General features: G+C 45.9%; 1 protein-coding gene across 4 annotated transcripts; it reads left to right on the forward strand.

Annotated features, from left to right (window-relative positions):
* The first annotated feature begins 656 nt into the window (after window positions 1–656).
* SMARCAL1 (SWI/SNF related, matrix associated, actin dependent regulator of chromatin, subfamily a like 1) lies at window positions 657–75,624 on the forward strand. 4 transcript variants are annotated; one of them, XM_054700070.1, is made up of 18 exons: window positions 657–680; window positions 30,534–30,570; window positions 31,080–31,927; window positions 32,662–32,712; window positions 34,102–34,314; window positions 36,664–36,714; window positions 41,351–41,531; window positions 42,731–42,881; window positions 44,296–44,454; window positions 47,527–47,592; window positions 52,663–52,803; window positions 57,434–57,649; window positions 63,000–63,070; window positions 66,265–66,367; window positions 70,155–70,337; window positions 71,389–71,489; window positions 72,252–72,348; window positions 74,688–75,624. In XM_054700070.1, the coding sequence occupies exons 3-18, from the start codon at window positions 31,138–31,140 to the stop codon at window positions 74,913–74,915; spliced, it is 2,802 nt and encodes a 933-aa protein (XP_054556045.1). In that variant the 5' UTR covers window positions 657–680; window positions 30,534–30,570; window positions 31,080–31,137; the 3' UTR covers window positions 74,916–75,624. The 4 variants fall into 4 exon arrangements, with proteins under 4 accessions (XP_054556045.1, XP_037379906.1, XP_037379908.1 ...); XM_037524009.2 differs by lacking the exon at window positions 657–680 and adding an exon at window positions 29,249–29,461; XM_037524010.2 differs by lacking the exon at window positions 657–680 and adding an exon at window positions 29,644–30,338.
* The last annotated feature ends 68,242 nt before the right edge of the window (window positions 75,625–143,866 follow it).

Genomic DNA, 143,866 nt, shown 5'->3' on the forward strand with positions numbered 1-143,866 from the left:
CATCTTACCCAATATCCTAAACCTGCCACTCAGTCATTCACAAGAGGTGATTCGAAGTGGATTTTGATTTTCCCTCCTATTTCTGCTGCTAATTCATGTCACCCCATCCCATCCTCCTCAAGGAGTTTCTAGTGAACAGATAAGTATCCCCAAATGTGATTAACACACTAATTTGAGGGTAATTTGACACAGAGCAATGAATAATTTATATATAATGGCACTGAGAACATCAATCACTATGTCCCCTGTTCTGTTCCGTGTCCCAAATTACTCCACTCTGACCTCAGATAGAGATTGATCACTCACTAGGCAATGCAAGAATAAATGTGAGAACTCACCAGAAAAAAAATTTGATATGTTTTATTGGTGTGTTGAAGGAGAGTTCTTCTCAAGCTACATGTGTCTTAAATGGCATCTGCAATGCTTGTTAAAAGTCTAGATTCCTGGGTTAACTCTAGCTCCAGAGATTCTCATGTAGTATGTGTAACATGGGACTTAGGATATGTATTTTTGACTAATTCCTTTGGTAATTCTGAATCAGGTTGTGCTTGGCCTTCACTGTGCAGATCACTGGCCTGGAAGATGAAGCTTGGTGCCAGGACCTCATTCTCCAGTGATCAACCACGATGTGAGCAGACTGGCCACTACCTGGCTATGAGTGGATATTCTTCTACAGACAAGTGAGTAAAGAGAAAGTTACAAATCAACGTCAAAATGCAGCAACAGAGTGAAATAGAAAAGGGCCTGAGCAGAGATTTACACACTCACCGTGGGAATCCTGTGTCATCCCAGTAATAGGGCTACAGTAGGGAGCAAGGAAGATGAAGGCTTTGCCCTTACAAAGTTCATGACTAGTGTGGACAATAGATACATAAGTAAATAAATAAGTTAATTTCATATGGTGATGACTTATTTTTTAAAAAAGCAGGGTAATGTGAGAGGGAATGACCCACAAGCACATAGATGGTGAGGACAGGAAAGGCTTCCTGAATTAAGACCTAACATTTGAAAAACTAGTAATGTGAAGATCTGAGGCAGAGAGTTCTGATCAAAGAAGTCAGAAAGCAGAGGCAAGGTGGGGATGATGTGCTAGCGTGTTGGGGGACCAGAGAGGAGGCCAGCAAGGCCGGAGGCTAGGGAAAGTGAGGAGTGATGGAAGAGGACTTCAGAGATGAGGTCAAGAATCAGGTTGTGGAGAGGCCTGTAGGAATGCTCCAAGACATTGCACTTCATTTTAAACAAGCTGGGAAGCCACCAAAGGATTTTAAACAGTGGATTTCTATTTTTCAAAAGTTCACTCTGACTGACGAGTAGGAAGAGAGGTCTATGATTTCTTGGACAATTATAAAATGCCAGACACTGTGTGAAGCTGAGACAGGCCTTATCACAATAGGCCTTATTGTATAATCTTCATAATAAACTTATGTGCTAGATACTAATGTATCTTCCCCTCTGAGGGAAATGTCTCTCAGAGACTTTAGTAACTTACCCAAGATCAAATAGCTGGTAGGTGGCTCTGATAGTTAGTACCAGTGGTCACCAGTATTTCTGAGTCTGTCCCCCTTCCTAGAAAATATTTCCTCTCTCTCTTTGCAATATGCTGTACCGCACCTCTTGGGCTCTTATCACTAGTGTTGCCAATGAGGTGTGACTTCTGGTGACCAAGTTGGGCTGACACATTTCAGTGCTCCAGTCCTATGTCCCCCAAGTCTTGGTAGAGGACCAGGTGGGTTGAGATGCAGGTGCCATAGGTCGAAGCAGCCCACATTGCCCAGCCACTACACGAAGGCAGCTGCCCTGCGGAGTTGCCCAGACTTGTCATGACTTGGTGTAAAGATAGCGTAAACTGTTACTGTGTTAAGAAACTGCAAATGTGGTGCTGTTTGTTATTGCAGCGTAACCTGTCCATTCCAAGAATAGAAACAGTCTAAGTTCTCTAAACAGTTTGGCCACAGATCAGCTATCTGACATCAGGGGTTGATTACAATCTGAGTCTCAGTTGCCCGGACTGGAAACTACCTTGGATCAGAAGAGCCATGTGGTTCATTCTAGCCTCTCCATTCTTTGTCATACTTTTGAGTAATCTGAATTTGTGCCAAGCTCCCATCTGTGAGTGGAAATTAAGTCTCTGATTTCCCTCTCTCTGCATGCTGTGGTCACTTGATACCAGCTCGGAATTTCCTTTCCTCTCCAAGGCTCCTGGCAGGTGCCTGAAACCATCTGCATGGCCTCCTTTCCCTGCTACATCCTCATCCCCGAGCCATCTCGTGGGGTTCTCAGCTTGGGGTGCTTTTTATGAGGAATGATTGGTGAGCCTGCTCCAAGGCAGCCCCTGTGCTGTACCTCACCTCCTGTGCCCAGGGCTGCATGGGCTTCTCTGAGCTCCTTTTCTGGGAAGGCAAATGGTATTATTAAATATTCAGAAAGCCTGCAATGAAGCAGTGGACATGATAGACAGAATCTGCTTCTCAATTGTGCTGAGAGGGCAGTTTGCTGCTCAGAGTTAGGCTGGGACAAAGGGAGAGCTCGTCTTAGCTGACGCCCCCCAAGCTTCTGTGGAGGAGCCTCTGAAGTGTCCATCCCACATCTGGTGCCTGAACGTGATGGCACATGTCCTTCCTGGCAGCAAAGCCTTCCACCCACCAACTGTCTTTGGAAACATAGAATTTTGTTCAAGTGACATGTGATTATACACAGAATTAGAGGCATCTGAGATAGCTATGTATACAAGCATGCGTAGTCCCAAGCAGAAATATATAAATGATACCCATACCATGTAAACTTTAGCCATGTACATGTAACCCATTTTAACAAAGAGCCCACTTAATGCAATGTGGCTTTAAAAAGAGCCTCTTTTAAATGGTTACCCAATGTGCACATGTAGATCGATAGGCAGACAGATAGAAATATTGATTTTTAGAGACATACATAGCAATAATAAAACCTTGAATTTATATACTCACCTTCTCCTGGGGGATGCACAGTTATGTCAAATTTCCCCTATGAGGAAAGCACAAAAGTTTATATGGACATGTAACGTGGAGAAGAATTAATATAAACACAAAAGAAGCCCCATTGCATTCTGGAATATGCCACATTGCACCTTATACACCCTGAACATTTGGATTCACATTCTTTAAAATAGGGGAGACTTGCGCTCTATAAATTATAACAAGAAAAGGTATATAATGCTATCCACGTGCATGTTACATCACTGTGTTCTAAATGATCTTACCTGGAGGTAAGAAGATTTGTACCTGCACTTCCTGCAACATTTATCACTTCTACTTTTTCAGGTAAAATATAATTATAGATATAGAGAGCTGTTGCATGGGTATGTAATTTGTAAAAAATCCATTAAGCTATCCTCTTCAGATTTGTGCACCTCAGAGTGTATAAGTAAATACCTCACCATGACAAAGTAAGAAAACACAAAGTTGCTTCTTGAAATTCAGGCTGGCAGGGTCATAAAGGAGTCTTGCGCATGGCATATCTCCAAATCCTGTTACTCCAGATAGGATGGGGCACTCCACTCTGAGTCTGCTATAATAGTTCATGGCGTGTTGACCTTTGCCACCTTACATGACCCTCTTTCCTCATTGTCAATAAGGTAGAATCAACCTCATAGAGCAACAGAAAGATTAAATAAGAAAGGTCATGTAAAGTACTTTATGTGGCATCTGGCACATAGTTAACTCTCAGTAACAGATGACTGTTTCCATAACGAAGGCAGGGACCCCTCACTCCTGATAATAACACAGCCAGAGGCCACTCAGTGCACAGCGTCTCTCTCCCCACTCCCCAGCATCAGCGAAAGCAAAGAGGATGAGACTTAATTAATGATTTTTAATGTTTCGCTTGTCCAACTCCATCCACAACAAACCAACTAATACATTTCAGTCTTCCAAATCCCTAGTTAGGCATTTTGTTTTCTAACTGACTCAACATACAACATGGTCTTTTCACACCACCAGCTCCCTCCCCCTTAACATCTTTTCTCCCCTTTCCAATCCGAATCCTCAACCTCCTGGTCCTGCCTCCCGGGAAAAACCAGTCCGGCCAATGATCTCTTCCAATTCACTTATGAGGGGAACATAGATGTGAATGGTTTGTTTGTGGGTGTGTTTGCAGAATGAACAAAGATGGGCTGTGCAGTAGGAAAGGCCTGGATAGGGATCCTGGCATGTTCTTCAGAGGAAGTCACTTGACCTCCCTGAACCTTAGTGTCCTCATCTAGAAAATAAGACTTTTAGTCCCTACCTTCGAGGGTTGTAGTAGCGGTGGAATGAGAACATATATACCAAATAAGTATACAGTAGCACAGAGCCTAGTGTTAATACTACTGAAGAGAAACACGAGTTAGTGCTAAATAAGAAGGAGCGTGCAATGAAGTCCTTGCTTAGGAGAATGTTTGCAATTCTATTGGGCAGAATAACTCCTTATTAATTGAAATAAAATTCTGGGACTCTTTGAGAAATATCTCCTAGAATTTTCTTTCCTTTTTTTTTTTTTAAGATTTATTTATTTACGCATACAAGAACTGGGGTACAGGCCAGAGGTGTGGGAGGTGAGAGGATTCACCAGAGACAAAGTGGGGAACAGAACAGGCATATCTACTGAAATACACTGCTGAGGGGAGCAGTGGGTGAGTCAGGATAGGTCTGCTATGCCATGTAGGTAGCTCACTGGCCCTGGATCGCTTTGGCTGTGTATAGCTTCATAGTCCTGTGTCCTAATCCCTTGGCCCCCCGGTGGCCCCAATATCTCCTAGCATTTTAATTGAGAGTTGGTCCTAGCTAGGGCTGGCAAGATTTGTGCAATTCACAGATACTTGTGAAATCCAAGTACATTCTCTTGTACTGACAGACCATAATGACTGTAATAAACAGGGAAGCCTCTTTTCTAATAAACAAGTAATTATAGTTGACAATAAATGAGTAAACATGATGCTAATTAGCAAATCCTCTCATAGCTATTCAGTTTGAGGACCCGTTTTCTCATGCTTGGGACGATGGGTAATTATGTTCTTGTTCATAGGTATACGAAAATATGGACAGTAGGGGCCACCTCCTTTGTCCACCCTTTTTCACCCCAATAAAAAGTGTTAGCTTCTTCAGTCTAGAAAACAAGATCATGTTAGCACCTCATTTTCCAATGTAATCCCTTTAAATTCAGGTTTCCTAGTAAACTTCAGGGACCAATTTTTTACACAAAGTGCCTTTAGATGTAGGGATACTGATCTCATTACCTGGATTCTTTCCAAATTTAGATTAAAGACCATGACCCCCTCAGTTCTTGAAATTCTGGCGTGATGGGTAACAGAGGCTGAAAGGAGGTGGTTAAGATTAATACACAGTCATTTTTTTTTAAGATTTTATTTATTTATTTTTGCATAGAACTGAAGTGTAGGGAGAGGATTCCCTAGAGACAGAGTGGGGCACAGAACAGGCAAATCTACTGAAATCCATTGCTGAGGGGAACAGCAGGCAAAACAGGAGAGGTCTGCTGCACCATGTGGATTAGCTCCCTGGCCAGGGATCAAACTCAGGCCTCAGCAGTGATAGTGCTGAACCTTAACCCCTAGGCCACCAGGGAGGCCCCAATAGTCAGTCTTAAACCAAAAACTAATCTTCACTGTAAGAAAGAGATAAAGCACACATGGAGACAATGACCCAAATAGAAGGGTCACAATTGGAACTTTTCTCCCAAGGTAGAGAACATTTCATCCATACTTCCTAGAAATGGGCTTTTGAATAGGCTGCTAGAGGGATAATTAATTCCTTGGTCTGAAGCAAAAATCCTGGAGGTTCCACTTATAAACACTTTTCTAAGGAATTCTATTTTTTGTTTTCTATTGTTAATATGCTAAGCAAGGAAAAGACAGGCATGATTTTCTACTAGTCTCTTCCTTAACACTTATTCCTCTGGTAAGAGTCTTCATGGGTAACACCTTCATTTCTTATGCCCCCTTTCTCTCATCTTTCCAAGACCACAGCTTCCAAGAAGTCTTTTCAGAGAAAGAGGCAGGGAGAATCGGTATTTCCCAATGATCAAAGACACTGACTTTTGGCCCAGAAAGTCTTGAATTTGATCCCAACTTCTCCACTGTTTGTCAGGATAGATCAATAACAAACAGCACCGCATTTGCAGTTTCTTAACATAGTAACAGTTTATGCTGTCTTTACACCAAGTCACAACAGGTCAGAGCAACTCCGCAGGGCAGCTGCCTTCATGTAATGGCTCAGCAATGCAGGCTGCTTCAACCTATGGCACCTGCATCTCAACCCATCTGGTCCTCTGCCAAGACTTGGGGGACATAGGACTGGAGCACTGATCACAGGGCAGCTCTGAAATGTGTCAGTCCAACTTGGTCACCAGAAGTCACAATTCTATTGGCAACACTAGTCATACGCCCCTCCCTATTGCAAAAAGAGAGAGGAAATATTTTCTAGGAAGGGGAATAGAATCAGAAATATTGGTAACCACTGGTGCTAACTGTGATAGCCACTTACCAGCTATTTGATCTTGAGTAAGTTACTAAACTCTCTCAGTTTCATTTCCCTCTTGTATAAAATGTGAAGAAACATTAGTATCTAACCCATGCATTTGTTGTGAAGATTAAATGAGATAAAGCATATGTCATTTGCACAGTGTCTGGCATTTAATAAGGGTTCAAGAAATGCCAGGCACAATTATCAAATATGGCATAGTTAGCCACATTTGACTAACTATGGCTTTCTACTTATTTAGATCATAGGGAAAACAGCTTGGCAGGGATTGGAAGAAGAGAGGCAAAATAACCCTTTAATACATCATTTACACTGTTAGGTTTCCTGAGCAACTTAGGTCTTTTTTTTTTGTGGGACCCTCGCCGGTGGCCGGGGATTGAACTGGCGCTGCAGAGGCTGCGGGCAGCCTCGCAACCCAGCGCTCAACTGCTGCGCCACCAGGGGAGGCTCAGAAGCTTAGGTCTTAAGTAACAAGTATGAGTGGCTTTTCTTTAAACTCAAGAAGTATTTGGGTGTGATCAAGTGTGATACTCTAGTATGACAATCTGGCATGAATGTGTCTCATACCTACACCAGCCTGTTATGTCAGTTGGGGTCCTTGTGGGAGCAGACAACACATGCAGCTTGTCTAATGAAGGTGCTACATATGAATGTGCAGATAAGATTTAAGGAACCAATGGGGAGTCACCCATGAAGGTAACAGTGGGTAGTTAATGCCCACTTTAGGGCAGAAGCAATGGGAGGAAGCGGAAGGATGAAGCCTAAATGAGAGCAGTGCCAAAGAAAGGGAACTCCCAACAGAAGTGCTGGCCATAGCTGGGTGTAGACGCCGACAGAACCGTGACAAAGCAAAGAGGGGTCAGAAGAATTAATGTCATAATTTCTCTCTCTTCCCGCCCATCCTTTCATCTTGTGATATTGACCAAATCCAACTGGAAGTCAGAGCACAAGGGGGCCCAGGCGATTCAGTCCACAGAGCTCAGCCCCAGGGCAGAGGAGTCATCTGGGATTGAGGACACACAGCACACCTGTGTCCCAGCTCTCCCTCTCTCTGCATCCTTCTTAGCTGCCACCTCCTCTTCTCCCTCCTCTGCTCCTCCAGCTTTCACATTGCCAGGTTGACTGAACATCTCCTCAGGTGAGAAGTGCTGCCTGGATGGAGGTAATTAAAGCCACAGGACTGCTATCTGTCATGTCGAATGAGGTATTCACAGGCGCCAGCCTAGAGTGTTCCTAGACAGTGCCATTGACCTCCTGCTGCTGTGGCTGCTATTTTGAGTCCAAATACAAACACAATTCTTGCCTCCACAGAGCAGTGGGGTGGAGGGCAGCTGTTGTTTGTGCTGCCTGGCATTTATTCACTTCATCTTGATTATCATTTCCACTTTCACTGATTATCATGTCCACTTTCACTTTTACCCTTTTCATCTCCCATGCTCATCTCATATCTCCAAGTAGAGTTGACTAAACCCTGCATCAGAGATACCACATGCAACCTAGACTTAGGCCAATCATTGCCTCTCATTCTCCTGCACACAGTAATTGGCTCAGGAGTGGACATATGGTGCAGCCAGAGCCAATGGAATATAATGAGATTTTGCTAGAAATACCAGGGGAAAGACTGTTGTTTAGATAGAACATTGTAGAAGACATTATCGTTGACTAGACATTCCACCTAGGTCATTGTCTAAGCCAGGGGTTCCCTATCTCATTACCACCGGCATTTTGGATTAGATAATTCCTTGTTGGGGTGGATGAGGGTCCTGTGTACCATATGATGCTTAGTACCAGCATCTCATTCCTCTACACACTAGAGACCAGTAGCACTTTCCACTACTTTTGTGACAACCAAAAATGTCTTTGGGGATTGTCAAATGGTCGCTGTGGGACATCACTGGTCAAAGCTGACCAAGTTCTCAGTGGTTAGTTGAGGTCTGGGCAAGTGGGATAAAACATGGGAAGTCTCAAAAGATTCTAGAGAGCATTTCCTTTTCCTGAAGAAATAGCTGGAAGAGGAGGTAGTTATATTTCTTTTCCTGCACATTGCAAAATTTAGATATGGCACTCAGAAATGCAACAGATCACAAGAGGAAACATTCTGAAAGAACCACTGATACTGAAAATGAAGGAGTAGAAAAGGCTTGGCTCCTTGATGACACTGCTGAGGCACTTCTTTAACCCATCTGGATCTCAGCTCCTTTTTGGATTGCTTGTTGTGTGGGGTGAACTTCCTTTCTGATAAAGTGATTTTGAGTCTGATTTTCAGTTTTTTGCTACTCAAATGATCCCAACTGGTGTACACTTAAACATGGAGTTTCTGGATGTTCTTTTATGCTCACAGAGGGAGATCCTACCCAAAGACTTGAAAAATACAGAGGGTGCAGAGCTGAGAGGAGAGAGAAGTGAATTTAGTGACCACGATCCAGACATATGAGACAGTAGGTTTTCTTTGTGAGGCTCCAGTCCATTAGAGCTGGGTTTGCTGTCCCTTGCAGTAAAAGTGATTTAACTGTGCAGAGTAGGTACAGAGACTCCAGCATCAGAAAGCCACCCAGAAGCAGACAGGAGATATAAGCACTTTGGATGCCTGTCCACCCACATGACCCTGAACTTTTGGCGCTGTCTATACTGGCAAATAAAATGGGATGAAGCACAACTAACCATCCCCCACCTTCTTTCCCAAACAAAACAAATATGTCTGCCTAAAATGTTAATAAAATTTAGGCCAGTATGGGCCTCTGACATGACACTTACCCCAACTTCATATTCCACTGACTTGTAGATTTTACACAGATGCCCATCAGATATGTGATCCTATTGGATGATACTGGATGCATAAGCAGAAAGGGCCCTGAGTGGCAGAGCCAGGACCTGAAACCACAACTCTTGACCCTTTACCCTGTCCATTTGCCCTCGCCTCACTTACCTGATGTTGGGTCTCCTTTTCCTCAGAGGTCCGTGTGGCATTGACTTGGCTTTCCTGGAGTGCTAGAAGTCACTCTCCCACCAGCCAAATCTTAGTCAGTGGCACCCACAAGAACACATGCTTTATAATCTTCCTGGAGACGCTGGGTCAGTGGCCTGGGAAGCCCTGGGGTGGGCGGAAGCCTGACCCTCAGCTAGGACCATTGGCCAGTCTGGTGAGGCTGACCTGGCTGCCTGCTGTCCTCGAGGCTGACTGGAGCCAGCTGGATGCTAAAGGGCAGACTACCCAGCAACAGCAGCGTGGGCAAATGGACGCTCCCTGTGGCAGGAGGCACAGAATCTTTTGTGCCACCACAAATTCAATCTGAATTTAAAGCTGACACGCAGGTGGAGTGGGCGAGCCTCTGTGATTTGATGGGTTTTCTGAGGTTCTGGCTGCCTGAAAATAGCTCCTCTACCCACCTGCTTAGGACACCCTCCCATCTTATCAGGCTTGCAGTTCCAACCATCAGAGTTGGGAAGGTTTTAGATGACAAAGAACGGAGCGTGTTCCCCAAGGGGTCACGGTGAATGCAGGTTTTCTGCGAGTGGAAGGGAGGCCCTGGTGTCTGCTCTTTTTAGCACAGAGCTCAGAAGAGATGGGAGTGGCCTACTTCACAGTTTTGCTTCCTACTGAGACGCCAGTCACTCAATTCATTCATGCCCATGTGACCAAAGCCCTAGAATCAGGCAACAGGCTTTAACGAAAACAAGGCCACAGGGCTACAAGCCCGGCATCCACCCCGCCAGTCTTCTACATCCTTGTCCAGGCTTCCTCTTGGGAATCTGCGTCCAAGGTGGAGAACTCTTCCATGAACTTACAGCAGCTGCCAGATACCAGAGCACATCAGAAGCACTCCAGGACTCCCCAATTATTGCTATTGTCTCCCCTGAATTCTTTCCCACCTCCTCTTGCTATCATTCCCCCATGATCAACTCCAGAAGGAAATTAAAAATTCTGGCATGCTCTTGGGAAGTAGAGGGATGAAATAGTAGGGGCCAGGAAGGCAAGGGGAGAGGTTTGTGATCCCATTGATTGATTTCATTCACCCCATTTTGACAGGTGTGAGCCTGCCCCCTGGTCTGTCAGAGGCTGGACTGTGAGAGAGATGGACAGCGAGGGTCAGAGGAAAGGGCTGCGGACAGAAAGGGCCTGGCAGGTGGCAGTGATTAATGATCTTGGACATGAGGAAGAGACGACAGCAAGAGGACGGGGAAGGAGCATCCACAGGGGTGGGAGTTGTGCTAAGAATTTATATGATCTGGTGTGAGGGGGGAGCTCTCTGAATGCCTGTGATTTGTGGTATAGGGCTTGTTGCTTGGAATTGAGGAGGGGGGGTGTCTTGGTCTGGCTCATATAATTCATTAATTCATTGTCACAGTGCACATGGATGAGACTGGAGGGGTGGTCAATGTCAGGCCATCCTGATTCTCTTATCTGGGCCAAAGATCCTGGTGGGCTCAGGGGCGACATCTGCCCTTGATGCAAGCGTATACTCCCATTGGCAAAAATTTAATAGGCTTCTGTCTATACAGATATAAGAAGGAAGGATTTATATTGGCAAAGGGAAAAAACAAACAAACATTTGTTCTCCCTGGAATTCTAGCACTTTTTCCTGTACCTCTCTGCTTCTGCTATAAAAATCTAGCAAGCTGTTCTGGTTATCTATTGTTGCATAACAAATGACCCTACAATTTAGTGACATAAAACAACAACTGTATGTTTTATCTCATGGCTTCATGGGTCAAGAACTTGGGCTGGTGAGTCTTCCGCTCCATTTAGTGTTGACAGAAGTTATGCCACGATACTCAGTTTGCTTTGGCACAAATGGCTAGAATTCTGGGCTCCGCTGGGACAGCTAAGTGCTTAGGCATCTTCTCTTCAACCTGGTGGGTTGAGGTAGTCAGACAGCTCACCTGGAGACTTGGGACCACGATCCTGTGCAACGAGACAACGGCCTCACTTCAGAATTCCCAGGACACAGGTCCTGCCACATTCTCTTGGTCACTCAAGTCATGTAAGCTGCAACCAAAAGGCGGAGAATTCAACTCCACCTCTCAGAGAAATGAATAGCCAAGGATCAAACCATACTTAATTAACCAGAAGTAACAGGACCACATAGATCAACATTTTTAATGTAAAAATATTAACCATTGGGAGGAAAAATAAAAAGAAATAGACGTGATTGGTTATCCCTTCTCTGGGACACCTTTCTAGAAAAACTCTCTAAACACAGATGGTTGAAAGAAGCCAAAGAGGAACATCGTAACAGAGTATAAACTTCTAGATAATAAATAAAATAAAATAAAGTAAATTTTTTATGGCTGAAGTCATAAAAAAAAAACTACAGCCTATAATAGGCTAATAGCTCTAAGATAGAAAATTAACACAAATCAATGAGAAAAAAGTAAGTTCAATAGAAAACTTGGCAAAGTAAATGAATAAACAGTTCCCCAAAGAAATGCATGTGACTAATAAATATGCAGAAAAATTCAATCTCACTCCAAAAATAGAAATTAAAACCACTCGAAGATATTTTGTAATCTCTTTGACTTTGGCTGACAAAAATACTCTACTGGATATTGGCAAAGATGTTGGGAGACAAATATTCTCAACAAATTTCCTGGAAATCAGCTTGAAAATATATACTGAAAGCTTTTAAAATGTCATATTCTTTGTACCACTAATTCTGCTTCCAAAAATTTGTACTAAAGAAGGAATTATCAGTGTGCAAAAGATTTAGAGACAAAGATACTGATTGCAACATTGCACAAAATAACAAAAAAAGAATGGATCTAGCAATAGCGATTGTCTGAATAAATAATGCTATGTTTGCATAATAAGGTACTATGCAACCATTAAAAACAAGGTAAAATATGCTATCAACATGGGGGAAATTTTCACAATCTATCTGAAGGAAAAATATATAGTATGGCTCCACTTTTGCAAGAAAAAATACATATTACATAGAGAACAATGTTGGTACTAAACAAATGGCATTACTTCCACTACACACTGTCACTTGAAAGTGCAAATCTACTATTTCAATGCAATGTCCTAGGTTAACTGTGCATACCACCACCATTTCAATATGTTGAAATTCTGACCCCCAGAACCTATGAATATGAGGCTATTTGGAAGTAGGATCTTGCACATGAGCAAGATAAGAAGACGTCAATATAAGGAACCCTAATCCAATTCCTTATAAGAAGGCAGAATGTGGAAACAGACATATGAACACCCTGTGAATTGAAGGCAGAGATTGAAAGGCCTAATGTTCCAGCAACTACCAGATGTGAGGGGAGGCGTATGGAAAAAATTCTCCCTCATATCCCTCGGAAGGAACCAACCCTATTGACACCTTGATCTTGAACTTCTGACCTCTAGAACTGTGAGACAATGACTTTCTACTGGTAAAGCCACCCAGTTCGTGGCCTATGTTATGACATTCTTAGCAAACTCTTATAGATGTGTGATCCTGCCTACCAGACAGGGCCCCAGGCCTAAAATGGCACAAACAGAGTCTACTTTCTTGGAACTTGGAATTGGGACAATGAAAGACTGAGCCAGTGAGACTGAAAAGTCATGAGACTCCAGGGCAGACAGGAGAAACATGTGTGAACTAATGAGTGAGCAAAGGAAAGTGGTTTTCAGAGAGAGAAGATTGAGGAGACAAAGCTCCAAAGGGAGATTTTAAGACCCACTGGAGCCAAAGAGAGCAGCCTTGGTGCCTGTTGGCATTTTGTTCCCACAAGGCCCAGAGCTATTTTATGCCCTGTGGGTTTCCCTGAAGTCCACTGTAGCCTTTGATAAATACCTCAATGTTTGGGTCAGCCAGAGTGGATTTCTATTCCTTATAACTCAAAGGGCATTGATGAGAAACAGTGAGGAAGGATACATAACAAATGTTAGAACTGGCCATTTCCAAATGGTTTTTACTTATTTATTCCTAAGACCTGTCTCATAGTCTCCAAGTTTTCTACATGGAATCCATATTTTGTTTCTTTTTTATTGAGGTAACATTGGGTTTATAATACTATCTATGATTTACATATATACATTTAGAGTTATAGTTTCACACCTCTTCAAATGTATGTTACTATACCCGCCACCGAAGCAACCATCATCCTCCACCATAGTCCATCAGGTCCTCTCCCCACTCTGCTCTCCACCTCCCAGTCTCCCCCTCAGGTAGCCTCAATTATCCAGTCAGGTTTCTAGGGTTTTCTTGGTTCTTGGGGCTTGTCTTTCTCTTTTTGACTTATTTCATTTAGCATTTTTTTTAAGCTAACTAGATTAATTCATTTATTGGTTCACCTAACAAATAGTTGTTGAGAGTTTCCTATGTGCTAGACATAGTCCTAAACCCTAAGGATACAATGAGTAAATCCACAAAAAATCCTTGGAACTAGAGATAAAGAAGTGGGATAAATAAAGTATATGAAATATTAAACAGTGATAAGGGCTATGCAGAAACTAATGTAGGAGAGGAAGGTGAAATTGTCAAGGAGGTAAGAGTTTAAATTTTAAATACAGTCATCAGGGAAGGTTTCCCAGAGATGGTAAGTTTTGAATCAAGAATCAAAGGAGGTGAGGAAATAAGTCATTTGAGTGTCTTGGGAGAAGAGTGGTTTTGGCAGCAAAACCCATAAATGCTAAGTATCTCAGACAGCTGTGTGCCTGGCATGTTCCAGGAAAATCCACGTGGCCAGCCTTTCTGAAGCAGAATGAAAGAGAGGGGGAAGACAATGAGGTGAGCAGACTATTAGGTCATTGTGAGGAGTTTGATTTTTTTATTCTATCAATTGGGATGTAAGAAATTATCTCAAGATAAAGTATCTTAAGATAACGTTAAATGTTATCTCACAGATTGTTCAGGCTGTAATCAAGATGTCAGTTGCGGGGGCTCCCAGGTGGCGCAAGGGGTTAAGCACCACACTATGAAGCGATCCGCAGCCTCTGAAGCATGTGTTCGATCCCTGGCCAGCCAGGGAGCAACCCACATGGCGAGGCAAACCTCCCCTGTCTCGCCCGCTGCTCCTCTCAGCAGTGTATTTCAGTCAATCTGCCTGTTCTGTTCCCCACTCTGTCACTGGTGCATCCTCTCACCCCCTGCATCTCTGACCTGTACCCCAGATCTTGTATGCATAAATAAATAAATATTTTTAAAAAAGATGTCAGCTGGGGCTGTATTCATCCGGGAGCTTGAGTGGGGCTGGGGCAGTCACATGACTCCCCGCCTACCACAGGCATCTCTCCATAAGGCTGCTTGTGGGTCCTCGCAAGATGGAGACTAGCTCCCTCTGCAGTGAGTGGCTCAAGACAGAACAAGGTAAGAACCTCAATGTCTTTTATGAAGTCATATTCCCATATAATATTTCACATATCTCATTGGCACACAGGTCTGCCCTACTCAGTTCACCAGAACACTGATGAAAGAGGAATGTGTCAAACAGCAAACATCCCAGGGGCCCTTTTGGAAGCTGGTTGCCACAGCTGTTCTAGTTAAACGATAATTTCCAATGCCTGCAAAGACAATTTGCCAAGCTCAACTCATCCCCCTTTGTAGGATTTAGCTAAATATAACCAAATTGAGGAAACCAATCATTTTCCAAATTCTTCCAAGCAACCCAATCTACAGTAGATGATCATTCTTGATCACTGTAAATCATCTCCTGATAGGTTGTCTTTAAACAACCTATCAGTTTTTTTAGTTGTAAATAACAGGCATTGACTTCAGCCAGCTTGAGCATGAAGAAATGGAATCTGGGGGTAGGTTCTGTGGTATGTCACAGAAACAGGTGAGGACTGCTTTGCTAAAAGTCCAGTATCCAGGGACCGCCCTGGTAGCGCAAGGGGTTGAGACGCAACCTATGAGGCTGTCTGTGGCCACTGCAGCATGAGTTCGATCCCCGGCCAGGGAGAAACCCACATGACACAGCAGACCTCTCCTGGCTCGCCTCCTGCTCCCCTCAGCAGTGTGTTTCAGTCAGTCGCCTGATCTGTTCCCCACTCTGTCTCTGGTGAGTTCTCTCAACTCCCCACACCTCTGGCTTGTACCCCAATTCTTGTGTGCATAAATAAATCTTTAAAAAAAAAAAATAAGGCCGGTCTCCAAGGAGACCGGGAGACTGGGCTATTGTGGAGACCTACGAGTCTGCAGTCTGCCGCTTACCTCTAGGGGTCCCTATTCATGGGCCTGGCTCTCACTCCCAGGATCCCCATCTCTGTTCCAAAAGCCAAGCTCCTATGAAAGAGCACCTGATGGGCTTGGACTGAGTCAGATGTGCCTCTCCCCCACCTAGACCAACCACCTGTTGGGTTGGGGGTGTGTGTGATACAAACTCGCAAACTGGGACTCACCCTGAGTATACCACGGAAGAAAGTCCCACAGAAGAGAGAGTGAGCTCAGCTGCCAGCCCGGAAAATGTTTTCTGTAAAGCTGGTAGACAACTCGCATTCTCGTGTCACTATTGAGATTTACTTTTTTACATTCTTGCAGGCATATCTGTCTGTACCTTTACGTTAAATCATTTCAGTGTTATGTCAAGCAACAGGAACAAAAATTCTTTCATAACATTTAATAACTAACTTCAAAATGTCTTGGTTCTCTCAAGGTGCTTTTTTACCTTTACAATTTCTTGTCTTTTGTTTACTTTTAATTAATTTGATTCACATTTTAATTTCGTAGTCTGGCACAGGATCACCCCCTTAGGCAGGAATTTAGAAAACATAGGATGTTTGATGGGTAAAGGCCTCCCTCCTGCAAGTAGAGCCAGAACAGTCTAATCTTACACAATCCTGTTCCTGAATTACCCGAACTCCGCACAACTTCCCTGTGTCCCTCTAGGTACTTAAAGAGGTGGGAAACTTACTGGTAATCATCCGAGTTTTAGGGATTCGAAGTCTGACATGACAAAGTAACAGTTGAGCTAAAGCCCACTCCATCTGTGCTTTAAAATGTAACTTCATTTTATATGTAAAGAGCTGGACCTTATAAAGTGGCTTTAAATATATCCTATAAAACAACTCTGTAGGGCCTCCCCGGTGGTGCAGTGGTTGAGCGCTGGGTTGCGAAACTGCCCGCAGCCTCTGCAGCACCGGTTCGATCCCCGGCTGCTCCCCGGCCACCGGAGGCTTGTCCCGCATGGCGCGCAGACCTCTCCTGCCGCCCGCTGCTCCCCTCAGCAGTGTACTTTGGTCCTTCTGCCTGCTCTGCTCCCCGCTCTGGCTCTGGTGAATTCTCTCACCCTCCCGCGCTTCTGACTGTACCCAGTGCTTGTATAAATAAATAAATAAATCTTTAAAAAAAAAAAAAACCAACTCTGTGAACTGTGGGAAAGTTACATTTCATTTTGTCCAGTCTTTTACAAAGTTGTTCCCCACTTTGGAAAATCACATCACTGCCAGCAACGCTGCCCATGGTCATTGGGTCTCCAGCAGCCCCCTATCAGTCTTCATTCCCAGCTGTCACACATGCGGGGTGACAGTGTCTATTGTGTCCTCTGGTCTTCCCCTGCAGTGTCTTGGAGCTGACACCTAGTGAAAGACACTCCTCCATGGCATTTCCTATCCTCTTTCAGCTAAAACCCTCTCAGCCTCTCTCCTGTGCAAGTCCAAACCAGATAGGGAAGTCTGTGGCTGCATTTCCATAGGGGAACACCTGACATCCACACCTGGAGAGCCCCAGGCATTTCCTGAGCTCCCCAGGCATTTGGGGGAAGAGGCACAGGGATGCCCATGTGGGTCACAAGGGAAAGAGGGCCACCACCTTCATGCCAAAGCTCCTAATTTACAGGCTTCCATTAAACTTAAAGTCCCAGGGTGACCCCACTGTGTCCACTGAGGTGCTTGGCATCTCCCCTGCACTTAGATGGGCATAATTGTCCCTGTTTTACAGGTGAGAAAAGCCGAGACCCATTTCTACAACATGGAAAAGACTCCAGTTTGCTCCCAGGAGGTCTGGATGGTCCTTTCTGCATTCAGGCAGAGAGGGGTCTCCTGTTTCCTTTCTCTGTCACTTTTTTATGCCTGTGCTGCCTCCGAGGAGAAGGGGGTTGGGAGGGGCTCTGACCAGATGGCAGGGTAATAAATGACTCTGATTTAATAATTTGTTGTTCTCCTCTTAATTAAAAGGCTTTTCCCTAAATGACTTGCTGATCACATGAGTAGCTCGCACTGAAATGGTGAGGCTGGGGGGTCGGGGTGGGGAAGCAAGGGAAATCAAGGCTGAGATGAGCAGGAGCTAGATAAAGAGGCACCAGATGGGCAGAAGAAGGCTACTCTCCATGTGCTGGGTGGGCACGGTTCAGGGGCTCCCCACCCCTGCAGGTCTGCAGTGTATTCAAGCCATTGGCAGAAACTTAGGGAGCTGGTCTGGAAGCTGACCCAGGCGTAGGGCTGGGATGGAGACATAAGCTTCATTTTCCACAATATGTGCCTTTGGCTCTCAGTTTCCCAAAGCCCCATCTGGCCTTGGGGAGCAGTTCAGCGGCCTGTAGTCCATTTGCCTCTGTAATGTTACTTACACACTTGACATCCAGGGACATGGCAGGAGGGGTGGAGCATCCATCCTTTCACCTGTCGAGATCTGCTGTTGCAATCAAATGACACCACTTAATAAGCTCCCTCTCTCCTCTGTATAGTACAAGCTGCGTCCCTGTGATTGGAGTCTGCTTTACAGCAGTGATCATATTGAGGCATATTCTCAAAGCCTCACATGTAATTAGAGGTGTATTGATAAAGTGTTAGTCGATGATTTAGACTTTGAGTTTTTTCATGAGGGATCGGTTGGTTAATACTGATACTCTCTCTCCCCCTTTAATTGCAGTGGAGAGTTAGATTGAGATGCCAGATTCAATCAAAGCCCACTTACCACTGCCCACCAAGGGACGACTGCTCCCCCCACATAGTACTTGCGCAGACTTATTGAAAGGACCCCAAAGATCATGTCATTCAGGAGAACATCCTGTCGATCTTAACTTTATTTTAAACATTATTTCATTATTTCATTTAATCAAAACTGCATCCTCTTAGCCCTCCTTCTTCTCTGCTCCCCACACCTTGACCATCGCTCAGGCCAGGGGCTCCTCACAAGTCCCCACAGCAATGTACACATCATCCTTTTTGTGTTACAGATCTCCCCTCCTAGACTTCATTTTTTTTTAAGATTTATTTATTTATGCGTAAAAGAACTGGGGTATAGGCCAGAGGTATGGGGGGTGAGAGGATTCACCAGAGACAGGGTGGGAAGCAGAACAGGTGGATCTACTGAAGTACACTACTGAGGGGAGCAGCAGGCGAGACAGAGCAAGACAGGAGAGGTCTGCTGCCCCATGTGGGTAGCTCCCTGGCTGCAGATAGTTTCACAGTACTGTGCTTAACCCCTTGCGCCACAGGGAGGCCCACTTCTAGACTTTAAAGCCCTCAAGACAACCCTTTTTCTTTGTAGTGTTTGCATTGTGCCCATGGCAGCTGTGTCTTGCACACAAATAAAAACTGAGTTACAGGGGTTTCTTTCTTCATTTTGCCCATCAGCTCTTATTGTTATCAGCACCCCCACTGCTTTTCTCACTGGAGCTTTGTAGTATATTTTAAATATTAACAATAACAATAGACTGTAACTTACATCTATTGATCACTTGCGTTCCAGGCAATGGCTAAAAGCATCACATCGTCTCCTTCAGCCCTGACAGGAAGTCTGTGGGGTAGGGATAAGGACATGCACCTTACAGAGGAGGAAACCCAAATATGAAGAAATCAACTTCTTCGAGACAAATGCTAGGAACCAAGTGCAGAGCAGGTTACACGTGTTATCACTTACCTGAAAAGGAAGATGGAGAAATATGTCTGTTCTTAAATGTGCATAAACCATTTGCAGAAAAATACGCAAGAAACTCATGGTATCAGTTGTCTTTGGAGAAGGGAATGGGGTGTCTGAGCAACAGGGATGGGGCCAGATTTAAGTTCTGGAGGCCCTGAAGCTTATGCAATTTGGGAGAGCTTTTATTTTTTTTTTAAGATTTATTTATTTATACAAGAACCGGAGTACAGGCTAGATGCACACAAGGGTGAGAGGATTCATCAGAGACAGAGCGGGGAGCAGAACAGGCAGACTGACTGAAATACACTGCTGAGGGGAGCAGCAGGCGAGACAGAAGAGGTCTGCTGTGCCATGTGGGATTCTTGCCAGCCAGCGGGGATCAAACCAGTGCTGCAAAAGCTGCGGACAGCTTTACAGCGCTGTGTTCAACTGCCTGCGCCACCATGGGAGGCTCCTGGGGGAGCTTTTAAAGGAAAAAAAAACAAAACAAATGGTGACTATAAAATCATGTACAGGACCTTACAAGGGGTTTGTGCAAGTGAGGAGCCCTGGAGCTCTAGCTTCCATAGTTTCGTCAGGAACTGTGTGGAACCAGACATAAGTATTCTTAGCCATTGCTTTGTCATTTTGCGTGTAACTGCCATTTTAGAATTTTAGGTTTTGCTGTCTCGGGAATGATGACTGCATTCCAGAGATAGTTTCACTCCACCCTCGCCCTCCGGTCACCAATGAGGGCGAACTTGCCAGAATTGGAGCTGCATCTCGGCTGGACCAATCAGCTTAGGATTAGCCAGGCAAAGTTGAAGACCGCATCTGTGTAGCCAATGAGTAACTGCCAGCATGATTTACTTTTTAAGCCTGCTTGTAACCCTATAAAAAACCCCTGCTTCCTTTGTTCAGGGCTCTTGATATCTGCCACTGCATAGGTAAGTGTCGTGAGCCAGGACTCAAGTCTGTGATAAACTCCCTTTTGTGTTTGCATCCGCTGTCTTTGGGTTCTTTGAGGCTATGCTCACCAAGTCCACCGATCTTGGGCACAGCACTGGTGTCCTGTCAGGAGACACATCACTGTGTTCTTGTACGTGTATGGAGTTTGAATTGTGTGAATGTATTGTCTAGTCAACAAATATGCTGTTTTTTAATTGATATTTTAAAATGTCATCTCTCCAACTGACAGCATGAAACAGGTCTTTTAAATTTTTCACAAAGCAAAATACCTGTTTTTGTTTACCACCAGAGACCGTTGTGCCTGTAGCAACCTGCAGGGGGCGCTGGAGTTGTCTGCCTAAATGGAGCTTGGAAGGGGAGGGAGGGATTGGCTTCTAGCCTTCCTGCAGGAAGTCCAAAAGCTTAAGTAGGTAATTATGAGTGACTACACTTCATTTGCAACACAAGTAGAGTTAAGAAGAGAGTCTGCTCTTTCAGACGCTTATAAGGAAAAAAAATAAAATAAAATCTAAAATAATATTGAACTGATGGCTAAGAGGAAACTGATTTCCTGGAAACAAGTGCTGGGGAACCGAGGAGGTGATTGGACTGTATGTTAAAGCTCTTTCCCAAATGGATCTGATGGCCGTGGTTTTCTATTACTGCATCCAGGAGTAGGAGGTCCCTTACTGTAAACTACCTAGAAAGCATTCATTTTCTTAACCGCTCAATTAGGATAATTTTCCCTTGTGATGTATGGGACTACTTCCTTCTCTCTGATTTGGTCTGACCATGCCTCCATCTAGCATGGCTGGAAATAGCTGCTTGCAACAGATACCAGCCTTGAGTCTTTGCCACATGCCAGAACCTGCAGCTTGCAGTGAGACCCCTAGAAGGGGTTGATCAGCAGCCCCTTGGGTCAACAGGAACATAAAGTAGCTAGCAGTCCCTCCATCTGTCTTTCTCTGATGGACACAGCAAATGTGAACTTGCAGAGTTCTAGGCAGTTAAGAAATATGCAATAAGGGGGTTAGAGAAGGAAGGGGTGACTTCTCCTCAGGTCCCTAGGAACCCCCACTTAGAGTAGTTATTTAGAGGCGGTTTAAATAGTTACAGCAGAGGCAGCCTGCAGACCTCAAGGCCTCTCAAGTTTCCCCCAACTCTAGAAGTTTCTTAACAATTGAATGGCATTTTGCTTGTGTGGGTCTGGAGTGGGTCCCCTTTATTTTTCTGTTGAAGGGGGGAAGGCAATTGATGGCCCTCTGAGTAAAAATTTAATAAATGAGAGGAAAGACTAGGGAAGGGAAACAGAAAGTCTTTGAGAGCTAAAAGCCAGGAAAGATTGAGTCAATACATACAACCCAAACTACTGAAAATAAGTTTTAGTTCCACCCACCAAATAGTTACAGTGGAGATATCTGGATCAGGCTGGAGGTAGGGTTCCAAGAGCTGAGGAAAATGAAAAGAATAAAAAGTCAATAAACATAAAAGAAAAAAGAAAGACGTTAAGAAGAGACAAGGCATGGGCAATGACTCGCCCCCTTGTGGCCTTCAGGGACATTGCACCAAGTCAACCGCAGTCCCCCGTTAAATTAATTGCACAGCTGTAGACACAAATGGGGTGTCACTACTTGAGCAATTTCCATGGGATGGTTGCAATATTGAGCAAAGCCTGGTGGGTCTCCCCTCATTATAGGAGCTACGCAGCAGCGTACTGGATGAGGAGAAGGAATTAGAACCCCAGACATGGAGTTTGGGCTCCATTGCTACCTATATCCTTCAATGAAGTATAGTTCCCATCTGATTCCTCCATCTTCTCCTAATAATCAAGACAGAACTTAATTGTCCCAATTTGCATTTCTGTAAAGAAGCTGCCTACCATACAGAAAAAAAAAATAAAGTCCATAAGAAAGGTCAGAATAACACCCCAACTTTCTAAGCCAAATTCAGGCCCCATGCTGCCAGAGGGAGGGGGGCAACTGGGGGGTGGTGTGGAACTCAGGCACGCAGGCTCCCTGAGATGGAGACGTGGTGCTGGGGACTCTCCAAGCAGCTTGCCATGGTGATCATCGAGCCCAGCTACCTTCAGCTCTTCTCCGGAGTCCTGCCACAGGGAGGAGGCTTCCTTGGCTCTCTGGCCTTCCCCAGGGTGCTCGCCACTCAGCAGTAAGAGCAGTCTTCTTTCTTATTTTTTTAAATTAATTTTTTATGTCATTGTTCATTTTTAAACAATATTTGCCTCCCCCCACCCCCTCAGGTGTAGTCCCCACAGAGTTTCCTTCCCCAAGGCACCCGTGCACCATCACCTCAGTCCCCTGGGCTCCTCCCTCCCTCTGATCCCGCTCCCTCCTCCTCCCCTGCAGGATGTCTCTGGTTTATAATTGTCCATTTTTGCTTTGTTGTGTTTTGTACTGTTACTATTTTTTTACACTGATGTCTTATTCGGTTCCCCTATATTCCTGCTGTAAGTGAAACCATCCGATATTTTTCTTTTTCCTTCTGGCTTATTTCATTGCACATAATTCCTTCTAGCTCCATTCATGTTGCTGCGAATGGCATGAGTTTATCTTTTTTGATTGCTGAATAATATTCCATTGTGTATATGTACCACATCTTCCTGATCCAGTCGTCTATTTTTGGGGCATTTGGGTTGTTTCCAGGTTTTACCTATTGTAAATAGTGCTGCAATAAACATAGGAGTACAGATGGTCTTTTGAATCAATGCGTTTATGTCCTTTGGGTAGATCCCTAGGAGTAGAATTGCCAGGTCATATGGTAGCTCCATTTTTAGTAGACTGAGGAATCTCCACACAGCTTTCCATAGTGGTTGGACCAGTTTGCACTCCCACCAGTAATGTGGGAGAGTTCCTTTGTCACCACATCCTTGCTGGCATTTGTTGTTGCTCATTTTTTTGATATGTGCCATTCTTACTGGTGTAAGGTGGTATCTCAATGTGGTTTTGATTTGCATTTCCCTGATTATAAGGGATGGTGAACATTTTTTCATATGCCTGTTGGCTCTTTGTGTTTCCTCTTTGGAAGGAGCAGTCTTCTTAAGACACAAGCAGATCACAGCCCTCCAATACGAATCTCCTCAGTGACTTCCCACTGCTCCAGAATTAAATCCAGGCTTCTTGGCATGGGCCCTGAAATGATCTGTCCTACTTGCCTCTCCCTTCTCGTCCTGTGCCCCTCTCCACCACTCACACCCCTCCAGGCACCCTGGCCCTGTCACAGGACAAGGGAGAGGCCCCTCAGAACCCCTGGTTTAACCCTCCAGAACATAAGACTGGGAACTGCCATGGCCCTCCACTCCAGCTACTGGGAATGAGAGCAGACCAAGGAGCTGATGCTCAGCCAGGAAGAGGCTCTTGAGAACCTCTAGTGGGGATGAAGAAGAGACTCCAGACACTGGTAAGGAACAAATGGAGTCAACATTTATTGATTAAGCAAGGCAGAAGAGACAGAGATCCAGGAATACCTCACTCGGACGTGAGAGGCCTCCCATCTGGAGATAGGCTCTGAATATATAGGTTTTAGGGCTAACGTCTAAGAACAAGAGTTCCTCTTGGTTGGCAGAGAAAAACAAAAGGAAAGTGGACTTGTCCAGAGTTCATGACTCATATGTCCCTGTTCGCTGTGGACATTACTCAGGTACACACATGTGCTCACCGTTTCAGTCCGGACCCAATTTAGGGTCTGCAGCTTTAGGGCCTGTTACACTGACATCCCCTGGCCTGGTTTCAGATTTTCAATTTCCTGACCACCAAGCAACCTGTGGACCGTTGTGAGAATTGTGCACTGTCAGGAGTTCATGGTGGCCTGTGCTCATGGGGTCGGTAATGACCTGGCCCCCCTGGAGTGGATTTACGGAGTCACAGATGTTTGTTTCTGTGTCATTAACAGAATTTGTGTCCAGGTAGCTTCATTTCTGGAGCCAACAGATTTCTATCTAAGGTCTACCGTTTAATTTTATGTTAGTTATTCGTGAGTTAAGTCCTGAGGCCCATCCTACCTCGGTTTCAGTATCTCAGACATAACTGGCTCTTTCTTGCCTGCGAGCAGCTGTCTTTGCCTTTGCATCCAGCTCAGAACCCTGCTCCCTCTGCTCTCCGCCTCCTCTCCCCCTGCAGGCCTCAGCTTCAATGGCTCCCCCTGGGGAGACCTTTCCTGACCACTCTGAAACAACTCTTGCTTTCATTTCTGTTTAAATCTTTCAAGCATTTATCATTTACCTTATCTTTTCCTTTTTTGGAAATGTTTTGTCTGCCTCCCCAACCAGACCGTAGCTTTATGAAGAAAGGGTTACATCTTTGGGTTGTTATTCACTGTTTTGACCCCAGCACCTTTACACAGTGTGTGGTCCATTATAGGTCCTGGGATTATAGTTAAATGAATACATAAGTGGATGGATGAATAAAGTAGAATTTGGAATGCAGCAGGAATAGGAAAATACAATTTCACAGGTCCAAAAAAATGGGAGTAGGAATTCCAGGCAGGTGCTTTTGGCAAAGGACATACAAGCTGTCCCCAGAAAATGTCAGATTCGAGAGAGGCTTGTAAAGCAATCACAGCCACCCAAACCAGTTAGATGCTCAGAGAAACCTCACACCGAACTACAGATTGATGTGGAAATGATATACGGGAGTTTCTATCTTTATAGCACATTTGGAGTTTTGTGCGGGGAGGCGGGCTAGGGGGAGGCAGACAAGAGGAGAAAAACTGAACTGTCAGACTCAAGGCAATTAAGTCCATCAGAATGGAACAACCGCTAAGGAAGGTGAATTTCTTGGCTTATAAACCATTACATAGCTCCTCTGTGCTTTGGGTATGCAAATGCCTTTGCTGACTGGCAGCACCCGAGGAGGGAACACCTCCTTATCCACCTATCCACCCAAAGTCTTGCTTTTGCTCCCATATCTTATCACACCACCCTAGGTGTAATTAGCTTGAGCAATGACATGCCCTTGAGGTGGCTGTCAAAAGCTCCCTTCCCAAAGTCCTCTCCAGGGAAGCTGAGCCAGAGGGAAGAGGGAAGCCCAGAATTTACATCACTGGCAAGAAAGCTCTAGGGACAAAGACTTGCATCTGTCCTAGGTGCCCAGACCTACTTGCAAGCAAGGGCAAGCTTGCAACTACTGTTTGCATGCTTGATTAATGTTTCAAAAGCTTCCCACATGGGAATAGAGGTGTCCTGTGTCAGCCTGCCCTCTGTACATCTAATATAAGGCCCAGCTAATATCTCTGGGCTTCTGTTTTTTTAACACTGAAGGGAGGAGATGGATGCTGTCCTGGACCCTCCTAGATTTCACTCTGTGAGTCAAGGAAAAAAGAAAAAAGCTATCTCTAGAAATGTATAATAATACTGCAGTTGTACTTTGAGGACCCCAGAAAACAGAAGGTGGGAAGTGAGAGTCAGAATGGACAGAAATGTTTCACACAGCCCTTGACCTTGAGGACCCAGAGTCCAGGACAAGCGAGGAAGAGGGGGTGTTGCAGAATCATAAAGGATGTGATTTAACCAAGAATGGCAAATTCACAGTTTGGACCATTTTGTAAATCCAGCTGTTTTGTGCCTATATTTTACAGTAAACTTGTTATAGAGCAACCCCGATATTAAACGGGTTCCTGGCTGTGGGTCCTCACCCGCGCGCTTTAACGGGACTTATGAATACTCTACTACAGACACACGCAAAAGGGTTAATAAAAGGTTTATTTACAAGAGAAAAGGAAATAAGGAAAATGTACAACTCAGGGAGAAAATAGGGAAATAAAGTCTTTAATGCGTCCTACCCGATCCGACGACCTGGAAACCCAAAGTCACTCTCAGAGCTGGCCGGACGCTGCGAGCTGGCCGAGAGCCCAAAAATGGAGAGAGCCCCAAAGCCCACGTGTCTGCCTTTTGTATCCACCTGGCTGCTTAACCCCACCCTCAGGTCCCAGCCACCTTCCCTTTGGTGGTGATGGGATTTGGAGTTCCCAGTGTCTTTGGCTTTGACCTGGGGTGGGGGTGGAGTCCACAAAGCCTGTATGGAATTTGCTTTGGGACATCCTTTTCCCCCTAACAAACTCTCAGCTAAATATTCTAAGGAAGGAAGGCTGGAAGTCCTCTGATCTGAATTAGGAGTCAGGGTTCTTTGGACACAAGAAACAGAGATAGCTTTGGTCAAATTAAGTTACTCCTCTCCTACCAAAAAAAGGTGCCCCCCCCCCTTCCAAAAAAAGACAGGGACAGGGGAATCCTGGAAAGATGAACAGCAAGAACTAAGGAACAGTCTCCATTAAAGCCACCACGGGGCTGCAGGAGCTCAACTGATGCCCTCCCCCCTGCTATCACATCTCTAAAGATCAAATTCCCAGGAGACAGTGCGACTGTCTCCACTTGTGTCCTGTCTACCGCTTTGCCAGAGGGCAAGACCCCTTGATTACACTCCCCCCAAGAATGCCTGAAATGAGGGAGGGGTACTGAGTGCACTTACACAACAGACAGAATAGCCCACCTCACACCTAGGCTGTATATAGGGACCACCATTGTATACGTGGTGTGTTTTTTTTTTAAAGATTTATTTATTTATGCATACAATAACTGGGGTACAGGCCAGAGGTGTGGGGGTGAGAGGATTCACCAGAGACAGAATGGGGAACAGAACAGGCCGACTGACTGAAATACACTACTGAAGGGAGCAGTGAGCAAGTCAGGAGAGGTCTGCTGCACCATGTGGGCAGCTCCCTGGCTAGGGATCGAACTCGTGCTGCAGTGGCTGCAGACAGCTTCATAGGTTGCGTCTTAACCCTTTGGGCCACCAGGGAGGCCCCTATGTGGTGTGTTATTGATTAAATGTTATGTGTACTTAACTGTACAGAAAAAATTTCAAGCTTTGCATGTAGTAAAACCTCAATAGAAGATGCTATTGACAAAGTGATATCTAATTAGTTTATTTTCCAGAGTTGATTATTTTTACCAAATTGCTATTTTATTTTCCCATTCTTAGCCTTTTAAAATGTTAGAGTTAAAAAGGTAATCCCATCAACTCCAGACCTACAAAACTGGGATTCAGGGGACTCTAGGATTCCAGACCTAAGGTCCACATGCCCTCTTAGCATATATCAGGGGGCAGCATATCATTTTACAGGCGAGATGACAGAGCCCAATAAAGTAAAGTGGCTGTCATATGAATCAGTGGCAGAGGTAGGTGAAGTGCTTAGTATCCAGCCTTTTTTTTTTTTAATTAGCAAATATACTCACTGCTGGGGAACAGGAAGGGTAAGGAAAGGAGTTCTCTTTTGTTTGTAGTCACACTATACAGTGGGGAATGGGTTTTGGTGCGAAGAAATGAAAGTGGTAAGATTTACCTCAAATAAAGGCAGTATTGGTCTCCCATCTGCTCAGGATTTCACAGTTCACTAAGCACACCCCCACACGCCTCCCCCCTGCCATTATCTGGCTTTGCTCCTCCCCATAACATGGATATTTACCAAAGTGTATTGTTTTCTATCTTAACTCTACCCATGAGGAAATTGAGGCACAGTCACAATTTACGTGGCCAAAAAAAGTTGAGATTTCAAGTCTCTCCAATTATAAAACATGACTTAAGTACTATAAGACAGGGCAATGGTTTTGTCATTAAAAATAAATGACTGCTTCAAAAATCACAAAAACTCCATAACTCAAATTATTCAGAAAAATATGGATTAAAAAACAGAAGCATGTATCTCATTTTTACCCCATTCCTGAACAATTTGTGAGTTTTGGGGTTTTCTTCCTAGACCTTTTTTATGCATTTACAGGTAAGGCTTATTTTGTAGATTTTGTGCTTTCTTATTCTTAGCATTGTGTCTTGGCTATTTTTCCAAATCCTTAAGCAGATCTACCTCTGTTTTTAATAAGCCATGTTTGAAAATAGAATTGCAACATTTATGTGAACACTGATTAAAACAGGGTCTTCCCCAGGAAAAGGGGAGGTTCAAGGTTCCCTGCCCCATCCAGGGGAGGGTAGACCTGAGCAGGGAGAAGAAGCTGGAGAGGAGACTGGGGAAGGAAGAAGAAGGACTGGGAGCAAGGAGGCAACCTGGAGGAGGCACATGGAGCAGAGAGACATATGAAGAAGCTGCACTTGCTTTTTGGTCCTGGACTGCTTGAAACAGATGTGGGTGAGAGACCCGTGGGGAACAATGGCAGCTTTGATTTTGATTTTGCTCTTTTCCTTTCAGATTTGTCAGGCTATTTTTGATCCTTTTCTGTGGGTCCCCATGAGAAGGTGCTTTAGACTTGTGGCAGGCCTTCAGGCCTCAGAGGCCCTGCTTTGGGCCAACCCTGTTTATCTGGTCATTTACCCACAAGGGATGGGTAACTTTGGTTGCTTGATTTGGAAACTATTTTCTTCCCCATTCTTTCCCTTTTCATCTACATGAAAGTGTGGACTCTGACAATGTCACTACTAATTCTCTCTCTAGAACAGGACCTTCTGAATCACAAGTAGACTAACAAGGCTTATCTCTGTTTTCCCTACTGCAAAATGGAGATAAGAATAAAGTGTGTTTTAGGGTTGTAGTGAAGATTAAATTGAGACATTTAATTAAAAGATCAGCACAACGACTGATGAAGAGGAGGACCATTGTGATGCTAATTCTCCTTCGGTTTGGGAAGGGTGGCAATGGGACATTGGGTGGGGCTTAAATTGCAAAGTTATCATTACTAGACCGGCTGACAGCGGGTGGGGGTTATTTTCTATTATATTAAGAGTAACTAAAGCTGCCTGACTGTGACGGATGCCCCCTAGAGGTAGCTACGACAGCGAAACTCCGTTTCTGGAAACTAACCAACCCGGCTTTCATGGTGAACTACATGCGCTCACGTGGGGAACTACAATTCCCAGAGTGCACCACTCCCACCACGCCTCGCCACACCTTGCTCTTAATTGCCGCCATGCTCCTGGCGCAAACTACAAATCCCAGAAGACCTTGCAGCGCAGCTTCTCGCTCCCAGCTTATCACGCCCACCATTTTTTAAGCTAACTGCCGCTGCGTCGCCCGCTGGGAAATGTAGTTCCTTGGCGACGGGTCCCCAAACCTAGCCTCCCTACTGCAGGCGCTGCCTTAAGGCGCGCGAACAGGCCGCGTCGGATACCTGCTCGTAACGTCCCACACGGAAGAGAAATCTGAGTCGGGAGGGCTCGGGAGACGCGCCTGGGTTCGTGGGCCTCCCTGAACTGGGGCTCGCGTTCTAGAGCTCAGCGGGTGAGAAAGCAGAGTGGGAGGAAGGAGGCGCTGGCTCCAGATGTCCCCCTGGAGGAGCCGCGGGAAGGGTGACTCCCAGGGATGGAGAGGGCGTGGCCGTCCCCCCCCCCCCCCCCCCCGCCGGACCCCTGGGGCGCGTCCGCCCTTGGGTGGGGCAGAGGTCCCTGCAGAGACAGCAAGTGGGGAGTCCGTGTGTTGGGATCACTTTATGGTTGGGGGCTGGTCTGCGGGGCTTCAAACCATGGCCGCGCCTGCCCTGGCCTGCAGGAGCAGTGCCTGCACCAGGCCGTGGACCTGCAGAGTTTAGGGGTGCAGCAGCACCTACTTGGAAGGTTAGGCAGGGGAGTGTCGCACAGGGAGCCCAGGGGTTTCAGCTGTGCCCCGGGAACAAAGCCCGCCCCTGTGCATGGAAGAGTGGAGGGCCTCTGGGGGTGAATGTTTTGTGGAGCTATGGTGGAGGGAGTCCCAGCTGGAGGGAAACCTTGACCGCCTTGCGCCCCTTTCAGGCCAAAACGGTGAAGCTGGAGTACGCCCTGTGTCCTCTTTGAAAGCTTTATGGGGCATCACCCTGGGTGGAGGCTGCTGAGTCTGATCCAAGCCAGAGAAGTTGGTATCCAACTCCCTGGTTCTAGAATGCTGTAAAACTGATTCGGCCCATGGAAAAATGCCCCGAGTAAATTGATTGGGGAGAGGGGGACAATGGGGCGCAAAAAACAATGTATATAACCTAGCTTGTAATAAAATCATATTTATTTCCCCAAATTCATGGCCAGAGGAACAGAACCATGCTGTGCTCTTAGCAGTGATTATGATCGAATGATGAGGTGGCAGATTGATTTTACTCCTCCTGTCTTTATGTGGCCTGTGAATTTGTACAGTAAGCTTGGATTATTTTTTTAATCTTTTTCTGTGTCACTTTTTGCTCCCTGGTGGTGCTATTCTAAAGGCAGGCAGTAAGGCCAGATGCTCTGTGGCATACACTTGACCACTGCAGACTGAAATAACGGGAGTGAATTTGAGGGGTGAATTTAGTGTGCAGTCTGTGAGCCTAATGCTTTTTTCCTTCTTCCAGGTTGAAAAGAGGCTGTTTTAACACGTGTCAAAGCATGGTATGTGGTTATTTTGGTCTCTGTCACTCTAATCCATTATCCTTTCCAGTATGAAATATTGCCCGTCTCGTCTGATGGATTTAGGTTATATTTTTTAAGTTCCTTAGGATCTAATAACTCACATTGGGGTGAGTGGGGATTGAGGGAAAAAATTATTGCAGCTGAAATCTCTTTTTAGTTTTGGGTTTTATCCAGCTTTGCTTTTTGCCACTATGTTGGGGTCATTTTATTAGCATATGTTCCATAATTGTGTGTGTGTGTTTTGTTACAAAAGAAACTTTAATATATCCTTTGGGTGTTCTCCCTGTACATTTCCTGCAACAAAATTTGTTAAAAATCAAGGTAGGAGCAGGAAAAAATAATTTTTAATGTTCATTTTCATTTTTATTTAAGTATCATTGCTTTATGTCTAGTTAATTTTTTGACAGTATAGGATTTCTCCCCTCAGGTGTGGGTACCGTAACTCTCCGACATTTAATGTTTATTTCATTTTTTTTTTCCTTTCTCAGTTTCTGCCAAGTTTCCATTTAAAGATTGATATTCTTCCATAAACATTTTCCCATTAAAATGTCCTTGCCTCTAACAGACGAGCAGAAGAAAAAGATTGAAGAGAATCGACAAAAGGCTCTAGCCCTTAGAGCCGCAAAATTATTAGTAGAGCAGCATCAGAGCCCAGCCTCGGCCTCCTCTGTTGCTGCCATAGCTTCCCAGACAAAGCAGGGACCGTCCCAAAATCTCCCCAGGGGTTCTTTTAAGCCAGTGAAACATGGTGTCTTTCCCAAGCAACAGAACCCCAGTAGTTCATCTAAAGGGGACCAAAGCCCTCATAATTCCCACAGTTTTCATCTCAGCATGCCAGAGCAGGCAAAGGAGATATGGAAGAGGCAAGAAGAGATACCCACAGCCGGCCCAAGCCACAGCCTATCAAGTCAAGTGAGTCTCACTGCCATCTCCCCTTCCTCAGCACAAAGTCCTCCAGAGGTCTCCAAGCGACAGATCTTAGGTGACAAGTTAAGTCAAGGTCATCCTCACGCTTCACATGAGACCAAGTTGACGCCCTTTGTTAATACAACTCCAGAGCCTCTGGCCAAAACCAAGATATTACAGGAAACACCAGCTTCTTCCTCTAGACAGCCTCCCAGGGATCCTGAATTAGAGACCAAGACATCAACACCGTCCACCTCAGGCTGGAACATTTCTAACATCCATTATAATTCAGGGACTGTGACGCCCAGAACAGAAGGAAGATCCCAAAAGGAGGGGAAATGCATAAGGAAGGGAGATCGTTTCCAGGTAGTGATCGGATACAATGCAGAACTCATTGCTGTGTTTAAGAGTCTGCCCAGCAGAAGTTACGGTAATGAATCTTTAGTCTTGTTCTTTCGATTTTTTTTTTTTTTTTCCTATTTCTGGAGTCTCTTAATCTAACAGTTTGTCATAAATATGAAGAAGGTGCTTTGGCACATTCTGTCCATCCAGTAGTTAGAAATTTTTCTATTTTAGCTCATGTTTCCTTTTGTAATAGATGTTCCTTCAAACAGCTGCCAGATTTGGGGCCTGCCACATGGCCATATGGAGAATGGAGGAATGTTTACTGAGAGGCCAGTTCCTCTGCCAGGAGCTTTATATGCACTGTAGCACTTAAGCCTAACAATAATTTTTTGTGATAAGTAGATGTTAATTACTTCCATTTTTGGATGAGGAACATGCTCAGTAAGGTAAAGTAATGTGCTCAGGTTGGTTCATTTGGAAAGGAAGAGCCAGGCACAGCTAGCTCTGTAACACCCAGAGCACATGCTCCTTCTCATGCCTCATGACCTGACTTCCCTGGGTATCAACCCGCTTAGGTGAGGCCCAGAACACCCCAAGGCCTGACTGGAATTCCACTATGTAGAATAAAAGTACTATCGTTATTTATATTTGCTCTTTGTTTTCACAGGGATTTGGAAATCATAGGGGTTTGTCAGCAATTTTGGACTTAGCATTCATTCATTCGTCAAACAAGCTTTAACTGAATGTCCAAATACATATTATAACTATAGTCAGTAGCCTCATTGCGAGCAGACCAAGTACTTCTCTGTTTCATTTTAGATCCTGCCACCAAGACGTGGAACTTCAGCATGACTGACTACAGCACCCTGAGTAAGTAGGTGTGTCCTCGCCCCTCACATCGTCAGGAGACACTGGTGTTAAAAAGTCCTCTGGAGTGACAGATGTGGTATCTAGCTTATGGTTCAGAGGACTTTTATGGCACCCCTCACTGCCGCCCCTTCTCACCATGGCCAGTATCTAGGGTCACTGGCAATATTAATGGAGCCCACTACTGTTATAAATTGCTTTGAATTGTTTTCTTTTGGTATCATTTTCATTTGGCCCCAGTTTTTTCAGTATTCAAGCTGTAAGGAAACCTTTGTCCATAAACTTTTGCAGTCTCACTTATTAGTTAGGGTAGATTCCCAAAGTTGAGTGATTATGATCATTTTCCAGAGTTCTTTCTGTGTTTTGCCCAATTATTTTTCAAATTTGAGTTCTCTTTATACTTCATGCAGGCATCTTTATTCAGTAGTTTTGTCTTTAGATTCAGTTCGTGTCTTCCACAGTTTAGCTATTCATCCACGAATGCTTCAGTGATACATAAAATCAGGTTCCAGAATGTGCATTTGTGGCCTGTAGGCCTGTGTCTGCTTCCTTTTTGCCCAGACAGTAGGCACGTAGAAAGAAAGATAGGTGCGTGGGCCACGTGTGTTGGCTTTGATGGTTTCTCTCACACAGCAATAGAAATGATATGGTGGGTTTACTCATCCTGGTGAGATCCCTCTTTCTCCTCTTAGTTTCTTTTGAGTTCTAGGTTTTTCAGTTTGAAAACTTAAGCAGCAGAAGTGTTCAGAAATACTAAAATTCCAGAAGCCCCAACGAAAATACCCCTGCAAGCCTTCCCAGTATCACCATGCCTTTTCTCCCCTACTTGCCCTTGGAATTCCTCCTGCCCCTGTCCCTCCCACCTGCCTGAGTACCCTGGGGCCTTGAGAAAGTCTACTGGGTTATCACCTCTGCCCTTTTTTCCTTCTTCCTTCCCTCCCTCCTTCTTTCCTCATAATATAGGATTTCTCCCCTCAGGAGCAGTCATGATTTTCCCACCACCAAAGTGTCCCCAGTCCTTCACCACCTTCCACTGTTCTTTCTTCCCACCTTATTCTCTTCTCTTTCCCCACTCCCTCCTGGCTGTCTCAGGTCTGCTTTTGAGGGTCAGTCTTACAGCGTGTCTTTGTCTTAACCTTTGTACAATAGCCAAGATATGGAAATAACCCAAATGTACCAGAACAGATGAGTGGATTAAGAAGATGTGGTATAGACACTCAGTGGAATACTACTCAGCCATCAAAAAGATAAACTCATGCCATTTGCGCAACATAGATGGAGCTGGAAGGGATTATGCTAAATGAATTAAGCCAGAAAGAAAACAATAAATACGGGATAGTTGCGCTTACATATGGAATCTAGAGAAACCTCTGTCCTTTTCTTTCTTGGCAGTGGAAGCAGCCCAGCGCCTCCCCACAGTCACACTGGAGCCTCTTGGAGAGGCCAGCAGCAGCACAGTAGCTCAGTCATGCCTGCCTCCTGCTGCCTCCCTTGACTTTGTCGAAGGGCGGTGCCTGCTCATCTCCAGGGCCCGCTTTGAGGCAGATATCAGGGGTTCAGAAGACCTGATCACACTGTTTAAACAGATGGATTCCAGAAACTACGGTAATCAGCTTCTTTTTTTTTTTTTTTTTTTAAGATTTATTTATTTATACAAGAACTGGGGTATAGGCTAGAGGCACAGGAGGGTGAGAGAATTCACCAGAGACAGAGCGGGGAACAGAATGGGCAGACAACCGAAAACACTGCTGAGGGGAGCAGCGGGCGAGACAGGAGAGGTCTGTCGCGCCATGTGGGTATCTCCCTGACCAGCCAGGAATCAAACCCGTGCTGCAGAGGCTGTGGACAGCTTCACAGTGTTGCGCTCAACCTGCTGTGACACTGGGGAGGCCCAGCTTCTGTCTTCTTCCCAGGATGTGTAATAGCTTATGACCTCAAGAGAAGTTATTCAGAAATGACTTTCTCAGTAGAACCTTTCTGACCTGCTCCTCTCACTGTAGAAACTGATGCCTAAATTGTTCAGATAGGGAACACTTGATGGGACCTGTTTTGTCCTTCTAGGTCTCCCAAAGAGATAAGCCCATGATTTTCCCCAGACACCTGGTCAGTGTCATCCTGGTAGAAGCAGGTAAATTCCTGCAGCAACCTTTTAAACCCCGGCTGGACTTGAAAAGCAGCTGGTTGCATAAAAATAAATGCCATTCTGTAGAGTAAGATGGTGGTTTTCAAACATCTGTGCATGCATCAGAACCACCTGCAGGGCTCAGTGAGGCCCAGGTTGCTGGGCCCACTTGGGAGTTAACACTGATGCCCGTCTCCTGCCCAGAGATACTGACTGACTTTGAGGTGGGGCCTGGCCTTTGGTATTTCTGAAAGTTTTCAGGAAGTCTAATAATCAGATAAGATGCAAAATTGCTGGCCAAAGCAGAGCAATTTTGCTTTATTTTTTGTGAGGTTTTTCAAAATCCACCCGGTTGGGTTAAGGGGCAGAGCTGGCTATAGAATTCTGAACTCCTGGATTTCATTCTCAGCTCAGGCCATGTTGTTTTACAAAACAATGTAGCTTTTATGGATCAGTACTTTCCAGTTCTTGCAATGATTTTAGTCTTTTCCTTAGACAAATAGAAAGTAAACCTTTGAAGTCTTATGTCTATGAGACCTCATGTCTAACTCCATTGTGGAAAAAGTTCATGTAGAGTTACGTGTTCTGTGAGTGCTTTGCCAGGGCTGGGGCTCCTTCAGGAGGAGGTGATGCTGTCTGGCACTTGTCCCTTGAGGGGACAGAGTTTTACCTGGCGACCAGCAGGGTTTGGGGGAGGTGTGCCAGACTCAGCCTGAAGCCTGGGATGAGCCACTCACATAGTCCTTAGTTTTTTGCCTTCTCAGCCCTAAGATGTTTGACCCCTGTCTGGAGTACCCATGGCGGGGAAAGGAAGGATTGGGGTCAAAATAAGGTGGCTGTAATTGTATGGGGAATATAAAAATAAAATTAAAAAACAAAACAAAAAAGGAAACACAGGATCCCTGTGTCTCCTGAAATCACCCTCCTGATGCAGTTTGCTGTTTTGGGAATATAAATAGTTGAAAAACTAAAATTGTATACCCAGTCCTGCCCATTCCAGACACCTCAAAACCAAGCTTGGATTGTTTTCGCCACAGCTCAATTTATGGGCTTTCACATTTGCTGCTCTGCCTCTGCCACGCTCCAGCCATTACCAGGAAATGTCACCCACACTCTGCCCACAGCGAGAAAAATCTGTCTGATTTTGACCTTTCTATCAGAGTCCTCTTAGGCCACCTTACTCTCTCCCTGAAGCTCATACCTGTGTCCATGGTGCTCTTTGCCCCAGCCACCTTGCTTGCTCTCTGACCAGATGTGGAGAATTTGCTTTTAGTGCCCAGGAAACATTTGGATTGAACCTTTCTTGATTTTCTCAGAAAGTGAGAAAACCTCTCAGTCATTAGCCAGTGTTGGGCAGGGAGACACTCACCCTCACCCTTCTTCATTAATACCGGTCATATGTGCCCACATACTAGTCAGCAGGTGGTAGAACAACAATAGAATAATTTATAATTACTTTTTTGGGTGTGCTCACTGTTTGCCAGCACACTTTTAGAAGCATTAGACATTTAAATGCCATGTAATCCTCACAAGTACCCGAGGCAGGGGCTGCAGTTGCCTCATTTTCAGCTGTGGAAACTGAGGCACAGAGAAGTTACAGAACTTGCCCAAAGTGACACGGCCAGAAAGTGGCAGAATTCATATTTGTGAGCTGGCCGTTTGACTGAAATCTGTGAAAACGTCTAGGGCAGGTACTCTCTGGATTTCTGTGTCACAGTGCCATGCACAAGACCAGCCATGTCAGCCCACATGCTAGAGGTTTTGAGACCAGAGAGTGAGGGTGATGGTGTAGCTGGGTATCTTATTTATTTATTTGTTTCTTATCATTATAGATGTCAAGACCAGGAAGTGGAACTTTCTCTTGGAAGAACACAACAAACTGAGTAAGATACACACCTTGCTTGTTTTATAGCACGCTATTAAGCTTTATTAATCTGCCCTAAATTGGACATGTTTTAAGATTCTGCCTCTACTGTGGTATCTTCCCAGGCTGGTGTAGGAAACAAGAAAAGGTGAGGGTGTTTTCTGGCACTGTGCCCACATCTGCTGAGGTGCAGCTTTATAACAGCCTAAAAACCCAGGGCCTCTAATTCCATCGGGGTGAAACGGGGCCAGTCAGGTTCCCAAGGTTTGTGAAACTGTCCCGTTATCATAAAAGTACGTGAACTTTGGGAGTCAGAAATGAGCAAGGGTTGCTTAGTTTAAATGGAAGCTGCTAAGAACAGGCTCCCAATTTAGTTTTGAGACCAAATGGCCCACGAAGGTAGGAGGTTCTCCGTGGTTATGGGCTGAGTTCTGCCAGGTGCTGAAGCCTGGGACAAGGTACTTCAGCGTTTTGTGAGCACTTTTGAGACTGATCAAGGGACGGGACATGTGTACAGATGGAATTACAAGAAGAAGAGGCCAGTTTTGGCTTATCATTTTCCTCCTCTGTGTCCTGCTGGGGTGGGGCAGTAAGTTCTAATATGCCTGAGAAAAGGCAACATGGTCATATCTAGAATGCCAGTCTACTATGCACCTCCCAGGCTATCACAGTTCTACAGTGGGCAGCACCTAACACAACTTACATTCCTCCTTCGTGACCCCCTGAGCCTGCTAGCCAGTGGGAGCCATCACCTGTTGATACCAGTTAGGCCAGGAGAGACATGGGAAGCTCCAAGTCCTTGGCCATCTTACCCATCCACAGGCTGGGGCTTTAAGGAAGAGGGGAAAGCTGGGTGTCCACCCTCTGTCTCCTTATGTGACATCAGGTAGGTAATTCAACATGCTGACCTCCTTTGCCCCTTCAATAAAAAAAGTGATCTTTTAATCCATATCTTTCCTACTGACAGAAATTAAATATAAAGGAAGAGCCTTTGAGTCCTTCAGGAAAGACCGATGCAAACCACAAGGCTAAGTGTGAATGATGTGCTACTTCTCAGCAAACTGGCAGAGCCAGAAAGGGGTACTGACTTGATCTGAACACTCCCCTGCTTCTTGAAACTTTGGCCAAAGCTGGATTTTTCATGAGGGATAGGAGTGAATTTTTCCCTCTCACTTCTTTGTTTTTCCAATACAGAAGGATATAAGTATGTTAGCCTTAAAGGGTTTGACTTGTGTGGAATGACAAAAAGCAGGATACAGTATCGGCAGGTAAATGTCATGTGGAAAACCATGCCTTGCAACTCTCCGCATTAAATAATGCTTTCAAATCTTTGGGTGCCACAGACCCCCTGAAATATCTGAAGAAAACCTGGATTATTTACCCAGAAAAATGCACGTAATGGCCACACATAAAATGTTGCATTGGATATTAGTAATTCCATGGGTCTTAAGAATTCTAGACTTAGAACCAGGATGGCTGTTGTCCATGCTCTCTCATCATTAGTGTTTTGTGGAAGAAAAGACTGATTCTCCTCATTTCCTAGATTAGGATCCCAGCTTGGACCCAGAAAAAGGAAACAGTACTTATCAGGAGCATTGCAGGAACACAATAAAAGTCAGTGGCATAAAAATGTCTAAAATTGGGCCTCCCCGGTGGCACAGCGCTTGAGCGCTGGGTTACGAAGCTGCCCACAGCCTCTGCGGCGCCGGTTCGTTCCCCGGCTGCCGGGCGAGGGCCCCACATGACACGCAGACCTCTCCTGCCGCCCGCTGCTCCCCTCAGCAGTGTATTTCCTCGGTCTGCCTGTTCTGTTCCCCACTCTGGCTCTGGTGAATTCTCTCACCCTCCTGCGCTTCTGACTGTACCCATAGTGCTTGTATAAGTAAATAAATAAATCTTTTTTTAAAAAAAAATAGCAACCCTTAAAAAAAAAGTCTAAAATTGCCATGCCACCTTGAGTTTGGAACGTCACCCATTAGGAGCGAGGTATAGACTGCAGGACAGTGCTGTGCCCGGCATAGTTCTGGTCCCATCTTTAACAGCCCATAAACCTGGGGTATCTGCACGCCCCTTCTTCCTCATGTGTGAAATTAGATTATTGACCTATGATCCGTGTGTGTGAGACTAATTGAGGAATGACTGTTTGACTTGGTTGTATGATGGCTCAGTGAGGATGAGGTGACAATTATCTTCTCCAGGTAAGGTGAGTCTAAGCGCTTTCCTCCTCTCTTCTCTAATTGACTCGAGGCCTTCTGCCACAGTGAAGTTGGCATAAGGCCTTTTGTTTTCCTCTGACTGTCCCGGTCCAGAAGGGCTCTGCATCCCCCTCAGCGATCTTGCCTTGCTAGCTGCTATTTGAAAACATTAGCCTCTCTCTGCCGGGCGGCTCAGTAGCATTCTGCCAAAGAGTTACTGTACAGAACTGACTTCGAGATGACTCATGAAGCCAGACAGCACATTCCTGTCATCCCCCAGCACAGGGAGAAGACAACAGTGACAGTCGTTGACAGCGAATGGGGATTTTCTTAGAAACACACCCAGTTGGCTGAGCTAGCAGCATAGGATTTTAGAGTCAGTAGCTGTTAGAGCAGGCTTGGTTTTTCCCTCTTGAACAGCTGAAAGAATATAATGCTTACCGAGCACCACATTTCACACCAGCTGGATCATCAGCCCTTTCTTAGCTTTTCATCAGCTATTGGGGTTTTGAGGATTGCTAGGATTGAAACGAAAATGGTTTCTGAAGGCACATGGAGTGCTCAGTCTCCTGAAGTGTGTAGAAATCAGCATGCTCAGATTTAATTTGGAGGCATAAAATGTATTTCTATCCATATGGACAGTCTCTTTTATATGAAAGCCGTCAACCTTACCTAATTTCCAATCATGGAGATTCTGTTCATGCACATTGTTTCCAGAAATATCTGGTGCATAGATTTAGAGAAGGCTGGGAATGACTCAGCCCTCCATAGTTCCATCAGGATTTGCACTCTGAGCCGATTGATTGTTTGGAATACCTTGTGAGGACAGTCAGTACACGGTCATATAGAACAGAGAACGAGCAATCTTAGATCATCAAATAATTTTGAGTAGAAATGAAATATACCGAGTTTCCTTGCTTGGTTCCCTTTACTGGATTCCTGAAGACAGTCAGCCCCTTGGTGGGTTACTAGGAGTCACCCAAGGTGTCCCTGAAAAGGGACAGGATATAGAGCGCTTGAAGATCTATAAACAGTGGTGACTTTCAGAGGACACTGATAAAAGGGAAGGCTGCCTTGGAAGCTGCACCCCTAGGATAGTGTCTGTGATTAGTTGTTCAATAATTGTGCCACCAGGGATCTCTCGCTCTATCATCTTCAATTTTTTTATTTTTAACTTGTCTTCTCCCCTGAATTGTATGTTTTATTTGTACCTCTCACTTATTGCCTTTCTGTTTCTCTATAGAATACCCTTTTTCTCTTAATTTTAAAATGATCTGACACTAAAGTCTTTAAGAATGCAAAATCAGTGAAAGTTATTTGCTTTCATTTCCATGTTGATTCCAAGTAGTTAATTTTTCCCACTTCAATTAATGTCTGACTAAAAGATTTCCCCTTCCATTATGCAGGAGTCTAGAATCAGCACACTTGAATGGAAAGCAGTGAACCTTAAATAGAAGCTGTAATTGAAAGGTCATTCTTAGTAATAGTTCAGACTCTAAACTTGACAGGAATTGGTAAACATTTCTTTGTAAAAGGCCAGATAGTAAATATTTTAGGCTTTGTGGGCCATGCAGTCAGTCTCAGCTGCTCCATTCCACCATCGTAGAGTGAAAGCAGCCACAGACAATCCCTAAACAGGTTGACATGGATGTCTTGCAGTAAAACTTTAGTTGTAAAAACAGGTTGACTTGGCCCACAGGCCTTATTAGCTTGCTGGCATCTGCTCTGGGCTCAGTAGGGGGCTATTGGGTCATCTCCAGACCAGTGGATTTTCTAGGTGCTTCACTACTGAGATCACTACTGGAAATTTCACTTCTAAAGGTGAGATCATTATTCACTTCTGGAAAGCGTCCAATGTGAGCCAGTCCATGTGCATTTTTATCACTTGGTAGCCTTTGCATGGACTCTGCCCTTTGTTGGTGGTGTTGTTTGTAAATAACACTGTTGTCCTTCTCATCTGTCCTGGAAGCTCCTGACAGCTTGTCCATACCAAACTCCTTGCCTGTTGATAGCAAGCAATGTAGACTTCTCGGACTTCTCAAATATCAAAACTGAAAGAAAACATAAAGGGGATAGAAACAAGATGAGATTTATTCTAAGTCTTGCTTTTTCTTTCCTGATTTTTAAAAATATGGTTCCTTAAATAGTTGCATGGGAATATGAATATACTTTTTAATTCAGTTTAAAAATATTTCGGTTGCAAAAACACTAAAATCAATTCCACATTGCTGATTGCCCCCTTTTTTGTCCAAATTAAGGAATAAAGAGGCAAAGCTAATTCTCTAGGCTGATGTACTTTGCCTAGGATGCATCTGTCAGCCACCAGGTTTCTCTCCAGTTGCTTTTTTAAGAAGATGGCAGGCAGCACATTCTAACCACAGAACTTTGTTTTCCAAGGCGTCTCTTTTCCCAGACCTCTCAGGCATTAACACTCCAGTTCACACACCCTGTTCTTTCCAGTTGCACGTGTGCGCTGCCTCCCACAAGTTAAATTGGACCCTCTGCCCAAGACACTGGTCCAGGCCTTCGCTTCTCAGCTGGAGAAGACGACCCTCACAGCAGACATCCCTGAGGCTGACCTTTCTGAAGTGGACCCCAAGCTGGTGTCTAACCTGCTGCCCTTCCAGAGAGCTGGAGTCAAGTAAGATCTTACTTACTCTGTCCTCTCTTACTGAGATTTCATAACTTACCACCAGTTCGTTCAGATGCTCCCCTCTTTCAGAATGCTCATCTTTCACAGACATCTAGAATGATCCAGGCATTAAGCAGCCAGGTGTGCTATTACCAAAGCCCGATTGTAACCAGTGTTTTCAAATTCCGTCAGTTAATCAGGACTTTGTTGCAGGTGTGCAGAAACCCAGCTCAGACTAGTTTAAGAATTTTCTGGGTGCATGGAATAGAAAACCCAGGGTCTCTGAAGATCTCATCTGGATTTGGTCCCTCCAACCTCTCTGCTTTCTTCTTAGTTCACCTTGTTCACAGCCAGGCAGTCCTCAGCATGGCAGCAAGGGCTGCCCAGGGCACCAGCTCACACCCACCAGCTCAGCATCCAGTGGAAGCGCCTCTTTCCTTGTGAGTCTGGGATACCTTAAATCTGGTGCCAGCACCAGGCCAGTCTCTGTGGCCTGGAGGGCTTAGAAGTCTTGTTGGCCAGTCCCAGCTATGGACCTGTCCCTGGAAGAGGATTAGGCCAAAGGATAGGGCTTGCCCCACGCAAGTTACTTGAACTGAATGTAGTGAGAGGTGCTGATTTTCAAAAGAAAGTCAGATGCTCTTATAGAAAGTCAAAAGATAAACCACTTCCCAACCTGTCCTTTTTTCCAGCATTTCTTGGGAAAAAAACTTGCTTCTAGTGAAAATAGGGGAGTTTGTGGAGAAAGAAGAGGAGGTCTTGATAGTCCATCTAGAAATCTTAACAGCTAGGTGTGTGTTCAGTTGGTATGGGCGGGAAAGTGTCCTGTGCAAAGGAAGGAACCAAGTCGTCAGCAGGACTGACAACCCACCCACCTGTGCTCCTCACCTCCTTCCCTGCTCACTGGGCCTCCCTACCTGTGCTGAGAGTGACCCTTGTTGGAAACTTTTACCATGGCTTCCTCCACCTAATGATCATCTAGGTCTTTCCCTTCCTTTTCCATCTCACATTTTCCCTATTTTGACTCTATATTGTTATTATTATTTGTGCTCTGTTGGGTCCTGCTCTCCCCTCTTTGGCAGCAGGCCTCTGGCAGAGCCAAGCTGGCCAGCCCGCACTAGGCAGAGCAGCAGCTGTAGATGTGGCGTGGCAGCAGGTTGGCTGGTGGCCCTGTGCCATGCTACTCTCCTTACCTTGTCTGCCCTCAGTTTTGCCATAGCAAAAAGAGGCCGCCTGCTGCTTGCTGACGACATGGGCCTGGGGAAGACCATCCAGGCCATCTGCATAGCGGCCTTTTACCGGAAGGAGTGGCCGCTTCTGGTGGTGGTGCCATCATCTGTGCGTTTCACCTGGGAGCAGGTGGGTTCTCTGCCTTGTGAATTTAGTAAAGGTTCTCAAGTTAGAGCGATCAAGTAACAGTTGGGGACAGGGCCTGGGAAGCTTTAAAAAGCCAGTCTGGAGGCAGGAAGAGAGATGCAGCAGCCTCCTGAGGCCAAGCTCAGGGCTTTCTGAGTTAGAATCAGGGAAGTTCTGAGTTCTTTAGGGAAGAAAGTCAAGGAGTCAGTGAGCTCAGACTCAGCTCAGTCTGCCAGCAGACACCTGGGCACCTTCATGCCCCTGCAAATAACACCTTTCATATGTACATTTAGATTTCAAAATATTTTTACTCCTCTATTGCCATTAATTCCAGAAGAACCCTGTGCAGTAGACACGATGTATTAATGCATTTGCAGAAGATAAAACAATCTCCACGTGAAGAAGCACCAGGGCTGCTGCTAATGAAAGCAGTGCAGGCCTTGATGACACGTCTCCTGATATCAGGGCTCAGGTGTTCACCTGCAGAAGGCAGTGTGGGCAGGACGGTCACTGTCCACCAGGATCCTTGTGGCAAAGCAATCTGACATGAGCATTGTTGCCCGTAATCCAGGGGTCTTGAGTAAAAGAGAAGCTCAGTGAAGAAGGAAGCCAGAGTTCTTCATCTGCCATGGCTTCATCTGCAGTGTTCTTCATCTGCAGTGGCTTCATGCCACTCCTGGCAGGCACCGGCTTCCTCATGCCTCACCTTCTTCCTAAGGTCACGGAGAGGAGACAACTCTACCTGCAGACAGCCCACCTGATGCCCACATGTGCCCTTCCAGTATGTCAGAACAGTACCTCCATTCCTGTCCTTATGGTCTGAAAGCCACTGATGCCTTGAGGAACTGTAGTTCAGACACATTTGTTTTGTATGTTAAATTCCTACACAAATTCTACACAAGAGTCAAAAGACCATATGGCTATAAGCACTTTTGAGACTGGAGAAAGAACCAGCATTCCCAGTGTCTGAAGAGCTGGCCCCAGGACCACCTGGGGAGCAGCCAGACACCAGCCACTGACACGGGGGCACCTGGTAGCCTTCCATTGGCTCCAGGTCCTGGCTTCGTCCAGAAATGACAAGATTTCCAAGAACGGGTGATTTTGTCGAAAATGCAGACATAAATATTATCATCATCATCACTGTCTTAGTGTACCGGGCTCTGCCAAAAATTGGGAGTCAGTCTGCCCCTGCAGAAACTGGCCATCTAGTTAGAGACCACAGACACCACATAGTGACAGTGAATGAGTGCTCGCTCATAAAGAGTGAGCATCCTGTGAAAAGTAGAGGCGTGCATGGCTAAGAGGAAGAAGCGCTGGGCCTGGGCTAGGTGGACAGAGCACAGTGGATGACTTGGTTGCAGCCGGCACCTGCTAGGTCACATCATTGTCTTGGTATGTTCTCTCCTGTCATCCCCAGGCCTTCCTCCAGTGGCTGCCGTCCCTGGCCCCAGACAGCATCAACGTTGTGGTGACGGGGAAGGACCGCCTGAGAGCTGGCTTGGTCAACATTGTCAGTTTTGACCTTCTGAGCAAGTTGGAGAAACAGCTACAAACTCCTTTTAAAGTTGTCATTATTGTAAGTGACTTGGCAAAGCCTTTTGAGTGTGGCAACTTCCTTCTTAAAAATTCTAAGAATTTTCAGATCTGTCACATCTCAGAGTCCCTCTCTGGGTTTCTAGGAGAATAGAAATCCCTGTCTTTATTTTGACATTTTGTTCCTCTCAAATAACGGTTGTCATTCCTGGCTACTAAATATTAGAATCTCCTGGGAAACTTTTAGAAAATGTGATTAGCTAGGTGAGTGCTTGGGGTTTCTAGCCTGTCGCTCCCTATGGGAGGTGCTGGCTGGAGTCGACTCCTGGGCTCCAGGAGCTCCGCCTGGTCAGCGCGGGTACCGGCCTCCTGTGCTTGCTCTGGCCACAGTAGCTGGGATGTACAGGTTAGGCTGCTTGTACGTTCCTCCCTGCCTGTGAAGCCAGTATGAAGACACTCCATGCCCGCACAAAAAGCACTTTTCACCTAGTTGTTTTTGGAACAGGGCTTTGCAGGAGTCTGGCTGCTGATGTGGCGGTACATCTCTCAGTCACCAGCTTTCCTCCCGGCTCCTCACGTACTTAGACGGAAAGTCCGGAGAGAGCACCGTGTGCTGGTGCTCAGTGTATCCACATGATTCACAAACAAAACTCGGAACCAGACGGCTCCTGCCCCGTCTGTCCAGTTCCTACCCCAACCCAGTCACCACTAACGTTGAGGTGCAAAGCATGTGACAGATGATTTCCAGTGGAAGTTTATTGCCTTTTTTTTTGCTAAACAGGGAAATCCAGTGTAACCAAATGATATGGAAGGACTTGTCCTTCTTTATTTAAACATGTGAATTTTAAAAGCCAGTGGTATTTTCATCCTTTTAAAAATAGAATTCTCTATTGACAGTGGCTTGCCAAATCTTGATGCTCAATTTTGGAGTCATCTTATCTTGAAGGAGAGGAAGGGAATATTTTTTTAGGAGGCCTAGGAAAGTGGTGTCTCTCGCAGCACAGCTCAACAAGGCTGACTAGCAACTCCTTGCCTTGGTTTCCCTGCTCTGGGCTGTGTGGTAGCTGCGAGGCATGTTCTTCCAGAATTTCATGTGAGAGATTCATTCCAGCTCGACAGCTCCCACGGTGCTTTGCACGGAGTGTGTGGAGGGGAGGGTCAGCCTCGTCCTCCAGGAAACCATGGTCCAGTAGGCCGACACAACCCCACAGATCACTAGAGGACACTTCACTGCCTTCCTAGCTGGGTGAGCCAAGGATTGTGGGTGCTCTGAGAAAGGGCAGAGTTGCTGACCTCAGGTCTCTATTGTTTTGTATATGAGAATCATACATTGCATGAACCAACTTAAATGTTTATACTTTTCCAAAACTCTCTAGGTAATGAGTTTTGGGGGGGTGTCACTTCTGCTTTGGCACAAGTATAGCCTGAATAACGACAGCATACATGTGAAATGAAAATATTAAAAAAGCCCCTCAGGCAATGGTGCAGCGATGTGTGGGAAGAACTGTCATCCAGTATCAGATACTTTATATATAATCACTGATCTTCCCAGTGGCCCCATGGCCACTATGAGCCCCTGATGCAGCCGGCCGTGAGAGAGGTGTGTCTTCAGTGCCCACGCGCAGGAAGCTGGCAAGGTGGAGCAGCACTGATTAAAACTGGGCTGCAACTGGCTTCAGAATTCATGAATTTCTGTTTGTGGCTCCACACTTACTTAACCTTTCAAGCTGCTTAGCATCAGTGTTGCTTCTTCAGTTAAGAGCCCTGTCTCTGACTTCATAGAAATGTGAGGGAGAAAGAAAGGAGTGGCTCTTGAGCGTCACACTTAGAAGAGACTTCAGTTACACGCCATCCCACGCGGTCATTTACAATAGTGGTACATTTCTGCACGTTGGTTAATTGTCCATGATGCTCTGTTCCCATCCACAAACGCTGTACTGTCTGCTGTTGCTCCCTGTAAACCCTTTTTCTCTTTGTGGGCATACGGGCACATCGTCAGACAGCAGTGTGAGTGTTACACTCAGGTTTAGGGGGTTCATCTCACACTTCCCTCCATCCTGTTTTTTAGGTCTTCTTTGGTTCATCATAGCTGAAATGGAGCACGGGGTTTCTCACAGATCACCTTCAGGGACCAGAGCCAGGATCTCCTGGTATCCCTGTCATAGGAGGGTGACACCACTGAGTGCCTCCTAAGTGGCAGGACTGTTCTAAAGGCATTATTAGAAGCATGTGTTAGTTGTTCATTCGACTTCATAAAATATGACGTGTTTTCGTTTCCTGATGGCACAGAGTACAGAATGCAGTTCTTTCAAAACTCATGTTCTCAACATGACTGTTGGTCCCCTAAAGACAGGAATCACATCTCCCTTCCCTAAGCTCCCATGGTAATTTGTCATTCCCACCTCAGTGACAGCACTTACAACACTGGCTGATCAGATGCCCTCCCTGCACTGTGAGCCCCTGTGGGCAGGGCTTGGGCACAGCACCTCCCCCGTGCAGGGTATACGTGCATCTTCAACACATGTTGCTTTAGCGCCTGCAGATGTAAGGTGTGTCTTGTAAACCAGCAAAGCAGTTTGCTGAGTTCAGCCTGTGAGGTGGGCAGGGCTGAAATCACTCACCCCACGGAGATATGAAGCAACGTGCCAAAATGTGGCGGAGAAGGTACTCCAGAACCTGGGTCCTTCGGCAGGCCCAAGCCATCTCCTTGAGCAAGAAAGAGCTAAGGGGGGCCCTCCGTGGTGGTACAGGAGTTAAATTGTCAGCGCTATCAAGCTTTCGCCAGCCACTGAGGCATGTATTCAATCCCTGCCCAGGTAGCTGACCCACATGGCACAGAAGACCTCTCCTGTCACTCTTGCTGCTCCCCTCAGCAGTGTATTTCAGTAGATCCGCCTGTTCCATTCCCTACTCTGTCTCTGGTGAATCCTCTCGCCCCCGCATCTCTGGCCTACACCCCAGTTCTTCTATGCATAAGTAAATAAAAATGGATCTTTAAAAAAATAAAAGCTAAGGGAGGTATCCTGGGGCATCCCTGTGCCAGGTTAGGCTTAACGTGAGCTTTGCCTCCACTCAGGACTTGGTCTTATTCACCTACGTGACTGCTTCCTTTCAGGATGAATCTCACTTCCTTAAAAACAGTAGGACTGCCCGCTGTCGTGTTGCTCTGCCCCTGCTCAAGGTGAGTCCTGCTGAGCCTACTTGACATCAACTTCCCGAGGTATTTGCTCAAACTGGCGGGGGCCCCAGGGTGTGCCAGTGCAGGCTGTGGGCTGTGGACGTGACCCCACTGACATCAGGCAGCCATCCTTAGGTCTTTGGTGCCAGTTTCATTTTCTTCCCGGCTCCCACTAAGGAATGATGTCGTCTCTGCTCTCAAAGATGAAGACCCATTGAAGGTCACAGGCCTGATGGGACCTGCACTCTGGACCCTCTGCTGCTCCTCCAGACAAAGCAGAGAGAGTGCCTCCTGCAACGTGTCATCCCAACAGGGATGCCTGTCTGAATCAGTTCAGGGTCAAAGCTCTCCTGGTGCTGGGAGCCAATGAAGATGAGTTGTGCAGACTTAGAACCAGGCAGTGGGTATCAACAAGAAGCACTGGCAAAGCTGAGATGTGCCATTTAGGCTGATGTTCTTTTCTGGGGTCATCCTAAGTCTGTTTTATTAACGGGAGGGTCAGCCATCCCCACATCCCTCTCTGGTGGTCTGACCTTGTGCCTGAGAGCTTGGGCTGAGGTGGGCTTCAGAGCAGGGCGTGTGTGCAGCGAGCGCAAGTCTTTATCTGGAAGTATCTTCACTGCAGTCTCGACTCCAGGCTTCATGTGGCCCTCCCCCTCTGTGTCTGCTTTGTGTCCTGGCCCTGCCCATCCCTCACCGAGGGACGGGGCCCAGAATTCCTTCAGCTTTTTTATCGTGACCTTTTTTGCCAATGTTGGGAAAAGTCAGAATGAGAGAAACAGCTTTTTCTCTCTTGACAAGGGAGAACTCTCTTCCAGATGACTTTGGTTTGTTTATACTAAGCAAACGAAGATCTGTGTTTATCTTGTGCTCCATCAAAGCAGTCTTTACAATTGCAGCTTGTATCACGTAAGAAAAGCGTTGGTTATATTAAATTAGAGAAAACAAATAGGCTAAATGTTAGTGTAGTGTATTAGCATCTGAAAATTAATTTTATCAATTTTCTGCAAATACCACACAAGTGTCTATTCATTTCAGTTTGGGTGTTTGGTTTGTTTTTGTGTTTTTGTTTTTTAGAATAGCAAGTAATATGTCTTCTAAAGCAGGATGATGTCATCTGCTTTAAGTTTAAAAATAAATGTCCTTTACTTAGAAAGCTTGATCCTTTGCTCATACTACCTATAAATATTTATAGGTTGAGAGCCACTTATGGACACACTTAAATGAAATGCTTTTCCCAGGGTGATCCTTCTTTTAGGAGACTTTAATATGTTTTCTTTTGAAAAATGTTAATAGGCCTTGTTACTGTAATTCCAGTATTACAGCTATAACTAAAATTAGATCTGTACCCCTGATGTTTAGACAAAAAAAAAAAAAAAAAAACCCTGCATGATAGATTATATCCTTAAATGTATAATGTGAAGAAGCTTCTTAGCAACTGTCTTATTAATGCACTCACAGCCTGGGCGCGCAGACTGGACTATCTGAAATAGGTGCTTCTAAGTCAGACTTTTTAAAACTGCACTTACATCTTTAATATCTTGGGTCTATTTCAAAATAACATATTTAGAACAATCTTTTATCTGTTATTAGTATATATTGCTCTGCATTTGGTCTAAAACTTGGATGAACTAACATTTTAAAATAGGACCCATCTTCAGTTTGTGAAGGTGCCTGAAAGCTGCTCTCTTCCATAAAGTTGACTCCACATGCGGTGCCCATGTGCTGGCAAGATTGAGTGGGGTAAGGGCGAGATCTCCTGTCTTACTCTGTTCACTGAACCTTTCATCTCTGCTACATTTCCACCTAGATCAGTTTCTCATCTTGGCTCTACTGACATTTTGAGCTGGGTAATTCTGTTGTGCGGGGCTGTCCCGTGCAGTGTAGATTGTTGAGCAACCTCCCTGGCCTCTCTTCACTACACACCAATGGTACCCAAAATAGTCTCCAGATATTGCCAAATTTCTCCTGAGAAGCAAGTCACCCCTCCTCCATCTCTGTTGAGAACCACAGGACTAGATATTGTAAGGAAATGAATCTAAATATTTTGAAATGAAACAGGAGATGAGATGAGAGAAAATATGCCTTTGAAAAGACAAGGAAGGGTCTCATTTAAGATCTCTTGAGTTCTCCTCTAACTTTTGTATCTCTTAGAACTATATTCTGAATACTAATACTGTAAGATATTTTCAGTGAATGTGCTTGATGAAGTTGCTTGGTTAGACTGTTAGGGGGAAAAGGATGTCCTAAAGTTCTGTAACAAGACCATTAAGACCGCAGGATACCTGGGCCAGATCATGCCCAGAAAATGTGGTGTTTTGGTCGCTTGTCCTCAACTCCCTTTGTCTGTAATCTTAATTTTGAAGAATCTATAATGACTTCTGAACTAACTAACATGCCTCCCTCATCCCTGCCACTGATATCAGGGCTGATGTGTGCTGGGACATTTGTGCTATGGGCTTCACCTTCTGTTTGGTATCACCTGCCTACTTGTGTTCTGTTGCTAAATATCACAGGAGACTCTGCCTGTAGCATAAACTTTAAATATGTAGCGTATTGGGAATAATACTTGGTACGCAGTGGGACTGAACTTGGAGAGCATGACTTCTTCCCCAGTTTGGAGTTACGGTGACATACGTTACAGCCAATCAGAGTAATTCAGAAAAGCAAGTTATTGGCTCCATTGGAGAAACGAAAAACAAAAGGGGTAACAGTAGAAAATGATGGAGAACTCCCAGACTGCTGCTTTTGTGAACTTAAAACAGCTCCAGCTCTTTACAAGACAGCTTTCTTTTGACTCCTGTTTTAAATTCTGTATGTGGGTTGTATCTATGTTGACTTACTTCATTAGACTTTAGTTCACAAGTTGTGAATACCAGCTGTCCTGCTCTCCACTCAATCTGCAGGGCTCCCCCGCCTTTGACCCACAGGGAAACTAAACCTGTCTTTGAAGGCCCCAACAGTGTCTGCACGTGTCAATCATCTAATTTCTCTTCAACATCAAATAGAAATCCTCTTCGTACAATGTTCCATGGTGGCTTTTTCACATGCCACTTTTTTTAGGAATTAGCTATAAAGTGTTCAATTTTATGCATTCATACTTTTATGCATTTATACTTTTGTAGATTGGAAAGTTCTTGGAAGTTCTTGGAGGTGGAGGGGGATATAAATCATGTCCAACTGGACATCATTAAAGACCTTGAGGATGACAGTGATGACAAGAGGGATGTGTTTGGGCTGGCAGGGAGCAAGCTGAATCACCCATAATAGATGATATGCCATTGTAACTTTTTTTCAAAGCTGGCTTTCCTCCACCACACCCCACACCCCCCCACACCCCCCCCCCCCCGCCATAATGCTGCTTTTTAACACCCATAATCCTCCATTTCCAATGTTTCCATCACCCACCAGTCTGGACAGCGTCTGGGAGAACTGACTCAGTCCTGCCTCACTCTTGTCAACACCTCACAGGGAGCCCTGGAGTTAATTTCATCACCTGCTCTGTGAGCTCTTGGCCCAGGTGACAACAGAGATGCTGGGAATAGGTTTGGGGTAGTGGGCCGATTTTTCTTATTGATAAGATTTTCATTTTCCTGTTTTCATTGAAATGGTCTCCAGCTAAGGCCAGTGGTGCTAAAGACGTCATTCAGGAAGCTCATTGTTATTATAATGAGTCTGCATCAAACCGTGCTGGAAATTAGAAGGCTTGGGTAATTGAACTGTGGAAATTACAGTGGAGAAATTCATAGCTCTCCTGTTGTAATGGAATTAGGTAATGGTAGTTGCTGAGAGGGCAGAAGTGCATCTTGAGAATTGTGTATATTGTCTATTTATAAGGAATCATTTTTCTTCCCTCTGGTGCACCTTTATTTATTTATTTTTATGAAGTAGTGTATCCATTTGAGAGCCTAATTTCCTCTGGTAGGTGATTTACTGCCTGCGATTGCCTTATTCAACTGTCATTAGTTCAAGGTTACAGTGGTTAACAAGCTGTTTCTAGACACAGTAGGGTCCCTTCCCAGAGTTGAAATGAAATTTGCCTCTAGGAAATTTTGGCCATCCCATGTTCTAACACAGTGGGAAGTGTCTCTGTTTTATCCTTATCTTCTTTCCCATCTTAAAATTAGAGCAGGGGTATTTGGGTCTGGTCTTGGTTCAAGTGGGTGTCAGCTTAGTGAGGAACTTGGAGTTTGTCATTGGAATTGACCAGTGACGCTGAACAGGCTGCTGCAGACCCACGTTGAATTGAGGGTGAGTGGATCTGGGTCCCATTTTTTTAAAGTCTTATGAACTGCAAAATGACCGCAAGTCTTTGAGCAGCTAGATGGGTGACAGCCTTTTTTCTCCTTGAAAGAAAGACAAAGGTATATCCCCAGAAGTCCCTGGTGCTTCCTCCTGCAAGCAGACAGGTCTGGTCGTTGGTGTCATTGTGAGTAACATGGGTTCAACTTGGATGTCAGAAATCCATTCTGGAAGGAGTTCAGTCCTCTCCCCACCCCCTGGCTTCTACTTCCTTTTCTACTGCTGGATTCTTAGCATTTGTTCTATGTTCCCCAGAACACTAATCAGCTTTTTTCTGTTTACCAGCACACAGCAACCATTTCTAGATTACTCACTTTGTGCCAGGTGCTGTTACAGAAAATAAAGGTCAACACAGCCAAGTCCTTGGTCTCAAATGGCTTGTGGTCTAGAAATAGACTCAGTGTAATGGTCCAGGTGCTAATGCAGAGATGGCAGAGGGTGCTCAAAGGCAGCTGGATGGGCTGAAGCAAAGGTGGCGGCACGCATGGAGCTCTGGACCACGTACTTGTTTTTCTGGTTGTCACAGAGAACTGAGTCCCTGTGGGCCACACAGTGCCCTGAAGCTGGGTCAGTCTTTAGTGTCTTTGGAATCTAGATCTGCGTTGGCTCTGAGACGATAGCCTTGAGAACTGCCAGTAGTCAGAATGCCCGGGAAGTGAAAGGGGACTTTGCTGTCCTGGGGCATCAGGGGCCTGTCCCCCTGGGGCATTTGGGATAGTCCCTGTGTGCCCCTCTATGTGTTCTCAGCAGCTCTGGCTGTTGGTTTTCTAGGTTGCCAAGAGGGTGATCTTACTGTCAGGCACACCAGCTATGTCCCGGCCTTCAGAGCTCTACACGCAGATTGTCGCAGTCAAGCCGACCTTCTTCCCTCAGTTTCATGCCTTTGGACTTCGCTACTGTGATGCCAAGAAGGTATTTATTCTCTCTTCCCTCCCTCATCCTGCTCCTTTTTTTCAGCCGTGATATCACTAGAGACACCCTGGCTGGAGAGCTGGACCATGATTTTAGCTCTGCTTGGCCCCTACCTCTGACCTTGGTTTGTGCTTAAGGATAAGAAAGAGAACAATGCCTCCTTGTTCTGGCACTTGTGGTCCAGGTTGGTGTTTCCAACAAAGGACAGTGACTGTGGTGTAGGTACATGGAGCTCTTGAGAGCCAGCACCTGTTCCCGAGAGAAGAATGCTAGGTGAGGCCGAGGCCCTTGACAGAGGGAAGAAGGTAGACTGGGCAGATGAAGGTCACTTAGCTTCAGAGGAATATGCAAAAGAAGGTCCTCCCAAAAAGTGGGAAAATACTCTGCGAGAAAGACAAAGAAGCCTTTGCGCAGGTGGAGTAGTGAGGAGAGGCTTCAGCTGCCCTGGGTGGCTCTCATCACTGCCCTTAACTCATAAATGTTGACTTGTTGCAGTGATTGGTGCTGGTCAGTAGGCCAGGACCTCAGCCTGCAGATTATTTCTCTGAATGCAGTGCCAGTGGAGCAGCGCCCCCGAAGCTGCAGTCTCCACAGTTCTCCCAAACTGGAGGGGGACGCCTCGTCAACACAAAGGCCATTGCTATCAAAATCTAAATTTCTAACATCTCAGTTTTTTAAACTGAAAAAAAAGTTTACTTAATGGTGTAAAGAAGTAAATAAAAGATCAACACAATAGAAAAAGTAGGATGCAGCGCTTGCCCTGTAACTAAATGAGTTCTCTCTCTCGAGCAGCTGCCCCTCCCTCCCTGTCTCTCTCTCTCTCTCTCTCTCTCTCTCTCTCTCTCACATATGACCGAAGATGACATCCACCAAAATGGATTACTCCTATAAGGAGAGAAAATCTCCATGGTTGAAATGTTTCAGTTGCATCCTTCACAAGCCCTACCTTCCTCCCAAAGGGCCACAGACTCCACTAGTGCTCGTCCAGCTGACCAGGCTGGGCACAGGGCACCCTTCTCTCTGGAACCTTTGTATCTCTTCCCAGATCCCCACTTGCGAAAGGGCGGTCTTGGCAGACTGAGGGTTGCTAGTGAAGGATGAATTCATCACTTGGCTTTCCTCTGGATCCCCAGTACCTCACCCGTGAATAGCCAGGTTAAAGAAATTCCAGCTGCTACATTCTGTCTTGTTTGCCAGAGGGAAGGCATCAGAGAGGTTGATCAGGTGGAAAAGGAGAAGAGGAGGCAGCGTTTTCTCCGTTGTCACTGGATCCTAGCATGTGTGACTTCTGTTCTCTGTGCAAAGGAATTTTGCTCAGATTCCCTCCAGACGGGATGCAGGCTTGCCTGGTAACACACTTGCCTCTGTGGTTCGGAAACTGACTTCAGTGATCAAAGAAACACAGCAGGCCTGCTGCAAATATCCGGGATCTGGTTGTGTTTCCTCCTGCTTGATCTGAGCAGTGTCCTGGTATAGGCTGATCAGGTATAACCTCCAGTCACCCTTGGCAGTAACAGTGTTGTCACTTGTGTTTTCAAAGTATGCCAGAGCTGGGATCCACCTGTGGATGGCCAGAGAGCCTGTCCCAAGCCACTTCTAGGTCTTTCCCTGAGGCTTATAATCCCAACCACCCCCCAGCTCCATCCTGTTTCCTTCTGCCTTCTGCAGGTTAAAGTAGACATCTCTGCCAGGGTGCAGATGGCAGCCCACATCCAGTGTGTCTGTAGCCAGGCCACATCCAGCAGTGAAGATTCCTGGCTTTCCTTTCTGTTTTGCCCCTTCTAGGTCAGCAGTATGTTATCGTTGGACTCAGCATGTTTCCTGGCCTGAACTGGGAGGCCTGTCAGGTGTCAGGTAGCCATGAGCCAGCTTGGCCAAAACCCATGCACATTTCTGGTGTTCTTCCCCAAAAATAACTCAAGAAAGGATGACACAGCTCCTAATTGCTTGGACAATTTTTTTTTTTCCTTTTAAATCAGCTAGGCTGAGTGCTTGTGGGACTGGGCTCTTCTCTCCTCTTTTGGGAAGGGTCTTCTCCTCCTCATTGTCTTTAGTGCCTTCTTCACTCTCTCCAGACCTGACAAGGGCTCATCAGTTTGCTTCGACAGATGGAAGTAGAAATCCCAGTTGATGTCCTTGCTAACAAGCAACGTGTGGGTGGGACCAGCCCCCATCTCATTCCTGAGCCCTGGGAAAATTGGAAGGGAAGAGTCACTCTTTTATCTTGCTTATCCCTGCTTTCAAACTGTGACCAGGGCATTGAACTCATGCTTCAATAGTAGTCCTCTATCTGGCAAGGTCAGACTTCTCAAACTCCTGAACTCTCTTTCCAGGAGGTTCCACTTGCCCCTGAATAAGAATTTGACCCTTTCTTCTCTGCAAATGGCTTCTCCTTTTCCCTGGTGTTTCTGCTATAAGCCCTAAGGCCACATGCCCCACTCCCCGACTTCTTCTTTCTTGTGGGTCATGCCCCTGCTGCCTAGGACTCACCAAAATCTATAACCTAATTAATTCAGAACTTGGGGATTCCTGTTCTGGGATCACATCACACATTTTCCCAGCCACCATTTACATCAAAGACTCTGACATTTGGGAGAAATGACTGTGGCTAATACATTGCTCTTGCCATCTATGAGCAAGAAGCTTTGTTGTGCAAGTTATGATGTAAATGGTCTGTCTTATTGTTAAAATATTTTTTTTAATATTTATTTATTTATACAAGAACCAGGGCACAGGCCAGATACATGGGAGGGTGAGAGGATTCACCAGAGACAGAGCAGGGAACAGAACAGGCAGACTAACGAAATACACTGCTGAGGGGAGCGGTGGGCGAGACAGGAGAGGTCTGCCACGCCATGTGGGACCCTCACTGGCTGGCTGGGGTGAAACTGGCGCTCCAGAGACTGCAGACAGCTTCACAAGGTGGCACTCAACTGCCTGCGCCACGAAGGGAGGCCCTTGTTAAAATATTCTTAAAAAAAGAAAAAAAAAATCTTTCAAGTACTTTAAAAATACCTACTTATATTTAAAGCATTTATAATGTAAGTGGTAGTGCTTTGCAAAATTAATTGCAAACTATTTTTAGCTGCTTGTTGAGGCAGAAAGTTTCTGTTATTAAATATATTTAAAAGTATACTTCTTTAACAGCCTGTAATGCACTTTCCCCATGAAGCTGTCGAGATTAGATTAGTTGAATATGATCATCATGGCCCTTCCAACTCTTCATGTGTCATCTGCCCCGTTTGCAGTGATCCACTTTCTGAAAAGAACTTTCTCTGCCTCCACCACCTGGGCCCATCGGGTAATATAGGGGCTGAAGACAGAGTTGGTGACAGACCGTCCCTTCCTGGCACTCAGGTCCTCATCTCCCCAGTCTTTCATGCTGTCTCAGTTTGCCCTTCCTCCTCACAGCCATCCATCTCCAGCACCCCCACCGCCCAATAAGTGCCTGGTAGAGGGTAAGTTTTCAGTTAAGGCTTGTTAAACTGTCATTATTCCAAATTCCAGTTTAAATTCTTTCAGTTTTAACCTGCAAGATAAGGACTGACAATATTAGAACTTAGGAGTATAATATCTAAATAAGTTACAGCAGCCACAAGAGCCAGCATGATTTTTATTTAATGCAGCTGGCAGGCCAGGGCAGCATGTGTGTTTGCGTGTGTGTCCAGCTTCTTGGAATTAAGCAGAACCACCGAAGAGAGCATCCCATGCCAAGTTCATTTTCCACCCCATGGCAATTGCTGAGAACTTCCCACTGATTTGGCTTCTTTTCCTAGTCTCAATTTAACAAAGTTTTACAGGATACCTACCATGTCTCCACAATTATACTGGGCCCTCTGACCCTCAAAATTGAACTCCCCAGCTCCTGCTCGAGGTAGTTCAGTCCAGGGGAGGGTGAGACAGGAACGGGGAGATGAGCAACTAAAAATATAAGGCAGCAGACCTCCTGGTTCCCTGATTTTAATAAGACTGTGAAATCAGTCTGTTTCCATTAAAGTTGTTAGTGAACAAGAGGGTTATTTTACTTGGCAGCACCGTCCTGGCTGTGTGGCAGAGAACATTCTGAGGGGAGGGAAGCATGTCTGTGAAGGACTCCCTGCTCACTCTGGTCAGCCAGGCTGTGTTCTAGGTATGCCCTTGAATCCCCACCGCCACCACCAACACTGAGTTGCATTGTACTCGATTGTGTTGGCATAACCCACACTAAGTCTTGTGATTTTCATCAAAGAACAATATTACTGACAGCTTTTTTTTATTTATCACATTGTGCAGTGGACTCTGTAGGATGAGCCCTAAGGAAGATTATTTTTGTACTTAGCTTGCAGGAAATATCTCACAAGCTAGATGTTTTGATTTTGGATATAATAAACACCAAACCTCTTGACATCTTGCATTTGCTGCTAGAAACTTGGTACCAGATTATAGAATCATGATACATGTTTTTTGTTCACACCATTCCTGACTTCCTTTTTCCCTTACATAGAGCCTTATACATCCCCTGAAGCCACTTGAAATTCCCTGAGCAAAACCAGGGAGGGAGGTTGTGAGAAGGGACACCCACCTGGAGGCTGCAGCTCTGTTCACTAGGCCCCAAAAAAACTCATGGGCTATCCCGCTTCTGTCTCCACAGCATTCCTGGGGGTGGGATTACTCGGGCTCCTCCAACCTGCGGGAGCTGAAGCTGCTGCTAGAGGAAGCGGTCATGCTGCGCCGTCTCAAATGCGATGTCCTCTCCCAGCTGCCACCCAAGCAGCGCAAGATGGTGGTGGTTGCGCCTGGCCACTTCAGTGCCAAGGTCAGAGCTGCCCTGGACACCGCTGCCAAGGAGATGACCAATGACAGCAGCGTGAGTCTGGGCCTAGGGTGGGGAAGTGGAAGGCAATGTTTCCACAGCCATCAGTCTGGGGCCGGGGGCATGGGGTGGGAGGGAGCGGGTTGGGGGTGGAGGCGTGGGGGGGTGGTTGTGGATTAGCCAGAGTTGCCTGAACTTGTCCTTGTAAGCCTCTTCTACTCCCTGGGCAGGGACAGTGAGCCCATTTCATTTCTCAGCTCACCCAGCCTGCTTCCAACAGCTCTTGGGAATTTGCAGTTTAAGGGTCATGCGGATCACTGTTGCCTGATGGTCATAAAAATAAACCTTAGACAACTGCAGGATGGTGCTATGTATTCTGGAATGAGAATGCCTCGAGCCTAGTAACAGTGGTTAGCAGTCAGTCCCCCATGTAGTCGATACATGTGTTAACCTCTATCTCGTGTCATGTGCCTTCATCAAAATAGCAAATTGACATTTATATAACAAAGTAGATTTTCCCACTCTCTTAACCCAGACTCCTTATTACAGTCATTTATAGTTGGCAGGAAGTTGGCATCTTCATTTTACAGAGAAGGAAACTGAGTTTCCTTCCCAGAGATTTTGATTTGCCCAAGATACTGGCTGCTTCGTGGTGGAGCTGAAGCTATAACCACACCGCTTACCCTTTATTTTAGGACTCTTTTCTACTGTGGTGGTTTATCTTTTCAAAACACTTTCATATCTCTCTTTGGTGTCATACTGTGCTAAGTGCAATAAGGTAATCTACAGTAACTCCATTTCTGTACTGTTGGGATAAAACCTTGCAATTTCTATTACTAAGAAAACAATCATTGACATTTTTGACATTATCATAAAGCATTGTCTGTGCTTAATACTACCCTGGATAAAGAAACTTAGATGTAGATGAGATCTCTGCCTTCTGAGAGGTTACAGAATAAATAAGAATGTCAAGAGGAGACAGAATGCGTGATGTTTTACATTGTTTTACCACGTGCATGCGGTGAATGAGACTAGCAAGTAACTAGAGGATACCCTGGTGTGTTGTCAGGCTATATTTAATTTATGCTGTATTTTTCATGTAAAAATCTGGATGACCTGGATCTCCATTGTGGAGTTTTCAAACTATGTTCTATAGCATTGATGTGGACATGGAAACCAGTGGTTCTCAAATTATATTTCAGGGGACCCACGAGAAGAACCAGGGTGTTCTGTGCTAAAATAAGCTTTAGTGGTCTTTTTCTGTTTCTCAAGATAAAATTTCAGTGATTGGGCATTTTATTAGAACTTTTCAAGTGTTTTCTTAGAACTTTATAAACCTCTGTTGTCTGCTACTCTAGCATTTGCCCACTAACAAACTGCCAGACAAGAAAAACAACTAGCGTAATTCCTCAAGTTAAATGGGTAGTTCTTCCCAAACATGATTTTAGATGGAACCTGAAAGTTTAATTTCTCATTTTGCTAGTAGTGATGTGATATTACTAAAATGGAACTAGGGACTAGTGTTTTATCACTTCTACTAGCAATGCAAATCCCTTATATTCTGTGAGATATTTTGATGCTTTCTTACCTAAAAAAAGGAAACTGGAACCTGTCTCTGAGGCTTAGTGCACAAAAAGTACCCCCTGTGTGAGACTATCATCTCTGCTTCTTCACCCTGGAGTGTGTGTGTGTGTGTGTGTGTGTGTGTGTGTGTGTGTGTGTGTGTGTGTAGAAGAACTGGGGTGTAGGCTAGAAGTACAGGGGTGAAAGGATTTGCCAGAGACAGTGGGGAGCAGAACACGTGTATTTACTGAAATACACTGCTAAAGGGAGCAGCGGGCGAGAGCAGGAGAGGTCTGCTGTGCCATGTGGGTCAGCTCCCTGGCCAGGGATTGAACTTAGACCATAGCAGTGATAGTGCTGAGACTTAACCCCTAGGCCACCAGGGAGGCCCCCACCCTGGAGTCTTAATGCTATTTTGCAGATTATGAAAGCAAAGCCTAAATTGCAGTGTGATGCTTCCAGAATCCAGCTGGGAAAGAGCCTGCAGCACTGCTGGACACTTGCTGCCTACTTCCTTGGAGTCTTGGGAAAATTAAAAGTTTATCCCTAAAAGGGAGAAACTGTGACTGGTACAAATTATCAGCATGACGCTGAAACCATGTACTAAATTCTTTCCAGTGATAGATTAATCCTTGAAAACTTGGCTCCCTTTGTGTTCTTTACTGTAAATTCATTTTTTTTATCATAGAAAATCCAAGTAGTAAATGAATTTATAAGCTTTGTGCTTTGAACGTTAGAATCTTTCTTACTCAAAAGCCCACTCATTTGGTGCATCTGTAAACAGTGGGTCCTAACCTGACGGAGGAAGCAGAGCCAGTATCAGCTGGGAGTGGACTGAATGGCCACGGACATCCCTTTCACCCTGACCGGCTGTGAAATCCTGAATGGGAAGAGTTAAAGTGGGTATTGCGGTTTTATGGTTTTAGTGAAATAAGGAGGTCCTGTGAATCTCCATAAAGTACCCCTTCTTATTTCCTTAGTTGCATTTAGCCCCAAGTTTCCTTGACATTTTCACATTCTGGTGGCTTCAGCAAATCACTGCTATCTGTCCAGAAATGATTCTTTTTTTGTTCCCTCACCCCTTCCCATCTGGAGGAAAGTATTTTTTAACAAGCTTTAAATCACAGAAGCCAAGGGTGAGGCAGCCAATTTATAAAATATAAGGTAGAACGAAATCTTTTTCTCATATTCAGCTGGAATAATAGATGCCGTTTCACAGGCTGAAAAAAAAAAAAAACAACTGATTCTAATCCTTTTTTGTCTAAAGCCACTTTTTGATCCGCAAGACCAGGAACAGAAAAGTGGAACAAGTCCATGAAGACTTCCTAGTGACAATATCAGTTCACCCTTCTGCCTTTTGACTATCCATTCAAATTCCAACATGGAAAAATAAATTCAAGACCCCAGTGGATCTAATATAATGAAAGTCTGAGAAGCAAGAACAAAAAATGCAGGCCATTTAATATTTCCTGGTATGGTTGGCAAAGGAAGTGAGATCATTAATGGACTAGTATTGTGTCTACCCGGTTTGGGGGAATTTTTTTTGTTTTGTTTTTAAGATAAAATTATCAATTTCTCCCACATCAAAACTACAGTAGGTGTCTATTGTCTATAATCTGAAAAATACTTACAAGTAACACTTATTTCATATTTTTATTATGACAGTATAAAAAAGATTCAACCATCTTCTGTGTCACATAATCTTGGTTTAAATCATGTTGGTGTTTCTGTAAAATGTATATATATTTTGATTTAAATTATGTGTCATATATACATTTTAATATCACTTAAGTATGTAATGATATTTTTTAAAAGAATTGAGATCACACAATTATACATCACGTGGGAAGGTTATAAAAGTGTATAATGAACACTTTTCCATGTTGTTGAATGTTCTTTAAAAACATCATATTTTAAATATGCATTATATTCTCTGACATGGCCCTATTCGTATTGTCAGTCATTTTTAGTTGGAACTTTTGAGTTATTTCAGTCACTCATTATTCTGAGTAATTAATGCCACACTGAAAAAGTAGCTTACCTATGAATCTGTGTACATCCCCTTCTATCATGGGGATAAATCTTATAGAATGAGATGCTGCGTCGTGGGCTGTGGGCATTCTCAGAAGGCTTGTGGTACAAATGCTCCCCAGACGGCAGGCGATGGACGAGTGCTGGATCTGGTGAAGGAACTTGTTTCTTCACATCCTCTTTAGCGCTAGGCGTTAAATCTTGGGGCAAGGTTCTCAAAGTGCTTCTTGTCATTTCTCCATCTGTTTTGCCTTCTCCCTTTCTTATTAGCAAGTTTGGAGTGAGTGAGTGTGAGCAGGGAAATGCACTAGGAAGAATGAGTCTGGAGGACACGGGAGTAAGATTGTGCTGAGGATGATGGGGGGCGGGGCGGGTGATGAAGGGGTAAGAGGTGGGGGAGGGGCATCACCTTGAAGCTACATGCATTGAGAGAGGTGGTCAGTGCATGTTGCTTTAGCCCATCCTACTAGGGATGGCATTAGGTGAGAGGCCTAACCTGCTGCAGGGACTCTGAAGGCATGTGAAGGGCCTGTGAACTCATTGCCACAGGTGAGGTTGTGTGTGTGGCCAGGGCCTCACTGTAGTCTCCTCTGGGCCTGTGAGTAAAGAACTAGTTAAGGCACATGGCCATGGTGTCACCCCTTCAACGTGAGTTCCCAGGAAGTTTGAGTTGCTTAATTGGATACTACCACAAACTGGGGGCACAAGGGCCACACAGCCACAACATACATGGGAATGAATGGGCCCCCTGCCCTGTCAGTGCCCACCACATAATTCTTGAGGTTCTTGGGTACCTTTCTTTCTCATCAGGAACTGGAAGAAAGACAATCCTCAAAATCAAAACTCTCTTTGGTGCAGGCAACTGGCCTGCTGTCTACAATGTCGGTAATTTTAGGCACCGTCTTGCTCTGCTACTTCCCTGAATTAGTGAGTACCCTGAAGGAGCAAGTTCAGGGCCATAGATGTTGCTACTGTTGAATTCTGTCTTTATTCCACGAGGAGGCTATCCCATCAGTCACTGGCCTCCCAGGGCCCAAGGATGAGAAAGTAGAAGTGTCTATAGGAACCCATGCTTGCTGTGGAAGGAGTTGGCTGCCTCCCCAAGGATGCTAACAGAGTATCATCTCTGGAGTCCACAGTTGAGAGTAAATGTTACCTCATTATGATAAAACTGTGAGTATATGCTCTTAGCATTCTTTCTTAGGTTTGATTAGATGCAAACTATAAAGAACATAGTTTCTTCCTGGGAGGTCAGTTACCTTATGTGGGAGATGAGTCAGTTGTTCTGAGATGGAGGTGGAATCAACTACTACTCAAGGGCAGTTGGAATTGATTCAGTAAGTCTTAGAAAGAGGTGAGCTTTATCAGCTGGGTGTGGACGCACTTGGCAGAAGAAAAGGGGAGGCAAAAATAGTTTAGGCTGATGTCACCCATGAAACATATTGTCACCACATTGTAGTAAATAGGTGTGCTTAGCAAGTTTCAGCTGATCACATGTGCTCTGCATGTGCAGTGAAGCCCTGCCTGATGCGCTTTCCCAGAGAGCTTCATGTTCCTGCCTCATTATTGGATCCTCACAACAGCTCAGAGGATGACAGAGTCGCTGTGATGCCATGTCTTCAAGGACAGAACCAGAGTCCAGACAGTTCCTGTGTTTGCCTAAAGCAAGTGGACAAGTCGGTGTCAGTGGAGCGTGTCCAGGCCTGGTGGTTGTGTCAGGATTTGTAAAGCTCATCGTGGCAGTAATGGCATCATCTTGTCCCAGACTTCTCAGAACAGGAGACTTTTAACCCTCGATTTTTTTCCACAGAAACAGAAACAGAAACAAGCCCTCATTATGTTCTTCAACAGTACAGCAGAAGCTAAAATCCCGTCTATCATGTAAGTACGCGCCAGATGCTCCTTCTCTCAATCTCATCTTTAAAAAGGACCATCTGTCACATAGGTCTGCCAGAACAGTTTTGCTGTTCTGTAAGAAATGATCGAGATTATAATTATAACTTGAATGTAAAACTTAGGGCGGTGTGGCTCATCACCCACAGGTGTAAGTGGGCCTGTCCCTGGAGGGCTGTCAGGTATGCTCGGGAAGCTGTGGTAGCACTTCTTGTCAGAGCCCAGCCTGGAGCTTCTGCCACTCAGGCAGGTGGGGTTGACCCAGCCACTAAAAGGGGTTTTTATAGGTCACAAGCAGAGGGCCCAAGGGGGTTTTTCCTCTAGGAAACTGTGGTCACTTGCCTCAGGAAGAAATTAGGGGATTCATGAAAACTGCCTAATGGGGTTCTCTGGCCTTCTCCAAAATTAAGTTTCTATCATTATTTATTTAAATAAAGAGGTGAATATCAAAGTTTGTTCAAAAGATACAGGCAAGTAGACACGTCACACTTAGTTTTCCTTCTGCCATGAAAACAAAAGTTGAAGTAATAATTTCTGTTCTTTACAGTTAATCACTGATTTGAAAAAAATCTCAGTTGTCTGCCCTAAAGAAAGAAAAACCTACTCATGTTCAGAAATCACTGTGGTACAAACTTGAGGCCATTCTAATGATGGGCAGTTTGTCTAAATTTTTTGTTGTTTAACATTCTTGTGAGACTCTGGCAGGATAATGGTGCAAGTGATAAAATTACAACGGAAGTGAGTTTAGTGTGTGGTGAGCGATGCCAGATTGGCTGTGGGGCCTTAGATCAGTGGATAAATTGAGACACACACAGCTGGCCCAGCCTCCAGGTCTCCCAGCCTCGCCAGGCTTGCCCTCTGCCCCTTTAATGTGGTAAGAGGCTGAGTTTGCCATAATATTCAAATCTAAGATTCTACACCAATGACTGCTGACATTGCGGCTCTCCTTCCCCCTGTGGGCACTGCCCTTTTCATTTATTCTGATACTGTTAGGAGACTAATGCACTCCAGATGTGGTTTTTATGGCCTGAAAACTTACCTCTCAGAACTAATCAGAGTTGCCTCCCCCCAGCCCCTTTATCATGTGCTGCTGAAGAGCAGATGGCAAGGGTAGGAGTCTTCCCTCGGGCCCTCTGCTTGTGACCTATAAAATACAGGATCCATTGAAAATTGGGTCCGGAACCACCCATTTCCCTTAGAAATTTTAATCTAATCATTTTGCCACCTCATAAATAAACTGAGCTCATACCTTGTCTTTGTCCATTCAGGCTGCTAGAACAAAAATACCATAGTCTAGGTAGTTTAAAAAATAAACATGTATTTCTCACAGTTCTCGAGACCGAGAAGTCCAAGGTCGAGGTGCTGACAGATCCCCCATCTGCAGAGTGCCCTCTTCATGGCTTCCCAACAGCTGTCTTCTCACTTCCTTCTTGGTGGAAGTGACAAGGGTGCAAGCTGGGGTCTCTTGTAACCGTGCAAACCCCATTTCTGAGGGCCCTGCCCTCATAACCTAATCACCTCCCAAAGGCTTCACCTTCTCATACCATCACTGTAGGGGTTCGGATTCAACATGTGAATTGGGGTGAGTGGGGACAAAGACATTCAGTCTATAACATGCATACCTTATACATACTTTTCCAGAATCAAATTATTTGGTGCCTTAGAACTTTGAACCATATTGGCATCTTTTGTCTCTACTTTTCAAGTCGAGTAAGTCACATATGACTACATTTTGCAGAAACTGAGTAAATCTCAAGTAGACCTCTAGACCTCAGAGTTATGCAGCTAGTAAATGGAAATTAGATTATAAATCTTAAAACCCCCATTTCCTCTAATTGTTTTTTCCCCTTTTTTGCTGTTGTTTGTTTTTATTTTAATGGACATCTTTCTATATAAAAGCAAGGTTATTGTTGTAGGCAAATATTTCCAGCCTAGTAACTAAGGGACTTTGGGGGAGGGTAGAACTGCACAGTCATATCTGAAACATAGAGGGGAGAGAGACATTAGGAAAATTGGGGCCTGTGGTTTTTATGAGCTGACCAAGTTGATTTTATGGCCTTGTGACTTTCTGATGCTATAGCAATAACTTTTTTGCTTATATCATGGCAATTTTTATGTCTGACAAACCAATTAACACAGATTCTATTACAATCAACAGATCACAAATTGAACTCAAATCTGTATACCCTGACTGGCCATGGTGTTGTTTTAAAGTAATTCTTATGTTTAGAGGACAGTTCGCTTACCTCCTCACCACCTGTTTATAACAGAAAGCCTTTGCAATTTTTCTTTTCTGAGGAGGACCATGGCTCTTATCTCTCCACACACACCCACTTGTGGGGATGGCCTCAGGCGGGTAAAGGCCTCTTGTGTCGAGGAAGCTTCCCATTGCGGGTGGGAGCAGTGACTGTACTGGAACTGTGAGCCCTCCTCAGGGCACAGATCCTACAGAATGGGTCTGCTGACTGGGCAACTCTCTATCTGGGTGGCTGCCTTCCTGGAAGGCCATGGTTAAAGATAGGGGATGGGGAGTCAAGGAAAAACAGAGTGGATAGAGGAGACAGGTAAATCACGGGGAGAATAAAGACCAAGTATATAAGATTCTTCACTCCATATCCCTTTGCTTCAGAAAATAATTAGATTACCCCTGGCTTAGTGACTGGCCCTGTAGTTTGAGTCTAGCAAAGAGCTGAAGAGTATTCCCTGATCAGCTCTTTTGTTTTTTATATATATCTCAATATTACACTTTCAGAAATTTGATTACTGTCAAGAATCCCTTAATCCCCTGCCTGGGTATTTTCAGGTCTATAGAAAACACTTCAATTTGTATTGAAAATATAATGATAGTGGAAATTCTTAATTATTTTCTAGGACCTCAGCTAGTAAGAAAGTCTCAGTCACATGCCAGCACATAAGTCATCAGGACACTTTGTGCATGGAAGTTGACTGTAGAGTATCAAAGAACTCTTCCTGTATGTGGCACAGGATGGCTTTCCACAACTCCTAACTTTGCTTCCTCAATTTGCGTTACCTGGCATGAGGGAGAGGAGAAGAGGTCAGTTCTCAGAGAACAGAGGGAATGGACTGGGGCGGGTGCTACAGATGCAGTCACTTTTCAGTACGTAGCTTCAGCTGGGTGAGAATATGTGTTTAACTTACTGTGCTGTCATTGTCAAATGCAGTGAATATATCCTGGACCTACTGGAAAGTGGAAGAGAGAAGTTTCTAGTGTTTGCACACCATAAGGTGGTTCTGGATGCAATTACTGACGAGCTGGAGAGAAAGGTAAGCTCCCTTTGAAATTCAACAAAGGTGCTTTCATTGTGTTTGCTGCTAAGTTGTTTTAAGCAAGCTGAGATCAGGCATAAGGTCTTCTGTTTGCAAGATGGTTTTTAGACACAATGCTGAGGACTTTCTGAAAAAGCATTCTTCTTTCTTGTAGAATCTCAGTGGGGTCAAAATATCTTCCCAGCAGTGTCCTGTAACTTCCTCTGCTCTTTATAAAGATAGCCCAGGTATCTTGCCTTAGGAACATGGCCCAGCCAGTTCCATCATTCTGTGTAAATAATTAACAAAATTGACAAGTGGGGATGGCAAAAATCATTCTCTTATTGGAGACAAGTATTTGTGTGAATGTCCCCCCCCCCTTCCTTTTTGTTCCTCCTTACTACTTACTGTCAAAGTGGCGCTATTTTATAGGGCCACGCGCAAATATCAGTTTAGTATCGTGTTTCTTGTTAAATTGAATGAAAACTATCTAGAAGTATTTCCAAGGATGTTCATTAAAAATAGATATCAGGGCCTCCCTGGTGGCTCAAGGGGTTAAGATGCAACCTATGGGGCTATCCACTGCCACTGCAGCACGAGTTCGATCCCCGGCCAGGGAGCTACCCACATGGTGCAGCAGACCTCTCCTGTCTCGCCCACTGCTCCCCTCAGTAGTATATTTTAGTCAGTTCACCTGTTCTATTCCCCACTCTGTCTCTGGTGAATCTTCTCACCCCCCACACCTCTGACCTGTACTCCAGTTCTTGTATGGATAAATAAATAAATCTTCAAAAAAAAAAAAAAAAGAACAACTAGATATCATAATATATATAAGGATATATTGTTTAATATATCCTTAAACAATATATAGTCTCATTATGTATATTTTTTTAGTTTACATAAATGGCAACAAAATACAAGTATCCTATAATTTACTTTTTTGCTCAACATTATTTTGAGATTTCTTTTTTTTTTTTTTTTAAAGATTTATTTATTCTTATACAAGAACCATGGCACAGGCCAGATGCGCGGGAGGGTGAGAGGATCCACTAGAGACAGAGCGGGGAACAGAACAGGCAGACTGACTAAATACACTGCTGAGGGGAGCAGTGGGCACGACAGTAGAGGTCTGCCACGTCATGTGGGATTCCCGCCAGCTGGCTGGGATCAAACCTGCACTGCAGAGGCTGCGGACAGCTCCACAGTGCGGTGCTCAACCCCCTGCGCCACCAGGGAGGCACTGAGATTTCTTTATACAGTGTTGCACGTGCAGTTCATTAACTGTAATTGTTGGACAGTATGTTGACAACTCTCAATCCATTCTGCTTGTCCAAGAACGGGTGACCTGATGGGTTGAATAAAATGTAATTCCCTTTGTATAAAAGGATAAGAAAAACAAATACATGATCAAGGAATTAAGTGGAATCAGGTTTTGTTTGGGTAATTGGCTAAGTAATTAGGGAAGAAACTTAAATGACACTTTACCTTGCTGATTATCAAAACTCCTTAAGCCCAAAAAGTATCATAAGAAAATATAGATGAACGTGTAGCTCCTTCCTGGGCCGGGAATGACTTTTGGGTATAAAAACAATGAAAAAATTTTAAAGGAAAATAAATTGATTCAAATTACATAAAATATGGATCCTTTCTGTCACACACATGCACTGTGGTTAAATCATGGTCCTTTGAACATTCAGGACATTTCACAGGGCAATTTGGCAATAACTTAAATGTATGCACCAACTTTTCCAAGCTCTTCTTGTAGTAATTTATCCTAAGGAAACAAATGAGACCAATCAGAAAATATTTACATACAAGAATATTAGCCATTTGCGCTTTATAATATTGAATGATTAGAAATCTAAGTGTTCATCTGTAGGTATACCTTTGAACAACAGTCCACTCCACCATAAATATGATAATGTGAATCAGTGGTTCCTAACTTTCTGGAGATCACCGAACCCTTCAGAATCTGAAATATGAAAAACTTCAGCTCCACTAGTAATCAAATAAATGAAGGTTGTAAGAAGATACTTTTTTTAAAAACCCATCAAATCAGCAGTACAGATGTTCTTGCCATTTTCACCTCTGTGTGGCAAGCTGGCCATGTTCGTACATGACTTCCCGGGAAGTAATATGGCAGTAAAATCAGATGTCCTAAATTCAGCTTTTCTCTTTTGCCATAATGCTTTGATTTCTAATAGTCTAGTTTAAGGGAATAACCAAATGTGGGCAAACAACCATGAACCAGTTCATTTTAATGCATCGTTTCATTTTTTTTAAATTTTTAATTACCTTATTAAAATATAATTGCCATGCAATAAAATGCACATATTTAAAATGTGCATATTTAAAGTAGTACAGTATAGTAGGAACCAAAATACTCAACATATCTGTCAACCCCAAAAGACTTCTCATATCCTTAGTCATTGCTTTCCTACTTTTTACTTCCCACCTATCTTCAGGTTACCATTGATGTGCTGTCTATTACTGTAAACTACTTGATGATTTTTAGAGCTTTGTAAATGTGAGATCATATGGTACGCTTTCTTTTTCCCCCTGGTTTTTCTCTCAGCATATTCTGAGATATATACATACTACGTGTATCTACAGTTTGTCTTTTTATTGCTGACCAATATTCCATTGTATGCATAAACTATAAATTTTTTATCCATTCCCCTATCAGTGGACATTGGCAAACCAACCCTTTGTTAGTGAAAATTAGAACATCCCACCCATGTGAAGAAATAGATGCATGGTTCAGTTTTACTAGTGCCACATAATGAAATATTATACATGCATTAAAAATCTTGTTTTAGAAAAATTTTTAATATTTCACCTTATTTGTAATGTAATGTTTATTGGAGAACAGCAGAATATAAAACTTTCTATTGAAAAGATATGCTATACACATTGAGAAAAAAAGTGACAGGAAAACGTAGATGTTAATAGTTTATTTTCCTTATAATATTTGTCCTTGTCATGAGAATAAGTAAGTGATTCTCAAAAGAAAATAAGTTAAACTAAGACTGCAGCTAACATACACGACCCAGCAGTTGACTCCAGGGCGTTTACCTCAGAGGAATGGAAACATGTTCTCACAGAACACAGATGGTCATGGCAGCTTTATTTGTAGTCACCCCAAACTGGAGCCAACCCAGATATTCTTCAGCAGCTGGTAGCTAACCTGGTTTATGTGTACCTCCCCTGGCACCTCAGCAATAAAAAAGAAGAAACTACCAACACGCTCAACTGGGAGGGATCTCCAGGGAATGGTGCTGAGTGGAATAAAAAAAACCCAAAGGGTATACACACTGTATGGCTGCATTTCTGTAACTTTCTTAAAATGACACATTTGAGAAGGGCAGGACAGTTAAGTTGGGACAGTGGGGGCGGGCAGTGTGGGGTGGCCAGTGGTGGGTGTGTGACACCCACCAGGGAGACAGTTGTATCACACACACTCATGGGTAATCTGAACAAGAGCAGTAGCTTGTATCAGAGCCAATCAGATCGCCACACTGCACTAGAGTTTTGCAGAAAGCAACCATTGGGGGAAACTGAGCAAGGTGCACAGGGAATCATTGTTTTATTACTTAAATGTCCTGTGACTCTAAAATTACCTCAACACAGATTTCAGTTTGAAAGATATAAGAAAAGCCACAAAAGCAGCATCAGGTGAGAACTTGATGTTCCACTCAGACTTGAGCCAGAAGAGCAGCTGGTTCTGTTCTCAGGTTCTGTCCTCAAGCATGGCAGCGGGAGCCCCGCCCTTCGTGCCCACTGGCTTCCCTCCTTGTTCCTGCAGCACGTGCAGCACATCCGCATCGATGGCACCACCTCTTCAGCTGACCGAGAGCGCCTGTGCCAGCAGTTCCAGCTGTCCGAGCGGCACGCCGTGGCCGTGCTGTCCATCACTGCCGCCAACATGGGCCTCACCTTCTCTTCAGCTGACCTGGTGGTGTTTGCCGAGCTATTTTGGAACCCAGGGGTAAGGGACGCAGGAGACGTGAATTCTCCTGGCCTGCTCCCAGCTGCCAACGGAGAGGAGCAAGTGTCAGCGCTCTGAGCAGGCTCGCATCCAGCCCCTCGCCCTCTGTTGTAGGCCCTCATAAGTAGGTTTGTATTTCCCTTGTGCCAGTCTTCAGGACAACCAGCTAAGTGGTAAGATTACTGACTCCATCTTACCAGTAGGAAAACTGATGTTTTAGATGCTTGAAGGAGTCAGAGTTCCACTGTCTGAGGAAACCGGGGTACAGTACCTCAAGGGCAAGCTGTCATGTAGGGGAGCAAGCACATGCAGCCCAGGCCTGGCTTTCCTGCCTCTGACCCCTTCCATGAACCATCACTGCCAGCCACTTTTGCAGATGTGACGTGGTGACAGCTTGGGCGTTCCCTGACCAGGGTTGTGGCCACTGGCTAATCAGCTGAGGGCTGTGACAGCAGAGAGAAAACATTGTTTGGACTGAGCATTTTCTCCTGACATTTAGAAAGAAGTCATTTCCCTCTCGTGTTCTCACATGAGAAGCCACTTCCACGTGGGTGCCTCACAGCTGGCGGCTGTGTGATGGGTGGACTTTGTGGTTGAAAGTGTTCGCTAGCAGGAACATCACTCGTGGTGGCTGTACTCCCTGCAGAGCTAACCTCCATCTAAAAGACCACCCTGCCTCCAGTCATAGGCTTCTCCCTTGAGTCTGCTGTTTATTTAGTTGAAAACTGTATCTCCCAGGGGGACGAGAAATGTGTGGCTTTCCTCCGGGGTCCTTCACCACACAACTCAGCAGCAGCCTAGCTCAACAGCAGCTTGAGCCCAACACTGAAAGGCCATGCACAGCTGTCCAGCTGCAGACTTAACCCCCCCGGCCATTGTTGCATTGGCTTTGTCTTTTGTAGAAGACAGGTTGCTGGTGGGTGGAGGTAGGCCCACTGCCACGTGAGAAGACAGACTGCTCTAAGGAGGCTGGGATGCGGTAGGCTGGGGGTAGGTGGGCTTAGCTGCATTGGTCTTGACCCACCTACATCCCAACCCCTGGGCTGCACAGGTGCTGATCCAGGCTGAGGACCGGGTGCACCGCATCGGCCAGTCAAGCTCCGTGGGCATTCACTACCTCGTGGCGAAAGGCACAGCTGACGACTACCTCTGGTACGGCTGATGCTGGCCTGGCATTTAGGACCGAGCAAGAGTTGACAACATTGTATTTCCTTAGCTCACTAAGTACTTCTGCCCTTGGCTTTGGGGATCCCAATGGAAGGCCTGCTAGTTCCATCCTTCACTTTCTTCATGACCCTGCGGGTGGCTTGCAGGAATTATTGTGGGTCCTTTTCCGCTGGCCTGAGACAAGGAAGGGGACCTGATTGTGCTGGAGCACTTCCTGGCCACACAGGTGCTTGTTGAAGCAGGATGACAGTCCCCCAACCCCATTTATTGACATGTGTTGGTGCACTAGGCCCCCTCCTGCAGTGCTGTGGGCCACTGGGAGAAAGTGGCTCATCTTGGGCCATGGGTGCTATAACCTGGGGTCATGTCTGGAATCAAAGCAAAGAGTCCCCAGATGTTCCTCTGCCTAGTCCCATTTCTGCCTTCATGCCAAGTTTCTTGACTGCTTCATTAGTTTCCACTGCTGGTCTCCGTCTCCAACCTCAGACTGTGCAGGTGACCCCCACTGCCCTTTTTGTTTAGTAAATTTGTTAACTGACCAGCTCATAACACCAAGTACAAAATTTTGTTGTAATGAGGCAGCATTTATTTCCCACACATCTTCTAGTAGAAAAAATTTTGACCCTGATGGCATGAGCCCTAAATCAGTTGGTTTACATTGAGAGGGGCTGTACTGCAGGATGGAGGCTAATCACTCCACTAGTTCCATGCAGGTTGGACTCACTGCAGCTCCTTTCTCCCCAACAGGCCCCTGATTCAAGAGAAGATTAAAGTTCTGGGTGAAGCTGGGCTTTCTGATGCCAATTTTTCAGAAATGACGGAAGCTACTGATTACTTCTATAAGGTAACTGCAGCACATGGCTCCTGGCCATGTGGGACAGCAGGAGGCATTAGGCCCTTGGGTCCTGAGCAGGAGAGTGTGAATCTTCTCCGGGTCCTCCCCCAACCTAGGGGCAGAAAATGACTGGCCTATAATCACACTAGGTCAATCCATGTTTGCCTTCCTTTATGGAGAACTGATGGCATCAACTCCTACTGCTTCTGATGTGGGCTCAGTTCTCATAAAACCAGAGTTTGTAATTGCTGTCTCTTCCATCAGGCTATCAGAAGCTGACAGAAAACTCGCCATGGCAACTGTTGAATTGTTGCAAAAAAGTGCATAGCAACACCACACGGCAGGGCTGTCATGGGAACACGTCCCCAGCATAGACTGGGGAGTGTTTAAAATAGAGAATTGCTTTTAAATAGCATTTTCCCCTCTGTTGATGCATTTTATTCTCACCAGGGCTGTGGCCACTGGCTAATCAGCTGAGGGATGTGACAGCAGAGAGAAAACATTGTTTGGACTGACCATTTTTTAGAGGGGTGAACTGAGGCATGCAGAGCAATAATACTTGCCCAGAGTCGTGGGTGATCTGAAGCCAGCCCAAGGTAGAAGGCTTCAGAACCCAGCCCAGCCTTCTCCCTGTGACCGCCCCACTTATTACAAGGAAGGTCAGAGGCTAGTGAGCACCCGTTCCAGGGCCAGGTGGGCTGACTCCTCAGAGTTGCTGAGAGGAAGGCCTGTGGCCTCGGGGGATGACAGGCTAGGGGGCGACGCAGCAGCCTGCCTCCAGCCCAGTTGCCTCCAGCCCAGTTGATAAAACACCATGGAGAAGCACAAAGATTTCCAGAAACTGTCTTTCACCAGCTCAGGCAGTTGACAAGGAGAGTATGAATTCGGGGGCTACTGCCTGCTCCTGGGTGATTCGTGAGTAAATTGATTCCAAGCTCAGACAGAGGTCTGACCTCACACAGAAAGGCAGCTGGCTCTTCAGAAATCCAAGGGGCCTTCTCCTTGTGGAGTCGCCAAGCTGAGTTAAATCAGCAAAATCTCATGGTGACAGATGTTAAGACTTTGGAGTCCAAAGATTGAACTCCTATAATTATTGAGATATATAATCATTTTTAAAATGTAGAGATTACATTTTTAAAATGTAGAGTATAAATTATCCTTTTAGATATAAAATTTAATAAACCAATTTTCGAACAAACTTATTTTTAAACTTCTTAAGGAACTCTCTAATTCAGTATAACGGTAAATATTTTAAGAGATCTGGTTATCACATGCCTTTTGAAAAGAATGAGCTTGTTTTTGAAAGATTCGTAGCCATTGAGAATGAGTTTATAAATTATACCTCATAAATATTTATTCATGGAAGCCTTAGTTTCAGCTACTTTCAATTAGTTAAGAATAAATATAGTATTCATGGCAACCTGAGTTTCAGCTACTTTGAGTTAGTTAAGAATTTTTGCCTTAAGAAAATAAAAAAATTAGGGCCTCCTTGGTGGTGTAGGGCTTAAAGTCTCATGCTATCAAGCTGTTACCAGCGAATGCAGCATGAGTTCACTCCCCAGCCAGGGAGCTACCCACATGGCACAGCAGACCCCTCCTGTCTCGCCCACTGCTTCCCTCAGCAGTGTATTTCAGGAGATCTGCCTGTTCTGCTCCCTATTCTGCCTCTGGTGAATCCTTTCACCACCATCCCCCACCCTCCCACTGCACCTCTGACCAATCTGTGGAGATGAGCTTTGGAGGAGTGAGATCTTGGGAGTTATTTCAGTAATGAAACACTGATTTGGAACATTAGAAGAAAGAAAACATAATAAATTGAAGTGTGAGAGACTCTGTGGCCCTCACAACATGTCTGCACCCAACGAGCAGCAAAGAAGAGATGTCAGGGCCTCCCTGGTGGCGCAAAGGGTTAAGCACCGCATTATGAAGCAATTCGCAGCTTCTGCAGTACGAGTTCAATCCCTGGCCATCCAGGGAGCTACCCACATGGCGCAGCAGACCTCTCCTGACTCACCCACTGCTCCCCTCAGCAGTGTATTTAGTCAGTCTGCCTGTTCTGTTCCCCACTCTGGTGAATCCTCTCACCCTCGCCCCCATATCTCTGGCCTGTACCCTGGCTCTTGTATGCATAAATAAATAAATCTTTAAAAAAAAAAAAAAGAAGAAGAAGAGATGTCGGACACTGAGGTCATCAGGCTGCTGGGGTGATAATGGCTGGCTGGGTTGCCTGCACAGGCCGACACACAGCTCCTAAGCGGGAAGCCCGGATCCCTCACCACTATGTCCTCTTGACGGCCACAGTGGTGGAGAGTCAGCCTTTTTCTTTATCTTTTCTTTCTCTGACAAAGGACCCAAAGCAGCAGAAGATCTATGACCTGTTCCAGCAGTCTTTGGAGGAAGACGGAAGCGACATGGAGCTCCTGGAAGCAGCAGAGTCCTTTGACACAGGAAGTGCTTCACTGGACTCTGGAATTGGCTCCCTGGAAATGGAGGGAAGCACCTCGTCAGGCAGTTCACCAAAGAAAAGGAGATTTGAATGTTTTGATAATTGGGACAGTTTTACCTCTCCCCTGTGAGAAGGGGAAAAGAACACATAAAAAATCATGAATATTAAAATAAAATTATTATTTTTTAAATGTCATGTGCCTGTTACTATGGCTGCAGCACTGGTCTCTGTCTCATGTCAGCAGGTTACCAGGCCAAGTGTCCGTGTCTCCTTTCCGGCCTTCTGCAAGGGTTTGCTTGGGTCTTAACCTTAGCTTTTCTGGCTGAGAAATGGAGACAGTATGTTGTAGGAGTAGTGATGGATGTTCTTTAAACAGCAAGGCGCTTTTAACACAGCCCTCAAAAATGGAATTTTTAAAAAGGTGTTGACTCAGCAGATATTTATGGAACACCTAATATGTGCCAGGCACTGTCCTAGGTACTGATAATCATTTGCCAAACAAAAGAGGAAAAGTACTTGCTTTTTTAGAGCTTGTTATATAACGGGAGTGGCAGTGGTTACACTTGCTAGGAAGAAAAATAAAGTAAGGTAAGGGTTTAGAGCAGGTGTTGACAGGCTTTTTCTGTAAATAGCCAGATCATAAGTATGCTTGACTTCACTGGCCAGGCTGTCTCTGTTGGAACCACTCAATACTGCCGCTGTAGTGGAAAATCAGCCATAGTTAATCCCCACACAGACGACTGTGGCTCTTTCCCAATAAAACTCGATTATGGAAACTGGAATTTGAATTTCATGTTCTTTTCACGTGTCACAAGTTGTCACCCTTGATTTATTTTCAAGCACTTAAAAATGTAAACACCGTACTCAGCTCACAGGCCATGCGGCAAGATTTAGTTCACTGGGCTTAATTCACCAGCCCTGGTTTACAGCAGCTCTGTCCAATAGGAATGAAAAAAGCCATGTAATTTCTATTTCCTGCTGGAGTGCTTTTTAAAATAAGGATTAAACAAGCAACACTTAACCCGATATGTTAAAAATCCTGTTATTTCAACATAGTCATGATTTTTAAGTTACAGAAAAATTTTACTTTTTTTTTTCATGCTGTCTTCAAACTCCAGGGTGTATCTGATGCTAACTGCGCGCCACCAGCCTGCACTAGCTGCTTCCAGGTGCTCAGGGGCCACTGTGACTGGACTGTGATGGACAGCACAGGTTTAGAGAGTGTGGAAGTTGAAGAGATAGACTGAGCAGTATGCTGGAGAAATCTCAGGTCCTAAGAAGAATGGGATTTGAGCATGAATGGAAGCCACCTACTGGTTTTGACCATGGTATCTATGTTTTTAAAAGATGGCCTCAGTTGGTACAGAAGGATTGGCAAAGGAACTACTGGGATGGGGCTGTGAGCTCTGACAACTGGCCCAGCAAATAGTTGTGTGAGGAGGTGAGAAGTAGGTGTAAGTCGGGGTTCAGAGCCTGGGTTTTCTCAGCAGCAGTGAAAGGTGCCTAGTTCTGGTGTGCGTGTGTGTTAAGGTTACCCTTTGGCACTGTTTACTGGGTGCCAGGCACTGGGCTGAATACATGTAATGACATGGTGAAGTCCCCCTTGGGGGAAGGCAATTAATAATTTCATTGTGCAGAGGCAGAAGCAGTCTCAGTTGGGGTGTGGTATGGAGCAGGATGGCGGCCAGACCACGCCCCCCAGAGTGTGCTGGGCAGGTGCTGCTTTGGAGGATCTGCTCTGGTGACCTGCTCCTTGCCTGAGAGCCTGAGGGGCTCAGCCCTGTAAGCCTGCATGAGTCTCCACTCAGCAAACTGGAGCCAGCCCCTGGGATGTACTTTTGTCCCTTACCTCTCCCCTCCTTGGCTTTGGCTTTGCTTTCCCATTGAGAGACTTCCTCCCAGGTGCCTTTGTCTCCTCATGGCATGACAAGCATTTGCTCTTCCCACCTTCCTGTAAGTTGTATTCCCTGCCCTCTAAGTCCTAGACCCTGCCCTCTTCTCCCTAGCTCACAATGGCATATAAGCCTTTCTCTACTGACTATGGGGGAACTCCAAGTCTTTGTAGGGTTCCCATGCCTCCGAAATTAAATTTGTTTTTCTCTGGTTAATCTGCCGGGTGTCACTTTAATTATTAGACCAGACAGAGAACCCAGAAGGGTCCAAGGAAAATCCACAGCCTCTCACTTCGCCTCAGGGTCTGAACTCTTCAGGAAAGTCCAGGGGGGCAACATGCACATCTCAGTGGCAGCAGCTACTTCCTGGGAAGCATTGTGGAAATTAGCAGCTCAGCCTGCCCCCGCTGGCTCCTCCTGTACTGCGGAGCCCTGCCGTGGCCCGACATTGCCACGGATAATTAGCTCTCTGATTTCCTCTTCTGATGCTCAAATGAGAACTAACCACCTGTTACCTGGAGAAAGTCTGGGGGCCAAAGCCCTTGGGTGCAAACACTCATTGGGGTCTTTGGGGTCACCCGCACTTCTTACTCCACCTCCTAGCTCTATGTTTAATTTTTTTACTTTAATCATTTTACAATTTGACATGCTTTTCTCTATCACTGCTGTGTCTGGTTAGGAGCCTCCACAGAACGGGGGTTGAGTTTCTCTTAAGTTTGAATTTTACCCTAAACAGCCACTTGATATTTTTCTCAGAGTGATTAAGAGCAAGAGTAGCAATTTCACCAAATAACACTTCATGTAAGTCTTCTTGCGAGTGGGTGCCCTGGAGGTCCAATGACAGATGGCAGTGCCTGTCTGTTGCCCTGGAAAGCTCATCGTCTGCAAGGACACAGTGATCAGTGCGGGTGGTGAGACGATGTAGGCCCTGTACTGGGAGACTACCTGGAGGCGGCCCCAGGAGCAAACCTGCATGAAGAGATGATAAGCATCTCATGTAACCTTTGCCCCTATGAACTGGGCATTGATTTTTGCAGTCTTGGGGGTTTAATGGATGGAAACAACACATCACTTCATTAGGGGACAATCTTTGGGGTGAATTAAGGTCCCAGAAGCAGAAGGGTTTGGAATAAGGCAGATCCTGAGAGGAGGGAGCATTTTTTTCTTGGCTGCCCCAGAACCTCTGCTCCATGTGCTTCATCATGTGGCTTGCAACTAACTGTTCAGGAGTCCCCACCACACACCCGCTGAAACCTCCAGAGACAGTGTCACATGGGTGCTGCTCACTCAGCCCATCGGGGGCTCAGAGACATTAGGGTGCAGCTTTTCCATGGGTTCCCTGACATCTGGTCAAATTTTTAGTCTCTAAGAGAAAAAGGTTGGTGGCTTTCATGCCTTCCATTAATAATTCCTCCTTTCAGGATGTGGCTTCTATACATGGGTATGTGTTAAAAGTAAAAGAAATAACAGTGAAATGTAGAGTTGATTTGAGATATACATACCCACTGTTGTCATGAGAACTGGCGGTTGTGAAGTTTAAACATCTCTGCTATTGTCATGCGTGGCCTGGCACACACAGTGGCCGTGGTGATCCTGGATGGTGTCGGGTCAGTGCGTGCCACTTGGTCCTCGCGATTTGGAGCTCATATCTGGAACCCTATTGCTTGTGGCCTCAGTAGGAGGAGGCCTTAAGCCTTCTGAGGCCTCTACTTGAACCTGAGTTTCAGTTGCTCTTCAGAAATACACTTTCCTGAGATGCCCCTGAGGTTCTCTGAAGCAAATTTTATTTACACCATGTAGCCTATATATTTTAAGTTAATTAAAGAAAACATGGGTATTTCTGTGTGACTCCGCAAGACGCAGACATACTGAGAGTCAATACCTTTGGGTTTAAGGAAACATTTCTATACCCTTTCCTCCTTTATTTTGCAGTTCACTCCAGATACCCACCTCCGGCCCCACCCCTCACCCCAGTTGCCATCACCATCACCAGCACTGTGTTTTCTGGAAATGTCAATTGGAATGCAGAAGATCTGAGCCCTCTCATTCCATTGTTGTCCCTGCCATTGTTGTTCCCTTAAAGAGTTTTACTAAAGCTTCCCCAGGCCCTCTGGACTGACTGCACCCCTCACCAGGTCAGTGAGCGGGCCTGAGTGACCCTGGTTAACTTCTGCACCAAGGGCCGGAGGCTAAGGCTCCTGCTGGCCTGGATCCACTTGTGCTGGAATTGTCTCTTTTTCTTCGTGGTCCCCCCAAAGTCTTTTTCTGGGGCAAAGGGGAAGCTGAGAAACAACTGGTGGTGCTGACCCCACCCCTCCAGCTCTGGGCTTTTGCCCTGTCTGTGTGTTCCTGCCTGTTGGAAACTTGGTGCTTTCTGAAGTTCTTTTTAGGTAACATTTAAACTGCAAAGGGATCAAAAGAATCCCTTAACCCCCGCCCCCCACCCTGATTTTTACCACATCCTCTTGCTGATTATCAAGTTCAGGATCACAAAGTAAAAATGGGAGCTTAAAGGACACAGATTCTCATACCCATATTTTGTTTACTTTTGTATTTTCCTGTGGGAAGGAAAAACGTTGGGGAACCTGTGAGTCACAGTCTTTTGGGCATTAAGACGGTTGAGGGTTACTTGATTTTGCCACACCCTCTGCCCACATTCCCCTGCAACCCATTCAACAGGTTTTATGGAGTATCGAGCGTATTTCCTCGTTTTGAAACCCCGCCCCCCACTTTGGGGGATGAAATATAACACACAAAAGAGATCATAAAAGGAATTTACAACTTAAAATGTTATATAAGCATCCATTTGTTAATGGGGTTTATTAAATATGACCCAAGATTATGAACAGAATATCTTCCAGAAGCTTTACTATTTAGATCTACCACTCACCTGGAGGGAGGTAAGGTCAAGGCTAATTTTTGCCATATGAAAATGCAGTAATCTCAGCACCATTATTGGAAAGACTCTGCCTCCACCCATTGCTCTGCATACATGTGATGTTGACATGAACTAATCTGTAAGTGTACAAGTGAAAAAAATGAAAGCCCTATGTCCTCACCCCTCAACCGTTAGACTTATTCCATAGAGGTGACACAAAATGCTAAGTTATTCCCTATACATACAAATATATGTAAGTATAAATAGTTTTTCTTTCATAAAAACTGCATTAAATTCTCCATACTAAAAAAACCCCCAAAACATTCCATATTGTAAATGGCTCGTTTCACACAATTAATATATTTGACCATTCACAGCAGACCTCTCCTGTCTCGCCTGCTGCTCCCCTCAGCAATATATTTCAGTTCCTATGCCTGTTCTGTTGCCCACTCTGTCTCTGGTGAATTCTCTCACCACCACCTCCCACCCCCCCACCCCCGCATCTCTGGCCTATACCCCAGCTCTTGTATGTAAAATAAATAAATCTTTAAAAATATATATGTATTTGGCCATTGTTTGATGTAGCTCTCCCCTCACTTTTCAAGAGTTGCTGAGTAACTCCCATCCTGATGGACACATTGCCTGTGTCAATTACTGTAAGATAGCCATAAAAACAGCAATAAGATTGGATTTAAAATAAATTTGTGGAGCGAAAAGAGGGAAGAGAATCCACATGCTAGATCCATTTCAGACACCTGGATGCTTTCTAGGTGTCCAGGACTTGCTGTTGGAAGGCCTCCCTCAAGGGGTGGGGCCCTCAGGGTTCTCAACAATTCTGCGCAGGCTTGGTTCTCCTCCGTGGCCACCAAACACTTCAGTGAAGGGCAAGTAAGAGCTCTTCAGGCATGAAGTGAAGGAACGACATGGAACCCGGGGCCCAAGATAAATCCCTCTGTCTCCAGCATGAGATGAATTTGGGATGATACTTGTGTCTCAGATTTCTTTCAAGAATAAAATGTTCCATTTGCCCCCAAGAGAACTGGTTGATTCAACAGCTAAAAGAACTCTTCTCTGGAGGTGACTTTTAAACTTACTTATTTTTTGAAACCAGAAAAGTGAATGTGGAGTGCTCCCGAGGAGCAGGGGGACTCAGCAGAGATATTCACGGAGATTTTTACGGGTACATAGCAGTAGCCATAACCAGTTAACAAGTTAACAAGCTCTGCATCTGATGGTCCTCTAATGGGAATGGAGATTTATTAGCCCACAGATAAGACAAATTGAGACATTAGGACAGGCTCAATTCTCTGAAGCCACTTAGAACTGCTTTCATGAGAGTGCTATTTGTACATCATCAAGCTTGCTATTTAAAGAGAATTGAACATGAAAATTTTCCTCCTATTATGGAGTGTCTCTTTTTCAGCCACTCAATTGCAATCATATGTGTTTTCTCTCCCTCTCTACCTCACTCTCCAGAAGGCTAGAGATGTAGGAGGCTATGGAGGGGTTGGGGTGGGGAAGTGATGGGTTTGCTAATAGGTGATCTGAAGCAGACTCTGGTTCCAAGCCAGGAGAGCTCACCTGAGTCTGGGCTGCTCCTGCTGGAGGCTGGCTGCACTGACCCACTTGTTCAGGGTAAGACAGCACCACTCCCGCAAGCTCTGCAAGCACAGACTAGAACACCCCTCCCATCAACCCCATTTGTTTGCACCAATATAAATAAATACATTTTTAATTTACCTTTTCGGGGGCAGCAGAGCATAGTTTTGGTGGAAAGATTTCCAGAAATCATCTCCCAAATGCAGTTTGTTTATCTTTGGGGGAGAAGGGACTTTCTCCTTTGGTCCCCTGCCATTCTTCATCCCAAAGGGAGGAAGTTGGGTGGAGGCTGTGCTGGAACAAAGAGCCTCCTCGTCTCTGGCCTCAGGTGGCAGTAGCCATAAACAGTCTCAGTGTGCATAAGCTAAAGACATTAAGGAGAAAAGAGATGGGCCTATTTTAAAGGGAAAGTAGAAAGCTAATCTGCTGTAATCCCCAGAGTATGGCAGAAGAGGAAATAGAATTGAAAAGACATCGAGAGACATTGGAATCAGGTATCATCATTAGCTCAGCAATAATAATAATCACATTTACAAATGCTCACTAGGCACTCCATTAAAGTTATTTCATCCTCCCAAGAACATTTTAAGGTGTATGGTATACTCTTCATGTTATAGGACAGGGAGAGGGGCAGCCCAAACCTGGCAAACCTGCCTATTCTAAATGGGTTCTGCCATGCGCCGCATCAACACAAAACATAGGAGACTTTAATGGGAAGGAACTTTAATTAGGAAACAATACAGGTAAGGCAGAGTCTAGTTTCTAAATGAAGCACCCAAAGTTACCCGTCTCCTCGTGGGTAAAAGTCCATCCAAATGGGATTGGCCCAGAGCAAGGCCCCAAAGCCTGCCACAAGTCTAAAGCATCTTCCAGTGGGGACCCACAGAAAAGGGCCAGAAACAACCAGACAAGCCCGTAAGGAAAAGAGCAAAATCAACATCAAGATAAAAGCTGCCATTGTCACCTCCCCACAGGTCTCACCCACATCTGTGTCACCCAGTCCACGACCAAAAGACAAGCGCAGTTTCTTCACGTGTCTCTAGGCTCCATGCGCCTCCTCCAGGTCTCCTGGCTCCATCCTGCTTCCTTCCTTCCTCAGTCTCCTCTGCAGCTTCTCCTCTTCCTGCTCAGCTCCACCCTTCCTTGGGTGGGGCAGGGAACCTGGAACCTCCCCCTTTCCTAGGGACCACCCTGTTACATTCACAGCGGAGGAATCAGACTTAGAGACTTGAATCTTGTGACTTAGTGTGTCTTTTTCAGCCACTCAATTGCAATCGTATGTGTTTTCTCTCTCTGTCCCACTTTCCAGAAGGCTAGAGATGTAGGAGGTTATGGAGGGTTTGGGGTGGGGAATTGATAGGTTTGCTTCCAGGCTCTGGCCTGGAAGTCACTTATTAACTCTATGACCTTGAATGAGTCATTTGACCTTGAATCTCAGTTTCCAATTTGGGCTAGATTATCACTTGTCTTTTTCATTCCTAACTGGATTGACCCTGTAAGGGAAAGAAACCCTGACAAACAAAACCCTTTGTAAGCCCCTGATCACAACTATCCATGCCAGGCCATATTCCCGTGTACCAGGCATTCCTGGGCACTGACCCGCCAGGTTCTGTGCAGGCAGCTGGGATGCAGCGTGGGCAATATGGGCCCTGCCTATCGTGGAGTTAGCTTATGGTGAGCCCTGGGTGGCTGGTTTTTTTTTTTTGTTTGTTTGTTTGATTTTTGTTTTTAACAGATTTTACTTTTTAGAAAGTTTTAGATCTACAGAAAAAAATGAGATAGTAAAGACAGTCCCTATATGCTCTTTCCAAGTTTCCCCTATTATTAACATCTGACATTACCGCCGGACATTTGCTACAATTAATGAATCAATATTATTATTAACTAAAGTCCACAGTTTATTCAGATCTTGACTCGACAGTTTTGAATCAGGGTAAACACCGCCGAGACACTGCTTTGCACCCTGAACATCCCCAGGACGCCGCGGGGGCGAGGAAACCTCCGGATCATAGAGATCAGTGCCTAGCGGGGCCTCTCAAGCGCCACTTCCGCTCGCCCGCCTAAAACCGCGCCTGCGCACTGCGTCTCTTCCTCTCTGGGCGCTCACCCACCTTAGGGCAACATGGTGAGTGTCGCGCCCGTGGAGGCCTAGATGTCTATCCACCCGCATCTGTCTTTTTCTCTGTCCCTTCGTCCTGCTCCACCTCTGCTTACACACCCTGACTGTGTCCCCCGCGCCTCCGTACCTTTACCTTGGCCTTCCAGCTCACTGCAAGGCGGAGGGACGGAGTGGCTTGGCGGAGGCTGACCCCGCGGGCCGGGTGACAGGGTGCCCTCGGAGCTTGGGACCGACCCTGGGACTGGTTTTATTGGGGTGGAGTTGGGGGTCAGAGGGACGGTGCTAGGTTACAGGCCCGGACTGGGTGGGTGGGAGAATGTTGTGCGGAAGCTCTGGGACCTGGGGGTGGGGCAGGGTCTCCGTCCGTGAGTCCCCTTTTGGGGTCCCTAATGGGTGCTTTCTGTCTTAATTCGCTCCTCACAGGCCAAACGAACCAAGAAGGTGGGGATCGTCGGTAAATATGGGACCCGTTACGGTGCCTCCCTTAGGAAAATGGTGAAGAAGATTGAAATCAGCCAGCACGCCAAGTACACTTGCTCCTTCTGTGGCAAAGTAAGGTGGTCTGGGGGGGCAGGGGGAGGGTATCTCGAGGCGAGGCTTCTCTGCAGTTTGTAAATGGTGTGATGGTTCTGAGTAGTTAGACTCACAGATGCAAACACTGTGATAACTATTTCATACGTATATTTTTCATTTAGAAAGGAAACCTCTTGGTACTAAGGGTTAAAAAGTATTGGACAAAGGAGAAAGATAAATTCCGGAGGGTGTCCCTTGTATGTGGCATATGGAGAAACTAAACAAGTGGTCAAAGACAAACATTAAAACCAACCCTTGAAAGCTGGCCATATAGACTTGAAGCAGTCAGAGGGGCAGTGGGAGGGAAGGTGAGACCTTGGGGGAGCTGTGGTCATATCTCTCAGGGAAGTCCTGTACTGGCAAAATGCTAACAAGATGCAAAACAGTGGCATTTAATTAAAATATTGGGCAGGGTCCCGTAAAGATTTTGTCATGTTTGTCTGCTGGTGTTGGTGTTGAGGTTTTTGTTTAATAAAATATTTGTATGTTTACTGGGTGCGAAAGTACAGGGTTTAAAAACCCTTTGGGGGTGGGAACAGATCTTTCACATCCCTGGTTATATCACCATGACAAAAGCTGTTTTGCCCAAGAAAACTGGAAGCAAGTATACATAACCCCGTAAAATACACCAGCCTTCATTTTCTTTTGTAATTAGGACGCCTGGGTGTTTGGCAGGCTTTTGCTTGGTTTATCGGAGAAACTGGTTGTCTTTTGCAGACCAAGATGAAGAGGCGAGCTGTGGGAATCTGGCACTGTGGTTCCTGCATGAAAACGGTGGCTGGTGGTGCCTGGACCTACAAGTGAGTCCATTTCTTCCAGGTTTGACATTGGAGGGGCTAGACAGAAAGTAACGATGCTTTGTTTCTTGAGGGTTGGGTGAATATCAGGTTTATTTTCAGTTAATCAGACTAGAAACAAAACTATTGGAATCATAAAGTTACCATTTTGAGCTCAGTGAATCTGTATTAATCTTGGCTTAGATTACAAACTGTTTGTAGAAATTAGTATGTCGGTTAGCTTTTTGCTTACTGTGTGTGGAAACAGGGTCACCTGGACCACCACACCTTTGCCGTTCTGAATGGTATTGGTTGGACTTCTTCCACCTTGGAACCCTCATGGGCCAGGTGATATTAAGATAAACCTCTTTGCTGCTTTTGATTGTGCCAGCCTTTCACTAACTTTATCCATTTCTGGAAATTAAAACAACCCTAGGAGGTTTCTAATTTTGGAATATTTGCTGAATTGAAAGTTGAGGTTTTCTTCTAGCTGGTGTTGTCTAGCCTTGTATCTTGTGCAAACGAGCACTTTGTGTGGATTTTATGAGGGGAAATAAGGGCCTGCCTTAGTCGTGATAGTAAAATGAATTAGTTTTATGTGTCCACCCTATGGGGTGGGATGGTAGAACTTTCTTGTAATCATTTTAAAGGTCTTCCCAAAATGGTCTCCATTGCTTTAGACATTGCTTTTTGAGATCTCACTTTCTATACCATTTTATAATTTATTAGTTGCTTCTAACATTTTGACCACCATTCTTTTTTAATGAATTTAGGTGTCTTGCAACTATTTATGTTAATATTTTTACACTCTGTTGTCTGAGAAATCAGAGGTATGAAATTGTCATTCTGCAAGGGCTTGAAGACAGCCCTTAAAAGTTAACAGTTTGATTATGATGTAAAAATGACACAGGTCTACTCATTTACCATTTTACCTGTAAACTTGGTGGATTATGTTAGAAACCAGATTTGTTTTTCTTCGCAGCACTACTTCTGCCGTCACAGTAAAGTCTGCCATCAGAAGACTGAAGGAATTGAAAGACCAGTAGAAATTGTATAGTTTAGACCACTGCCAGCACATAATAATAAATGGGGTAATCTTTGTAAGAAAATTATTTGGCTTTGTTGCTATTCTGACATGCATTAATTTTGTTTCCCAAGCAAGTCTCAAAGACTTTACCAGTTGGAATACTTTAATTTTTATTGGACTGATAAAGAGGGATTATATACTGAAGTGGGATTATATTCCAGTACTTTTTTTCGGTAGTAGACTGATAAATAAATAAAAATCTTACAGCTTTGGTATATGTCTTCACTTCTTATAACTGTCTTTGCTAGGGCAATTTTTAAGATACATTGATTTGAATTGTGGAAACTTATTTTTAAGTCACAGTTAATGTTTTTAACTGTTTTAAAGGTAGGATGACATTTTGACTTACCACACATATTAGAATTTCAGAGCAAATTTTGCAACTGTTACATCATTCTCCAATGTTCAGTTTGCACATGGTTGATTATTCATAGGATTGGATTATTTAGGTTGACATAGGTGGTCACACTAATAAAATATGAAGCTCCTTGGAGGAATTCTTGAGTGAAGTTAGGATCTAGTCTTTATTCAGTCCATCACTTAATTCTCTCAGTTTTACCTGTTGACCTGTTCTTGACCCTGTCCACCATCTGTCCGGACTGTGCCACTGAGCTAAGGGGCAGAAAAGGGCCCCTTCAGATACTTTGCATCACCTTTACACCTTGTGCCTGATTCCCTCCCTACTGGGCTGTCCTGGTGAGCTCCCCACGGGTAGTTTCTGGTTCAGGTCAATAAATGAGAGGCTCAGCCGAAGACTTGGCAGATGAGAAGGAAATAATGAAGTTTATTTTCCTACTCCTTACAGAGTTGCTTCAGGTACTGAAGGCTGCAACTTGTCTTAGGTGACTTACTCTAGCTACTTGAGTGCCTCTCTCTCCTTACTCCTTCAGGGAGAGGAAGGTTAAGTCTCCCTCAATTGTTTTAGTTCTAGAGGCCTCATCCATTGTTGAGTTCCCTTAGTGATTGGATTTAGTCCCTTAACTCACCTGAACTATCCCTTTTGAGTCTTAACATCATTTTCTTTCAGGACCCTGAGCAGATATGTTTCAGTTAGCAGTTTTTACCTTTCTGGAGCTGAACTTCTCCAGATTTGTTGCCCATTCTGTGTCATCTAGCTAGATAACAAGATCCTTTATGTTGGCCACAAGAGTCACACAACACTGGTAAGCTAATCAAATTATTTCTGGAAATTTAGAAATGCAGAATTTTACATAGATGGCTAGTGGAACTGAGTCTGAGGAGAAACTCCCTTAGAGACACTGAATTTCAGCCTCTTAAGACACCCTGAAATTGCAGTGGTTCTGTGAGTAGTAGCTCTTTGATATGGTGAGGCCAGTATCAAGGCTTGATTAGGTTACCATCTAAGAGGTGAACAAGTTTTAAACTAGTCTTGGGGGATTGAAGTTGAGTACCAAATCATTGTGCTCTGTGACTGGATTTAGTTAATTTAGAATTAGGAGTGCCCTAGCTGCCTGTAAGAAGCAAATATAAATCCCAAGAAGATACCATTCACTTCAAATTATCTGTAACTTTGCATAAGCTGTCTGGCAAGTAAACATAACCAGGTGCACAAGGATTTTGATAATTTAGTTTTAGGATAAGGCAATGAACAACTGATCACAGGGTATCCAAATAAGTTACCAGTCTTGGGCTTAACCGCTTATGATGGACAAGTAAATGACAAGACCAAGAACTTAGAGTGATCAATTGACACTTCTTGTCCTGACACCATAATTACAACTCTGGATGAATTTAACAGTAAAAGGGCATCAGTGAATTAGAAGCTAAATCAAATGGTAAGTATCCCCCAAAAAGTACCAAAGAGGGTGGGGGCAATGTAAAGGAGTGAGTGTAAACAACAGGAGGTGATGGAGTTCTGGAGTCTTAGGGGAGATGACATTGTATAAGGACTTTCTAAAGCCAAAGAAAAATGCCAAGCCAAGATTCAAGGATTCCTGTAAACCTTAGGCTAAATAAACAAATTCACACCTATCGTTAAAGCTAGTATGAGTACCAAAGGGAAAAGCGGTATCTTCAATGAAAGCGAAGACTAGAAGACAGCAGATTAAAGTGCTTCAAGTTCTGTCCTCTGACCATATCCTTTAAGTACAAAGGTGAAAAATACAAACAAAAACCACTAAACATTTTTCACTGTAAACCCACATATTGGACAGAGTAAATCAATATCAGAAGAATTAAAGATCCAAGAGGGGTAAGAATCAACAAAAGGGAGAAAAACGTAAGTGAATGTAGACTAAATTGGGCGGGGTATGAGGGTTGTAAGGAAAACGTTACAGCACTGCATGGGACAAGAAAGGGTAAACTTAAAATATTCTAAGGTTCTTGCATTGTTTGGGAAGACTTCAATCTACAAATATGGGTAATCATTAAAATAATAGGAAATCATGTATAACATACAGTGGAAAGCATGCTCAATCCAAAGAGGTAGGGAAAGAACTAATAGGGACATAGTATGGAGTTAGATGGTAGATTAAGCATATGTAATGTACACATTTGTATGTGTATATATACACACACATCTGAAATAATACCACATATAGTTAAAATATAAACTAAATTGGATTATATGCCTGAAGTAAAAGGATTAAAAACCTAAAGAATAAGGAGTCAGATATAAATGATATAGGGACACAGACATTGAGCAAAGACAAAGGTTTGAAGTAAAAAGATGAAAAGAGAAAGCCTGCAGACATTAATCCATGAAACAAAAAATATTTGACAAAGTGGACTTAAAGGCAGAACAGCACTACTACAGACAAAGAGGGACATTTATATTGTTAAAAAAATCGTGCATAATTTTTCAGCATTTCTGGGCCATTGACAGATAAGAAACACTAGCTATGTAGGTGATGGCCCTTGAAGATGTTCTTGAGAAAAACTGAAGAACTGAAGTTAGAGAACTGATAACGCTGCAAAAGCAATGCCAACAACTAGGAAACCCTAACAAGTTGGAATTGTCATAAGCTAGAAAACTTGAATTATTAATTTCTAATCAATATCCCTATGAAGCAAAAACAAGTGTTTCAGCAACCCAGGAGATAATCGGTGCTAATTGTTAAAAATTACCAAGTTGAACTAGAGCCAGCTCCTTTGTCTATGATTTGTTCTTTGTTACTGAAGCCTGCTGCTCCATTCTATTTCCTCGACTGGCATTAAATATTCATCATTCCCTAAACATTTATCAACTGGGGGATATTAGCTACTGTTACATAGATCAATACATTCATGATTTGTTTTGTGTGGGGAAAACAACCCTCATAAGATGTTACATTCAAGTCATAGTTCTCTAGATATTTTGGAAGGTTTATATAGAACATTGTGGCCTTAGAACCCAGTGGATTTACATAGATTCTTTACATAGTGGGTTTTACATAGATTTACATAGACTCCTAATTAGTAGATCAGGAAACTACTCTCCACAGGTATTATTCATTCCTGCAAGGAAGCAGAGAAATCTGTCAGCAAACTTTGGCTGCAAGCATCAAAAATGCCGCTAGGGGGTGACACAGTATAACTCTTGATAGAAGAAAGGCCCTTAGCCTGGCCGTGGTGAAGCACACCTAAAATGATTCAGAGCTTGTGTAAAACAATTTAGTAAACACCGACTTATTTCCAAATTTCCGTAATGCCATAACTTGACCTAACAGACTAAGGTAAAGAGAGAAGGAGACCAAAGGAGTTAATTATAGATCTTCTGTGACAAACAACCCAATAACATATCATTAAGATTAACTTGGATGTGTTCTCTAGGGTCTGCTAGTTCAGAGAGAAATTTTAATTTAGCATTTCACTTTGTTGATAATGTTATTTTACCAATTGTAAAGCCAAAACTCTTCTGCATTGTTAAAATGTAATAGAACGAGCACTTGTTTATCAGCACCTTTTAAACTAAGGTATGCAGGTCTCTGACCATGTTTTCTGTCTTTAAGGATTTTTTTCCTTTTGCGGAGGTCAGCACAGGGGGAGAGTATTAAACACGTCACCCTAAGCAGGGGGCTCAGTAATTGAGTAACTGGAGCAATGAAAACACTAGCCAATGGGGAAGCAAAGAGCTTCCAAAAGGGGGCCCAAGGTTACCCTGTTGTAGGAGCACCGTAGGGTAAATGAAGATGGTCAGGCTTTTAGGCTGTTGTCCTTTGTGGGTATCACCTGCGCCTTGAACGCAGGAGGCACCTGGGAGTGTGGGCGCGGGGTACGCCTGCCTGATAGTGGGCACCCGAGTATGGTAGCATGGGGTGGGCACGCGTAAGAGACTGTGGCAAAACGGCTATGAGCGGACGAGCGCCAGCTAAGAGAGCAAGAGACCACCAGAGAACTCCAGAAAAAAGAGCATTTAGAGATCCTCAGGGGGACCCCCGGTTGCTGTCTCCCTGCTGGCTTGTTTCCCCCGCGTACTCTTAAGAAACCTGTGGTGATGATGCCAAGGGCTCCAAGTTTCTGCGGTGAGCCTACCCAGCCCGGGGTGGTTGCGCAACAGACACCCTAAGGACACCACCACTGGGCAGAGCCAACGGAATGTGGGTGGGTGTAGGACTGGACGCGGAGCCCGCGAGAGGGGCTTCTCTCTCTAGTCGGAGCCGTGTGTGTGTGTGTGTGTGTGTGTGTGTGTGTGTGTGCGCGCGCGCGCGTGCACCCACTCTCCACGTGAAATGGTAAATTTATTAACTCTCAAAGGCCAGTATTATAGGATAATGTGGGGCTTTTCTTTCCTCAGGTTCTTTGTTCTTTTTTTTTTTTTTTTGTGGGACTTTTTGTGGGACCCTCGCCGGCAGCCGGGGAACGAACCGGCTCTGCAGAGGCTGCGGGCAGCCTTGCAGCTCAGCGCTCAACCGCTGCACCACCAGGGGAGGCCCAGGTTCTTTTTTCTTAGTCATGACGATCCCTTCCCACCCCAAGCCATTTTTCTTTAACTCATCAACCCAAGGCTGTTCTGAGATGGATTTTCCTGCTTTGTCTCTGAGTCTGATCAGCAGCCCGAAGGCTTCCTGGGAAACCTCACACGCTCCGGGCTGTGCTCTGAAGGCGTGACCTGAATAAACTCATTCAATCCTCACAACAGCTCATCTTTCCAGCCTTATCTATTGTCATGTCCTGTTTCTTCTGTAAACACCAGCCCCACTGAACTTTCAGTGACTTGATGTGCTGGGCCTAGATCACAGGTGGCATTTATTTGGCTTCCTCTGCTTTGGTTCATTTTCCTTGCATATTGTCTCTTCACTTCTTACACCAGACTCAAAGGGTGCATAGGATCTTGTCCTCCATCTACAGAGGCTGGGGAATTCAACATTATGTCTAAGGCCACTATAGGGTAAGTGAAAAAGCATCAGGCTTTTCTGCCCTCCCACCATTAGGATGGATGATGGATCTGCGGTCCTGAACGCATGCCTGATGGCGGGCACCTGGAGTAGGGTGCGGGCATGCGTCAGTGGATACTTGTGCTGAGAGACTGGGCTTATAAGGGCGGCGTCATGGGGGCGCCAGCAGAACCATGAGAGGAGCAGAGAACAAGGCCACCAGAGAAGGCCGAAGAGCCCAGAAAGAGTGAAGGCCTGCCAGCCCCCCAGCCCCCTGGCACCCCTGCCTGCCGTGTACCTGGTAAATCCCAATAAAAGCCTAAGAAGCCACTGAGGGCTCCAGGACTCTTTCCTTTACCCCGTCTGCTCGGATCGTAGAAAACCCGCCCTGTGCCCTTCCTGCCATTACAGCCACACACTTCAGGGGGGCACCATCATGTGGAAAGAAGGAACGCTTTGGACCCACAAATTACGTTTTCCAATTTGGGCTTTGTCACTTAACTCGCCTCAGCTTCAGAGATGCTTGTTTATCCTCCAGAGATGAAAAGACAGGTCCTCCGCGAGACCTCTGCTGAAGGATTTTGGTGCTGGGAGAACCAACCTAGGTATGAGACAAAGGCATTCATCAGGGGAGCACAACAGGCTGCAAAGGGCTCTGCGAGCAGACAGCGCCGGGCCGCGGGGCGGGGCCTGGGCAGCAGGGGGCGCCCTTGGCAAGCTTTGCTCTCCAAGTCGCCCCTCTGAGAAAGTGACTTTCCCGCTGCTCGCGCGCCCTGAGCTCAGTGCCGGCACCCTCGTCTCTCCCCGGGACCACAGGCTCCCCTAGCAGACGACCGGTCCGCGCAGCTCGAGCGGCGGTGCCCATCCCCCTGCGCCCCAAGCTGCCCGGAGTCAGTCGCTCTAAGAGGCCGAGCATCTCCGTTCTCGGGGCTCTGGGGTCTCAGGTGTGGCCTCCAGCCAGGGCCCCATTTCTGCGACCCGCCTGTGTCCGGCTGCCAGTCCAATTCCAGGTACAAGTCGGGCGAAAGACTGATCGGGGTAGCACAGCCAGCTCATTTTAGCAGGAACGTTTTATATTATTATGTGTTTATTTATTGGCAGAGAGATTTTATAAACAGGCCTTTAACTCAATGGAGGTGCACACCCAGCAAGCCCGTAGGAGAAAAATGGGGGGGCAGGTGGCAATGGCAGTAATCAAAAGTGTGGATTTGAGGGCTTTAAAAGCCCCTCATAATTTCCATTCACCCCTCTCTTGTAAACAACTGTATTTAATCGTAAAATTATTTTTTTAAGTTTTATTTATGTATGCAAGAACTGGGGTACAGGCCAGAGCTGTGGGGGGGGGCGGTGAGAGGATTCACCAAAGACAGAGTGGGGAGCAGAACTGGCTGATTGACTGAAATATACTGCTGAGGGCAGCAGCAGGTGAAACAGGAGAGGTCTTCTCTGCCATATGTGGGTCAGCTCCCTCGCAGGGGATCGAACTCATGCTGCAGTGGCTGGTGATAGCTTCCTAGTGTTGACACATTAACCCCTGTGCCACCAGGGAGGCCCTAACCTTACAATTATTAAGTATAATAGGTACATTATAATAAATTCATTATGATCATTTAATCTTGTGTCCAAAGTGTTGCAAACATAGGTTTGAAGCCCTACCCTGGCTGTCCCCTTTCAAGCTTCTCTAAAAGCCATCGTTGCACACACCTCCCCACAGCGAGAAAAGGAGGGGTGTGCATGCTGGCTTGGAAGCTGCCAACACAAAAGATCTCCAGCTTTACATTTTAGTTGAAAGACTCCTGTCTTCTCCCTTCCTCTTCTGGGACCCTACTGTGCAGAGCTCAGCTTGGGAACAAGTCCTGGGGGAGGGGAGACCTCAAAGACATGATGACAGACTCATGGGGCTTCCCCACCTCTGCCTGCCCTCCAGTCCATTCCCGCTCTGGCCCAGGTCCACTGTCTGGCTACCTGAGGGGTCTGTTTTTCTTTGTTGAGTCAGCGCCAATGAGTCGGGGCCAAAACCAGCTGGGGTTAGTGGTGAGTACCGCGGGACACTGGGAAGTGAGAATTTAGTGGCCCAGAAGAAGGCATGGCGAGGAGCATCTGTCCGAGGACACTTAGGGCTGGGGTTGCAGAGCATGAGCTGGGGACTGAGCTGCTACAGCATTGACTACTGGCTGTTGGCGCAATGCTTTCTTGCAGGGAACAAAGGGATTACTCAAATCACATTGCTTGGGGTCCTAAAAAAAAACCCCAGGCATACCCCTATTGTGTTTCTATTCTACTCTTTTAAAATTCTAAAATGGGGCCTCCCCTGGTGGCCCAGGCAGTTGAGTGCAGTCCACAGCCTCTGCAGCGCTGGTTTGATCCCACCGACTGGCAAGGGTCCCACATGGCCTGGCAGGCCTCTCCTGTCATGCCTGCTGCTCCCCTCAGCAGTGTATTTCAGTCAGTCTGCCTGTTCTGTTCCCCGCTCTGGCTCTGGTGAATCCTCTCACCCTCCCGCACATCTGGCCTGTACCATGGTTCTTGTATAAAAAAAATCTTAAAAAAAAAAAAATTCTAAAATGGACCCAAATCTTTATGAACTTTGCTAATGAAAGGTGAGAATGGCGGAGGAACTTCTCAGACACACCCACCAGCAATGCTGCTGCATCCTCTTGCCAGAGCCGCTGAGGGTGAAAGCAGGGCAGCTCTTGACACTTGGGGTACCCTTCTGGACCTCCCCAGCGTGGCTGCGCACCCTGCTAGGTGGGGGTGGGGGAGAGTCAGATGGAGCTGCAAGGTAGTTAGAAGGCCTGAAGTTCAAAGGAATCAGCCAGTAATACCAGGGGAAGAGGGAGTGGATGGGATGAGATACACCAGTGATGCTCACGATCAGGCCTTGCGGTGGACGTGTCCGTTTCTTGCCCGTGCTCTCTGCCCATCGTGGGTCGGCTGGGGCTCGGCTGGGGCTCCGGTCATCCTCATTCTTGTTCTGGGCCGGAGCACAAACCACGCTCTTCTCGCTTCTGCTGGGAAGTGACTCCCATCACTTCTGTCCACCCTTCCTAGCCAAAGCCGGTCACAGGGCCACGTGGGGGCTCAGCAACGTGGGCACACGGCTTCCCCTTACCGGAGAGAAGCAGATGTTGGTGGCGAGCAGCACAATTTGTCATAATCTGCTACATAAAGAATATTCTAAGTGCGAGAGATGCTCGGATATGACTCAAAGGGAACCCCTGCCCCAATATGTCAAAATTGGTAAGAAAAACTAAGATCCCTGCACAGCATTTTGAAAGGGACACTTATGGATGCTCACACCTTGGAATAATTTCTCAAAATCCTCAAACTATGGAAAGATAAAAATCTCCCTTCCCTGAAAGATAATCACGTGGCTGATCCTAGGGGGTTAGTGTCCTTGTACTAGAACATCGCGGAGGGGTTGCGTTCCTCCCATCCTCATGGGTTTCTCTCCTCCCCATGCCCCCAATTCTACCAAATGCTTGCTTGACCTTTGACAAGTCCCTTCCCCCCAGAGTCTCTCCAGCTATATGACTCTCGGTCGATATCTAACTTCTCCAAACCTCAGTTTCTCCATCTGTCAAATGGCAATGATAGCGATTCCTGTCTTAGGAAGTTGCTCTGAGATTTAAATGAGACAAGAGTGGAGGGTGAGCAAGACACATGGCCAGGAATGAAGCCTGTGAGGGTTGGCTGTTGCTGGTCCCTCTGTGACCGCAGGGGCTAAGCTCAGGCTGGTGCTTTCTGGTCGCCTGGAGGGCCATGCGGGGCTGATGTGAGGAACACAGGCTAACCGCAAGCAAGTACCTGAACTCAGTGGATTATCAGGTGCAGTCAGTCGGGGGGCATCGCCATGGGGACAGGTCAGCACGGGTGAACCCCCACGTTGTTCTGCCATGTCTCACGTGTGTGCTCTGGGGCCTGGGAGCAGCAGCTGTCACAGGGTCCCTGTGCTGTCGGCTCTCTGTCTTGTCTCTCTTGGGCCCCTAGCGGGAAAGGGAAGCTGTGACTGAGACCCGGAATCTTTCGTGCTGGCCATCAGCCGCGCCCAGCCTCCACTCATGGAGGCCTGTGTGCCTCTTCCCGGCATGGAGCCCTACTCCAAAGCGCGCTCCCCCGCCCCCCTAAGAGCAAATGGAAGTGGAGAAGAGGTGCAGGAGAGTGTGGTGTAGGAGGGCACCGTGCTGGTGGTGCCCTGTGATTGCAAACAACAGCCGGTTGGCATTGATGTGCAGCCCTTACCGGACATTTTCACTTTCTTTCTACTGGTGCCCGGGTCAGCCTGTTACAACATCAACCTCCCACGCTTGCTTCACTCAACAGTGACTCTTTCTGGGGCACCCTGCAGAGTCTTGGTGATTTTTGGAGTTGCTGGAAAGGCCGATGGAAGATTCTGAAAGGAGGGGGGGCGGTGCCTTCTGCAGCAGGTCATTTGTGGTGGCAGAGGGGCACATGGCTCCTCTGCTCTCGCACCCCCTCTGAGGGTTAGTAGGAGGGGTGAGCCAGGGATGGACTCCGTTTGACAGTAACAGTGTGGGGGTACCTCCCCCACGTCTCTTCCCTCTTGAGGCTGGGGTTCTCAGACGACACATGGTTGGGGAGGTGGGGGTGTGAGCTCCTGCCTCTGCTGCCAAGGGCCCCCAGCACCTGTTACCGATGAGCCATGCAGGTATTAGCCAATTTTTAATTCCCAGCAAAAGATAGAAAAAGGAAACAGCAAGAGCGAAATCAATCTGTTGACATAAACCTTCTCCTGACATCATCTTCATTACCTATTAAATTTAGCATTTAAAAATTTCCTATAAAAACCACTTGTAGTTGAGGTTTCCTCATTTTGCAGGACTCCCAGGGGCCACGATTATTAAAAATGCCTGGGAATCATAAGCAACCATAAATTTAATAAGTAACTAATAACCAAACCACCTCAAAAAGCAAAATGAGAAGTCTGCTTTGGAGATTGTACAGGCAAAATGTATTCAATGTGGGTGCATTTGGACACGCTTGCTATGATGGGGAGCCCAGGCCTTAGGGGGTTCCTCAGAGCCCTGCCCACAAGCCTCCATGCCGTGTCTTCCAGCCACTTTCTGTTCGTTTGGGGAGGACACTGAGTTTTTCAGTTTCTTTCTTTTTTTCATAAAAGCAGAAATCTACCGTATTGCTCGAAATGAGGGATTCATTTTAACTTGCTTGGATTTCTCATGGTGAGAATAAAACCACACATATATGGTCAACTAATCTTTAATTTCTTCATCTAAAAATCTGTGAACAGTCCTGCTGTTGTTTCTTCTTTTATCACTTTAATTTTCAGCCCGTAAGAGGCAAAGGATGATCAACAATCACTAATAGAAACCAGGACAAAGCTCGGCTGGCCCCGGAAGAGCCCTTCTCCACGCCTGCTGTTGGCACAGGGGCCTAGCGTTTAAGTTCCCATTTTCTGTAAATCATCTCTTTTTGGTCTTTTAAAATTTGGGTTTTTTTTTTTTTAAATAAATACTACATTCACATGACACAAAAGTGAAAAAGGCAATAGAGAAAGATATTGTTGGACTTTCCCCATCACCCCATTTCCATCCCTTCTCATGGCCAGCCAGTAGGCATTTTCTTGTAGAACCTTTCCAGGGGTTTCCTTGTACATAGCACAAGTCAAATCTGCTTCTCCACACCCCCCTCTATTTTGTTCTACACAAAGTTTTGATAGTTAAATATATGTGCACCTACTTGTTTTAACTGTATACCTTGGGGGCATTTCCATAGTGTCACAGGGCAGTCACATGTCTTTAACAGCTACCTAGTGTTTATTTTTTAAATTTTTTTAGATTTATTTATTTATACATACAAGAGCTGGGGTGTAGGCCAGAGGTGGCGGGGGGAGGCAGTGAGAGGATTCACCAGAGACAGAGTGGGGAGCAGAACAGGTACATCTACTGAAATACACTGCTGAGGGGAGCAGCTGGCAAGACAGGAAAGATCTGCTGCGCCATGTGGGTCAGCTCCCTGGCTGGGGATGGAACTGGTGCTGCAGAGGCTGCTGATAGCTTCATAGTGTTGAGAGTTAGTCCCCTGTGCCACCAGGGAGGCCTCCAGCTACCTAGTGTTTACACTAGAAGGAACTTAAACCAGATGTCCCATTGAGGAGTAATTGTGCTTATTTCAGTCCTTTGCTTTTGCAGATAGTATTGTGATTAATGTATCTCTAGCTAAATTTTATTTATTTATTTATTTTAATTTTTTTTACTTTTTTTTTTTAAAGAGGCATGTATTTTTATTTATTTATTTGTTTGTTTTTTCTTTGTTTGTTTATACAAGCACTGGGTACAGTCAGAAGCGCGGGAGGGTGAGAGAAATCACCAGAGCCAGAGCGGGGAGCAGAGCAGGCAGAAGGACTGAAGTACACTGCTGAGGGGAGCAGCGGGCGGCAGGGGAGGTCTGCGCGCCATGTGGGACCCTCCCCTGGTGGCCGGGGAGCAGCCGGGGATCAAACTGGTGTCTCAGAGGCCGCGGGCAGCTTCACAACCCAGCGCTCAACCACTGCTCCACCCACCGGGGAGGCCCACTCTAGCTAAATTTTAAATAGTCTTGCTACTTTTTCTTTTATTGCTTTATCCTTCAGTCCATAATATTTCATGTATATCATTCGAACATAGGTGTTTTGGACTGAACGTTTATTTCCTCCCCAAAACTGTATGTTAGAAGTGGTAATAAAGGGGAGAAGGTGATAAAGGATAAATGAGGGCATGAAGGCCTCCCTGGTGGTGCAGGCGGTTGAGCGCTGCACTGTGAAGCTGCTTGCAGCCTCTGCAGCGCAGGTTCAATCCCAGCTGGCTGGCGAGAATCCCACATGGCGCAGCAGACCTCTCCTGTCTTGCCCGCTGCTCCTCTCAGCAGTGTATTTCGTCAGTCTACCTGTTCTGCTCCCCACTCTGTCTCTGGTGAATCCTCTCACCCTCCTGTGCATCTGGCCTGTACCCCAGCACTTGTATAAATAAAAAAAAATCTTAAAAAAAAATGAGGGCATGAGGGTGTGACCCTATCCTGCTAATAAAGCTGGGGCTCTTATAGAGGAAGGAGAGATTGCAGGGCCCAGGGAGAAGGCTGCTGTCTTTGTCAGCTTTCTCCACTATAAAGTGACTCTTTCCCACTTCCATTCTGTGCTCTTTGGAAGGAAGTCAGTATTCCCCCTACATCTTAACAAGTGGGGGCTTATGTTCACCTTCTTTATTTACCCCTATTTATTTATTCATTTTTATATCATTATATATTCATATCAGTGTAGACTCATGGATATTTTATATTTTAGTTTATAAATCTCTACTACTTTATTTTTTAAAATATTTATTTATGCATACAAGAACTGGGGTACAGGCCAGAGGTGTGGGGGTGAGAGGATTCACAAGAGACAGAGCGGGGAACAGAACAGGCAGATTGACTGAAATACACTGTTGAGGGGAGCAGTGGGCGAGTCAGGAGAGGTCTGCTGCACCATGTGGGTAGCTCCCTGCCTGGTGATCGAACTCGTGCTGCCGTGGCTGGGAATAGGTTATGTCTTAACCCCTTGCGCCACCAGGGGGGGACCCTACTTTATTTTGTTGCTCAGGTTTCCCAGCCTGTCCACTGGCCATTCTTTCATTGGTTCCTATTGTCCTTTGACATAAGCCCAACAGTGCACGTTTCTAGAAAACTTTTTTTTTTTTTAGTTTTTTGAGCACTTTCTTATGATGTTGCAGGTTCCTCTTGTGTATTTCTTGCCCCTGCTCTAGAATCAGTCTAGAATCAGAAGCTCCACGGGCTTGTCATGGATCCCAATTTGCTTTAGCTGGAGGGTAAAATGTATTAGAATCTGAGTGCAGGCCAAGCTTCTTGTTACAGGGGTGTCAACTCATAATTTTTATTCACTGAATAAAAATTCACTGAAAGCATGTTTATTCCCAGCCTCTCTTAACCCCCTGAAGATTATCGTCAATGTCCACAGGTGACTCCCTGTCTCCCAAAATGGCCTCGCGCAACTAGAAATCAGAGACATTCTGCAGGGGAGGGGGAGGGTGAAGGATCAAAACAGGGGTGGGAGGAGCACAGGCGACTATGGTGATGGGACACGGGTGAATGGGTGGTGGGAATTCCACCGGGACTGCACCTGAGAGGGGCCTCACCCCACACTTTGCTTATATCCTTCCATCCTCCACCTCAGTTCCCCTTCTGCGACTTGCTCTCTTCCTGGCACCCCTGTCTCTTGCTTCCTGGTGCAGAGGCTCTGAAAACACAAGTTCGTCAGCAGCCAGGGTTTCTCGTACACAGGAACTCCGCCAGCCGACGCCAGGCAGGACGGAGGCAGGAAGGAGGACGCATCTACACAGTATCTTGTCTCCTTTTTTTTTCTTAGAAGTTAGTTCTGCGGTTTGAGCCCATGGAATGCTGCTCTCTGACCTTCCCTGGGCTTCTCTAGGCCTTTTTCTTCTAGGTCTTCTCTGTCTTTTGTAAGGGTCCAATGCAGGCGCCAGGGTGGGAGTTTTGTGATGCGGGACCAGACAGAGCCAAGCACAACACCTGTGAAACACCCAGAGAGAAGCAACGCGGGTGGGTGCTGCTTTGAGACCCCTCTGTCCAACTTCTCATGGAAGTTTTACAGATGGGGGACCCGAGGCCCAGGAGGAAGAACCGGTCTCCCGCAGAGCTGGTGGAGAGGGCTTTTGATGGCTGGCCCGTGCTCCTGCTGATGCTGCAGAGGGCTCAACTGAGATTTCTTTTCTCTGAGAAATTTGTCTTAACATCTTCATCCTGCACCCACCCAGGCACCCAACAGTTCCCTGGTGGAGGGCGTCAGTTCTATTTTTTGAAAATGCACAGGTTTTAGAACCAGTGAGACCTGCATGGAAAGTCTGGCTTCAGCAGTCAGCAGTCATTTGATCTAAGGCAACTTGTCAGGGTCTCAGTTTCTTTATCTGTGAGGTGGGTCTGAGGGTGCTCGGGCCACAGGAGAGATACCCATGTGCCCTTCGGTACCAGCAGGGCCGTGAAAGCATGCCAGTGTGTTACTGGTGCTCAACATTTGTCAGAGGAATCTGGATTTGCTAAGATTGTTCTGGAGTTTCTCATCTGCTACATTTTATATCGTGAAACAAACAGAAAGCACCTCCCTTACTGTTGCTTCCTTAATATCACTGCCAGCTGGGACACACAGCAGGTGCTCAAAAACCACCCCCCAATGAAGGAATGCTCCCAAGAGCTCTTTGGAGCAAGCACCAGGGGGCACTGGTTTTCAAGTCTCCTGGAGTGTTTGAACAATCTGGGGAGCAGGCCACCTTTCTGCAGGTGCCGGGGACAGGTAGGACCTAGAACAACCATGTCAACCTCTCATTTTACAGATGAGGAGACTGAGGCTTGGGGATGGGGAGGGAGTTGCCTCTGGCCCCCTGAGAGGGCTTTGCTGAGCCGGGTTTCTACCTGCTGGCCAGGGTGGGGGCCGGATAAAGCAGCACGGGGCCCCTGAGCTTTCATTGGATTTGGCCTGCCTGTCCCTGCTTGGGGCCGGGGCACGTTCCCAACTGAACAAGATGTGGCAGGAAACCATGAATCAAGGGGGTTGATGATGTTGAGCTGCCTTCTGGTTCTAAATCCCTTTCCCTCTCTTTCCAGGCTTGCTCTGGCCTGTCCCTGCCTGGCAGAATCTGAGGCTGCCCTCAGCCCTACCTTCAAATTGTGCTGAGAGCAGGGGGGACAGCTGTGAGGACCCAGGGATGGCATAGGGAGAGCTCAGAAAGGAACCTGGTTGCTGAGCCATGGGCGACTTTGTGCTGGGCGCCTTTCACGGGCAGGGGAGTCTTTGCAGGAAGCTGGTCTGTGAGAGGCAGTAGGGCCTGAACAAGGGTGGGCAAACTCCACGAAGAACCAGAGAGTAAATATTTTAGGCTTTGAGGCATTGCAGTCTGTCCCAAGGCTGCTCCAACTCTTCTGTTCAGAACAAAAGCAGCCAGGCAACACATCGATGAACAGAGAGAGCTGTGTTCTAGAAAAACTTTATGTCTAGGGCCTCCCCGGTGGCGCAGCGGTTGAGCGCTGGGTTGCGAAGCTGCCCGCAGCCTCTGCAGCGCCGGTTTGATCCCCGGCTGCTCCCCGGCCACCGGAGGAGGGTCCCACATGGCGCGCAGACCTCTCCTGCCGCCCGCTGCTCCCCTCAGCAGTGTACTTCGGTCCTTCTGCCTGTTCTGCTCCCTGCTCTGGCTCTGGTGGATTCTCTCACCCTCCCGTGCTTCTGACTGTGCCCAGTGCTTGTATGAATAAATAAATAAATCTTAAAAAAAAAAAACCCTTTATGTCTGCATGCTTGCATTTGAATTTCATATAATTTTTATGTGTTGCACAATATTGGTCTCCTTTTGATCCTCCCCCACCCCCAAACTATTGAAATATATAAAAGCCATCCTCAGCTTGATGGCCGTACAGAAGCAGATCCCGGGCACATGCAGGGAGGGAATTTTCTGCACACGGGTCTAGAGCATGGACTTGAGAGTCAGACGGGCTTGGGTTCGAACTGGGCTGAGCTGTTTACTTGGCATTTAATCTTCATCAGGTGACAATCTTTCTGAAATCCAGTTTCCTGACTGTAAATAGGGCTAATATTGTCCACTCAAGTCAGACAGGCTTTTCTCTATGTGCCCAGAGTAGCCTCTTAGGGCCTTGATATGGGAACTGGAGGTCAATTGGGGTCTAGGAAGCCCTGGGTGGTTTTACTGCTTTTCCCTAAAGAATGCAGATTGTTTTGGGCTGGGAGCAGTGAACACCCTGGGGGCTCAGAGCTTTATTGTTTGCCCTTTCTCCTATCAAAGAAGCAATCACTGCTCCCTCTAGGACTAGAAGAATGTAGTTTTGAGGGGGTTACAGCCAGGTGTAGGTTTCTCAGTGATTATGTCCTCTCTATGCAAGAATGAGAGTAAAGATGACTTTGATCCTCCTTGTCCATCCTGGATTCCCCCACCTTGATGCCCTGGACACCCCCTGTCCACTCCATTATCCTTTAGAAATCACAGCCGTGCAAATTCTCCATACATATCCTATTCACTTCATTTTTCCTGTGCTAAGTCCTCTGATGCTGCTTTGATTACTCATCTAGATCAAGAAGATCCCAGAGGAGTAGGGTTTTCCCCTGCACCCAGTAGAGTTATAGCAAGTGTGAAATGAGGTCAGGAGTGCGAAGAGCCTGCTTGGAATCTTTGAAGTGGCCATTAAGTGGAGGCTGTTAGTCATTCATGAGAGCATTTAGGAGTGAGACTTGAGTGCCACGTCCAGTTCTGGGTTTCTCCCCAGAAACTCTGGGAAAGGCAGTCACTATAGTTTTTTTTTTTTTTTTAAGACTTATTTATTTATGCATACAAGAACTGTGGTACAGGCCAGAGGTGTGGTGGGTAAGAGGATTCACCAGAGACAGAGTGGAGAGAACAGGCAGACTGACTGAAATACACTGCTGAGGGGAGCCGCAGGGGAGACAGGAGAGGTCTGCTGCGCCATGTGTATTGCTCCCTGGCTGGGAATCGAACTTGTGCTGCAGAGGGTGCGGATAGCTTCACAGTGCTGTGCTTAACCCCTTGTGCTACCAGGGAGGTGCAGTCACTGTAGGTTTTTAAACAAACTGAACCCCTGCTCTTGGCTACAACAAATTCATCCTGCTTGTGTTCAGTTCACCTCAGTTGAACGCACACTCTCAGACTTTGTGTGGCGCTCAGGAGAGCAGGAAAGATGAGGTGAACTTTACCTGCTGCTGCCAACAAGATACGCATCTCCTAAGAGGGGAGATAAGACGCAAGCCCGAACAGCCAGAAAACAGAACAGCATGTGAAAGAAGACCTCCAGGGAGGCGAGATGAGTGCCAGGCCCCGTGTTCATTCTTTCTGTACGTGTGTTCACCTCAATTCTGTAACCCCACGAGGAGATTATATTCCCCACTTGATAAGTGAAAAAATGGGGACTGTCATGGGACCGGGCAGAGGGCACAGCCCAGGTGAGCAGAGGATGGAGAGTCACACCCAGGACTGGCGACATGGGGGCCAGCATCCTGCACACTGGCCTGCGGTGCCTCTACGCCCACAAGTCCATTCTGGGTGTTGTGGTTGGGGATGTTTCATAGCAAATCAGGAGCTTAGAGATAGTGGGGGGGCGGTTTCCCCAAGGCTGGTGGAGGGACCAGGGTAGAGGCTTTAGGCGCAGGAGACAACGTGAGCCGGTGTCCCTTGCTGGGAACACTCTGGGCATGTTTGGGGAACAAAGAGTGGTTCAGGTGGCCTGAGGGTCCATCCGCCCAAGTGTCTGTCCCCTTGTGGGTGCCCCTGCCTTCCAGCAGGGCACAGGTTGCGGGCAGGACGGGGAATTCACAGACTCCCAGAAACAGGCACGTCTCACAACACGGAAGAGCCTCTCCTTGGAAAGCAGCCTGGCCTGCAACATGTTCACTCTTCAGACCTGCTTTTCTTGTCCACAGTTCCTCGCCCCACTTCTGGCAGCACAGGGAAAGCAGTTTTGGGCACAGATGAGAGTGTCTCAGCGGGGGCTGTGTGACCCTGGGCTGGTCACTTCCTCTCTCTTGTCTCAGTTGCCTGAATACAAAATTAGGATTTAGGTAGTCCCTGGCCCTTTCCAGTTCTCACCTTCCACAGGTGGCAGTCTACCTGTTTCAGAAGGTACCAGCCCTCTCCTCTAGTGCAGAGGGGACAAGGCCACTGTGGGGAGCAATGCAGTGATGGGCTGAGGTTCCTGGGCGGGTGGGGCCTGGGGTGAGAACTTCAGCCTCCGAGTTGTCCCAGTGCTGCCTCTAGGGCCCGCTCCTTGCTGAAGCTCACAGCACCCAGGTTCTTTGTCTATCAAGCCCTCAGCGCATGCACATTTTAATTAGTCCATTTATTCCTCACGTAGCCTCCGGAGCCAGGAGGCCTGCATTTGAACCGCGGGCCTCCCAGCTCTGGGAAGATGGGCAAGTTACAGAACCTCTCTTGTCCTTAGTGGCCTCTTTTGTAAAGTGGAGACAGTAAGGGAATTTGCCTTCCAGGGTTGCCAAGGAATAAGGGAGCCTCCCATACGAAGTGGTTAAAACCATTCCAGCCTATAGGCAGCATGACGCAAGTGTTCACTCATTATTTTTATTCAAAGTGTGTTTTGAGCGGCTAGTGAGTGCCTCTTGCTGGGGTAGGAACTTTTCCCATATCATATATTAACCTTCCCTGCAGCCCTAAAAGGTAGGGGTTACTGAGACTGCTTTTCATAGGAGGAAATTTAGGTTTTGAAGCTTTGAGCCGGGCCACTGCCTCCAGGGACTGCAGGGAACATGTCCGCAGGGCAAGAAGGGAGCGGCTGGGAAGGGAGGGCCGCTCACCTCCTGGCCAGTCCCCTACCTTTGGTCTCACTTTGCCTCCCTCCTGTACCGCCTGGTTCTGCTCAACCCCCAGCTCCTCCTGGGGTCTTGTCTTGAACAGTCCACACTGCCAGCATGTGAGAATCAAGTGCAGTGACTGGGGAGAGATGTGATTTAGGGACAGGGCGGCAAGCCTGGCGAGACCGGAACAAGAGCCCTCCGGGGTTCATTGCGGAGCTGCCTCTCAGCCAGAACACATGGAAGCATCCTGCTCGAAATCATCAGGGCACAGACTTCGATAAGTGAAGACACGCCTGTCCCAACGAATGCCCGGGCATACCAGACAGTTCGCGCTGCATGGCAGGGCCATTTCCTCTTGGTTTGTATTTCCTTGGCCCGACACCCCGCAGATGGTGTGCTCTGCTTACTGGAAGTGAGTGTGGAAATGATATACTAGAAATTGGAGCCATTTGGATAACACTTGAGCTGAAACCTGACACTATAGGTCTGATTGAAAATCCAGCAGTTCTCCTTCCTGACCCTTTCTCCCTGCTCCTTCTTGGCCGTGCACGGCGCCTGCTGCATTCCCCCAGCTCCCTCCAGGCCTGCTTTGGTTAATTCTGGCTCCATTTGCCTAACTTCTCATGGGAGAGGCAGAGATGCTTGACCAAGTTACCCGACCCATGAAACTCTACACACTCACACACGCCACACACGCCAACACACACCACACATGCCACACACACACACCACACACCACACACACACCTTACACGTACCACATGCACCCATACATACCATATACACCACACACACACCACATATCACACATACCACACATACCACACACATATACACCATACATACACCACACATGCCAAACACACCACAAACCACACATCGTCCACACACCAAACACATACCTTACGCATGCCACACACACCACACACACCACACACACCCTACATACATACCATGTGTACGCACACACACACACACACTTGGGTGTGGCCAAAGGTGCCCCTTCAAAGTCCTCATTGAGGACTTCCTGCCAGAACCTTCTTGAATTTCTGGCACACGTTCCTTCCTCTGCCTTCTGAGCTCCATCTCCTTCCTCCTCTGGGACACAGAGTCTCCCCCAGAACAGAACTCTACTTCAGACCCTTACTTGGGCCAGCCTTTTCTTTGTCCTAGCAGCCTGGACCTTTCTAAAGGCAACTAGAAATCCAACTTTACTCAGAATTCAGGATGCCTCTTGTCTGCCCCCACTCCAGGCCCCAGCACCCCGGAACCTGGAGTCCTTGCTCTTCCTGTCCTTCTGGTTATTTCCGGGGCCACTGGAGTCTCTGGGGCTGATGGAGATCCCGAACCTCTCTTTCCCAACTCTCTGACTAGACCAAATTAGTAAAACCAAGCCCCAAGACTCGACTTTTGCCTCTTCCCTTAATGATTAACTTTCTTTGAGGAATCTAAGAGCCCAGACGCAGTGGCCACTGACCTGGTCACTGCCCATCCTAAAGATGCCTGTCACGAGGGTCCAGCCTCAGGGTTTGGGTCCATTTCATGGAGAAAGTGAATTCCTTAGGGGCATCAGTTTTGTGTTTCAAACCTGGTGGGAAACTTGACCTGCCCCTTTGCCCGCTGCCCACCCACCCCGCCCCATCCTGGCTCCTAGGAGGTTTGGTGTGTAAAGGATTACAGAGTGCGGAATTGTGATGGCTTTGCTCAATTTGAGGTGTTTGTGTTCTGATCTCTTTTTTTTTTTAATTTTTTTAAAGATTTATTCATTTATGCATACAAGAGGTGGGGTGTAAGTCAGAGATGGGGGGCAGTGAGAGGATTCACCAGAGACAGTGGGAAGCAGAATAGGTGGAGCCACTGAAATACACTGAGGGGAGCAGCAGGTGAGACAGGAGAGGTCTGCTGCACCGTGCGGGTAGCTCCCTGGCCGGGGATTGAACTCGTGCTGCAGTGGCTGCAGATAGCTTCATAGTGCTGCGACAACCCCTTGCAACACCAGGGAGGTCCAATGTGTTCCGATCTCTTTAAGCCTCAGTTTTTCATCCCATTGGTTTTAAGCCCTGATTTGTCAAGGGAGACATTAGCCAGTTGCACTGCTGCTGCCTACCTCCAAGTATCTGGGCTTGTCACCCCCTCAGCCCAGCTGAGAATGCCAAAGGGCCCCAGGGTCTCTACACCAAGACTAAGGTGGAGGTGTGGCGGGCGCCTCATTGTGGGCACCTGGAGACTTGGTTCCCTTCCTTTCTCTAAAGTGCTGGGATTCCTTCCCTAGGCTGCCATAACTATGGTCAGAGCCTGGGTGGCTTAAACAGCAGAAGCTGGTTTTCTCATAATTCTGGAGGCTAGAAATCTGAGATCAAAGCGTTGACAGGATTGGCTTCCTCTGAGGCCTCTCTCCTGGGCGTGCGGACTACCATCTTCTCTAAGTCTTCACGTGGGCTTCTTTCTGTACCTGCTTTTGTCCAAATTTTCTCTTCTTATCAGGACACCAGTCACACTGGATTAGGACCTGCCTTCATGATCTCATGTTTAAAGATTCTATCTCCAAGTACATTTTGAAATACTGAGAATTAGAACTTCAATGCATGCATTCAGGGGACACAATTTAGCTCTAGCATCTTTCATTTTAAATGTACCCTTCCTGGTTTTAGGGCATCTTGGACCTTCATTTTGTCTCGCAGGGAGACATCTCCCCTGTAATTGGGATTAGCAAGAATACCTATAGACTGAGGTTGCTGTGGGGATGAAGTGCATACAGAGGTTAGTAGGTGCTTAGTGAATCTTCAAACCATTAAAGATGATGAAGGCAATGATGACGCAGTGGTGCTCGCACCACAACTGCTATGAGCAGATGTCTCGGTTACAACAGATTTTCTTTTTTAGGCTACTGGTGATTGTTTTGCTCATGTCACTTTCATTCTGCTGATTTCTTTCCAAAGGAGGCTTCCCTGTGGTTGTCATCACCCCAAGACTCAGGTCAAAGTCACGCTTTCTGCTCTGGGACTTTGAAGTGCTCCTGCTGAAGGTGTCACTAGGCCTGACCACTGCTCCCATCTCCTCTGGAGACCACAAGGCCCTGGTGCTCCCAGAACCGTCACTCACTCAGGCATCTGCTTTTGACCTTGGCACCTTCTCCTGTATGGTGACTGCTGCCAGTTCTCCCAGCCTGCCAAACTGACTCTTCCATCACTCGAGTCACCTGGGAAACCCCGTCTCCCCTCCAGCGGGGGATCAGTCTCCTTGAACTGGTCCCAGGAGGTGCTGCTCTTTGGGCACCCAACCCTATCACCCTCCCTGCACACATGGGGCGTGCCTCGCACTCCAAGCCCTTTCTGATAGAGGCTTTCTGCTCAAGACTTGCCTCTGTCTACATGCAACCCCAGTGTCCAGCTCTCTCAATTTCATAAAACATTAAATTGTAAGTCTGGTCCAGTTTCACGGTCTGCTCTGTGCACTGCCTGCGTGTAAACATGCCCACTGGAGAGGCTGGGTCTGTGCCCGCCACAGAGCAGTCACTCGTGAGCGCTTTCCCGTCTCCTCAACCTCACCCAGGCTTCTGTGCTTTTGCCTCTGCTGTTTGCCCTCTGCTTGGAAGCACATCGTCCGCCTCGTCCCCTGGTGCAGGCCTGTCCTCAGTCAGGTCTGGGCCAGGTCAGGAGATACTTCGCTGACCCTTTCTGGATGAGCTGACACCCACCTCCTGGGCCTGCCTTACCATACTGCCTGGCCAGTCCTCGCTTAATGTTGACAGGGTTCTTGGGAACTGCAGCCTTAAGTGAATGTCGTATAAGGAAACCAATTTTACTAAAAGGTAATTGATAAACACAAGAGTTAAATTCCTATGACATAGTTCTAGTCAAAAAAATCACCCAGCTCCTAAATAATGATTGCAAACACTTTTAATACTCAACCATCATTTGTATTCATTCATTCATTCATTCATTTCCAATCTGTTTATTCCTGTTCAGGGTCAGGAGTAATCTGAGCCTACCCCAGCAGCTGTGGGTACAAGGCAGGAACGAACCCTGGATAGGACATCCTTCCATCATAGTGTACATCACACACACACACACACACACACACCCACATACACCACACACAACACACCCTCATGCCAATGAGCCTAACAAGCACATCTTTGGATAACAAGGAAACCGGGGTCCCCAGAACACAGATGTAGGGAGAACTTATGAACTCCATGCAGATTCCCTGCTGGGCGTCGAAGTCTTCTGCTCATCCATCTATCATGCTCAACACTGAAAAAGCAACGTTCCTTGAGGACCTGCCGTACTGATGTCTGTTGTGCAGTTTCCTCGGCTGGACTGGGAGCCCCTCCAGGGCGGGCACAATGACCGGTTAACTTTGCACCCCCAGTGCCCAGCACAGGGCCTGGCTGCAGATGAATGAAGCCAGTGAGGAGGGCTCTGGGCCCCGGCCATGCTGGGCAGTGCCTTTCATGGCATTTTCCGTTTGGCCTCACCTCTTCCTTTGTCCTGTTTTTAGCCTAATTCCTTTCAAGGCCCTGGCATGGGACTCTGAGTTCATTTTGATGATTGCTTTAAATATTTGGGGCTGTTGGCATGCCAACACAGGGACACATGCTAGGGAGGGAGAGGAATTCTCTTAGCTCTTTGGGTTCTGCCCAAACACAAGGAATGTGCCAGAGGCAAGGGAGGCTCTGAGAAAGTGCCAGATTGGGTCAAACTAAACTGCTTTCCTACCTGGCTTGGGGAGCCAGGAATTTTGGCAAGAGACAAGAAAGTAAGAGGACACAGAGACCTGGGGGGGATTAAGGGGGAGCAGGGGAGGGATGGCCTTCCAGGAAACCTAGGAAGTGCTCTGGATAGAAGCGAAAGGGCAGCAAAAGCTCGGATCTAGAGGAGCCTCGTCTATGCCCAGAAATGGTGATGAGTCCCCAGGAGTAAATAAATGCCTGGACATGGTATCCCTGGAGCCACTTTGAAAATCAGATAGGTCAGAGGAGATGCTGGAAGCCCTGTTGTGGAGAAACTAGACGCCACAAAAATAAGCTCATGGGCATCTGGCCTAAGAGGGGCCTCAGGGTCTCCCCATGCAATCCCCAAAGCTTTGTAGATCAGGAGGCCAGAGCTCAGAGGGGGATGAGGTGACTAAGACCACACATTTATGGTGATAACACCAGAGATAGAACCCACATCTTGTCTTTCCAAGGCTTCTAACTCCCATGGCTGGAGACCGGCTCGAATTAGGTTCTTCAAGTTTTCCCTAACAGTTTTATACATAGCAGAAAAAGTTTAGCTTCTGCTTAGGAAGTTAAGTGGTTTACTAAGTGGTTTACACATTTTGTCTTGTCTCAGAGAGGCCTTGTGAGCTTGCTGAATTTTATTTTATTTTATTTATTTATTTTTTTTTTTAAATATTAAATTTTATTTTTATATTCCCCATACAATTGCAAACGCCCCATTCTGACCAATCCTTCCCTCCCGCCCCCACCCCCAAAAAGTTCTCTGGTTCATAGTTTTTTTTGTTGATTTTGATTTTCACTTTCTTATTTCATTTTCCTGGTCCCTTATTTAAGTTTTCTAGATTCCTGCTATGAGTGAGACCATCCGGTATTTTCTTTTTCTTTTGGCTTATTTCGCTGAGCATGATCCCTTCCAGCGCCATCCATGTTGCTGCAAATTGCATGTGTTTATCTTTTTTGAATGCTGAGTAATATTCCATGGTATATATGTACCACATCTTCTTGATCCAGTCATCTATTTTTGGGCATTTGGGTTGTTTCCAAAGCTTAGCTATTGTAAACAGTGCTGCTATAAACATAGGGGTGCAGGTGTTCTTTGGAATTGATGTTTCTGTGTCCTTTGGGTAAATACCTAGGAGTGGAATTGCTGGATCATATGGAAGCTCTATGTTTAGTAGGTCCAGAAATCTCCACAGCTCTCCATAGTGGTTGGACCAGTTTGCACTCCCACCAACAGTGCACAAGAGTTCCTTTTCTCCACATCCTCGCCAACATTTGTTGTTGCTAGTTTTTTTAATATGTGCCATTCTCACTGGTGTGAGATGGTATCTCATGGTAGTTTTGATTTGCATTCCCTGATTACAAGTGATGTTGAACATTTTTCATATGTCTGTTGGCCATTTTCATTTCCTCTTCAGAGAAGTTTCTTTTTAGCTCTTCTGCCCATTTTTTGACTGGATTATTTTCTTTGTTGTTGCTGAGTCTCATCAGCTCTTTGCAGATTTTTGTGATCAGTCTTTATCATTAGTGTTGGTGCAAAAAATGTTCTCCCAGTTGGTGGGTTTCTCTTTGTTTTGTTATGTCTCTTGCTGTGCAGAAGCTCTTTAATTTGATGTAGTCCCAGCTGTTTATCTTTCTCTTCACTATCACTGCTTTGGGTGATGTGTCTGTAAAGATGTCTTTATGTGCAAATCCGTAGTGTTTCGCCTATTTTCCTTCTATGTATTTTATGGTTTCAGGTCTTATGTCTAGTTCTTTAATCCATTTTGAGTTGATTTTTGTGTATGGTGTGAGGTAGTGGTCAAGCTTCATTCTTTTGCATGTAGCGACCAGTTTTCCAGCACCATTTATTGAACAAACTTTCTTTGCTCCAATGCATAGTCTTTGCTCCTTTGTCAAAGATTAGTTGACCATAAATCTGTGGGTTTATTTCTGGATTTTCTATTCGATTCCATTGGTCTGTATGTCTGTTCTTGTTCAATACCATGCAGTTTTGATGATTATGGCTTTGTAGTATAGTTTGAAGTCTGGGAGTGTGATGCCTCCATTTCCTTCTTTTTTTTTCAGGAGAGCTTTGGCTATTCGGGGTTTTGGTGATTCCATATGAATTTCATCAATAATTGTTCTATTTCTTTGAAGAATGCCATTGAGATTTTGATTGGAATAGCATTGAATCTGTATATTGCTTTTTGGTAGGATGGCCATTTTAATAATGTTTATTCTTCCAATCCATGAGCAGGGGATGTCTTTCCATTTCTTTGTGTCTTCTTCTATTTCTTTTAACAGTGTTTTATAGTTTTCTTTGTATAGGTCCTTTACCTCTTTGTTAGATTTATTCCCAAATATTTGATTTTTTTGTTTCGATAATAAAAGGGGTGGTTTTTTTGATTTCTTCTTCTTCAGATTTATTGTTTGTGTATAGGAAGGCTACTGACTTTTGCGTGTTGATTTTGTATCCTGCCACTTTACTGAATTGATTGATGAGTTGAATTAGTTTTTCTGTGGAGATTTTGGGTTCTCTATGTATATTATCATATCATCCGCAAATAGTGATAGTTTGACTTCTTCTTTTCCTATTTGGATTCCTTGGATGTCTTTCTCTTGTCTTATTGCTCTGGCTAGGACTTCCAGTATTATATTGAAAAGCAGTGGTGAGAGTGGACATCCTTGTCTTGTTCCAGATCTTAATGGAATTGCTTTCAGCTTTTCACCATTGAGAATGATACTGGCTGTTGGCTTGTCATAGATGGCCTTTATGATGTTGAGGTATGTTCCTTGTATCCCAAGAATTTCAAGGGCTTTTATCATGAATGGGTGTTGCACTTTGTCGAAAGCTTTCTCAGCATCTATTGATATTATCATATGGTTTTATATTTCTTTTTGTTGATGTGTTGGATACGTTGATTGATTTTCGGATGTTAAACCATCCTTGTGCCCCTGGAATGAATCCAACTTGGTCGTGGTGAATTATCTTATGGATACATTGTTGGATTCTGATAGCTAAAATTTTATTGAGGATTTTTGCATCAGTGTTCATTAGGGAGATTGGCCTATAGTTTTCCTTTTTTGTGTTGTCCTTATTCGGTTTTGGTATTAGTGTAATATTGGCTTCATAGAACGTGTTTGGTATTGTCCCTTCCTTCTCAATTTTTTGGAAGAGTTTGTGAAGGATAGGCACTAATTCGTCTCTGAATGTTTGGTAGAATTCATTTGTAAATCCATCAGGTCCTGGGCTTTTGTTTTTTTGGGGAGGTTTTTGATTACCATTTCAATTTCACTAATTGTAATTGGTCTGTTTAGGTGTTCTATTTCTTCTTTATCTAGCTTTGGGTGATTGTAGAGTTGTAGGAATTTGTCCATCTCCTCTAGATTGTTGAACTTGTTTCCATATAACTGTTCATAGTAGTTACTGATTATTTTTTGATTTCTGCTGTGTCCGTTGTGATTTCTCCTCTTTCATTTATGATTCTGTGTATTTGTGCTTTCTCCCTTTTTTCCTTTGTGAGCCTGGCTAGGGGTTTGTCTATTTTATTTATTTTTTCAAAGAACCAGCTCTTGGTTTCATTGATCTTTTGGATTGTTTTTTTAGTTTCAATTTCATTTATTTCTGCTTGGTTTTTATTATTTCTTTCTTCTACTGGTTCTGGGGTTTTTTTGTTGTTCTTTTCTAGATCTTTGAGCTCGAGATTAGGTTGTTTCTTTGAGTTCTTTCTTGTTTTTTGATGTGAGCTTCTATTGCTATATATTTTCCTCTTATTACTGCTTTTGCTGCATCCCATACATTTAGGATATTGGTGTCCTCCTTGTCATTCAATTCAAAGAATTTTTTAATTTCTTCTTTGATCTCCTCGTTAGTCCAGTGGTCTTCCAGTAGTGTGGCTTTTAATCTCCATGAGGTAGGATAGTTCCTTGCCTTCTTTTATGATTTATTTCTAGTTTGATGCCTTCGTGGTCAGAAAAGATGGTTGGTATGATTTCAATCTTGGTGTATCTGTTGATGTTGTCTTGTGCCAGTATGTGATCGATCCTGGAGAATGATCCGTGTGCGCTTGAGAAAAATGTGTACTCCGTTTTTTTTGGGTTAGTGTTCTATAGATGTCTGTTAAGCCCAAATGCTCTAGGTCCTTATTTAGAGCTTTAGTTTCTTTACTTATTTTTTGTCTTGTTGATCTATCCATTGTTGATAGTGGTGTGTTGAAGTCTCCCACTACATATGTGTTTTCTCTGATGTCTGTTTTCAGAGAGGACAACAGTTGTCTGATATATTTGGTGCTCTTTCGTTTGGTGAGTATATGTTAATGAGTGTTATTTCTTCTTGAAGTATTGTCCCCTTAATCATAATGTAGTGACCATTGGGTCTCTTTTTATTTTTTGAGTTTGAAGTCTGTTTTATCTGATATAAGTATAGCTGTTCCTGCTTTCTTTTTTGGCCCATTTGCTTGTAGGATTGTTTTCCATCCTTTGACTTTGAGCCTATTTTTATCTTTTGTAGCTAAATGTGTTTCCTGGAGACAGCAAAAGGTTGGGTTTTGTTTCTTAATCCAGGCTGCAACTCTGTGTCTTTTTATTGAAGAGTTTAGTCCATTTACATTTAGAGTTAATATTGATATGTTAGCATCTGTATTTGTCATTATGTTTGTCTTTCCTTTGATTTTATTTATTTATTTATTTTAATAACTTTTTTTTTTTCGGTCTTCTTTCGTTGTTATTCGTCCCTCTGAGGTTCTGGCTTTAGGATTCCTTGTAGTATTTTTTGGAGTGGGGGTTTAGTCGCAATGAAATTCCGGAGTTTCTCTTTGTCTGGGAAGGTCCATATTCTTTCTTCATGGAGGAAAGAGAGCTTTGCGGGATAGAGTATTCTTGGTTGGCATCTGTTTTCTTGGAGTCTGTTGACTATGTCCCTCCACTCTCTCCTTGCCCGTAGTGTTTCTTCAGAGAAGTCTGATGTCAGCCTGATTGGTTTTCTTGAATGTTATCTGTTTCTTCCTCTTGTCAGCTCATTATTTTTTCCTTGTCCTGGATTCTTGGGAGCTTTACTATTATGTGTCTTGCTGTTTTTTCCTTTCGTCGTGGAAGTGGTGTTCTTCTTGCTTCTTGTATATCAATTTCAGCTCTTCTTCTCTCTCATTTGGAAGTTCTCTTCAATATATCCATGAATATTTTCTCTGTTCCTACATCTCTCTCCTTCCTTCTGAATTCCTATAACTCTTATATTTCCTTTCCTCATGGAGTCAGATAGTTCCGAAGTCTTTCTTCATTCTTTTCCTTCGTACTTCTCTTTCCTTTTCTGTTTTGGTTTTTTTATTTCTGTGTCTTCAGATTACTTATTCGTTCTTCATTTCATCTATTCTGCTTTCATTGCTTTTCCCAGAGTTCTTTAGTTCTCCATTAATTCTTTGATCTCCTGCATTTCTCTTACTTCCCTCTTTAGGGACTCAATTTCCTTCTTCTGATCTATCACTTTTTTAATCATGGCAATTTAAATTCTCTTTCTGGAAGGCTCAGAAGTTCTTCAAGTTGCTGTCGTTGCAATCTGGGAGTGGTTTTCTTTTGTGTGTGCTTCTTTCCTGAGGAGTTTTAGGTTGCGTGTGGTTCTTCTACTCCCTACTGTCTGTTTTCTATTTGTCGTATGCGTTGGACACTGTTGCTCGGACTGACTGACATCTTGGGTGAACTTCTCCGCTCCCCTCTCTCTCCAGGAGCCATCTCTGTCTTCTGGGAGCTTCTGCTGGTTTTAGCAGTTTTTACTGAAGAAATGTCCCTTTCTCAAATGGCGAAGCAGGATGCAGCCCTGCGCCTCCGGTTTCAGGCACACTCTTTGCGCACCCGGTCTGCCCGGACGTGGGTGCCTGCTCCCTCTGGGCTCAGACTGCTGGTCGAAAGGGCCTGGCGTGGAATAACTTCCCGGCTGGCCACTGGGTCCTCCAGAAACCTTCTGCCCTTTTCAAGCAGACTTAAGAAATGTCCTGTTTTATAGGGTGTTAGACTTTTTTTTCTGGTCGCTAGTGGCGCCAAGAGATCTCTCCTATTGTCCTTTGGGGGCTGTTTTCGCCTCCCCCCACCCCGTGGGACAGAGAACAGAGCGGAATGGTAGGGTACACCTCAACAGCTTTTGGTGCTGTTCTGCCTTGTGCCCCACCGTCGTGGAGAAACCACGCCCCGAATTTTCGTGTCCCGGTCTCAGTTCAAAGCCCTCAGTCCAGGACGCGGCTGTAGCCCAGTTCAGTGGCGCGGGAATGGCGCCTTTTGCACCCGGCTCCCGTGCCTGGGCGCCTGGATCCTGCTTACTCAGGGAGGGACCTTCACCTCAGTGAGGACCTCCGTGCGTCTCCCCGCAAGCCTAGGTCGTCTCCCCGCCAGCCTAGGTCACAGGCGCGGGACCTGGGCAGCCGCGATCCCGGTCTGCACTTGCTTTTTCAAGCGCGCCAGGCGCGCCCGTTTCCCGCGCGCTTACCGGCAGCCCGGGCTGTGTGCGCGTCTCCCGGGTCTTTGTTCTTCTCTAATGGCGCCCGAGCCGTTCGCTCACCGCCGCGGCGGATCCTGCAGGGTTCGCCTCAGCTCCCGTTCACGGGGTGTGGTGCTGCAATAGTTCCTTTCCGCTCACAGTCCCGCTTGCTGCGTCGTTTGTTCTTGTCGTTGTTTTGGTTTGTTGTTTCCTCCTCTCTGCTGGTCGGAGAGTGCCGCCTCTGTGGGCGGGGGAGGGGAGCAGGGTTCTGCGCTTCCCTCCCTTCTAGTCCTCTTTTATGGCCACTTTCTTCTTCGGGCAGTTCGCTGCGTCACCCGTTTATCTTCCGTGTCCCAGTTCTCACTGGACCTGCCGCTTTTCCTCCCTATTCACTTTTTTAATGGAAGATCTTACTCGCAGCGTCTCCTCGCCGCCATGTTGAGCTTGCTGAATTTTAAAAGATGATTTGCTTAAGTCAACCAGTTACTAAACGCTGAGGTCCAGATTCTGACGCAGAGACTGCCTGATTCAGGAGCTTGAGCTTTTGACAGCTGCTTTCTTCACCTTTCCCTGCCTGGCCTTTGCAGATCCCAGGATGTGGGTCGAATGATGGCCCAGGGCATTTAGATGAAGTGAGGTCCCAGCCCTCCTGACTGGGATTTGAGACAGGTAGTCATGGGCTTCTGAAGGAGGTGGGACATTTTTCCTCCTAAAGACTCTCTAGTCCAAAAGCGCTGGTGATGGGATGGGGAGATGATCCAAGGCGGGCCGCCCATCTAAGAGTGGGTGATGAGATGCAGTAGCTCTATGAGGAGGGAGACAGAGTTCCCGACTCACTTCCCAAGATGGCTGCTGGCTTTAGAGCTTAATGGTCTAAAGAGAATAAATTTGTCAAGGAAGACAACAGTTCCTAAAACCCACTCCCTTGGCGTTTGCAGAGCCTTCACGCTCCAAGTTGTCAGTCGCTCTGGTCGTTACTGTGCCTGGTACCTGTGGGCTGAGGCTGCGAGGCCAAGTTGCTACTGTAACAGGGTGGTCCCAGGAAAGGGAAGGTTCCAGGTTCCCTGCCCCACCCAAGGGAGGGTGGAGCTGAGCAGGAAGAGAAGCAGCAGAAGAGACTGAGGAAGAAGCAGGATGGAGCCAGGAGACCTGGAGGAGCTCCTGGAGCCTAGAGACACGTGAAGAAACGTGCTTGTCTTTTGGTCTTGGACTGGGTGACACAGATGTGGGTGAGACCGAGGGGAGGTGACAATGGCAGCTTTTATCTTGATGTTGATTTTGCTCTTTTCCTTCCGCTTGTCTTGTTTCTGACCCTTTTCTGTGGTCCCACTGGAAGATGCTTTAGACTTGTGGCAGGCTTTGGGCCTTGCTCTGGGCCATTCCCATATGGATGGACTTTTACCCATGAGGGACGGGTAACTTTCGGTGCTTCATTTAAAACTAGACTCTTTGCCTTTCCTGTATTGTTTCCTAGTTTTATTAAAGTTCCTTCCCATTAAAGTCTCCTATGTTTTGTGTTGATGCGGCGGATGGCAGAACCCATTTAGAATAGGCAGGTTTGCGGGGTTTGGGCTGCCCCTCTCCCTGTCCTATAACACTACTAGGAAGAAGCCAGCACATGGAAGAGGCTCATATGAGCAAAGAGACGAGAGCTTGGGTCCTAGATGACTGTGTTCTGCCAACACTGAGGCCCATCCCCCTAGGGGTGAGAGGATTCACCAGACAGAGGGGAGCAGAACAGGCAGATTTATTGGAATACATTGCAGAGGGAGCAGCAGGTGAGACACGAGAGGTCTGCTGCGTCATGTGGGTCAGCTCCCTGGCCAGGGATCGAACTTATGCCACAGTGACTGGTGATAGCTTGATAGTACTAAGCCTTTAACCCTGTGCCACGAGGGAGGCCCTGGACGACCTACATCTTTATGGGGAATGTAAATCGGCATAAACTTTCAGATGAGCAATTGGACAATATGTTTCAAAGTCCTTAAAAATGAATAACATTTCTGATTCAGAAATTCTTCAAGGAGTATAACCTCAAAGACATAGTAAAGTTTATTGGGTCCTTTTTCAACCAATAACACAGTGTCAAGATGGCATTGTTTTAAGTACTTCCCATCTATTAATTCATTTTATCCTTTTGACAACTCTGTAAGATAAGTACTCTTACCTTTTACAAGTAAATTTTGATTTTACACATACAGGAAATGAAGCTCAGAGAAAGGATTTCATTTGAGCAAGCTTAATGAGTATTGACATTGAGCTTGAGATCTGGTGCAACAGTTGTGAGGTCCTTGTTCTTAACCACTAAGCCATCCCGCTTCTTGATGTGATTTGAAGTGAACCCAGCTCTGCTCCTGGAGGGTATTCATTTTAGCATTATAATAACAGCAAACCGTCGTCTAAATACTTGACAGCTAGGGGTTGGCTAAATAAAATCTGCCTTTCAAATGAAACAAAGCAGCTAATAGATAGATTAAAATTCACATGTCAAAGAATACTCAATGAGATGGGAAATGTTGATGATACATTTTTAAGTGAGAAAAGCTGTTTTCAAAACTATGATCCCAAATAAGAAAAAAGGAACCTATTTGTTATTATTCACATTGTGTGTGTGTTGGCAGACGGTCTGGCTTCTGTGAGCATTGCTGTCACGACCACCAGGTGCCTTGCTCATCCTCACCTCGCCCAGCTTGCCAGCCCATCCTCTTTCCTCTGTCAGTCTGGAGTGATCATCCCTCTGCCTCGCACTGAGGTTCTGGCTGCGTATTTTAAAAAGGTAAGAAGGTGCTGAGTGAGTTCTCCACACAAGTGCCACAGTTTCCCTTCAAGTCAATCCAGGAACTCTCTCTACCAGGCAGGAATGTTGATGAGTGGAAATGGTTGGGTAGAACTTATAGGAGGAATATTTTAGGTAAACAGTGCCACTTAAGAATAGGTGTGATGCTTCTAGTAATCTACCCAAAGGACACAAAAACACTGATTCAAAAGGAAACCTGCACTGCTAGGTTTTATTGCAGCACCACTTACAATAGCCAAGATATGGAAACAACCTAAATACTAAAAAAACAGATGAGTATGGGCCTCCCTAGTGCACAAGGGGTCAAGCACTTCACTATGAAGCAATCTGCAGCCTCTGCAGCACGAGTTTGATCCTCGGCTGGCCAGGGAGCAAACCACATGGTGCAGCAGACCTCTTCTGTCTCACCCACTGCTCTCCTCAGCAGTGTGTTTCAGTCAGTCTGCCTGTTCTGCTCCTCACTCTGTCTCTGGTGAATCCTCTCACCTCTCTCCCCCGGCATCTCTGACCTGTACTCCAGCTCTTGTATGCATGAATAAATAAATGTTTTTAAAAAAACAAACAGATGAGTGGATCAAGAAGATGGTATATATACACAATGGAATACTACTCAGCCATCAAAAAGACAAATCCCTGCCATTGCTGCAACATAGATGGAGCCGGAAGGGATTATGCTAAGCAAAATAAGACAGAGAAGGAAAAAAATACCGGATGGTCTCACTTATATGGGGATTATAGGGAAATTGAGCAAAGGATCAGGAAAAAGAAAGGGAAGAACACAAGGACTATGGTGCTATGGTGCTGGGAGAATTATGGGAATACACCTGAGGAGAAATCAAACATGTACAAATATTGAACAATGATGTAAGGAAATAAAAAAAAATTAAAAACAAACAAACAAAAGAGAATAGGCATGGTGGAGAGGCTAGGTCCCTCCAATGTAGGGAATTCTGGAAGGGGTATCCTGCTTTTTGGACTATGGAATGTAGGCCAGTCCCCCACCCCTGGAACCAATACTTTACATTGCAAGCTCTGAGCCCTAAGAAGATTCAGAAGCTCCACTCAGAATCCCCTTGATTTTCTGTCCTACACTTACCCTGGCTCCATGTCCATGTTCAGGCAAAGCCCAGAACTGACTGCTTAGAAAACTATTAATTGAGATTCCTCCTACGGTGCTTATTTCTGTCTCAATAAGGCCTTGGCATGCTATGGGTAGCTAAATATATTGGCTGTTTCCTCTCCAATGCCAACCTAGTTTTTAAATGTTCCCAAGTATATCTTCCCAGCTTCCCCTTAGAGAGAATTTGCAGCATTCATCCTCTGTAATGCAGAGTAAAAAACTGAGCAGAAAGCTTACTTAGAGACAAGAAAACAGAGGAGGATATATCCGGGCAGGAGAAGTATCTGGATTCACACATCCATGTGTCCATTCAGAGAGTCTCTATGGCGTCCCCCTGAGTTACTGGCACTGTGCTAAGTGGGGAGATTACACAGATCTGAGGACTCAGACGTGGGCCCTGCCACCTGTACCACGGCGAGTGCTAACATGGAGGACACACAGAGCAGCAGAGGGAGGGCCTGCAGTGTCCTGTGGGAGGAGGACATTTCTCTAAACAGCTTTCCTCCCTGTCCTAGAAGTACTTAGAGACTGAGGGATGGGCCGGGCTGAAGAGCCCACAGAAACATGGAGAGATGGAATTTATGTGCATGTCACGTTAGTTTGGGCTCAACAGCATGGGTGCCCTTCCTAATAGAATTAATTCTTCTGCTGGATTTGGTACCTGGCTCTAAAGAGGTTGTGTATACATTTATTTTCCTTTCTAAGGTTTGGTTTCTTTATCTTACAGGTATATCCATATATGTTATAAACATTTTTAGGCCACAAAATCCCTTTTGTAAACTGGAGCATATAGAATCTCAATATATAAGACCAATAATGTGGTGAGCAGGTGGGAGACTCCAGATTAGTCCTGGCCTACCCCCCATTCATTCCTCACGGAGACCCCTCATGGGGATGCCAGGGGCCCCTAGTTGCAATTGGAATCCATGATTGAGATGGCACCTCAGCCTCCCTGGCCTGAACCCTCTCCTCTTCCCCTCCATTTGGACCTGTAGCTGCTCCTGCCTCCAGGAGGAGCCCGCACTTGCAGCCTGGGAGCTGCAGTGGAGTTTGGGGGAGGTGATCTCAGAGGGCTCGGAACCCCCATGTCCAGGGAAGGGGTCAAGCCCTGTTCTGTGGGTGAAGAAGGTAGGTTTTCTTCTGAAAGCAGGAGTGCTGGTAGCCCAAGGAGGAAGAACATTCTGGCAGCACGTTATGGATGGCTCTGGCCCCATTTACACATCAAGTGCTCCTGGAAGATGATCTGGGGACAAGGGTCCTCATTTTCCCATCCTCTTGGTTGGACAACCACATCATATATGTCTACAGACACATTTCCACCTGTCAAAGTCTTTGGCATCTGAAACAGGGTTTACTTTCTGGGGTATCGATAAGGTAAGGCAGAAATGATCTCCCCATTTCATAGGTGAGGAAACGGAGGCCCAGTGTGATTGTCTCTCCCACAAAAGAATTCTGACACTCACTTTTGAGTCTGTTGTCTATGCCCAAACCTTGTCAGACTCCTAAGCAGTTCCTCCTCCTCGGGACTCATTTTGTTGATGTATATCAGTTGCTCTGTGTTTCTTTACCTTTCCTTCCGCCCCCACCCCCCCACACACAAATCTACAGTTCGATTTCCCGAACTTCTTGTCATTGCATAGAAGGAAACAGAATTAATAGGGGGCCATGAATGAATGATGCACAAGAGTTGTTGCCAACTTCTGTCTCTGCTGTGCTTTGGTAATCTTGCCAGGAAATTGGAGGGTGGACATGAGAATTTTAGAGTGAGGGTGATTTAAATCCTGGGAAGTCTATAATTCTCTAAATCTTATTAACGTTGGGGCTGAATTCCAAACATTCCTCTGGGTCTGTGTGTGGATGCTGTCAGCCTTTCCTAGCAGCTTCTCCACTGGCCTGGAACCTTCTAGGGCATTCCAGGTCCCCGTGCTTCCCCCTGCTCCCAGGACAGGCCTGTAGTCAGGCATCTTCACACTCTGCTCCATCTGGAACTCTTTTTGTCAGTTCCTGATGCTGGCTGCCTCTGGGCTTGCTGTTCCAGTGCCCAGAATCCCACATGGCTCTGCCAGCCAAAGCCACAGGAAGCAGCATCAGCAGATAAGGGTGCCCTTCTTTGGAGGCAGGATGCATGGGCAGGAGGACCTGTCCCAGGAACCTCTGATGAGTTATTAAAGATAACTTAAAGAGGGGCCTCCTTGGTAGCCTAAGGGTTAAATCTCAGCTCTGTCACCCCTATGGCCTGAGTTTGATCCCTGGCCAGGGAGGTGACCCACATTTGCTGCAGCAGACCCCTCCTGTCTCGCCTGCTGCTCCTCTTAGCAGTGTATTTCAGTAGATCCCCCTGTTGCCCTCTGGTAAATCCTCTGGCCCCCACACCTCTGGCCTATACCCCAGTTCTTCTACTAAATATTTTTTAACAAGATAATTAAAGAAAGGTGGTGTAGGGGCAGGATGACACAGGGCAGGGTCTCTATGATCCAAGCAGACGGGGTTAAGGAGGAGTCCTGGAGCCCTTGGTGGCTTTTGGAGGCTTTTATTGGGATTTTACTGGGTACACGGGAGGCAGGGGTACCGGGGGCTGGGAGGCTGGTAGGCCTCCCAGCCCCCAGCAAGTCTTCACTCTTTCTGGGCTCTCCGGCCTTCTCTTGTGGCCTCTGCTTCTCTGCTGTTCCATTCTTTCGTTCTTTTTGCTTCTTTGCTCTTGCTCTACTGGCGTCCCCGTGACGCCGCCCTTATAAGCCCAGTCTCTCAGCACAGGTGTATGCACTTATGCATGCCCGCACCCTACTCCAGGTGCCCGCCATCAGGCATGCGTTCAGGACCGCAAGGATCCATCACCAATCCCAATGGTGGGAGGGAGAAAAGCCTGAAAATCACGTACCCTAACAGGAAGGCCTTCCTGTTATCAAAACGTATTTTTATGTATGTCATCTATGTACCTAGAGAAAAACCCAAATATATGTCTTCGTTTGGGAAAAAAAAGAAAGAAAATGCACTGGAAGACGATGTTTGGCATAGACACAGAGGAAGGATATTGTCAAAATCCCATAAAGAACATCTCCACGTGTTCTTAGGACGCCGACTGTCCATGGACGCTGGAACAAGTAAGAGAAAATGGAATTCAGTGGAAGTGGAGCCAACCCTGCCTCCAGAGCTGTGCATGCCCTGCAGGGCCTTGCCTGCTGGCTCCTTAAATGTGTCCAAAACCCACCAATGACTCTCTTTTCCAGATACCCCCTGGCCCACCCTCCAACTTATCAGTCTCCTGTGTTGTTGCTATACGTCCCTTGCCATGCTGACTCAAGCCAGGAGTCACCCTCAGCCCCTCCTCCCTCATCCCCCACCTCCAAGCAGGGGGAACCCCGCCATTCCCTCCTTTGCTGACCGATCTCCTACACCCACTGCCTCTTGTCTGGGGAGACAGGAAGCCATAAGTGTTCCTTGCCGTAAAATCTGATCTCATGATGTCAGAACCCACAACTAACCCACTGCCCATGACATCATGGCTGGCTGCCTCCGCCTGGCTCCCAAGGGCTCCACGCCATGGCCCCGCACCCTTCCAGGCTCCCTCCCTGGCTGCTTTTCTCTCCCAGTCTCGCTTCGCCTTCCCACTGTCCCCCACACAGGCCCATTTGATTTCTGCCTGCGCACCTGGGCCTGCAGTCCAGCCTCATTCTGCCCCAAACTACCAGTTCTTCAAGGCCCGCGTCCCTCTTACGCCCTGGCTGCTGTGTTTATTTTCAGCCGAGCACTCATTGGACCCTTTATTACGCATTGCTAAGTGTGTCTTTCCAACACGGCTGTAATCTTGGTGGTAAGGGCGTGGTCATACCTGTTTTCTTCATGGCTCTGCAGCACCCAAGCAAGGACGTAGGGCTGGGGGAGACATCCAGGGCTCTAAGACATGATCTCACGAATCCTTCCAACCTTAAGAACTGGATTTGGGGGTCTGTATTTTGTAGATGAGGAAACTGAAGCGCAAAGAAAATATTTTCACATCCACAGTGACAAGGAGCTGAGTCTACTTGATACCAGGGTCACTTCATAACAAAGCATCTGTTACCACTCCCTGTCTCTATTCCAAGGTGGGGACAGCCGCTCCTCAGGGAGTCCTTCCAGGACCAGTGGTCCCCACGCCCTCTTCCCTGGACTCCCCGAGCACTCACGCCCCACACGGGATTCCCTTCTCCAGGAGGTCACCTGCTTCACAGGGGAGGGTGTTGTTGGCCTGTTGTTCCACTTCATTCCCAGTGTCTCTAACAGCTCCCAGCATGTAGTTTATATTCAATAAATATTTGTTGAATGATCAGAAATCAAAATATTGGGAGTGTGGATTCTACCTGCTGGGGGAGAACGTGAGGGGCACAGGGTCCTGCTGCCTGCCGGGCGTGTCTGCGCAAATCTCCCCAAGCAGCATTTCAGCTTTCATGGCCCCTTCTTGTGGGTGCCCCGAGGCAGGTTATGACTTGCACGGCCATGCGGAAGACCTGGGGGATGTGCTACAGGGGCATGAGAGCTCGAACTCACCCAGGCCCCGTGCCCACCACAGTAGGTAGAGCAGACCCCCCCACCAGGACTGTGCTTCTTCCCCTGGGCATGGAAGTGTGTGAGGGGGGGCATGAGAGACCTCCCTATAAACTCTCCCTGGCTTCATGCTTTTTTAACCCGTGAATGGCCCTTCCCTGGAAACATCCCTGTTTATGACATTGTGTCATAAAGAGCTTAATTTTCACCTTTGCAAAAGAGAGCACCAGTGACTTTGGAGAAGTCTCACTGGTGCTGGGGTGCTGGGCTAGGGAATCGGGGCCAGATTCCCTCGGCTTTGCAGATGTCTCTGCAGCTGCTGGTTTCCCTGGAGGGAATGTTCAGATGTCCGGCTAGGGGTGTCTGGGTGGAGGTGTGGGATTGGTAACAGTTTCTCATGCAAGGTGGGCTCCCCTTTGTGGAAGCACCTCGCTCACAGGCAATGCCTCACAGAGAGCAGGGATCCCAGGTGCCCTAAAAGACGGGCTGGTGGAGAGAGCCTGGAGGCCCGGATTCTGGTCCCAATTCTTCCAGGCCAGCCTCTTCCCTGCTCTGAGCCTCAGTGTCGTCTGGAGTATAAGGCGCTGGGCCCTGTCTGGGAGGCTCCTTCTCAGAGGCTTGTGGGAGCGAAGCCTATGAGAAGAGCAGCACGTAGCAGAGCAAGCACAGCTGGCTCCCTCCTGCCCTTGGGCAGGTCCCACAGAGAGATCGTGGTCCTTCTTTCCTGCCGGGGATACCTGCGTGGAGCTGACATCTTCTGGCTTCTAGAACTGACTCTGAGGACCCACAGCAGGCTCCATCGGTCCACACCGCCCTGGGGACTGCCAGGGACAGGAGCTGAACAGAGTCACCAGGGACAGAGGTGACAGGGAGGAGAGCCCAGCGGTAGACCCAGATGCTGGGGTGAGGTGGGGGCTGGAAAAGTGGGACAAAGAGAGACACTGGCTTTCCCTTCCCGGGCCAGGGCATGTTGCTTCTGGGACACAGCATGATGTTGCTTAAACCCACCAGTGTCCATCTGTCCTTCCTGAGCAACCTGAGGCTGTCAACATCAGGGTCTGAGGAGTCCCCCAAGAATGGATCTCATTGGTCCCTCTCTGTGGAGGTTTTAAAACATGTCCCCCCGATTCTTAGACCCCCCGCTCTCCATGAGAGGTGGATCTGTCCCCTTGAGTCTGGCCTTGTGACTTCTGGACACATGAATAGAGTAGATGTGGCGCCTGCCAGAGCCTGGGCCAGGCCTTCTGACGCTGGCAGCTTCCTCTTCCTGTCTCACGGGATGCGGCCCTGGGAACGCAGCCACCACCTAGAGGAAGCCAGAGCAGCCCGGAGGGGAGAGGCCGCGTAGAGAGGAACCGCGCTGGAGCCTCGCCTGGCCGCGGGCCCGACGGCACCACCGTGCCAGCCGCCTGCCCGGCGAGGAGCCATCCTGGGCGCCCACCCCGCGTGCCAGCTCACGGCAGGTGGAGCCCACAAGCGCATCCCTCGCGCCCTGCTTGCCTGAAGGCGAGGCATACTTGTTGCTTTTACGCCATTCACTTTGTGGGGTGCTAGAAAATAGAAAATCAGCATAGGGTGCATGGGAAGCCAGGCTCTCAAGACCGCCCAGAAAGTCGCTTATTATATTTTTCTCAGACCAGCGAGCACCCAGCCGTCCTGTAGACCCTTCCTGGCCAAACACTCTGAATGGAGGTGATGACTGGCAGGACTTTTGTTCCTGGAAGTCCGTTCTCTTCTCGATTCATCTCTTCCTCACAATCCTGGAGCCCCACCCCCTGCGATTTTCACCTCTTCCAGGGTGACCCCTTCTTCCCAGCACCCTCTGCAGGCTCGGGGCTCGGGGACTTGAGTGCGGGACCCCTGGAGGTCTTGGGTGTTGGGTGTGTGCAAGTGTGTGCGCATGTGCGCAGAGGATGCGCTGTGATCCCTGGAGGGGTGGAAGGTAGTGCAGGAACTGACTGTTTTGATTGCAGATGTTTTTGGTGGGTGGATTGGAAGCTAGCCGTGCTTCCTTAAAGATCTTTTAGAATTAAAATCAACCTTTTCTGGTTTTCCCATTCTGCTTTTTTTTTTTTTTTTTCCAAATTTCTGCAATGGACACAAATTGCTTTTGCAATGAAGGAAATAAAAACTCACTTCCAATTCCAATACTCAGAGTTCACCAGAATTCACATTTGGTGAATTTCTTTTCAGCCTTTCATCTGTACTCAAACATCTCATGGATATTTGAGATCAGGCCAGAACACAGTTCTCTGGGTTGACTTTTCACTGTACTTTGCATTTTAAGAGTCTCTCAATAAATGTTTTCCCAAACCTGATTAATGTGTTCAAATATTAAAAAAAAAGGGTTTAGTGATTTCATTTGTTTAACATAACGTTATTTAGGCTCTTTATTTATATGTATACTTATGCTCTATCCTAATACATGATATTTATTAGTAAAATTATGTTTAACATAACAAATATGTCAATATATGTTTGCATATCTATTTATCTTTGCTTCCTAGAAGTGGAAGTTCCAGGTTAAGTACTATGAACATTTGGGGGGACTCCTGATGTGAGTAGAAAAGGACAGACCCCATCCCTTCCGAATTATCTGCTTGGCTTCAGGAACTGTCTCCTGTCGGGGAATCTCTCAGGCTTTGACACCCAAGGGAGGACCAGGGTGGAGAAACCATGTGAAGGCATGTGAAAAGTTTAGAGCTGGTGGGAACAAAGCTCCTCAACTTAAATAAATTTATAGATAATTGAATGATTAGGAAATAGTTTTATTTTTGGCTCAACAATACAATGAAGGATTGCCACTTGGGGAGATGCCTTCTGTCCATTACCCCGTTTGATGCTTCTGAGGACGTGTGTTCTTGCTATTCCTGTGTTTAGACGAGGGGCTCCATGAGGTTAGATAAGCTGTCAGAGTCTCACAGCTCGTTAGGGGTCAGGCGTCAACATGGAGCGTCCTACTCACAGCAGTGAAATGATCCGCCAGCCTAGCCCCTGCATTTTCCATGGCAGAATGGAGGCAGGTGGAAGACTCTGGTGCCCTCTTACTCCCTGTCCCAATTTGCTCTTTTTCTCTTTGAATGAGAGGGACCGAGATGAAGACTTAAGGAGCCCTTTCTCCATTGTCACAGATCGGGACGCCGTCCCGGAAGTTACAGAACATCATTCCCTGCAAAATGTCTGCCTTCCGTGGAAAGGATTAGAATATGAGGGCTTTCCACCCTGCCTGAGCGACCTCTGAAAGACCCTGGCAGGGAGAGGATTTCGTGGGTTTCTGGGGAGCCCTGAGTGGCTGTTCTGACCTGCATTCTTCCAGCATGTGTTGTCTAGGAGCATAAGCCTGAGGGTGTGCAGTGAGGGGAGGGAGGGTGCCGCTGGCAGGGGGACCACGGGAGTCCAGCAGATCAAGGAGTATTAATAAAGTGGCCGCTGGCTGTGAGGCCTGCCCCGAGTCTGTCTTGGGAAGGAGCCCAGAGAGCAGCCAAGGGCAGAGGGATGTGCTAGACGTCCACATCCCATGTTGAATGCCGGCATGCTGCAGGAGTCTGTGCAAACCCTCATGCTCCTAGCCACTCAATTGTACCTCTTACCTCTTCAGATTTCCTTTGCAAGATTTGTCCTCTGGAGAGCCACCCCAAGTGAACCCCTGTTGCTCTGTTCAGATGCCTCATTCCTTTCCAAAGCTTCATCTGGGGGTGCATCCAAACTATTTAAAAACAATGAATCTAGCCCTAGATCAGTCTTAACAGATAGCCAACTCTGAAGGCAGGAGCAGCTTCCACAGGTCCTCTGCCCAAATAAGTGTTAACTCTTCAGTTGCTGGACTCAGGGGAGGTTTGCAGGTGTAGGGAGAGAGAGGTGGCCAGGGCACTAGTGGGGTGCAGGGTAGTGGCTATTTACCACACAGCGCAGATATTTTCCAACATTTTAACAACTAGTGTGGTTGTGCCTGGGTGTGCATGTATCTGGCTCAGCTCTGCCCAGATGGAAAAAAATGGAGGCTTGTCCATAGTTTCTTAGAGATGTTCAAACGAGTCTTTCCTGACCCCTCAAGGACACACACGCTCCCAGGTCCTCCTCTCTATCCCCACACAGAGCCCAGAGTTGGTCTCTAGAGCCAGGGTTCTACAGTTGCTGAGCTCCAGCTCATCACAAACCAGCTTAAAATGCCCTGAGGGGTCGGTCTTCAGCCTCCCATGGCATCTGCACTCCTTGATGCCTCTTCCCCCATGGCAGGTGGTCAGTTAAAGGTGGGTGAAAATTTTGATTTTGGCGGTGGATTAAATTCCTATTTGGTAATTTAAGACCTGCAGTTCTTGAAGGCAGTGTGGCCAACCAACAGTCTCTCTCCCCCCAGGGATCTGACTGTGCCTCATTTTCTCAGTGAGGATAATTGACTGAGATTCCAAAAGCTGGAATGCCAATCTTGGCTCACAATTCATGGCCTTGGGTGAGAACTTACCCTTTCAGGGATTTGATTTCCTGGAAAATAGATCTGGTGTAGCTGATCTTGCAAGCCCATTCATTTTTTTGAATATGATTCAGTGGTTGCCTTTCTCTGCTGCAGCAATGGCACATTCGTCATGGTTACAAAAGGGAAGGGAACCAGATGGTTTGGGTTCAAATGCCAGTTGAGCAACTTGGCTATTATTAGCCTTGGGGTATTCATAGGGTGTTGTATGAGTTAAGTAACATCCTCGAGTGTTTAACATGCTTGGTCCTTAGTAAACTGTCAATAAACATTATTTTGCTGCCTCCAATTAATTATAGTTTCATGAAGGCTGGGCCTTACCTCTGATCCCCAAAGCCCTCAGATTCTAATCCTTAGCTCACCATCCCTGTGAACCTCTGACCACCAAAGTCTCTGTCCTGTATCAAAAGGAATGGAATTAACATCCACTGAGGTTACTCTGAGCCAGACCCTGTACCAGATGCTTCCATACACTTTCTCATTTCCTCCTCCCAACATGGCAAGAAACAAGGACTATTTTCCACTCACTTTACTCCACAGAAAATGGAGGCCCCAAAGGAGGAGAGCTGTACCACTGCCCAGTGGTAGGTTATGGATTCAGACCAGGTCTGAAAAGCCAAGGGCTCCAAAGCCCTTGCCAGGGTGAGCAGAGGGACGCCCCAGGAAGACAGCACCACATCAGCCCAGGTTCCCCTGGGCTGGAAAGCTGACACCCACGCATGAGAAGGAGGCCATTTGTGGGCCTTTCATCACCCTCTTCTTTCTTTCTTTTAAAGATTTATTTATTTGCATTCAAGAACTGGAATGTAGACCAGAGGTGTGGGGGGTAGGGGGTTAAGAGTATTCACCTCAGTGGGGAACAGAACAGGCAGACTGACTGAAGTACACTGCTGAGGGCAGCAGCGGGCGAGACAGGAGAGGTCTGCTGCGCCATGTGTGGTAGTTCCCTGGCTGGGGATAAAATTCATGTACAGTGGCTGGAGATAGCTTGATAGTGCTGTGTCTTTAACCCCTGCGCCACCAGGGAGGCCCAATCTCCCTCTTCTTTCAAGCCAGGCTTACAGATCCAAAGTAACAAAGACAGAACCTTGTTGATAAAGCCCTCTTCCCTGGGAAAAGGAAGATTAAAAAAGAGAAAAGAAGGGAGAGGAAAAGAACAGAGGAGAGAGTGGGAGGGAACAATATTTTGATAAATATTTTCTGTTAATAAATTCCATTTTGTCTCTAAAATGTTTGCCAACTATCTAAGCAGGAAAATTTTTCACATACCAGGACAAAGCGTCGCCGAAAGGCCTCTCCCGCCGTCGCTCTGCCTGCAGCCCCTGTTTCATAACCTCCCAGGAGGCAGCCTCTCCTGGATGCTGATGGTCTTCCCGTAGGAAGATCTGTCTTTTCCGTGAAGGAGATTCAGGGAGCTTTAGGCAACTCGATTCCCAGCTTGGGGACAAGGTGTCCTAGAAGCTCTGCAGGCCTTCGTGTGTCCAAAATTCTCTTCCCTTCTCCTTTCCCTTCTCTCACCCTCTTCCACCCAGAGGGTAGAAAATGTCCACCTCGCTGCTTTCCTGCTTGTCTTCCAGGGCCCCCACCTCTCTCCGTCAGAAACTTCTCTCTCCTACCCCCTTGCACTTTAGTCCTTTCCCTCCATCTGTCCAAACTTGTTAGGTTGTGAAGAAATTCTCAGACGCTCAGTGTCATCTTCCTACTCCCCCAACACTGCGTCTTCATGCCTGCATTCATTCATTCTGCAAATTTTACTGGAGGGCCATTGGGAGTGTGTCCATCTTTGAAAAGTCCATGAAGTCCTGATATTGTGTTTGGAGAAAATTCTAGCTAGTGCCAAGGACTTGTTCCTTTGTCTTACTGAATTGGCTTGGGGAAAAAACCACTTGAAGATCCTATGGGCACAATGGTGCCCAAACTTACCATTCAGGGACTCCTGAAGCCATCTGGGGAATATCTGGATGAAAAGGAGAGACATCGTCTAAGCCAATCTGCCAAACTGGAGAGAAAATGTGGATCTAGTTAAAACTTAAATGAGGCCAGAGTGTTGATTATTTTTCCTCCTGATGGACCATCTTTCTATCTCTAGCTCAACTTTCCTTTCTGTGCTCGAGAGAGGCCGGCTTCATTCATGCAAATGAGGAGGGCGACATTTAACATGGCTGCTGTCTCAGAAGGTATCATGTTCACTCTCTGATGGTGTTAAAATTACTCTTATTTCTTACTCTGATGGACTTTGGAGACTTTTATAAGACCTCATAGTTTCTTATTCTGTTAGGTAATAGAATCAGGACCATAGATGAGCAGATGTCCCTCAGGTCATTGAACCCAAGGACTTGCCTTGCTGGGACTTGCTGTTTGTGGAAGAGAGTGAGACATTAATATGGGTTGGGTCAGTGTAATGTAGCTCTTGTAGCAAAAGCCAGCTCTACTCTTTCTGATTTGCCACTTTGTCCTTTGCAATTGAATGGTTGTTTTAGCATATACTCTTTGACATTGCAATTCTATTTCTCAAAATTATTCTATTTATGTGAAATAGCGCCTATGTGTGGTTTTATGAGTGTCCATAATAGCAAATTATTTAAAATATACCTGGAGTCCACGAGTAGGGTATTAGTTAAACATAGAATGGTACAGACACATGATGGAATTCTACCCAACTGAAAAAAAAAAAAAAAAAAAAAGAAAGAAAAAGTTCTTTTCATGCAGTCATGAAATAATCCCTAAGAAACATTACTTTATTTTTAGATTTTTTGACATTATATTTAGAGATACTATTTTTTTTCCTTTTTTAAAAAATTTATTTTTGCATAGAAGAAGTAGGGTGTAGGCCAGAGGTGGGGGCAGTGAGAGGATTCACTAGAGATACAGTAGGGAGCAAAACAGGCAGATCCACTGAAATACACTGCTGAGGGGAGCAGCAGGTGAGCCAGGAGAGGTCTGCTGAGCCATGTGGGTCATCTCCCTGGCCAGAGATCAAACTCCGGCCAACGTGGTGTCTATCAACATGGACACTATCACTGTCTCAGTGATAGTGCTGAGACTTAACCCCTAGGCCAACAGGGAGGCCCAAGAGACATTCTTGAGAGAAAAACAGCAAAGGGCAGAATTTAGTGTTTTTTGTGTTATTGCTTTTGTAAAGAAAAGGAAAATTGTGTGTGTGTGTGTGTTTGTGTGTATGTGTGTGTGGTGGTGATGGTGGTGGTGGTAGTAGAGGAGGGGTTGCTTGTAATGTGCAGAGTATCTCCCAGGCCACAAGAGAGGATACAAGTTGAAAAGGGACTGTTCACTCAATCCCCTTTTGTACCTTCTGACTTTTAAACCCTGGATGTATTACTTCCAATATTTCACTTTACTTCAAGAGGAAGAACAGAGGTTGGTGGGAATCCTGGAAAACTGAACTTGGATGCCCTTTATCAAGCAAGCAACTTTATCCATCACTGGCAGGTTTGGTATCGCCAAATCTTCCAATTTTTAAAGAGAAATTGTGAATAATGTTTAATGGATCTTCCAATTTAAAATGTTGGCTCTATTAAAAAACCATGGCAGGATGAGGAAGGTTCACAAGCTGAGCCCATCCGCATGTGACCCTGTGGTGGGAACTCCAGGATCCCTCAGGAGGCTGCTGTCACTACTTGGGGAGAGGTCATCAAGATCACCCGGGTCAGGGCTGGCAAGGACAGGACAGAGGAGTAGAGACTAGGTGTGTGGAGGTGAGTGGGCCAGAAACAGCAGGATCCAGTGATAATTGAATGGGAACATAAGAGAGAAGGAGAAGTGGAAGAAATTTGGATTTTCAACCTTGAGTGGTTTGGAAGAGGGAGTGATTTATAGACAAAATGGATTGAGAATGGTTCTGAAATCAGGAAGACATGGGATCTCACCCCTTTTCCACCGTTTAGGGTAAATTTAGGGTTATCTTATCATTACGTAGAGATAGTAAGAGACAGTATCATAATATTGAGTATTAAATAAAAAGAATGGTATCATTTATTAAATACATAAAATGTGTGTGAAGTGATAGTAAACAAAAACAATACATGCCAGTGTTTCTGGCATTTCATTTCATTCTCCCTACTCCCCTTTCCCCAGGAGAAGGCCTGGTGGAGCTGACTTCACTCTGGTTGTGGGACTAGGTGAGGGCTGTCGTGCAACCCCGCCCTCATCAATGAGCTTGGTGAGAACAAGTTCCGCCACTTCCACTGGGAGGGCACAGAGCTGAGGGGGTGCCATCTTGCCACCCCAGGGAGAGCGGGTTTGTGGAGAGTTAACAGGGTTGGCAGAGAGAGAGAGAAGTCTATGTCCTAGAGAATAATCAGTGCCATGCCCACTCCACGCCTGGCGCTTTCAGCTACAACCGAGCCAGTGTGTCCTCTGAAGAAACAGGAAACTCAAGCATCTCTGGACTGAGGACACCAACTGCTAAGAGGCCAATCATTGTTTGGTGTCCCAGGATTCATCAGTTTCCTTAATCCCCTGGATATTTTGTGGAGGTGGAGATGGTGTGAGTGACACCACTGAGAATTGCCCCTTCCTGCTGGCAACAGTCTTATAACAGTGTCACCAGAGGTGTTGAGATTAGTGAAAACTCAGACAGCCAAGTGTGAGTCAGAGGTGACACAGGGGGACAAAGATGCTGCCGTGACAGCAGGGTGGGACAGCATGAGGGAGTTAAGGGCTTGTTTCTAGATTCCTGAATGGGGAATCTTTGGGGCAAAGCCTGGGATTCCATGGCCTGGAGCAGCAGGCAACCAGCTCAGCTCTGCTCTCTGGTCAGTCAGGTTGGGGTCACCAGGTGCAGTGAGCACTGAAACACCAACCCCCCTGGTGTAACACATGCAGTCATCAAAAGGTTGAAGTCCTTCAGGCTGGAGAAAGTGAGGCTACCTGCCCACCTGAAATTTACCCCCAAGGGAGGGTCGGGCAGGGTGTGTGTTAAGTGTTAAGTGAATGTCCATCTTTCTTTCTAAATGATCTGGGAGAGGGGGTGTCCAGGTCCTGTTCATTTCAGTAACCTCAAAAGAACCCAGAAAGAGCCGCCACATAGAAAGTGCTAGAATAGAATGTTTCACACAGAAACAAACTGGAAGACTTTAGTGACCTGCTTCTCCTTGTCCTGGAAGAACAACCCTAACACGTGGGCCAGACTTGAGACTGGACAGTGGGACCCCAGTGTGCAAGAGGGAGGGCAAGGGAGGAGGGATGAGTGGCCATCTCAGACCTCAGACCTCCTTTCAGCAAAAAAGCAGTTCCATCTGCCTCCAAAAGCACGGGAGAAAAATGGCTACTGCAATGGCTGGGTTGGTGGATGTAAAGTTTTCCCGGGATAATAATTCAAAAGCCAAATTCAGGGCCTCCCCTCGTGGTACAGCGGTTGAATGCTGGGCTGTGAAGCTGCCCACAGCCTCTGCAGTGCCAGTTTGATCCCCAGCCGCCGGCGAGGGTCCCAGATGGCGCGCAGACCTTTCCTGCCGCACCCGCTGCTCCCCTCAGCAGTGTATTTAGTCAGTCTGCCTGTTCTGTTCCCTGCTCTGGCTCTGGTGAATTCCTACTCTGGCTCTGGTGAATTCTCTCACCCTCCCGCACTTCTGACTGTACCCAGTGCTTGTATAAATAAATAAATAAATCTTCAAAAAAAAAAAAAAAAAAAGGCCAAATTCAGCTCTCACAGTAAATGTGATGAGCAGGTGGCCCTTGAGCAATTCAAATTAAGTTATCCATTTATTCAACAAACTTGTACCAGGCTGTGCACTGAGGATTCCAAAGTGACTGAGAAATATTTTCAACCTTCATAGACTGTGTGAATCAAGACAATTAATTACACCACTGGGTTGTACCTGTGGTGATGAGACCCTGTCAGATGGCCCCTTCTGTGGACCTGCTTCTTCATCTGGGCATTAAGTGTTCCAGATCATAAGGGGAAGGTGAGGTGATTAGATATACCTTTTGTGGGCATACTTGGAGGAGGAACTTGCACCCAGTTTGGGCTCCAAAGCAGATGCTGAGTGGTGATTCTCAAGCACTTAGTGCCTATTAGAATCAGAATCTGGTAGGGAGCTCATTTTAGAAAGGAAGTTTCTTGGGCCGACCTGGGGATTCTGATTTGGTAGGTTTGGGTTGGAGTCTCATAATGCACATTAAAAAAATATTTATTTATGCATTCATGGAAGAACTGGGGTGTAGGCCAGAGGTGTGTAGAGTGAGAGAGTTGGGAGAAGAGGCAGATTGACTGAAATACACTGCTGGGTGGAGCAGTGGGCGAGACAGGAGAGGTCTGCTGTGCTGTGTGGGTCAGCTCCCTCGCTGGGGATTGAACTCAGGCCATAGGGATGAGAGTGCTGACTTAACCCCTACACCACCAGAGAGGCCCATATAATGTGCATTTTGAAGAAGTATCTTGCCTTGATTCTGAGGCAGACCACCCATGGACCACACTTCAGGAAAAATGCTCTCCAAAGAGGTGTTAAACGTTCCCCAGCTGTCAGCCATTCACTTTGGCTGGGCAGAAGCACCCAGGAGAGAGCCTGGATTTAGCTTCTTCCCCTAGATCCAGGTTTCAGCGTTTCTCTATGAGACAGCTGGAAAAAAATTGCCATGCTACCTGTCTGTGTAACAGCAAGCACGTCTATTCACACAGCTATTCTTGATTTAGCTGTTTCAGAAGAAACAGGGTGAAACTGCAGTAGGGAGTCTAAATAGTTTCCTATTGCAAAAAGACTGAACTACCCTAAATGAGCAAGTGCGTAAAGCATTAAGAGTACAGGCTTTGAAGCCAGCTTACCGCCGTTTTAAATCTGAGCTTCTTCCCCACCTCACTGTGAGACCTGGAGCAAATTGCTTTACTTCTCTGCCTCAACTGTCTTATATGAAAATGAAACTGATAATAATAGCACCGACCTCAAGGTGTGTTACTGGAGTCACATGAGCTGTTATGGTCAAACAAGATTAATAATGAAACAATGTAAAAATGAAGAATGATGTAAAAAATATATAAAATTAAATTAAATTTAATTAAAAAAGAAAAAAGACAAAGAAACTTAATGTAAAAAAACTCTTCAGGGGCCAGAAACCAAGAGGGAAAACTGAAAACTAGAAAATCAGTTCCTGGGTTTTGTGATTATAGTGGGAGTGGAGGAGCAGGGCGATGTGACAGCAGCTTTTAGTTTCACAGGAGTTTGGGTTTTAATACTGTGCAGGGACAAGAAACATGATCTTGAGCCTCTGGGAGGCAGGGTGTTGGCGCTGTGAAGTCCACAGAATGTCAAGACCCTGGAAGGACTCCATGCTTTAAAAAATTAGAGACCAGAAATAATCCCCCTCTAGCATAAAAAAACGGGAAGAAAGCTTTTTTTTATCTTGAACTGAGGCTAGGTGAGAAGGGGGAAACTCTCCCTTAAGAATTCAGAACCACTGGCATGCCTCTTTACAGGGTTTAGGGCTTGAATAAACAGCTCTTGTGCAGCCTAGAAACCTTTGCCCTAAGAAATGCCTACAATTTGGTCTCAGCCAATGATAATCTGTTAGAAGCAAACACTTTGATTATACTGATTTCTCCAGACTAAATCTCCATTGAAGATGAACTCACAATCCGAAATCACACAATACACAAGGAAACACCACGAGCAAGAACCCACAGATCCAGACAGGGATAAGATCCCCTAAAACTTAGATTATGGAACCATCACAGGAGATCATAAGCTAAGTCGGCTTAAATGATTAATAGCATAAAAGAAAGTTTCAAAACATAACAAATATCTAGAGAGTGAACAAAATCAGGTGGACTTAAAATAAAACAAAAAGTACTTGTTTTAGAGAAAAAAAAAATCATTAAAATTAAAAACTCAAAGAATACCCTAAATAGTAGATCAGACATAGTTAAAGACAGACACGGACAAAGAATTATTGCACGTAGAGGTTAATTTAGAAACTCATCCAAATGGAAGCCAGGAATAAAAAGTATGAAAGAGATCTTAGGAGACAGTGAAGATAAACATTAAAAAGCCTACCATATATCTAATAGGCGTTCCAGAAGAGAAAATCAATGAAATGAGATGAGGCGATGTTTGAAGGGAAGGTACATGAGAATTGATAAAAGGTGAGAATGTTTAGATTCGGGAGTCACCATGAACCCTAAATCAGATTTATAAAAGCAAATATTCTTCTGGGTATACCTAGCATAACTGCAGAACACCAAAGACAAAAAACTTTTTAAAAAACCAGAGAGAAAAGATTGAGATTCATTACAGTTGAGAAAGCAGAAGGAAGAGGCATGAAGCCCTCGAACGCCCTAGGAGAGGACCTTGCAGAATTCACGCCCATCCATGTGAGTCAGATGTGGGGAGAGACAGAGGTCAAGGCAGAAAACTTGGACTTGGTATGAAGAGTACAAGGTTGCAAGGACCCAGTGAGTCAAATAAATTGGCTTGTTACCAAAAAAACATTTCCCAAAGGATTGTTTTGCAGTGACTGGAAATGAAACTCTTCTAAGACTCTTTGTTCCCAACTCCAAATTGTTGGGGTTTTTTTGTTTTGTTGTTTTTCGCTTTTCCTTCTTTTTAAATAGCTCAGAAAGGTTTTCCACCATCTGAGGTGATTTGAGAAGAGCTTTAAGTCAGTTTTCAGCAAATGCTTGCTGCTTTACTCTGGATTAACCATTCTGTGTGCAGTGTTGACATCTTCTGCTAGAAATGACAGAATTTGCCCTACTTTCTTTCCTCCATCCATTGCTTCTTTGGATTAGGTTGGATGCTGTTTGGGAAAACTGGATTGGGCCAAATAGGATATATTCTTGAAAACCCTGATTTCCATACAGGTTGGTATTTTTCTGTGGCTTTCTTTCATCTGGACTGTTGTTGACAAATGGAAAGTTGCTAAACATTTGCCTAGGAACACCCCCTCCGCCATCCCCATAAAAAATCAGGCACACCCTGCCAAGGAAACGGAATGATTTTGCAAAGGCCAGCGTCAGGGAGATGAGAAAATACTCTGGGTACCAATCAACTCTCTCCATCGCCACTCGGGAGTTTAGCTCACTGGCCTGATAGGAGGACACAGACAGACCAGGGAGAGCTTATTGTTGTGCTGCATGGAGCAATGGCTATATGACATCATTGCACTCAGTGTGCTAGAGGACAGTACAGTTCTAGGGGACACTCCATGATCCAAACAAGGTCCCAGCCCTTGGGGGCTGAGAATCCAGTAAGAAATGCAGATAAATAATTATGTTTTTTTCCACAGAATTCTGTGCTGGAAATGGCAGTGGGGAGACTTAATCACATACTTGAAAGGAATAAATCAGAATAGCTGAGGGAAGGAAAGAGCAAGAAAATTCAAAGAAATGTACATTGTTCAACCCTTCTGGAAGATCAGAACGGAAGGGGAATGGCGAGAAGTCTTGTGGGTGAGGCAGGCAGGAGCCAGCCATGGTCAGAGTAAGACTTGGTCTTGAGGACTCCAGGGGCCATCGGAGGGTTTGTGCAGGAGAGTAACCTGATTAGATTTTATTCTTAGAAATTCCCTCTGGCTGATGCCTGGGGAGCCCATTAGAAGGGAGAAGTGGGAGGCAGGGAAATGCGCTGGGCAGCTTTGCTGTGGAGACCAGCTGAGTCAGGTGGCGGCAGTGGAGACAAGCTCAAGATGCAAGAGATGCTCCTTGGAGAACTGACAAGAGCACTTGGTGATTGGCTGTGGACTTTGAGAGAGGGAGGCTGTAGCTTGATGGTCAGGGTCCTGGTTTGAACATCAGGCAGATGCCAGGAGGAAGGACTCTGCTCCCATCACCTGCTGGCAGCAAAGGAGAGAAGGGCGTGATCCCAGCAAGTGTCAGAACAGAGCTGTGACCTGAATGGAGCAGACGAGATGAGGGCACTCGGGGCCAGCCTCATGGGCACTGAGCTGTGCAGTCTCACGGGGTCACACTCACAAGGGCCCTGTGTTTGGCTCAGGGCTCTGCTGGCCACCTTGAAGTTCATAGTGATTTTATCTTTGAACTTGATTTTTGCCAGGGAAGAAGCCCGCCCATGAGCAGAACAGATATATGCAGTGTGAATGTCCTCATTTCTTGGTGTCCTGTGCCCTGGAGCACCGAATCCAGTGGACTGACCACATGTGGCAGCGCAGAGGACTAGGAACGAGTGCAGGATGTTATAAAAACTGACTGCTTTGAGAGTCACCCCCACCCCCACTTCCTGTTCCATATAACGTGGCTACAACTGAGTTAAGTGGGGATCTAACAGCCCCAGAACCATGCTTTGTTCAATCAATTTGCTATAAATGTGGAAAGAAGGCAGCGGTAGCCTATGAAATGTAGCAACCAAGGACTCTTTGTGACTTCCCTGTATTAACCAACCATTTATGTGGAAATGATGACATAGAAGGAAGGAAACAGGACCATGCTTATTTTCTTTTCTTTTGAATCCTTCCTTCCTTATTAAATTGGTAGAATGTGCACAAACCAAGGGTTTCTACTTTTTTGGTGAGAATGTAAGAAATTTCTGGTAAGAAATAGGCATGTATGAACTATAAACTGTGTGATCCTGGTCACTCTAAATAAGAGTTAATGAAGAGTTAATGTTCTTATAATTGCATTAAAAACTGCCATTACACAATATAAAAATGAACAGTAAAATGCATGCTAATTATTCAATGTTTAAATTTTTCTTTCCTTGGAACAACATTGAGCAGCAACTAAGAATACTATGAAGGTAGGAATGCAGAATGGTCTGGCCACTTTGGAAGAGAATTTGTTAGTCTCTCATAAAACTACAGTCTTTGCATATGATCCAGTAACCACCCTCCTGGGTATGTACCAAAATGTGTAGAACGCTTACATCCACACAAAAATCGCCATTCATCTGTTCATGGTGGCTTTATTCATATTGTCAAAATTTAGAAATGACCAAGAGCCCTTCAATAGGTGAGTAGGTCAATAAACAGTGACACTTCTTATGCCCATACAATGGAATATTATTCTGTAATGAAAAGAAATGAGCTATTAAGCTACAAAAAGACATGGAAGAAACTGAAATGCATTTTGCTTAATGAGAGAAGCCAATCTGAAAAGACTCCAAACTGTAAATCCAACTATAAGACATTCTGGAAAAGGCAAAATTAGAGAGTCAGTAAAAAAAAAAAAAAGATCAGTGGTTGCCAGGAGTTTGGGGGGAGGAGGCGGGTGGGATGAGTAAGTGGGGCACAGGGACATTTAGGATAGTGAAATTATTCTGTAGGTTACTATTTGTATACTCAAAACACACAACACAGAGTGTGAATTCTAAGTGTTTGGACTTTGGACTTTAGTTAATAATGTGTCAATATTGATTCACCAATAACATAACAAATTTATCACACAATGCAAGGAGACAGAGGGAGTTCTCTGTGCCTTCTGCTCAGTTTTTCTTTAAAAGCTAATCTAGACACTGGCAAGTTGCAGTCCTCACAGTGTGAGCCTTTTGGGCCGCCTGGAACCTGAGGCCCTCAGTGAGCTCCCCAGTCCCGTCTGCCTCCCAGGCAGGGCATGGAAGCCCTGACAGTGCAGCACCTTGGAACAGAGAGCTCGGGTGTCCGACTTCTGGAGAGCAGCACACCAAAACCCTGGTGCATAACAGAGAAAGGAGGGCGAGAAGCAGCTTCCTGTCTTGGATAAATTCAAGCCGCTTGCCCATGATCATGTTGGAGCCAAATCAAGATAATTGGGCGGTGCTCAGGGCCTGGTGGTCACCAAGCACCCACACAGCGCAGCCCTGAGCACCTCCTTGTGACTCCTGAAGTGCAGGGAAGTGAGAAGGGCCCAGTTGAATTCTGGCGGACCTCCAGGGCTCTCAGGAGATGTTTGGGGTGACATTGTCAATGTTAGACTGGACAAATGCATCTGTTCTAGAATTTTAAAAACCCTTACCAAGAGGGAAACAAGAGATGTTAGCGATGGAGATTGTTGGGTTCATCTAAGCACAGATCAGCGAAAGAGAAGTGTTCTTGTCTAGGCGTTTTTGTATTCAACCTGAAAACCTGAGCTCCCGATGGGCACGCTTAGCTTTGGAAAACTAGTATTTCATCAACACCGACTTGTTTTCAAATTTAGAAGTTTAAAAATAAAATGCTTTCTTTCAAAAACGTCTATTCATTGATAAAAGGATGAAGAAAGCTTGTTCACATGTTATATGTCCCATTTCTGGGACAGGGCTAAGAAGGATCCCAGGGCCTCCACTCTAGGAAGGCCTGGAATGGGCCTCCTTGCCTTGGCTTGGTCCCCTTCTTTGTCACCAGGGAGCCGAGTCATCAAGGACACACTCCCAGGTCAGCTTCTCCATTGGGCTTGCTGGGACTTCAGGTAGACTCTCAGAGCTGGTGCAGGGGGCTTTGCCGATGGCTCCTCAGCCTTGACTCCTTGGCCTACCTTCAACTTAGCCCTTGTCAGAATTTAGGAGTAATGATTTCTTTCCAAATCTATAGGAGATGGAGGCGACATGCTGCCTGGACAACTGGATAATTATCAGCATCATCAGAAGAGATTTTAATCCTCCTCTGTGCCTCACTAAGTCACCTTGGCCTGATTTCTTCACCTCTCTGGGACATGGCTCACCTGTTATAAAAGGAACATGGTGAGGAAGCCAGGTTAAGAAATTTTCCAAGAAAGCTACTGTAGAACCTTAGTATGGCAAAGGGAGTGGGACCTTTCTGGTTGCAGGTAGAGAAAGATAAGAAATGGATTACCTTGGACCTCTTACTTGTCCTCTTGAACCACTGGTGCCCTTGAAACTCCAGAATTTCTACCATGGAGCACAATTCGAAAACCCCTACCTAGTCGACATTTCCTCCTATTATAAGTATCAGAGCAAGATGTTTGTTCAAGGTCATGCAAGGAGTTAGCAGTGGTGATGGAATTAGGACCCAGGTTCCTTGACCTGTAGTTCAGTGTTCTTTGCCTTCACTGTTTTTCCCCAGCCCTGTTGTGGCCACGTTTTGTTTATTGAGTAGGAAATACACTACTAGCCCAAACATGAGCTCTGCCCTCTGGAAATGGAAACAGCAGCCCACACACAAATCATTGCAGCTGCCCCTACCCTAATACCAGCACAGAATGCCAGTGACATGATCCTGCCTCTCACAGGTCACTTATGTTTAAAACCAAGTATGAGATTCCTGAGGGCCCTGGAGCCTCTGATAATGATCTGTCAGAGATCTGGATGAGCTGATAGTTGAGTCTTAAGCAACTTTAGCATTTGTGATCTGTATCAGCCTAGCGCTGAATTATGCATAGTCTTGTATTCTTACAGTTCAGTTGTTTTGTGTGTTGGCCTTAGCTGTCCAGCTAGATGCTCTATCCTACAAGAGTATCACTTTCTCCACACCTGGTGCTTAGTTAATAATGGTTGGTCTAGCATGCATCTTCTTGAGGTCATTGAGCCTATTTCTGGTTGTGAAATGGGAAGAGGAGTCATGACAGAAGAAAGTTCTAGAGGCAGGTAAACTTCTCAGCCTATTGGAAATGACATGGGATCACTTCCCCCAGCATGGTTTAAGTGATGAAGAGCTGAGCCGGCAGCCATTGAGAATGTGTCATGAGTAGTAGCTGCCGTTTTGGAACAGGTACTATGAGGCATGCACTGTGCTGAGCTTGGCAGATGCATGATCTCCATCTGGGATGGACTCCCCACATCACTGTATACATAAGGGAGCTGAGGCTCTGAGAGAGGAGGTTTCAGAACTATGAGAAGAACTCAAGTCTGCCTGACTCCAAAGCTAGACCAGAGCTTGATTAAGACTTCATGATCATAATCTCCATATTAAAATCACCAAGGGAAATATCCTTGGGTTTTGAACGACCCTATGGGTAGCATAAAGTATTGGTTTAACATATTTTTGGATATCCCTCAGCCTGGTCTTTCCCTTCAGCCCAGAGGCTGCTTCTTCCTCCTGCAGCCTTCCAACAAATTTAGATTCTCCAGATGAAATGGCTAGAGAATGTATCATCAGTAAGTTCATAAACAAGACACATGCCTGTGTCCCAAATGAGTGACAGCAAAACCTAGAAGACAGCTCAAGGTCTTACACAGAAGATGTCAGTGTTCATTCTCTGCATCCTGTTGGTCAAGGCAAATCATGAGACCAGCGCAGGGGGGCCATTATGATAATATCCTACCACATAAGGCAATTGTCAGAATCTAGAATGTTGGAGCCAAAAAGGACTCTTGACTTTTACTAAATCAGTTACTGTGAGCAATCACTCTGAGTTACCAGGAAATTCAAACACATCTGGGTGCTGAATGTGGCTTCCAGCGCCAGCCAACCAAACATGGGGTCTGCCTTCTTCCCTGAAAGCCTGGCATCTCCTGCCCTCCCCCAAGCTTGCCACTTTTTATACATGTTGCAGCCTCAACACATTTGCTATAAATTTTAACAAATTGGTGAGGAATTTCTATAGAGAGACTGAGTGAGAGTCAACACTTCATCGGGGGACGAACCATCTGGGAGAGCAGCCAGGGTTTTTTTTTAATAATTTGTTTTTATTGTGCTAACATTGCTTTACATTGTTTATGCATCAGAAGTCAATTTTAACAAGAGCGCATGAAAGCACAGCCAGCCTATCCTATTCGTTGTGTTGTTACTAATCTAAGTGGTGGATCCCAGGAAAAATTCAGTCTGTTTGTAAATGGGCTTTTAAATGTGCGCATCATGTATAATTGGAACGTGTCACCTGATCCCTACATTTAATTCACCCGTGTGGTCAAAAATATTTTATATTTTGGGCCTCCCTGGTGGCACAAGGGGTTAAGCACAGCACTGTGAAGCTATCCACTACCTCTGCGGCACAAGTTTGATCCCCGGCCAGGGAGCAACCCACATGACGTGGCAGACCTCTCTTGTCTCGCCCGCTGATCCCCTCAGTAGTGTATTTCAGTCAATCTGCCTGTTCTGCTCCACTCTGTCTCTGGTGAATCCTCTCATTCCCCACACCTCTGGCCTGTACCCCAGTTCTTGTATGCATAAATAAATAAATCTATTAAATTAAAAAAATTCATATTTTAAAATATTTTATCTTTTAGAATATATTATCTTAAATTATATTTCTATGAAATACCTAATTTCGGGGGGGGTAGGACAGCCTCTCAGGTCTGATCTCTTTCTTTAGAAAAGTGGTTCTCAGCCAAGGATTTTTTTTCCCCTGGGGGACATTTGTCAATTGCTGCAACATTTCTTATTATCTTGATGAAGGAGAGGCGTTCCTGGCGCCTAGTGGGGTAGAGGTCAGGGATGCTGCCAATCAACCTCTGCAGCACAGGTCAGTCCTCCAAACGAAGAATTGTCTGGTTCAAATGTCAGTGGTGCCGCTGTTGTTAAACCCACGTTAGGAGTTCCATGTGACAGCAGCATTGCCCTGTTTTATGTTCCCTGGAGACTTTATTGCTCATC

This window comes from Talpa occidentalis, unplaced genomic scaffold, assembly GCF_014898055.3.
Source record: "Talpa occidentalis isolate TD23 unplaced genomic scaffold, MPIMG_talOcc4v2.1 talOcc4.3, whole genome shotgun sequence".
NCBI lineage: Eukaryota > Metazoa > Chordata > Mammalia > Eulipotyphla > Talpidae > Talpa > Talpa occidentalis.

What these genes read in the sequence shown, in the direction of transcription:
- SMARCAL1 (XM_054700070.1), top strand. Translation starts at nt 31,138, where the DNA reads ATGTCCTTGCCTCTAACAGACGAGCAGAAGAAAAAGATTGAAGAGAAT. An exon ending in TTCCAGAGAGCTGGAGTCAA is followed by an intron (nt 41,532 to 42,730) that starts GTAAGATCTTAC and finishes GTCTGCCCTCAG; the next exon opens with TTTTGCCATAGCAAAAAGAG. An exon ending in ACAGCTGACGACTACCTCTG is followed by an intron (nt 71,490 to 72,251) that starts GTACGGCTGATG and finishes TCTCCCCAACAG; the next exon opens with GCCCCTGATTCAAGAGAAGA.